Genomic DNA, 129,003 nt, shown 5'->3' with positions numbered 1-129,003 from the left:
CCCATTTAGCTCCCCGTCCTGCCAGGCTGGCACACTGCACATTGTAACATGGTCCATACAGTCATTTTGTTCTAGTTTTTATCCCCCTGATTTGTGCACAGGAGTTAGCAGCTCAGCATTTTGTTTAATCTTCACTTCTGTATCTGTTGTCTTAATTCAACATGCAGACAATATGGCAGGGAGACTTCTGCGAGAATCAGCAATAAGAAGGTGTCCTTGGGGAGGCGTCATGGAAAATTCTGCTGATGTGTTTATTTATATTTTTAGACTTGGCAGTGCTGTTTGGGGGTTTGGAGTTGTGTGGATAACTTGGGAGGCACCAATGGTGGGCACCACTGCTCTGATATCTATGGGCTGTGAGGAAACAATGCAAGAATATGGGCAGGTGCCTGCCAAACTGAGAGAAAAAGTTGTCCATATGGGCAGGTCTGGCATTCTGGGATAACTTTGTTTTCTATATGCCAGCACAGGGTGCAGAGGCAGGAGCAAAACAAAATGGGTACATCAAAGTATCTTCCCATAATGCCACCCCACCTGGGGGAATGCTCATATAAAGTCTAGTGAGTGATGGGACTACAGGGGGGATCTTCATTAAAAATAATATGTGCCCCGGAACATTCAGACATGATGGCAGGGCATAGAAGGGAGATGAGGGTGGCAATAAGCATACAAAAAAGCTTTGGGGTGACCACCAAATGAGGATGTGATTTCTGTTTGCCCTGAGTTGGTGAGCAGGATTGGGGATCTCAAATTCCAGGTAGTGGGTACCACGAGGCTCAACTTAATGCATATGTGGACAAATGGAGAATCCCGAGTAACACAGCATGGCGACCCCGTGGTATCACAAAACACTCAATTTGTCCTTCAAACATGAGGTTTTTGTGCGGACCCATCACTAGAGTAGCTTGTGATAGTCAGATGTGTACTTGGGGGGGATGCCATTGCCCCTGGGATGCATTACCTCTGCTCACCAGAATGGGGTCTGCTCACTCTTTCAGTTATTTCCAGTCCACTCACTGGGTTTTTACAGTATCTCACTTCTTCCATTTGCTTTATTCGTGTACTTTGGGTGGCCTGGGGGCTCAGCTTCCAGTCCACATTTCTTTTACATTTTGTTACCCCAATGTTGATGATTTTGCCACCCTATGGCTATTTTAATGGATTACATTTGTCTTCCAGGCTACGAAGGCTCTCTTCCTACATGCTTCGTGAACATCTCAGAGAAGCGAGCAGAGAGCGGCGAAGAGTCGAGCGACAGGTGGATGGTGAGACATGTTGGGGGCTGTTGTGTTAAGCAATGATGGCTGGAAAACGAAACGGAGAGGATGAGCAATATGTCCTTATAATTGACAAAAACTGATTGTTAAATATGTCTGGTGAAAAAAGGCACTTTATTGACAAGAAGGGACTTTCGGCATTTAGTACTTGATATGTTTCTTAAGTGTCACGCATGTGGATGTGCACAACGAGGGAAATATTTGATTTGATTCAAATATCAAAATGATAAGCTTACACACACACACACACACACATATACCAGTGCCGGTGCGAGTTGATTATGTGCCCTAATGCCAAGATTATTTGTGTGCCAACCAACTATCTGGTAGATATCCCATGTGGCTACACCCCCAATTCCCCTTGACCAGTGCCCTAAGTGAATACCTAATTCCCTTTAATGGTGGTGCCGGCCCTGCATATACCTGATATTTAACTATATTTACTGTATATATGGACATGTGGCAACCATTCTGTCAGTGCTAGCGTTCTCCTCCACGTTATCATTTTATCCAAGGCGACTTACACATTTGAGATACACTCAGGTACATTTCTTTTGTTTGACCACTTGCAGCACAGGCAGGTGAAATGACTTGCTCAGGGTCACACAGTGTCACCTCGGGGTCTGATCTCCAAAGTCTTAACCAACATGCCAACCCGCTTACGTGTATTAAATATCAACAGAGAAAAGACAAATCTGGGATGCCCAGTGGTTTCAAAGGAAAAGCCATATCTGAAACTGGTTAAAATAACACGAGAGGGTTAAATTAGGCAAAAAAAACACAGGCATTGGCCAGAAGATGACTAGAAGTGTGCATTATGCTTTTCTCTGTTGGAGATGCCACTGGTGTTTGGTGTGTAGTTAAAGAAGGAGCCTAATGAGGACCTGTAAGGCTTTTTGTTTTTCAAACTGCACACTCCAATGTCCTTTTCCTCTTATGCAGTTGTCCATCTCAGCCTTTCCCCTTCCTTCTCTATTCTGGTCAGATCCTGGTTGCCCTTTTCTCTTAAGACAGTAACAGACACCTTTATATGAAATCTTCAGTTTCTTCACAATCTGACTCATGGATTAAACTTCTTTATGCAAGAACAGCAATCAACTGATATGATGTTTGAGTAAACTGGTTCATTTTGGCCATTTTTGAAGCCAGAATTGTAGTACGAGGGTATTGTACCGTGTTAGCCATTATGAATGTAGTGAAAAGTCAAGCAAAATGACACCTTTTATTGGCTAACTAGAAAGATTACAATATGCAAGCTATCGAGCCAACTCAGGCCACTTCGTCAGGTAAGATGTAATACAGAGACTGGAGTTCCCTGTGTTTATATACACACCAGGACAAGTAACAACATTGGTAAATCTTTAAGTGAGACATCTTAAATGTAAAAAATTAATAGACCTCTTCGGGCTAAGATTCATTTAACAAGAGAGAAGAAAAATGTATGGTGAAGATCATTGGATAAGATAACTGTCCAACAAAGTCTTTTGACGAGTTTGTCCGTAGTCAGGTTGCCTGTGTCAGTCTGAGAGATGCAAACAATCCTCCTATATGACCAAAAAACGCTTTTCTCTATTCAAACCATGTTGTAATGTGTTAAATTTTAGCATGAGTTTGACTTCCCATTCTTTTCTCTCTTGCTGTGTTCTGAAGTTGCCCACAAGCACTGTGACTTTAAAGTCCCTCTCACAGTGTCCATGGCTGTTGAAGTGGGTTGAATAGAGACAAGAGTTTTATGGCCAGCTAAACAGAGATATTACATCAATACTTAGCTGAGCCTCCTTTTGCTAATCTAACAGCCTCTAGACGCTGTCCTCCTATAGCCTTTGATGAGTGTCTGGATTCTGGATGGAGGTATTTTTGACCATTCTTCATACAAAATCTCTCCAGTTCAGTTCAATTTGATGGACAGCCTGCTTCAAATCATCCCATAGATTTTCGATGATATTCAAGTCAGGGGACTGTGACGGCCATTCCAGAACGTTGTACTTCTCCCTCTGCATGAATGCCTTTGTTGATTTCAAACTGTGTTTTGGGTCATTGTCTTGTTGGAATATCCAACCCATGCGTAACTTCAACTTTGTGACTGATGCTTGAACATTACCCTGAAGAATTTGTTGATATTGGGTTGAATTCATTCGACCCTCGACTTTAACAAGGGCCCCAGTCCCTGAACTATCCACACAGCCCCACAGCATGATGGAACCTCCACCAAATTTGACAGTAGGTAGCAGGTGTTTTTCTTGGAATGCGGTGTTCTTCTTCCGCCATGCAAAGCGCTTTTTGTTCTGACCAAATAACTCCATTTGTGTCTCATCAGTCCAAAGCACTTTGTTCCAAAATGAATCTGGCTTGTCTAAATGAGCATTGGCATACAACAAGTGACTCTGTTTGTGGCGTGAGTGCAGAAAGGGCTTCTTTCTCATCACCCTGCCATACAGATGTTCTCTCTGCAAATTGCTCTGAATTGCAGAATGATGTACAGATATACCATCTGTAGCAAGATGTTCTTGCAGGTCTTTGGAGGTGATCTGTGGGTTGTCTGTAACCATTCTCACAATCCTGTTCATATGCCGCTCCTGTATTTTTCTTGGCCTGCCAGACCTGCTGGGTTTAACAGCAACTGTCCCTGTGGCCTTCCATTTCTTGATGACATTCCTTACAGTTGAAACTGACAGTTTAAACCTCTGAGATAGCTTTTTGTAGCCTTCCACTAAACCATGAGACTCAACAATCTTTGTTTTCAGATCTTTTGAGAGTTGCTTTGAGGATCCCATGCTGTCACTCTTCAGAGGAGAGTCAAAGGGAAGCCCAACTTGCGATTGACCACCTTAAATACCTTTATATCTCATGACTGGACACACCTGTCTATGACGTTCAAGGCTTAACGAGCTCATCCAACCAATTTGGTGTTGTAAGTAATCAGCATTGAGCAGTGACAGGCATTCAAATCAGCACATTGACAAGGGGACCCACATTTGTGCACAGCCAGTTTTTCACATTTGATTTAATTTCATACAACTAAATACTGCTTCACTAAAAATCTTTGTTTGGAAAACACCGCAGTACTCAGATGTGCCTAGGAAATGAAAGACATACCACTGTTATCTTTTTTGTTGAAAGGAGAGTCAATTATTATGCAGGCTGAGAGGGGTTCCCAAACTTTTTCATATGACTGTATATATATATATATACATGTACCAGCTGTGTAAGCCCGTGCTGTAAAAAGCCGAGGTCCTAGAAACTATTGAATTCACCAGCAAAAAAAACCCTGAAATGTAGAGATGTCAGGTAATTGAAAGGAACTACTCTGGGCGTCTCCATCCTAGGAGGTTTCGTTTTCCGACGTGCTCGCCTCGCTTGTGCATCAGCAGCTAAGCGACTTTATCTTTCTTTGGAGGTTTCATTTTGCCAATGTGCTCGCCTCTCTTGTGCATTAGCGGAGGAAGGAAAAGTAAAAAGGATACCGTAAGCGAGGGTCTCTTTCTTCAGAGATTTCGTTTAGCTGATGTGCTCGCCCCGCTTCTGTATTAGCGGCTAAGTGAGTTTCTGTTTCCTTGGAGGTGGTGCCCTTACCCCGACTTCACCTTTCACACCCAGGCTGGACAGACAGACATACACGTCCACGCATAGACGTTTATATATCAGATATGTATATACAGTATATATATATATATATATATGTGTGTGTGTGTGTGTATATTGTGATGGACGGCCACAGCCACTACCTGGCCAGGACGCCAGCAAGGTGGAAGGACCAGGGGAAAGGGCATTGATGCGGCAATACCTCCCCTGGGACACTAGAGGGCAGCCCTCCTGGGCGGCTGTGGCACCACAGATTTCTGCAGGGCAATTTTGGGAACTGGAGTTTGGTGAAGCCCTGTTGGGTTCTGTGGGGGCTGCCAGGGGGAGCTGCATATCCCTGTAGAGGACCTCCAGAGCACCTGGGAGTGATTCCAGGTAATAGTGATGAACCACCTGGAACACTCCCGGGACGTGAATAAGAAGAGCAGCCTCACTCCATTGGGGGCCAGAGTCAGGAGGAAGGAGAGGACAAAGCCTGAAGAACAGTGGAGGCGGATGGACTATATATTGGTGTAGTGTTGGTGGTTTGTGCACTTTTAATTATAAATAAACATGGGTGTTGAATTGAACCTGTGTCCTGCCTGTCTGTGTTGGAGGTTAGGGTGGCGGTATGCCTCCTAGGGGCTTGCAATATACAGTATCTCAAAAAAGTGAGTACACCCCTCATATTTTGTAAATATTTTATTATATCTTTTCATGGGACAACACTGAAGATATGACACTTTGCTCCAATGTACAGTAGTCCGTGTACAGCTTGTATAACAGTGTCAATTTGCTGTCCCCTCAAAATAGCTCAACACACAGCATTAATGTCTAAACCGAAAAGCAACAAAAGTGAGTACGCCCCTAAGTGAAAAATGTCCAAATTGTGCCCAGTTCACCATTTTCTCTCCCCGGTGTCATGTGACTTGTCAGTGTTACAAGGTCTCAGGTTTGAATGGCGAGCAGGAGTGTTAAATTTGGTGTTATCGCTCTCACATTTTCTCATACTGGTCACTGGAAGTTCAACATGGCACCTCATGGCAAAGAACTCTCTGAGGATCTGAAAAAAAGAATTGTTGCTCTACATAAAGATGGCCTAGGCCAGGGGTCCTTAATCACGGTCCTAGAGGGCCACAGTGGCTGCAGGTTTTGCGCCAACCCAACTGCTTAATAAGAAGCACTAATTGCTCAAGTAACACTTCTGCTTCACGTTATTTGTCTCGCTCATTAAGATTTTGAACCCTTATTGGTTATTTTAGTTTTAAACAGCTGTATTCTTGGTTTCTAATGGCTCCTAATTAGCAATAACATGCAAATGGCAAAAGAAACAAGGCATTTCTCCATTTAGCTTGTTACCATTTTCACCTGTGTATATTTATCATGCACTATTGGGTTTAATTAAATACTTGGAAGGAAAGTGGAAGGACTGAGAATCACTCATCCATCTTAGCCTTCGAATCATTTGGATGATATCCTTAGAAAAGGGAAGAAAATCTAGGATATGAGAATGACCTGACATAGCAGCGTCAAAGCACCAACAAGCCATGAAATTAAATTATTGCCAAGAATTGCTTTCTAATTAAGCAACTGGGTTAGAACAAAAACCTGTAGCCACTGCGGCCCTCCAGGACTGTGACTGAGGACCCCTGGCCTAGGCTATAAGAAGATTGCCAGCACCCTGAAACTGAGCTGCAGCACGGTGACCAAGACCATACAGCGGTTTAACAGGACAGGTTCCACTCAGAACAGGCCTCGCCACGGTCGACCAAAGAAGTTGAGTGCACGTGCTCAGTGTCATATCCAGAGGTTGTCTTTTGAAAATAGACGTACGAGTGCTGCCAGCATTGCTGAAGAGGTCAGCCTGTCAGTGCTCAGACGATACGCCTGCCGAACACTGCATCAAATTGGTCTGCATGGCTGTCGTCCCAGAAGGAGCCTCTTCTAAAGATGATGCACAAGAAAGCCTGCAAACAATTTGCTGAAGACAAGCAGACTAAGGAGATGGATTACTGGAACCATGTCCTGTGGTCTGATGAGACCAAGATAAACTTATTTGGTTCAGATGGTTTCAAGTGTGTGTGGCGGCAACCAGGTGAGGAGTACAAAGACAAGTGTGTCTTTCCTACAGTCAAGCAGGGTGGTGGGAGTGTCATGGTTTTGGGCTGCATGAGTGCTGCCGGCACTGGGGAGCTATAGTTCATTGAGGGAACCATGAATGCCAACATGTACTGTTACATACTGAAGCAGAGCATGATCCCCTCCCTTCGGAAACTGGGCCGCAGGGCAGTATTCCAACATGATAATGACCCCAAACACACCTCCAAGACGACCACTGCCTTGCTAAAGAAACTGAAGGTAAAGGTGCTGGACTGGCCAAGAATGTCTCCAGACCTAAACCCTGTTGACCATCTGTGGGGCATCCTCAAACGCAAGGTGGAGGAGCTCAAGATCTTGAACATCCACCAGCTCCGTGATGTCGTCATGGAGGAGTGGAAGAGGATTCCAGTGGCAACCTGTGAAGCTCTAGTGAACTCCCTGCCCAAGAGAGTTAAGGCAGTGCTGGAAAATAATGGTGGCCACACAAAATATTGACACTTTGGGCACAATTTGGACATTTTTCACTTAGGGGCGTACTCACTTTTGTTGCTTTAGGGTTTAGACATTAATGGCTGTGTGTTGAGTTATTTTGAGGGGACAGCAAATTGACACTGTTATACAAGCTGTACACGGACTACTTTACATTGTATCAAAGTGTCATACCTTCAGTGTTGTCCCATGAAAAGATGTAATAAAATATTTACAAAAAGGTGAGGGGTGTACTCACTTTTTTGAGATACTGTATATTGCAAGCCACTAGGGGGCGTACCACCACCCTAACCTCCAACACAAACAGGCAGGACACAGGTTCAATTCAACACCCGTGTTTATTTATAATTAAAAGTGCACAAACCACCAACACCACACCAATATATAGTCCATCCGCCTCCACTGTTCTTCAGGCTTTGTCCTATTTACAAAAATATGAGGGGTGTACTCACTTTTGTGAGATACTGTATATATATATATATATATATATATATATATATATATATTGTCACAAACTCGACTCAGAGTCATGGAAAGGTTTGGGGAAGCCACCCGTATAATTGATTTCCTGGCTGCAAAGTCGAACAAGTAAATACAGCCCTGCTGTGCACAAAACCGAGTCCAAAACAGAACTGAGGGAATAGGGAAAAGGTGGAGGCTTTTAAAGGGAAAGACAGGAAGTGAGGTCAAAGGGGTCTGGCTCATGAAGGTCTTCAGCCATTGGTTTGAGCCCGGACGTGACATCAGAGGGGCCGGAGCTGGCAAGGTCTCCTTCCATAGGCTCGGTCTCGAAAGTGACATCAAGAGGGCCAGGTGGAATCTCCCGTGAATGGTCTATAGGAAAGGGAGAAAAAGAGTCAGTGCACTCTGCCACATCCTGGTATGACTCAGAACTGCCCTTATGCAAGCCCTTTAGCTGCCTCCCATGCGCATGTGTGTGACAATATATATATATATATATATATATATACAGTATATATAATATATATACAGTATATATATATATATATATATATATATATATATATATATATATATATATATATATATATATGGTTGAAATAGTTTTACTGTCAAATAATGCAAAGAGTACGCGACACGTGTTTCGCCCCAATTCTGGGCTCATCAGACGTACACACTCACTGCACCCCCTCTCGGGGAACCGAACCTCGGACGTCAGCGGCGAAGCCTCTAACGTTGCGCCACGGAATGCCATGAATGTAATTACCCCGATCTACATACTGTCAAATGAACGAACCACACGCCGTGGCGCAACGTTAGAGGCTTCTATTTCAAACTATTTCAACCATTCTATGATCTGCTTCTCGCAACTGAAAGAGGGCACCTTGGCGGATGTTAGTCGACTTGCTGACTAACCACAAGCGTTACCTGGTAGGTAACCACCCATACAATCAGATTGTGATTCAGACTACGAATTCCATGAATATATATATATATATACTGTATATATATATATATATATATATATACACATATATATATATATATATATATATATATATATGTTTACATATATATGTATGTATGTGTGTGTGTGCCTCGCAGTTTGGAGACCTGGGTTCGCTTCCCAGGTCCTCCCTGCGTGGAGTTTGCATGTTCTCCCCATGTCTGCGTGGGTTTCCTCCAGGCGCTCCGGTTTCCTCCCACAGTCCAAAGACATGCAGGTTGGATGCATTGACGATTCTAAATTGTCCCTTGTGTGTGCTTGGTGTGTGTGTGCCCCGTGGTGGGCTGGCACCCTGCCCGGAGTTTATTTCCTGCCTTGTGCCCTGTGTTGGCTGGGATTGGCTCCAGCAGACCCCCGTGACCCTGTGTTTGGATTCAGTGGGTTGGATAATGGATGGATGGATGGATGTGTGTGTATGTGTGATGTTCCAAATTTAAGCTTCCTCTGTTCTTTCATCAAACTCACCAATTCATTCAATCTCAAAATTAGCAAATAAGAGGCATAAGGCACAGATCTGGAGATAACTGACTCCAAGGGGGCAAATGCTGACTAGAGATCCCCATGTCTCCTGTACCCCCTAAGTTTGTTTGTTTTTATTCTGTTGTCATTGCAGAGGGTGACCGGTCTCCAGGAAGCGATTCACACCTGCAGGTGAGCCAAACCTTTCAGTGCGACTGTTCAGACTAACACCGGAAGTCACAATGGTGGAGTGGCTCAGTAAAGAATTCATGCTGTGTACCAGTTTGGTGTCAGATTAAAGCACCCCCTTCTGGCCAGCCATGCATTGTGAGGGTGCAGGTCACCCTTTAGGCATTTCTCACTCACTCTCTCTATATCTTCAGGCCAGTGCTGCAGACCTGGAAAGCCAGATGGACTCTCTGAATGAAGAGTTTCTTCAGCTCACAAGACGGCTTCTGGAACAGAAGGGTCGAGCAAGCAGAGCTGAACATGAGTGGGCAACCCTACAGAGACAGGCTAAGGTGGGTCGCAGTCCGGTAGGAGATAAGTATCAAGTATCAAGTGAGTGCTCGTCATGTCAACTCTCCTTCAAATCAGCAGGGAGACACTGGACCCTCGGAAGAGACTTCCATCTCCTTGAAGCTTCTTTCCGAGGAGCTGGCACAATGCAGCCATGACACTCTGCTGCTGACCCTGAAACGACGCTGTGTGACTGACAGACTAGACGAGGTGGAAAAAGACCTGGCCAGATGCATCCAGCAGCAATCTGAGAGCAACGGCGGGAGGGTTTAAGTTTCAATAAGTGAACCGTCAAACAGGATTAACAGGTAAATCTCTGGGCAAAGGAGTCAAAAATGAAAATGAGCAGTTCTATAAATACAGCTCTGTCACCACAGAGAAGCGTCGATCAACAAAAGGCGAGCGGTGTCACTGCAGGATTCTGCCTACTGATGGGGCAATCTTGCAGAAAAGCTGGAAGAGCAACATTTCGGTAGGACCTGCAAAATGACAGAGCATGATTTTTGACTTTATTTATTTTCAAATTGCTCTGCTGAAAAGGCTGATTGCTGGCAAAATGCCTGATCTTTATCATCGATCTTATGTCACAAGGTGCTCTAGAAATGTCAAGAGTGGCTCCAAAATGATTCAGACTTCTGTCAGCTTACTGTTCGGCGTGCAAATAAATACTCTTGGTGTAAAATATTCCCATATAAATGACGTTTTACATGACTTTGCTTTGAGATTGTTATCATCTGTCCATTTACTGAACCTGTTGATTCTAATCTAGTGACACAGGAACATCTGGTGTCACAGCAACAGTGGGCACAAAGCAAGAACCAATTTGGGATTGGGCACCAGTCCATGACAGGGTTACCCAGTAGAATCACCAGTGTTAAATTACGTTGTCTCCAAACTGTAAGAGTTCAGGGGTCTGTAAAGGAGGTCCTGGAGGGCTGGAGTGGCTGCCGGCTTTTGTCCCAACTCAACGTCTTAATGACTAGTAAGTAAAATAACCTAACCTTAAAATTCTATCTTTCTTACCTAGAAAATCCACCTGTTATGACAGGCTGGTGTCAAATGGCTGACTTGAGCAAACCAGGAGGTGGCAACTCATAGTTGTGGTTTAAAGAGAATGCCAGATCAGAGCCAAAAGTGATAAGGGGTGAAAGCAGATCTTGGTTAACGACAAATGAAACTTAATGGTAGAAACAAACTATTAATAAAGAAGTTGTTGTTTATACTGCCCTATTTATACCATCAAGACCAATGACATCGCAAATGCAACGATCACGGGATGAAACAAAAATGAATAAGTGTGAATGGTTAAAAACACCTTCACTTTGGATTCTCCATAATACAAAAAACAAACAAAGCACCTGTATTGCTATTTGACACATATTTTTAGGAAGTCACTGTGCACTGGAGAGATTCGAAAGGACTGGAAAATGGCAAATATCATCCCATAATATGAAAAGGGTAACAGGGCAGATCCAAGCAACTATAGGCCAGTAAGCTTAACGTGCATCACAGGAAAATTAATGGAAGGAATCATTAAGGATAAGATTGAGCAACACCTGGCAAGGACAGGAGTTATTAGGAACAGTCAGCGTGGGGTCAGGAGAGGGAGGTCGTGTTTTACTAACATGCTGGAATTCTATGAGGAGGCAACAAAAGATATGATCAAAGTGGAGCAGATGATGTTATTGACCTGGACTTTCAGAAAGCATTTGATAAGGTGCCACATGAGAGGTTGGGCATCAAACTAAAAGAAGTGGGAGATCAGGGTGTAGGTGGGTGCAGAATTGGCTCAGACACAGGAAGCAGAGGATAATGGTGCGAGGAACCTCATCAGAATTAGCTGATGTTAAGAGTGGTGACCAGCAGGGGGCAGTGATGGGGCTGCTGCTATTTTTAATGCATATAAATGATTTAGATAGGAATATACTGTAAGTAACAAGCTGGTTAAGTTTGCAGATGATACCAAGATAGGTGGATTAGCAGATCATTTGGAATCCGTTATCTCATCACAGAAGGACTTGGATAGCATACAGGCTTGAGTAGATATGTGGCTGATGAAATTTAATGTCAGTAAATGTAAATAATTACACATAGGAAGTAAAAATGTGAGGTTTGAATACACAATGGGTGGTCAGAAAATCGAGTGTCCACCTTATGAGAAGGATTTAAGAGTTGCAGTGGACTCTAAGCTATCGACTTCCAGACAGTGTTCAGAAGCCATTAAGAAGGCAAAGAGAATGTCAGGTTATATAGCGCCTTGATGTGTGGAGTACAAGTCACAGGAGGTGACGCTCAAGTTTTAGAACACACTGGTGAGGCATCATCTGGAGTACTGGGTGCAGTTTTGGTCTCCAGACTACAAAAAGGACATAACAGCACTAGAAAAGGTCCAGAGAAGTGCGACTGGGCTGATTGAGGGGCTACAGGGGATGAGTTATGAGGAAAGATGAAAAGAGCTGAGCCTTTACGGTTTAAGAAAAAGAAGATTAAGAGGTGATATGATTGAAGTGTTTAAAATTCTGAAGGGAATTAGTCCAGTGGATCGAGACGGTGATTTTAAAATAAGTCATCAAGATCACGGGAACACAGCTGGAAACTTGTGAAGGGTAAATTTCGCACAAACATTAAGAAGTTTTTCTTTACACAAAGAACGATAGACACTTGGAATAAGTTTACCAAGTAGTGTGGTAGACAGTGAGACTTTAGGGACTTTCAAAACTCGACTTGATGTTTCTTTAGAAGAAATAAGTGGACAGGACTGGCGAGCTTTGTTGGACTGAATGGCCTGTTCTCGTCAAGATGGTTCTAATGTTCTAAACTCGTTATGTTTTGTGTTGGTAGGATCCATATTGTCACGTGTGTGGAGTTGCAGGTGCCAATCAAAATACGGCGAGTCACCATTCTGACCAGTGACTCTTGAAACTTCAGCCTTCTTTACCTGGAAAGCCTTCGATCACAGTTGACAGCAATGTGTACCAAGAGGGGATGCATTAAGTCACACACACACACACATATACATACAGTATGTCACCCTTCAGGTTATCCTTAACTCGCCTCTAGTTCCAGGGGGGGTCACACATTTGAATCCGTTTACCTCTTCAGGTTTCCCATAAACCCATTGCGATGTTTGAGGAACTGACACAACACGACAATGACTGACTCAGCCACTTAATCCAACTTGTGGTCGTGGTGGGCTATCCCAACAGTATTGCACTCTTTTTATTGTGATCCTTTATTGTTGATTTCCTGGTTGCTAGGACAACACTTCTCACGAATGACATCTTTGGGTTTTCGGTATTTCAGAAAGTGACGTTCAACTGTTAAATCTCAATTTCTGTAGAAAATTCAGATTTTGTTGTGTTAGTGTTTTTCTCCTTTTTCACTCTCTGAGGACTGAATATTTTTCCCAAACAACTCTGAAAAGCACACAAAACAACAGTTTCATGCATAAATCAACATAAAACGTCTGTTGCTGCGTGTTGTGGCTGATATCGGTGTCTTTTCGCCGTCTCCGGCTGCTGTGTGGGGGCGGCTTGATGGCCAACAGGAATGGGCGGTGAGCGGTGGTGGCAGTCACAGTGCGACGCAGTCTGGTTTGTACCTCTTGTCATCGTAAGTGGCGGTTCTCTAAGGCAAACGTTGCCATCGACTACATGAATGTGTTCAGCACTACAATCGATTGGGGACCCATCGGCTAATGCTAGCACCTCACTTTCATTTTCGATTTACACCTCCAGATTGCATACATCAAAATCAGAGTTGGACAAGTCAGAGTGCGATTCAGCGATAATACACAAAACGTCGTCCACTGAGAATTTTACTTCGCACATTTGCTTTGGTCTCTCACCAGATGTCGATGCCATTTTAGAGGTGGTTCACTCTTCGCTACTCTTGCATGCGCAGGAAATCAAGGTCAAATCAACAAAGCTAACTTTCCTTCTAGCAAAGCGAGTCAAACTAAAATGTAGCTTTGTCACCGTTGACGGCTGATAAACGTACTCAACCCCTGAATTTCGACAAAAGTCTACATCTGCCCTGAAAGAGTTAAAATGGTTTAATTACAATAGCTTATTCCAAACAACAGTTTTTGGTTTGTGCATTGAGCTTTGGTGGTTCAGTTGGTCATTTTGTTTTGCCCATTTCTTTATTTTCTCTCCTCTCCCTGTATCTTTTCTTTTCAAATTAATTGCCCTCTGGCAGTAAAAGTGCCTTCTGACAGATTTACCACAAAATGGTGGTGCCCATAAGAAACATAAAATGCAAAGTGATTATAAAAGTACAAAACATCTATCCCAAACTTAAGGTAAAGTCAAACTCTCTGAGGGTGTAAAGGTAAACTGCAAATAAAATAAATGGTGTAACCCTAAAATAAATGAACACAAGCTCCTGAATTCTAGCATGTCGTGCCCTGATAACGTTGATCAGAGAAGGACAGATGGAGTCGCATTGCAGGTCTTCAAATTTCTTAGAGATATCCATAAAAACGAATCCACTTGGTGAAATTGTGAATCACACCTGAAGACATCCAATAGACACCAAAGGATGTGCATCTGAGGCAAAAGCCGGGAAGGACTTCTCAACCCAGAGAATCATGGGATTCTGAAAGTCATTGAGTTGACTACTTGATTAAATTATTTGTATTAGGCTACATCCACACTGCTGCGTTTTCATTTAAAAAACGGTGTTTCTCAACATCTCCATCCACACTAGTCTTTTCCCATCACTTACGAAAGTTTCTGCGTCCACACTAAAACAACTGAATATGCCTGTGACGTAGATGTTCATCTACAATGGCCATATGCGCAAATGTCTTTGAAAGGCTAGTAGAATGGCTGGCCACAGGATTTATCCCAAAACTGTACTGACTGGCATATGCTGGTTTGCCCTTGTGCACATATGCCACATTGAAACTGTACAAAATGTAAATTAGATACATACAGGTAAACAACACAACTCCTCCTGTTGTATTGCATTAAAGGGGGTGAATACCAATGTGATTGATTATTTTGTGTCTCATATTTGTAATGAATTGTAAGCAGTTCCCAGCAATTTGCCTTTACTTTGACATTACAACAACAACAACATTTATTTATATAGCACATTTTCATACAAAAAAGTAGCTCAAAGTGCTTTACATAATGAAGAAAAGAAAAATAAAAGATAGATAGATAGATAGATATGAAAGGCACTATATAATAGATAGATAGATAGACGTGAAATGCATTATATAATACATAGATAGATAGATAGATAGATAGATAGATAGATAGATAGATAGATAGATAGATAGATAGATAGATAGATAGATAGATAGATAGATAGATAGATAGATAGATAGGGAAATTCACATACTCCAGCAGCAGCATACTGATACATAAAACAATATTAAATTAAAGATTGATAATAATGCAGGTAAAAACAGACAATAACTTTGTATAATGTTAATGTTCACCCCCCTCCCCCCGGGTGCAATTGAAGAGTTGCATAGTTTGGGGGAGGTACAATCTCTTCAATCTGTCAGTGGAGCAGGACAGTGACAGCAGTCTGTCGCTGAAGCTGCTCTTCTGTCTGGAGATGACACTGTTTAGTGCCACAGATGTTAAACTGTCCAGCTCCATGCCAACAATAGAGCCTGCCTTCCTCACCAGTTTGTTCAAGCGTGAGGCGTCTTTCTTCTTTATGCTGCCTCCCCAGCACACCACCGCGTAGAAGAGGGCGCTCGCCACAACCGTCTGATAGAACATCTGCAGCATCTTATTGCAGATGTTGAAGGACGCCAGCCTTCTAAGGAAGTATAACCGGCTCTGTCCTTTCTTACACAGAGCATCAGTATTGGCAGTCCAGTCTAATTTATCATCCAGTTGCACTCCCAGGTATTTATAGGTCTGCACCCTCTGCACACAGTCACCTCTGATGATCACGGGGTCCATTAGGGGTCTGGGCCTCCTAAAATCCACCACCAGCTCCTTGGTTTTGCTGGTGTTCAGGTGTAGGTGGTTTGAGTCGCACCATTTAACAAAGTCATTGATTAGGTCCCTATATTCCTCCTCCTGCCCACTCTTGATGCAGCCAATGATAGCACATGGCAGGACTCCGAGTTGTATTGGAAGTTCGATGTATATAGGCTGAACAGGACCGGAGAAAGTACAGTCCCCTGCCACGCTCCTGTGTTGCTGACCACAATGTCAGACCTGCAGTTCCCAAGACGCACATACTGAGGTCTGTCTTTAAGATAGTCCACGATCCATGCCACCAGGTATGAATCTACTCCCCTCTCTGTCAGCTTGTCCCTAAAGAGCAGAGGTTGGATTGTGTTGACGGCGCTAGAGAAGTCCAGAAACATAATTCTTACTGCACCACTGCCTCTGTAAAAGACAAAATAAGAAATTAAAATAAGACAACATTAGTTAACATAGAAAAAGAGTAAGGTCCGATGGCCAGGGGGGGACAGAAAAAACAAACAAAATAAAAACTCCAGACGGCTGAAGAAAAAAATAAAATCTGCAGGGGTTCCAGGCCACGAGACCACCCAGTCCCCTCTGGGCATTCTACCTAACATAAATGAAATAGTCCTCTTTGTATTTAGGGTTCTCACGGAAGGACTTGATGATGATGGTCATGCAGACTTCTGGATTTTAGTCTATCAATGTTGGAGCATCACAGTGCTTTGAGTAGATGGTGGTGGCGCAAGAGTCTTTATCCATTGATTAGGGTCAAAAAAGCCAAATTCAATATACTGTGATTCAATGCTGTAGAACAACAAAATGTGAAAATGTCCAAGGGACTAAAGATTTTTTATGAACGCCATACTGTCTTGGAGGCATCACAGGCCTCTCCTTTTTATTTATACTCATGGGTTGTCCATTTGGTCAGGTATAATAATACATCTTTTATACATAATACGGCCTTTTCTCCTTTTCGATAGAGGAACCTGTTTGTGTTGCTTTTTGGCGTTGCTACTTGAGCTTACCATTCTTACAGTCAAATTGTTTTGCTGTGAAACTGTAGCAGTGGTCACTAAAGCATTGGCTTAGTTTTGTTGGGGCTTTGGGGTACTGACGTGCATGTTGAGTTATTCTTCTTCCACGTGAAGTTATCCGTCCTTAGCATTACAGCTATAAACCTCGTTCATGTGGCACTGAGAGGGCGCAACAAAGTCGTGACCACACTACTTGTTCTGTCAACTAACTATTGAGCAAGTACACGCAAGAAAAGGGCACAAACATAAACTTTGACTGTTACAGAAATTAGGTATCCGCAGATCGGGTAAGGATTTCCATCATAGCCGTCCTTTTATCCCAATGCGTCGGTTATGCTGGAAGAGAACCTAGCAATGAAAAACAGACTGGTGGCACAAAATCATAGTAAATCATGACACTATATAATATCTGTGGAAGGACAGCCCCCAGGCACAGACAGACAGACACCAAATGTCCAAAAACACACACGTTTATTTCTTCTGCACCCACAATGTTTTGCACAAACCCCAAGAGTCTCTCTTCTCTTTCTCTTCTTTTTCTCTTCTCTCACCTCTACTCCCCTCCTCACAAGCTCCATCTCCTTCCTCCCGACTCCGGCTCGTCTACTGGAGGGAGGCGGCCCCTTTTATAACACCCCAGATGTACTCCAGGTGCTCTGTGACGATCTTCTGGTGGCACTTCCTGGTGTGGCGGAAGTGCCATATGAGTACCCGGAAACACTCCGGGTGTTCTTGGAATCTCTTCCGACAGCACTTCTAGGTTGTGGCAGAAGTGCTGCAGTCCAGGGCTCCATAATTCTCCAGGCGTCCCCTTGTGGTGGTCATGGGCCCCAGTAGGGTTGAGCTTCCATGCTCTGATCCCATGGCCCCCATACATACCAAGGCAGCTGCCCTCTCATCGCCCAGGGGAAGTATGGTCCCTCTCCCGGTCCTTTCAGGCATCCCGGCTGGGGGTTATCCAACACATCATACAACAGGCCAATAGGACCAATTTTCTTATTTATGGACCCTTATTTTGCTATTTCTATTATCATTTTACTTTGTGACCTTACTTCCAAATGTTTTGCCTATTTTCTTTTTAACCCTAGCACCAAAAAGGACACACAGACATGCACAGACACCTGTCCTTTACTTAAGGTGGATTAGATTTGTGTAACATTGTCTTCTGGGTTTTTGTGCTTTGTTGCTGCTAACAAATTTCCCTCTGAGTTGATAAAGTCTAGCAAACCTAACCTAACAAAGTCCCTTGCGGTTCATTGAATGCACTTGGTGGTGTTGGTGAGTTTCTCTTCTGTTTATGACTGTGCTTAAGTGGATTTATTCGAATTTTTTTTTTTTTTTTGACCTCTGTGCTCCATTTTTGACTTTGCCTATTGGCTTTGTGTTTCGGGACTTGTTTACTTTGGATGCCTCTTGTTCCACAAGGAAGTTTCTCCTGGGCCTTTTTGTGCTCTCTGGAGCTTCCTTGTTTTAAAGCATTTGATTTTTACAAAGTTTTTTTGTTTGCCCCTTCAGCCGACAGCTGATGGCTCCTTTTACTTGTGGGCCTTTCCGAAATGTTTTATGGGAATTTAGTGCTCAGGAATTCCTAGTTCACACAGAAATAATGATTCAGCTTTAAAGCCTAAACTCCACTCTCTTTTCTCCTAATGCTGCTCTCGTTCTCTGCCTCTTTCGTTCTTTTTCTTTTATATCTTTTTTCCTGTGCCAGCCCATACTTTCCTGTGCCAGCTCCGTGGGTGTAGTGTCTCAATCACGCACCGCAGGAAGCCAATGAAGCAATTGAGAACGATTGCACCCACACATGCAGGTGCAACTCTCACCAATGACGTCGTCAACTCCCCGCGGCTGCACAGTCATGCCAATGGAGACTGACACGGCCAAATGGATTATTTTAAAAACTGGCCATTCATTAAGAGCCAACACTATGTGTTTGGACCAGGTCGGGTCTCTGTGATGTGGACACCAAGGTATCTGAAACTGACCACCATCTCCACCTGAGTCTTGTTAAAACTACAAAGCAGGTAGTTGTCTCATATGTTTTCTCCCCAAGTCCACAATCGGCTCCCTTGTGTTTCTGACATTCAGGTTGTCCTCACATCAGTGTGACAGACTCTGCACTTCATTCAGGTATCCCTGATCATTGTTGTTAGAGATCAGGCCCACCACAGCCGTGTCATCGCCAAACCTGACGATAATGTTAGCATCAAGTGCAGCTGTGCGGTCATTTGTGTAGAGGGAGTACAGAAGAGGACTTGGCACACAACCCTGTGGAGCAACCTGTGTTGAGGGTGAGGGATGATGAAGTGTGGCCACCTGGGGTCTGCCTGCCAAGAACTTAAAAATCCAGTGGCACGGTGAGGTATTCAGATATGGGACCCTGAGCTGGATGATGAGCTTTGAGGAGCTTATTGTGTTAAATGCTGAACTTTAGTCTACAATCAGCATTTTGTTCTTTCTGTTCAGCGCTGTATGCATAGTCAAGTGAATCTACTGTACAATTAAAGGTCAATTCCTTGGTCCTGGGGCAGTGAAGTACATATGTAATTCTTGACTAACCCCTCAAAACAAGTCATTACTACAGGCGTCAGCACGATGGGACAGTAGTCATTCAGGCAGTTGAGTTCTTAGTTAGGGAAAATGGTGGACTTTTCAAAGCATGTTGGCATGACTGACTCGGTTAAGGAGGGATTCAATATCACTGTGAAATCTGCTACAAGCTAATCTTAACTACACTTTCCAGAATGCCTTTTGCACCCGCTGCCTTCCTGGCATTCACTTTCCTGAAAGCTCTCTATGACAAAGTGAGTACTGGTTCCTCACTGTGCTATATCGCCGGCCGGTGTGAACAGCATTCAAATCGAACAGTGTACAGAAATGCATAAATTTGTCCAGAACGTTGTTGAGGTGTCAGTGTTTACTGTAGTTATTAGAGAAGGAGAACACAAATCGAGTAAGAGAAACAAGGACATCACAGCAAAAAATCTTTGTCAAAATTCGAAAAGAGAGAGAGAGAGTCAAAACGAGAATTTATAATTAAGCTGAACAAAATGCAAGTCGAAAATTGTGTGTCAACGTTTGCAAACCGAGTTTAGTCTAAGATTTGACATAAAATAACACAAGGTTCTTAAGGTTGTAAGACATGTCCAGTTCCAACCATTATACAATACACTCTTCGTGTGGACCTTGCCTAACAACTTCTTAGTAACAGAAAGAACAAAAAACTCTAAATGGCGGCACCGAAAACAAAAACAGAATGAAATTGTGGGAGAAAGTAAACATGAAAACACCATTCACAGAGACAGCCTCTGGTGCGTTCTTAGAGTGTATGGCACACTGCAAGACACGTACAGCTCATCAGAAGTGTCTTTGGGAACTTCACCTGCAGCGTGGATGGCAGTGACATTTGTTTCAAAGTGAACACCAGGCTTAGGTAAGGTTGTGTGATGTCTGATTTGCTGCTGAGCCTAGTCATTCACTGATCAATCTGATGCCGGCCCAGTTGACGGCAGACCAAGAAGCTTCAGGTAGATGGTCTGTTCCACCCATGAAGACCTTGATTTTGCTGACAACAACAACAACATCTATTTCTATAGCACATTTTCATACAAATGATGTAGCTCAAAGTTCTTTACATGATGAAGAAAGAGAAAAAAGACAAAACAAATAAGAAAATAGGATTAGGGAACACTAATTAACATAGATTAAACGTAAGGTCCGATGGCCAGGGAGGACAGAAAAAACAAAAAATAAAAAATAAAATCTGCAGGGGTTCCAGGCCACGAGACCACCCAGCACCCTCTAGGCATTCTACCTAACATAATTGACCTCAATCAGTCCTCGTGGTATTCAGGGTTCACATGGAAAAACTTGATGATGACGGTCATGTGGACTTCTGGCCCTTAATCCATTAATGTAGGGACATCACGGTGCTTTGATTAGGTGGTGATGGCGCAGATCACCAACACAGAAAACCGGAAAAAGAACAGAAGAGAAAATTAGTATGGATTGTGGAACCACCAGGAATGATAATGATAATTAATTGAATATGCAGAGTATCAGGGTTAAACTAAAATGAAGCTATGAGAAAGCCATGTTTAAATTATGAGTTTTTAGCAGTTTTTTAAAGTGCTCCACTGTATTAGCGAATTCCTATTGGCAGGCTATTCCATAAGAGCAGAAGGCCGCCTCACCCCTTCTTTTAAGTTTAGCTCTTGGAATTCTAAGCAGACACTCATTTGAAGAGCTAAGGTTACAATGAGGAGTGTAAGGTGAAAGACATTCTGAGATATAAGATGGAGCAGATTATCTAAGGTTTTATAAACCATAAGCAGTATTTTAAAGTCAATTCTAAATGGCACAGGTAACCAGTGTAGTGACATCAGAACTAGAGAGATGTGCTCAGATTTTCTTTTCCGAGTTAAGATTCTAGCAGCTGCATTCTGCACTCATTGCAATTGATTGATGTCTTTTTTTTGGGTGGTCCTGAGAGGAGTGCGTTACAGTAATCTAGCCGACTGAAAACAAAAGCGTGAACTAATTTCTCAGCATCTTGCAATGTTATAAGAGGCCTAACTTTTGATAGATTTCTTAAGTGAAAAAATGCTGTCCTAGTATACTGATTAAAATGTGATTTAAAATTCAGGTCAGAGTCAATAATTACCCCTAAATTCTTTACCTCCATGTTGACTTTTAATCCTAAGGCATCAAGTTTATTTCTACTAACCTCATTATATCCATTTTTGCCAATCACTAAAATTTCTGTTTTCTCCTTATTTAGTTTGAGAAAATGACTACTCATCCCTTCAGAAACACAAGTAAGACATTGTATCAGTGAATCAAGAGAGTCGGGGTCATCAGGTGCTATTGATAAATACAGTTGTGTGTTATCAGCATAGCTGTGGTAGCTCACGTTATGCCCCGAGATAATCTGAGCTAATGGAAGCATGTAAATCGAAAAGAGCAGCGGACCCAGGATTGATCCTTGTGGACACCATATAGAATATCAGGGGTCTTTAAATTATAATTACCACAACTAACAAAGAATGTTCTGCCTGCCAGGTAGGACTCAAACCAATTTAAGACACTGCCAGAGAGGCCTACCCATTGACTGAGGTGATTTCTAAGAATATTGTGATCAATGGTATTGAATGCGGCACTCAGATCTAAGAGGATGAGAACAGATGACGACTTTGCCTTGCTGTCACATATGCACCGTCACGTGCAAAGGACAAACAAACCGACATCAACACATTTGCACAGAAGGTGGGACTGCTGATCAACCCGGACCAAGACGGAGGTCTTGACAGTTAATGTGGGCAGCACAACACCTGTTAAAGTTGATGGAGAAAACCCACCCATGGCTGATAACTTTTCCTTATCTGGGCAGCACTGTAAGCATTTGATGGAGGAGCAGGCAACGAAAATCGGAGCACACTGTGCAAAGCAAGGAACACCTTCAGGACCTTCGACAATGTGTGCAAGTCCCCACAGTACAGTATGTGAGCCAAGCTTATGCCGCACCAGACCTTCAGGACCCTCAACAATGTGTGGAAATCTCCAAATGTACTTCTAGAAGTATCTTTGACTTTTGATTTTTAAATCAAAATGCAAATTTCCAGCAAGATGGAAGTCTCAGCCACCGGCCTTACATAACCTTAGCTCAATCAGTCTTAATCCGCTTCTGCCCTCTGGTGTATAGTAAGCTTTAACTTCTTGATGCAGATGAGGAAACATCAATTGATCCATCCATTCATTGTAGATGCCATAATGGATGGACAGGCATTTTGAATGAGATGAAGAATAATATCGTACCCGACTGGGAGGCCATGATGGAGGGACAGCATGGATGGAGGTTCATCCTGGCTGGGATAATGTCTAATTTTAATCCCATTTGGGGACAGAGACTAATATTAGTAGAACAATCAGGATGAGAAGAGGCCACTCAGCCCAACAAAGCTCGCCAGTCCTATCCACTTCGTTCTTCCTCAATGACAGCAAGTCAAGTTTTGAAAGTCCCTAAAGTCTTACTGTCTACCACACTACTTGGTCACTTATTCCAAGTGTCTATCATTCTTTGTGTAAGCAAAAACTTCCTAATGTTTGAGTGAAATTTACCCTTCACAAGTTTCCAACTGTGTCCCCGTGTTCTTGATGAGCTCATTTTAAAATAACAGTCTCGATCCACTGGACTGATTCCCTTCATAATTTTAAACACTTCACTCACGTCTCCTCTTAATCTTCTTTTTCTTAAACTGTAAAGGCTCAGCTCTTTTCATCTTTCCTCATAACTCATCCCCTAAAGCCCTGGAATCAGCCCAGGATGTTTTCTGGTGCTGTTATGTCCTTTTTGTAGCCTGGAGACCAAAACTGCACCAAGTACTCCAGATGAGGCCTCACCAGTGTGTTATAAACCTTGAGCAGAACCTCCTATGACTTGTACTCCACACATCAAGGTGCTATATAATGTCTGGACTAATGGGGGGAGTTTGTCTACCAAAGACCATTCATCCTCCAGTACAATAGGTGGTAGTGCTTCTCTGGCATGGTCCCAGATTGGACACCAGCTGGGTTGTGTGAGAGTTGTAGTTCTGAGGTCCGTGGGTGCCACCAGAGGGTGCCGGCAGAAGACCTCCCTGCTTTAGAGAGCTTCCCCAATACCCAGAAGTGGTTCCACCATGCAATGCTATGGCACCAGACATACTCCTGGGTCCAACATAAAAGAAGATGCATCACCTCAATGAGGGGCTCAGAATCAGGAGGAGATGGACAACACCCACCTGGAAGAGCAGAAGGAGATGGAAGAGGAGCGAACACGGATTGCATTTTTGTTTAGTGGAGAAGGTAGTGTCTTACTGATAAAAGAACTTTTATTTAAACTTGGAACTGTGTCTGGTCCAATTGTGTCTGGGATTTGCGGCTCAGTGGTGGGCACACCATCTTCTAAACCCACTTTATACAGAGCAGGATTGTGGGGGGGGAGCCGGTGCCTATCCCAGACAACATGGAATCAATTCCTGGACAGGGTGGTGGTCTGTCACAGACTGAGTGAACAAACAGTTTGCCAGTTACATGGAAGATGTTCTGCTCACAATACAAAATGTCCTACTCACCTGCTTCACTTTGATGTTGCTTTATGCGACATTTTACAAAACAGCTGAGCCAATTTTCACGCTTCTGTCCCATCTGTCACCTGCAGGCAGAAGGCACAGAAATGAACACCTTTAACTCTTTGAGGGCTGAGTATTTGTTCTAAAAAACTCAGTTTTCTGAGAAGCGCACAAAGCAATTGTTTCACACATAAATCAACATACAACATCTGTTGCTACATGGCTGCTGTTGGCGCATGTTCGGCATCTCTGGCAGCAATGTCTGCGTGGAGGCACCTCAATGGACAGCAGGAATGCACGGTGGGCCTGCAGCCTGGCTTTTTTCGGACAGCAGATGGGTGGTTGGTGATGGTCGCAGTGTAATGCAATATGTGGTGGTCCTCCCAGGCAAACGTTGCTGTATGAGCATCAGCTACATGAAAGTGTTCAGCACCACAATCAGATGATGCTGGTACCTTACTTTCATTCATCTCCAGATCACTTGTATCAAACTCGGAGTCTGACAAGTCAGAGTCGTATTCAACGAAATTACGTAAAACATCCATGGAGTATTTTGCTTTGCACATTCGCTTTGGTCTCTCGCCAGATGTCGATACTATTGTAGAAGGTGGTTTGCTCTTCGCTACTTACGCACGTGTAGAGAATCGAGGTCAAATCAACAAAGCTATGTAACATTCCTTCTAGCAAAGAGAGTCAAACTAAAACGCAAGGGCGAGTTTTGTCGCAGCTTACAGCTGATTACCGCCCTCTACCCCTGAATTTTGACAAAAGTTGACATCAGCCCTGAAAGAGTTAAGTGACTCCGATGAGACTATCTTTTGAGAGCGGGGGGCAGCTACTAGAAAAGACAGTCAGAATGATAAGGATGAAGAGGGGGAAGGTGTTGTCAATTCAAATATCCTTCAGATTAATTCAAATGAACCTCCATGGAAGTGATGTGGACCTGAACAAGAGATTCTTCTCCATGTAAAGTATGCAAAGCGGCCCTCTGAATCTATGAATTAAACCTGTTTAGAAGAGTGTTCTGATGACCGTGTCTCTTGGGAGAGGACCCTGCTCACAGTCCTCTTGCTTAGCTCGTCTACACGCTGTTGTCAGGTAGCCCGGCTGTTTAAATGTTTCATTTACTCCTCACTTTAACATGGCACTGATTGGACTCGCCGGTGCGGCACAGCAGTTAAGGCTTTGGACTCTAGACCTTGAGGTTATGGATTCAAATCCCACTACTGACACCTGTATGACCCTGAACAAGTCACTTCACCTGCAGGTGCCCCAATTGGGAAAACCAATTGTGTCCCAAATATTGTAAGTCACCTTGGGTAACAACATCAACCAAATAATAATAACAGCTGTGGAGACTGTCACATGAATTATGTACTGGGTCTGGGAAATCGTCACTGGTTTTACACACAAAATGGCATGTGTGCGTGGAAAAACCTGAATGCACAACAAGTTGCGGGGCTCAGTCCATGCCTTTTTCAACATCGCTCATATTTCACAATTCTAGGTAATGCGCACCCTCCTCCCTTGACACTCCAGAACCTGAGATGCTCCAACACGTCATAAGGCTTCTGCATTTTGACTTCAGCCATTAGGCTGCCAAGGTGACAGAACAAGTTATTTTCCTCAAGGGTCTGAGCCGTGAATTCCAGGCAATCCAGTCTCCATTTTTACCAATTCTAAAAAAAAAAAAAAAAAAAATCCTGAATGTTCTGGTTCAGTTTCTTTATCCAGTAACCTGCAACTTCACACATACACACCCACACACACACTCCTGCATGCAATGCCGCCACCACCACCAGCTCCACTTCTTCTTATTTGCTTAAAAGACACTTTATGGAGCACCGATGCAGAACATTGGCTGCAGGACTAAAATGCATTCTGGGAAGAACGAGTTTATTCTTGCTTGTCTTACAATGTTTGAAAGTTGAAGTCAGCATGAGGTATCAGGAAATGTCCTTAAGGTTGATATAACACAGAAACAGTTTACTTACCCATACTATTGAGGAAATAAAGAACCTGTGATAGCAACAAAATTGTAAATATTGGATAGAAAGGTCATCATATACAACCATTTTTGGCATGATTAAAGGGCATCTAGCAGTGACAGAATGAAACTCTATTTAAGGCGAAATGCCCAGAGTCCATGGATCAACAGGCAGTTCTGGCACTGTTTCCTAACACTTTTAGGTGTCTGTACTGGGATGATAATGGTGTCACCCCTGTGCTTGTCCATGTCTTTCATTTCCTAGTCCTGGTGCATGACAGGCAGCAAATCTGGCTTGAAAGCTGTGCCAGATAGACGCCACCCTCCTCAAATTGTAATGCTGTTTTACAGAATAGAGGCGGTTTGTTGCCATGCACATACCTCAAAAAATGTTTTAGTCGATCTGTAAGGATCTAATGCTCTAAATAATGGAATGGAGACAAACTTGTCAAAGAGAACCCTATAAAAAAAATTACAGCTACAATGAACTTTGGCTCACTTTCTCTAGGAAAAAAAACAAAAAACATTAAATCATTATTAGATCACTCAGCCTGACCTGCGTTCTTGATGAAAGACGAGCATCTCAACTGATGCTTGGAGGGCGTGTCCGTGCAATGTGGGCGGGTGACCTGCGCTGTGGGGGCGTGGCTCCACATGAATTTGAAGAGCGAGTCGAAGCGACTTGGCTCCACTGTTCCAGGTCTTGGAGAGAGTCAAACATGTCAAAGTGCGGGGAGGTACAAAGCTAACACAGGCTTTGCCGTTGGGAGCAAGGGCCACAACCTCTGCGAGCGTTTGCACTTGGAAAAAAAAATCTTCCTCGATTTGTCGGTTTATCCGCACCAAAGCGAGAGTTAAGAGTCCGAGATCCCTGCGCCTGACAGCTTCTCTCCAGCGATCATCTCAGCCCTGAATAAGAGCATCGACATGGATGACAAAATCCCAGTAAGTATAGGGGACACGAAGTGCCAACTGGAGCATTACGTGACTGTTTAAAATTTCTTAATGAGGTGCTTCGACCAGCGAGACGGAGGTGCAGCCCGCACCTTGCAATTGTGCCAATAAATTGTCACAACTCACCAGGTTAATACATCAAGTACAATTTGGGACATCGTAGTAAATATAACATGTTAAAGGCAGCGTGTGGCGTAGTGGTTTAAGGCACTGACTTCAGGTCCTGATGTTGTCGATACAAATCCCGCTCTTGACAGTTTGTGACCCTGAGCAAGTCACTTCACCTGCGCTCCGATTAGAACGCCACAAAAATGTAACCAGTTACCTTAAAGGCGTGTAGCCCAATAATAAGAGATAAAAATGACCACCAGTCCATTCATCCATTTTCTAAGCCAGCTGGCTCACTCACAAGTTATTAGGAAGAAACTGGGGTCTCTCTGGCCGAAAAAACAAAGGTGCGCAATGAGCTCTGAACGACCATCAGCATTAATAGCAGGCTTTTATCAAACAATCCACACATTTTTGCGACTACTATGCTCAATACTTTGTATATAATCACTCATGCAGTATTTACATATTGTACGGCTCGCGGAGAGCTTAAACCTGCTGATGTGAATGTCGGTTCGTTCAAACGATCGCCTACATCAGCCTCTTTTAAGTCTTCGCGTCCGGGCGCTTTTAGCCTTACGTCCGTTACTTTCCCGTTAAAAAGATCCAACACCACTAGAAGAGAAACATCACATTTGTTTCACAATAATGAAGCAACCAAACTCCCTTGATGCGGGTAGTTAATGTTTCATGCGCTACAACTTCGAATCAGCCTGGTGATTTGCCAATATAAATTGCGTCAGATTGCACCAGTGCTCATTATTTAAGATTCCAACCCCGAATAAATCACTTCATTAAAGAAGATCGCATTATCTCTCCAAGCTATGCAGGAGCAGAACAACAGAGGGAAAAAAAGTCCCTAAAGCCCCTTAAGTCTGCGGGGGTCCCTCACTTGTTTCGAACATTAGCGTCGTTGACCGGTGGATGGACATGGAGGTCTTAACCGCTGATCGGTGCTCCCAGACTTTTAAAAACAAAGGCTCATAAATTGTTCTTTACTTGGCGGTGTGATTATGCATAGAACCATAGCTTGATAAGAATCTGTGAAAAGTTCTTTGTGTCTGAAGTTGCTGCTTCAGCTTTCCAATGGTTCCAATGCACGGTGTGGGCAAAACAGAAATCTCTAATTGTATACAGCGAGGGTAATTTAAAAGTGCCATCACACTTAATTCGTTTGGTGTGATGTTCCCGAAAGTCCGCGTCGTTTAGGTAGACGAGAACACGCCAATTGCACTCGGGTGCGGACCAAAAGAACTGCACCGGAACCCTTCGGAATGGCTGGTCTCAGTGCGGTAGCAAGTGAACCCTGGAGCGCTTCGACACGGGACCGATCTAAGTGCAAGAACTGCTGTGCATTGTGGGTGAAATTGTCTATTTCTGTGCTCTACTATGGAAATGTAACCAAACGTTTCTCAAATGTATGTCGTCTTGGATAAAGGTGTCAGCTAAATAACACACACACACATCTATATATATATATATATATATATATATATATATATATATATATACATACCAATTATCAAGTGTGGCAGAGAGGAGGGCTCGCGACCTTCAAAGTCTCTACTGCAATTTTAAGCTTGTTGGACCTCTTCTCATCACAATTTATTCTAATGTTCTAATTTTCAGTCCACGTAAAGGACAACTAAATCAGTAGCTGCGAAGTGGCACGTCACAAATCAATGTGTAAAAGTCGATAAGCAGTGGAGATTTGGTAATAATATAGAGCGCTCCTCCGAAGACTACTAGTCTAACTCAACATGGTTAGCAATTTGCTTACCAGATTTGCAGTAAAAAAAAAATTAAATACGTCGCTGTTGGGCATTTTGTGCCATCGAAGGGAGAGCGGGTGTTGTATAGCGCCGAACACTTGTGAATTTCCCCTTGGGATTAATAAAGTATCTATCTATCTATCTATCTACACTGTGGGTTTGAATGCGGCACGGTGGCGCAGTTGTTAACAGAGCTGCTTCCCGGGTCTAAGGATAGACTTTCAACTCCGAGCCCGAACCCTTAAAAAGTGTCGGTTTGCTGTCACACGCCAAAGGACACTCGCATTAGACATCATTTGATGACCCACGAGCAGCCGCTCTGTGGAACGCTTGAACCCGCACTGTGCGAAAGAATAAGGCGATTAAAGGATAAAAAAAGGCCGTTGCACCTGTTCATTATTGGGTTGGGTAGTGGAAGGATTCGAAGAGTGCAGCTTTGAATTCAGATGGACGGTAAGTGTGCAGAGTGGTACGAACAAAATCTTAGTGTGCTTTTGTAGCCAGCAGCATCGAGAACCTGTAATTCAAGGCCGCTCTAAGCCGTGGCTGCCAAATGTGTCTTCTGGGCTGTTTAGTGAAAACGAAGTTGGATGATGATATCAGAGTCTGCGCTGAAATCTGTAGCCTGCAGCCGCTGTCTTTTTTCGTAGACTTCATGGTGTCTGCTTAACGACTCGAGACAGTGGCAACGTTTACAAAGTGACGGAGACAAACAACCGGGGGAACAGCGAAGCGGTCCAATAATTAACGTTAAGACCGTCGACGTCAGAACATATGAGGTGTTAGCTAGTCCACACAGAGCGCCGGGCAGGACGACCACCCTTAAACACCCCAAAGCGTACACAATAGGACTTAAAAACTAAATATACGTACGTGCGGATGTACAGAGGACCGCTACTCTCCTTACCAGAATTCGGCGTCAGTTCTTCTTGGCGTGAGGACGACCTCGTTGGCTTAGCGGACTGAGTCCTCGGTGTATAGGAAGGCACACAGAGATGGTCACCCCAGTTTGTGGAATACTTGCCAATTGTATTTTTATTTCTTTTATAACACAACGGTGAAGACGCAGCACTGAGATACCCAAGAACACTTCTCTTTATTCTTCTACACTTTTTTCACCCATTGCTCCTCCCTTTTCCCTTAAATAATCAATTTACTTCATTAAAAACCTCCTGACATGATCTCAGCAAAGAGGACAAACCGTCAAGAGACGGGCCGTTAAAAATATCAGGATTAAAACTGTCATCGAGATCTTTAAATGGACCCAAAGACTGAAGCGCTCAAAGGAAACTGCGCTTCAGACTCCTTCTACTAATGCGGGAGACGCGCTTGTCACAAATCACTTCCAGTTCAGACCACCCCTTGTACTTCAGCTTACTTGCATAAAACCCCCAATCCTTCTTTCAACCCGACATTAGTCTTCAACTCCTATATATCAGTGGCACTGTCTTTAATAATAATAATAATCATCATTACATAGCATAACTTACCACTCTGAAACCCAATTTCCCCACTTCAGGGTCATGGGAGCTGAAGCCTACACTGGCAACACTGGGTGCAAGAAGGAATCCCATCAGTCTGTTTGTCACCTTCTATCCCCCTCCTTTCTCTCTGTCACAAGCCATCACCCCCTCTCTTCTCTCTGCCTCTTCCTCTCTATCTCATTCTTTCCCTCAATTCTCTTTCTCTCTGGCGGCCTCTCCCACCCTCTGCCTCTTTCTCACTCTCCAGTTCGATTGATCCTCGGTTTCCTTCTCACTCCGAGTGCTTCTCTATATTTAGCCGGAGTGCCTGCCTGGCGTGCGCAGTTTGCACCGCTAAACTCGTGACGGGCAGTTGCGCCCGTTTCACTGAATATGCAAGGGGACGGATTGTCCTAAAGAAGGACACTCTTCAGTGTGGTCATCGAGATCAATAAACGGGGCGAAGTTCCAAAGTCTAATGATCGTGCCTGTGTGTCGTTCATTAACGCGGCTGCCAAGCTCTTTTTAACTCCCAGTGGGAAAGACACTGGAGATGCTGGGAGCCTTAGAATCAACGGATGGAAAAGATGAGATTGCCCAACACCGAACCAGAAGGGGTGGACGGCCAGTTGGCCGAGGTCTCCAGGACTGTCATTGTGTCTGACTATGTCTGTTCTAATTGACTGCAGGCCCCAAAAAGTTTATTTTCTGCAAGGATGCTGCTGATTGGAGTTCAACAATTAAATTAGTAGCCAGTAATTAATAACTTCTGTTTATGCTAATCAGTTTAGAAGTACTTTGGTTTAAACGCGCGTGTCTACTCATCAGCAATCGGTAACGCTCGTAATTACGTATACGGGCACTCATTGAAGGGTGCTATACAAAAGGAAACTCCGCTGAAGAGAATCACAGTGAGAACAGACTCTATGAATTCTTTTTCTTTCTTTCTTTCTTTCTTTCTTTCTTTCTTTCTTTCTTTCTTTCTTTCTTTCTTTCTTTCTTTGCTTACATGATCACATCATATATTCTACTTTGTGATAACAGACTCCATGAATTAATTCTTTCTTTCTTTCTTTCTTTCTTTCTTTCTTTCTTTCTTTCTTTCTTTCTTTCTTTCTTTCTTTCTTTCTTTCTTTGCTTACATGATCACATCATATATTCTACTTTGTGATAACAGACTCCATGAATCCGTTCTTTCTTTCTTTCTTTCTTTCTTTCTTTCTTTCTTTCTTTCTTTGCTTACATGATTACATCATATATTCTACTTTGTGATAACAGACTCCATAAATCCTTTTTCTTTCTTTCTTTCTTTCTTTCTTTCTTTCTTTCTTTCTTTGCTTACATGATTACATCATATATTCTACTTTGTGATAACAGACTCCATGTATCCTTCCTTCCTTTCTTTCTTTCTTTCTTTCTTTCTTTCTTTCTTTCTTTCTTTCTTTGCTTACATGATTACATCATATATTCTACTTTGTGATAACAGACTCTATGAATTCTTTCTTTCTTTCTTTCTTTCTTTCTTTGCTTACATGATCACATCATATATTCTACTTTTTTGATAACAGACTCCGTGAATTCTTTCTTTCTTTCTTTCTTTCTTTCTTTCTTTCTTTCTTTCTTTCTTTCTTTGCTTACATGATCACATCATATATTCTACTTTTTTGATAACAGACTCCGTGAATTCTTTCTTTCTTTCTTTCTTTCTTTCTTTCTTTCTTTCTTTCTTTCTTTCTTTCTTTCTTTCTTTCTTTGCTTACATGATCACATCATATATTCTACTTTTTTGATAACAGGCTCTGTGAATTCTTTCTTTCTTTCTTTCTTTCTTTCTTTCTTTGCTTACATGATCACATCATATATTCTACTTTGTGATAACAGACTCCATGAAACCTTTCTTTCTTTCTTTCTTTCTTTGCTTACATGATCACATCATATATTCTACTTTTTTGATAACAGGCTCCGTGAATTCTTTCTTTCTTTCTTTCTTTCTTTCTTTCTTTCTTTCTTTCTTTCTTTCTTTCTTTCTTTGCTTACATGATCACATCATATATTCTACTTTTTTGATAACAGGCTCCGTGAATTCTTTCTTTCTTTCTTTCTTTCTTTCTTTCTTTCTTTCTTTCTTTCTTTCTTTCTTTCTTTCTTTCTTTCTTTCTTTCTTTCTTTGCTTACATGATCACATCATATATTCTACTTTTTTGATAACAGGCTCCGTGAATTCTTTCTTTCTTTCTTTCTTTCTTTCTTTCTTTCTTTCTTTCTTTCTTTCTTTCTTTCTTTCTTTGCTTACATGATCACATCATATATTCTACTTTGTGATAACAGACTCCATGAAACCTTTCTTTCTTTCTTTCTTTCTTTGCTTACATGATCACATCATATATTTTACTTTTTCAAAGTCTTTTTTTTTTGTGTGTTGTGCTTGTTTTCCACATTAGAAACATGCAATCTACGCTGTAGAAACCCATGGCACCGATGACTTGAGTAAACCGCCTCCTGATGGCAAGGAGAAGAAGTACAAGGGCCTCTGGAAGAGGAAGAAGGCAGGCCGGAATATGGAAGATCTCAAGAAGGAGATTGACATTGTAAAGCACTTTACTTTCAAATTGTTATTTATTTATTTGTTTATTTATTTGCTCACCTTTCTTTGGGGGGTGGGGGGGGGGAGGCTAGCTAAGACTTAAAAAATTCACATTTACCATCACTGACGGCCTCCTAACCTGCCTGTCCCCATTTAGGTGGTCTCTGATGTTGTCACTTCTCTTTGCTTTGGTTTTAGCCAACATGGCCTACAAGACCTAAGCAGTTGTCTGTTTTACCGAAGACATTATTGATATTACAAAGGAACTGAGTGGAGCACGCAGGCTGTGCAAGGTGCTATAAGAGACTCTTTGGCAGGTGTTTCATTCCAGGCTGCTCTTGCTCTGTTTTACTTTTACAGTATATGTGGATACATTTTTTGTTTTTATTATTTTCCTTGGAGCCGCGTGTTGAGGTGTGACAACATCAGAAGCCATTAAAGTAAGGAATTCAAGTCCCCTGCTGAAGGGCTGTGACGCAGGTAGACCTCGCTGAATGTCCGCTCTGACAAGAGCAGTTTAGGCTGATTAGGAAGTTTTTGGTTTTTAAATGCATAAGGCTCTACACCCTTAGCTAATCGTGACTGTCATTAATTTTTTTTTGATCTTGTAGGATGATCACAAACTGACTCTGGAAGAACTTACTGATAAATACGAAACAGATCTTGTAACCGTAAGTGTGACTTCTAATTGAATTCTACTTCATGTCCTGCTATCTTACTGGTATCAGTCCTATGCAGCTCCTCACAGGGGACCCATAGATTCATCTGCCTAACCTTTAAAGATAGGAATCTGACTGAACTTTACTGAATTTATATGATTGGCTTCAACACATTCTGATCCTGCACGGTGTGACTGTCTAAGGACTAAAAAACTAAAAAACAAGTAGAGAGAAAACCGCAGGATAAAGCAAAATGAATTCACAACCAACTGTAATAACTTAATGATAACACAGCAGCACTGGCCATTCTGTCAAAGGTCAACCCTAGCAGTAGAGTGTTGTACCGTGTTAGCCATAGATTGATACAGGAGAAAATAGGGTGAAATGACACCTGTTATTGGCTAACTAAATAGATTACAAATGCAAGCATTGGATGCAGCTAAGGCCCCTTCATCAGGCAAGGTGTAACGAAAGGGGCCTTAGCTGCATCAAAAAGCTTGCATTTGTAATCTATTTAGTTAGCCAATGACAGGTGTCATGTCACCCTATTTTCTCCTGTAAAGGTCACCCCTGAAAGTTGAAGACCCTGCTGAATGTGACATGTGTGAACACTGCTCAGCAAAAGGTTTGAACCATTTGGCACAGGGGTCCTGCTTGTCAGAAACCTCTTCATTCTGAAAAGAGCTGCTTGTGCTGTCACCCGGGACCTAATGGTCCTGCTCATTGCCTTGGTGACTTTGTCATTCTTGATTGCCCACTGGCTGACTGTGGAACATACGACCTCTGTTTGACACTCGCCATGCTGACCTTATGTTACATAGAATGCCTAGAGGGGGCTGGGTGGTCTCGTGGCCTGGAACCCCTGCAGATTTTATTTCTTCTCCAGCCGTCTGGAGTTTTTTTGTTTTCTGTCTTCCCTGGCCATTGGACCTTACTTTTATTCCATGTTAATTAGTGTTCCCTTATTATAATTCTGATTTATTTTGTCTTTTTTCTCTTTCTTCATCATGTAAAGCAATTTGAGCTGCATTACTTGTATGAAAATCTGCTATAGAAATAAATGTTGTTGTTGTTGTTGACTTTCTAACAACGGACCTGCTGCTCACTGATGGCTTCAGTGAGTTAGTCGTGTGTCACCGTAGGTTGTTGGTGGCTGATCTCACTTTGTCTTGAGTGGTTTTGATCACATTGTCACTTATGAGCTTTTATTTGTTATGGGGTCTTTGGAATAGGTGTGACCTGCTTTTAGATAGATAGACAGATAGATGTGAAAGGCACTATGTAATAGATAGATAGACATAAAAGGCACTATATAATAGATAGATAGATAGATAGATAGATAGATAGACATGAAAGGCACTATATGACAGATAGATAGACGTGAAAGGCACTATATAATAGATAGATAGATAGATAGATGTAAAAGGTACTATATAATAGATAGTTAGACAGACATGAAAGGCACTATATAATAAATAGATAGACGTGAAAGGCACTATATAATAGATAGATAGATAGATAGATAGACATGAAAGGCACTATATAATAGATAGATAGATAGATAGGTAGATAGATAGGTAGATAGACATGAAAGGCACTATATGATAGATAGATAGACATGAAAGGCACTATATGATAGATAGATAGTTAGACAGACATGAAAGGCACTATATAATAGATAGACGTGAAAGGCACTATATAATAGATAGATAGATAGATATATAGATATGAAAGGCACTATATAATAGATAGATAGATAGATATGAAAGGCACTATATAATAGATAGATAGATAGAAAGACATGAAAGGCACTATATAATAGATAGATAGGCGTGAAAGGCACTATATAATAGATAGATAGATAGATAGATAGATAGACATGAAAGGCACTATGTAATAGATCCACTATACTGTGTAATAGTTAGAAACTATATAAAGTTGTTGGCTTGTAAAGAGAATGAGCGATATGAAATACAAATGAAAGGCACTATATAAAATAGATAGAGGACTTTGCTTGTCCCAAGCGGTCCTTTTGGTAGGTCTGGCTTGCCACTTGTGAACGGTTCTGGGCACTTTGTCACAAGGGTTCTTCTGCTTGTTCTTCTTCACATATGTCCCCTTACCTTTACGTTGTGCCCCTGTTGTCCTGTGTGACGAGCTCCTTTCCAATGTCCCAGGTCACTGTTGCCCTTGTTAATGACTGTGTGTACTTTGACATGTGTGACTTGCTTCTGGTCAAAGGTCTCAGACCCGCCACTTGCTAGAGACCCTTGTAACTGCTGGCTATGACCCCTTCTTTCTCTGTTACACGCTTTTCCTCATTGCTTTTGTCCCTGGAGCACGATATTAAACAAGTTTGTCACCTGTGGCCTTTGATGTTTGTCACCTGTGGTCTTCTCCCACTCCCATTACTACTGCTCCGCTGGTCGGGCTCTTTGCCAGGAGGGCACATGGCTGGGTGTTTTCCCTTGGCGGCTCCTCAGCTACCTCTCAGTAATTGATGCGCTTTGTCTGCTTTTAAACCGGTCCTGTGCAGCTCAGTCCTGCTCAGACTGGTGTGAGCCGACACTGCAGGCCCTGTCAGAAAGTAGCTTCCTGATGCCTGGGCAAATACCAGTTGAGGACTGTAATGCTCTGGGCTTCCTTCAGTCTGGCAGTTCCCTTTAGTGTGGCTGCTGGCCGCCTGCATTTCCAGAGCTCAGTGGACGGTCGTCTGCTCCCCAGGGCTCCAATTTCAGCTTTACACAAATTTCATATGGAAATGACCTCTAACGAACATAGGTGTCCTCACCAATGAACTTTTGATAGAACTAAATCCATTTTTAACAAGCAGTTTTCAAAGGACTCGGATCGTCCATAGAGGAGTTTGATACCTCCACAAAGTGACCCCAGCCAGCAGAGACCACTGCTCTTTAAATCAAATGAATTGTAGCCCACTGTTTTGTAAGTCACCTTAATGGTAACAACATGAGGGGCTCTGCAGAGCGAGTGCTTCAGAACATGGGGAAATGGCAGGGAGACGTAGTGGTGAAGGTTTCAGGCCTCAAACCCTGGGGCGGTGGGCTCAAACCCCACCACTGACACTGGGTGGCCCTGAGCAAGTCACTTCACCTGCCTGGGCTACACCTGGAAAAACAAAAGAAATGCAACCAATAAGCAAGTTGGCCAAATACCTGAATGTAAGGCCTTGGAGGTTTCCCTTTGTATCAATCCTGTCTCAGCACAGGACAGCCTGCATTCTCGGGTGCCTCCACCGTGTGGCGCTCTAGCTGCACAGGGGGCTGAGCCTATAAAGTGGGTCCAGCGTCACAAGGAGCTTTAAAGCCTGTCCTTATTCTTTTGTATACTTTTTTCAGTAGCACTGTCATTTCTACCATTTTTGGGAACCTAAACCTATTTTGGGTCCCTCCTACCTACTTTTTGCCCACCAGAAATATTCAATTATATATATAATTTTTGGGGGGCATAATTATTTGGTACACTTCAGAAATTCCTGAGGGGAAATTGTCTAATATATCCATCCATCCATCCATTTTCCAACCCGCTGAATCTGAACACAGGGTCACGGGGGTCTGCTGGAGCCAATCCCAGCCAACACAGGGCACAAGGCAGGAACCAATCCCGGGCAGGGTGCCAACCCACCGCAGTGTCTAATATATAAGATATGATATTATACAGTATATATTAGGGTTAGGCTTAGGGTTTTTATGTGTGTGTGTGTGTATATATATATATATATATATATATATATATATATATATATATGGTTGCAATAGTTTACTGTCAAATAAATGCAAAGAGTACACGACACGTGTTTCGCCCTCATTCTGGGCTCATCAGGTGTACACACTCCACTGCACTTCCTCTCGGGAATCGAACCTCGGAAGTCAGCGTCAGAGGCGATGCCCCTAACGTTGCGCCACGGCGTGTGGTTCGTTTATTTGACAGCATGTAGATCGGGGTAATTACATTCACGGCATTCGAAGTCTGTGTCACAATCTGTTAGTGTGGGTGGTTACCTACATACTAGACACCACCAGACTGAGACCACATCTTTATCAAAAAGCACACGTTTATTAAAGGTTACACAACACAGTCCCGCACAGCACACTGTGGTCCCAGCATCTAACACCCCTACTCCGGGCTTCTTTCTCACTGTCCGTGGGCCGCCTTTCCTCCTCCTGCTCCCACTCCCGACTCTAGCTACCCGATTGTAAGGAGATGGCCCCTTTTTTTCTCACCCGGACGTGCTCCAGGTGCCTGATGACATTCGTCTGGCAGCACCTCTTGGTGTGGCGGAAGCGCTGCCCTTGCACCCGGAACCACTCCGGGTGTCCCTGGAAGATTCTTCATCAATCCTCCTGGGTGTGGCGGAAGTGAATATCTCCTAGGCTCTCTGAGGCTCGGGGCGCCCCCTGGCGGTGGCCATGGGCCCCAACAGGCTTGAGCCTCCTTGCTCCTCTCCCGTGTTCCTCTCCCAATCCAGGGCGGTTGCCCCCTTGTGGCCCGGAGGATGAATACGCCACCTCCCGGTCCTTCCAGGTGTCCCGGCTGGGTCTGTCCCCCGGCCGCTTGTGACAATATATATATATATATATATATAAACTGCTCCAAAAATTTAAAGGACCCCTTATTAATGAGAGTATAGCATCAAGTCAATGACACTTCTGGGCTATTGTTCTGGTCAGTTAAGTAACAGAGAGGGTTGTTAATCAGTTTCAGCAGCTTTGGTGTTCATGAAATTAAGAAGAGGGGCAACAATGAGAGGACCCCCAAAACAGGAATGGTTTAACAGGTGGAGGCCACTGACATTTTACATCCTCATCTGTTTTTCATTAGGCTACGGTCAGTGTCACTACTGGTAGTAGAGGTGGCACAGGTAGTCCAACTTCTCCAGGATGGCAGGCACATCACTACGTGCCATTGCCAGTAGGTTTGCCGTGTCTCCCAGCACAGTCTCAAGGGCACAGAGAAGATTCCAAGAGACAGGCAGTTACTCTCAGAGAGCTGGACAGAGCTCCTCATGGAAGGTCCTTAACCCATCAACAGAATCCACCAGTATCTGTTCCTTTGGTCAAAGAGGAACAGGATGAGCACTGCCAGAGCCTACAAAATGACCTCCAGGAGGCCACTGGTGTGAATGTCTCTGACCATACAATCAGAAACAGACTTCATGGAGGTGGCCTGAGGGCCTGATGTCCTCTAGTGGGCCCTGTGCTCATTGCCCGCCCGGCACCATGGAGCTCGATTGGCATTTGCCATAGAGTACCAGAATTGGCAGGTCCACCACTGGTGCCCTGTACTTTTCACAGATGAGAGCAGGTTCACCCTGAGCACATGTGACAGACGTGAAAGGGACTGGAGAAGCCATGGAGAACGTTATGCTGCCTGTAACATCGTTCAGCATGACCGGTTTGGTGGTGGGTCAGTGATGGTCTGGGGAGGCATATCCACGGAAGGACACACAGACCTCTACAGGCTAGACAACGGCACCCTGACTGCCATTAGGTATAAGGATGAAATCCTTGGACCCATTGTCAGACCCTATGCTGGTGCAGTGGTCCTGGTGTACAACAATGCCGGCCTCATGTGGTGAGAGCATGCAGGCAGTTCCTGGAGGATGAAGGGATTGATACCATTGACTGCCCACCCCCCCCAAATTACTCGCTTAACCTCAATCCAATAGAACACCTCTGGGTGGGACATTCTGTTTCGGTCCATCCAACACCACAGACTGTCCAGGAGCTCAGTGATGCCCTGGTCCAGATCTGGGAGGAGATCCCACAGGACACTATCTGTCATCTCATTAGGAGCATGACCCCCAAATCCCCCCCCCCCCACCCCCACGACGTTGTCAGGCATGCATACAAGCACGTGGGGGACCATACAAACTACTGAGTACTAGGAGGCACTGCAATGAAATTTCGGCCAAATAACTCACCTGCCTGCCGCATCATTTTTTCCCCTTTGATTTTCTTTGAATGCCGCCCTCTGCAGGTTGTTCATTTTCATTTCCATCAAACGATGTGCCATCCTTTCGTTACTAACACATTACCATATCAGTCCATATCAGTAAACGTAGATATCCAGCAGGATTTGTTTTCCCATGTTTCCCATTGAGATCTGATGTGTTTTCAATGTGTTCTTTTCATTCTTTTGAGCAGTTTATATTTAATGTATGTATGTGTCCATTGTAATTTAGTTGGGTGTCCCCACACTTGCTGTGATGCCCCAAGTGCTCACTTTGTTCTCTCCCAGCTGCGGGGAGTCTTTTGCATAAGCAGTGGGACTAAAAGCCAGACTCAGCATGCCCGTTTATGGGGGTCCGTAGCAGGAAACTTGGACCCAACTGTATATTGTTGTGAATGAGAGTCCCAAAGCACAAAGTCCTAAAAAAGAACTTCCACTAGAGGGGGATATACTTCCAAACCCTGGCTAGATAAACTGGCAAACACAAAATCTTTCTAAAAAAAAAAAAAGGTTGACATCCATCTATCCATTTTCCAACCCGCTGAATCTGAACACAGGGTCACGGGGGTCTGCTGGAGCCAATCCCAGACAACACAGGGCACAAGGCAGAAACCAATCCCAGGTATCTCCAGATCTGTGCCTTATGTCTCTTATTTGCTAATTTTGAGATTGAATGTATTGGTGAGTTTGATGAAAGAACAGAGGAAGCTTAAATTTGGAACATCACACATACACACACAGCCATCCATCCATCCATCCATCCATTATCCAACCCGCTGAATCCAAACACAGGGTCACGGGGGTCTGCTGGAGCCAATCCCAGCCAACACAGGGCACAAGGCAGGAAATAAACTCTGGGCAGGGTGCCAGCCCACCACAGGACACACACACCACACACTAGGGCCAATTTAGAATCGCCAATCCACCTAACCTGCTTGTCCTTGGACTGTGGGAGGAAACCCACGCAGACACGGGGAGAACATGCAAACTCCACGCAGGGAGGACCCGGGAAGCAAACCCAGGTCCCCAGATCTCCCAACTGCGAGGCAGAAGCGCTACCCACTGCGCCACCGTGCCGCCCAAGGTTGACATTTGTAGAAATGATACTGTGTAATCAGGGCCGGATTTATATGAAAAGAGGCCCTAGGCTATCCACTTATGAGGCCCTTTCACCTTTCATTTTTAAGTTTGTAAATTACATGAGAGATAATAAAATTTTGCTAACAATTTGAATGTAGGCCCCTCTTGATCTTGAGGCCCTAGGCTGAAGCCTAGTTAGCCTATAGGAAAATCCGGCCCTGTGTGTAATATTGTGAAGCTCTGAAGAGCACAATGGCAAAACTGAATTGAATATAACAAGTCCCAAAACATAAATTCAAAGAGTGGTCAAGAGCAGAGCAAAATGTCAAAATACCCAACAAATTCCATACACTGAGGAAAAAAAAAATAAAAACAACACAAAAAGTTCTAAAGAGCAAGAACACCCCAAGCTCCCAGAGCGCATTGATGAGGAACTGGCAGGAACTGTGGGGGACCCCAAGGCAAAAAAGTCATTTCCAGCAAGGGCAATCCAAGATGAACAAGTCCCAATGCACAATCCCACGACAAAGCCGAAAAACAGAGCAAAATGGACAAAATGCTTAGAATCAAAGTAGCACACCAGAGCACAAGCAAAAGTAACGCTCACCAGTCTCCGTAGCTCATTCACAGTGAACCGATAGGACCTGTGGGAAGGCAGAGGGCAGGTCCTGGTGGTGATGGGCAGGTGGCTCCGCCTCTTGGGGGACGACCCACAAGACACATGGAGCAAGAACCCTATCTGAAATGTGACAAACACAAGCAGCCTGTGCCAGTGCCATGCAGAAGTGACGGGAGCTGAAAGTGCGAAGCTTCAATTAAATTTAAGGGGGAAACTTGGCGTGGCAGCAGGTTTTACAGCAGGACCCTGACATTAAGTCTGGTCATCCATTCCTGTTATTACAGAGTGCGTTCGCATGTGCTTTAATAATACGATTATTCACAGAAAACCGGTTTCAAAAATGTCTTACACACCCTAATTCCAGAAAGAGAGACTGGGCTATTGGTCTCTTGAGATGAGATGTGTGGCCATGTAAACCCTAAAACAGGTTACATTCCAGGAGTTTGTAGTCTGCACATAATGGCGGCACTCTGTCAGCTTTGCATGGGCTTACAGCAGCCACGGGTTGGAAACACTGGAAGCGTCCACCAGATACATTTCCAGAAGCAAATTCGGTTAAAATGATCTGTCTCAATATTTCAGAAATCTCTACATTTACATTGATGAGCTGAATGTACAGTAGACCCCCGCGCAGTCGTGGTTCAGAGTCTGCGGCCTCAGTCGTTCGCGGATTTTTCCTTAGAACCTAACTAATAATTGTTAGCGGCAACCATAAATATCCTCCTCAATTTTTTTATGGCTTTTTTTGTGGCAATACTGTTGTATAGAGAGAACACAAAGCAACCCAGAGGAAAAGGCGGCTTGTGATGGTGAAAGTAGCCAATCCAAGAGCGTTATTTATTTCTCCTTGATGCTGATTGGCTGCTGCTCTATGACGTATCTCCAGCAGATGCAGCCCAGCATTCCTGTATCCTAACAGTTTACCACGTGTCGCTGTCTCGAGTGTTTCTTTGTTTTGTTCTTCTTAAAGCCCTAAGATGTCACCCACATGCCCCGCACCTACTAAGGCTTCTGGCAATGAACCTCAGCGGCAGAAAAAGTTTAAGACACTCTAGGAGAAGGTTTGACTACTGGATTTGCTCCTGGAACTAAAAAGTTATGCCGCAGTAGCCACCCGAGGAGCTGAAAATCCTCAGCTTTGCTGTGCCGTCATTATCTTCATTACATACCTTCATCGTACTGCCCAGCTAATTCATCATCATCATCATCATCATCTTCAATCAATATAGGGGTAACATCGGTATTTTACACTGCGGGAGACATAGCAGTACGGTATACGGGTTTACCTTTACATTCTTTTTTTTTTAGGGTAATGTATTAAGCTGAGTTTGAAATGAAATTAAAGTGTTTTGGGGACATATTTAGAGTTTAAGCTATAAAAAGAGAGATTTTTTTGACCACCTCCAAAATTTGCGGTTTTTCACAATTCACGGGTGCTCTAGGAACGTAACCCCGTAGTGTTGAGGGTAACACATTAAGACTTTTAAAGTAACGAGTAACCTAATGAAGCGCTTATGTTATTTAAATGACAACGCCTGCATTATTATTGTCCCAGCAGCACTGGACGCAAGTCGTGAAGCCCACGGACGGCTACACCGCTGCTTCCCCGGGGCTCAGTGGCATAGCCAGGCAGAGGAGGGCACCGCTAACAGAATCCGCTAGCAGAAAACCGAAAATCAGGCGTCAGTTTAGTTGCCAGCCTGCTCTTTGCTGAAACAGCGTGAGCAGGTGACACGGCGGCCCGGGTTCAGTCAGCCGGGGGGCCGTAGGTCGAGGATGTAGAAAGGGGGTGGATGGGATTTACTTCACAGCACGTGAAGCACCAGATTTATTTATAAAACACAAGAAAATGGCGACGTTTGGCTGTTTCTAGCCCGTTTCATTTATGGGCTGTGGATTTAATAAGAAATGCTGGCCAGTCAAATGTACAGCTCTTTATACAAATGATTACAAAAGGTTACATTTTATAGCACACGGCTAATGTGTGTACAGTAATCCCTCCTCCATCGCGGGGGTTGCGTTCCAGAGCCACCCGCGAAATAAGAAAATCCGCGAAGTAGAAACCATATGTTTATATGGTTATTTTTATATTGTCATGCTTGGGTCACAGATTTGCACAGAAACACAGGAGGTTGTAAAGAGACAGGAACGTTATTCAAACACTGCAAACAAACATTTGTCTCTTTTTCAAAAGTTTAAACTGTGCTCCATGACAAGACAGAGATGACAGTTCCGTCTCACAATTAAAAGAATGCAAACATATCTTCCTCTTCAAAGGAGTGCGCGTCAGGAGCAGAGACTGTCATAAAGACAGAGGAAAGCAAACAAATCAATAGGGCTGTTTGGCTTTTAAGTATGCGAAGCACCGCCGGTACAAAGCTGTTGAAGGCAGCAGCTCACACCCCCTCCGTCAGGAGCAGACAAAGAGAGAGAGAGAGACAGAGAAAAACAAACAAGCAAAAATCAATACGTGCCCTTCGAGCTTTTAAGTATGCGAAGCACCGTGCAGCATGTTGCTTCAGGAAGCAGCTGCACAGAAGGTAGCAACATGAAGATAATCTTTCAGCATTTTTAGACGAGCGTCCGTATCGTCTAGGTGTGCGAACAGCCCCCCTGCTCAATCCCCTTAGTCAGGATCAGAGAAAGTCAGCGCAAGAGAGAGAGAAAAGTAAGTTGGGTTTCTTCTCAGCCATCTGCCAATAGCGTCCCTTGTATGAAATCAGCTGGGCAAACCAACTGAGGAAGCATGTACCAGAAATTAAAAGACCCATTGTCCGCAGAAATCAGTGAACCAGCAAAAAATCTGCGATATATATTTAAATATGCTTACATATAAAATCCGTGATAGAGTGAAGCCGCGAAAGGCGAAGCGCGATATAGCGAGGGATCACTGTAATTACTTCTTTTAATAAATAACTAGCATATGTAATTACTTTTTTTTTGTAACTAAGTCCCTTTTAAAAGTAACATTCAGACTCTGCTCAGGAGACACGGGCCCCATGCTTGTTTTCGGGGTCATGGCAGCGGTTGGTGATCTTTAATGTTGTTTAGTTTGCACGTTTTATGACATCGGAGCGTTTGGCTGAAGGAGGACTCTATAGGTGGGCTCACATTTGTAAATGGGGGGGTCTGTAAGATAGCAGAGTTCTGATTTACCCAGCTTCCTCACCTTATCCCGGTTTTGTGTGTGCGTGTGAATGCACTCGGTGGGCGCAGGGCAGGAGACACCCCTGGATGGTAAAGCCAGCCAATCAAAGGGCACACTTACACCCACAGACCCGCATTTATTTATTTGTTTTGTTTATTGTCTGACATGCTTATCCTTAAGGAACAGAAGCGGAAAACCCACTGACAGGTGGGCACTCTGGGCAAACTTCACCCAGACTGTAACCTTCAGTTGTGAGGTGTTAAGGCTCAGTGAATGCCAGTCGTTAGCCTGGGTGACAAACATCAAGACGGAATAATGCGTAACAAGTAAAAGACGCTCTCTGCAATGATCATGAAGGCACTCTAATGAACGTGGCCCCTTACCTTTCACTCTTCTGATTGCATAAACTCTCTCTTCATTGCCACTCTGACCCATCATTCTGGTTTCTCATCCAAGGAAGGTGCTACCAACCATTCCAGCTAGGATACCAGCTCATTCATCTCCTCACTCATAGGCCATTGTGTCGAATGAAAGTTAATAATCATTACATAATATTCTCAAACCAGTTCATGAGGTGGGGGTGTCAGTTGCATGGCAGAAACCAACCAGTTCACCGTAGGGCACATTCACACACACACAGGGACAGTTAGAGGAAAAGGTACAAAGACACCAAGAGAACATGCAGGTTTCACTCTGATAACGACTACATGTGGGAATTGAACATTGGGTTCAATTGGAATTGGAGCATTGTGGGCAGTACTAACCACCCTTAGTTACGGGCAACATTACCCACCTTTAATTAGGGGCAACACTAACTACCCTTAGTTAGGGGCAACACTAACCACCTTTAACTAGGGACAACACTAACCACCCTTAGTTAGGGGCACACTACCCACCCTTAGTTAGGGGCAACACTACCCACCTTTAGTTAGTGACAACACTACCCATCTTTAATTAGGGGAAACACTAACCACCCTTAGCAACACTACCCACCTTTAGTTAGGGGCAACACTACCCACCCTTAGTTAAGGGCAGCACTACCCACCCTTAGTTAGGGGCAACACTACCCACCTTTAGTTAGTGACAACACTACCCATCTTTAATTAGGGGAAACACTAACCACCCTTAGCAACACTACCCACCTTTAGTTAGGGGCAACACTACCCACCCTTAGTTAAGGGCAGCACTACCCACCCTTAGTTAGGGGCAACACTACCCACCTTTAGTTAGTGACAACACTACCCATCTTTAATTAGGGGCAACACTAACCACCCTTAGCAACACTACCCACCTTTAGTTAGGGGCAACACTATCCACCCTTAGTTAGGGGCAGTACTACCCACCTTTAGTTAGGGACAACACTACCCACCTTTAATTAGGGGCAACACTAACTACCCTTAGTTAGGGGAAGATCTATCCACCTTTAATTAGGGGCAACACTAACCACCTTTAGTTAGGGGCACACTACCCACCCTTAGTTAGGGGCACACTACCCACCTTTAATTAGGGGCAACACTAACCACCCTTAGTTAAGGACAACACTACCCACCTTTAGTTAGGGGCAACACTACCCACACTTAGTTAGGGGAAGCACTACCCACCTTTAGCTAGGGACAACACTACCCACACTTAGTTAGGGGAAACACTAACCACCCTTAGCAACACTACCCACCTTGAATTAGGGGCAACACTAACCACCCTTAGCAACACTACCCACCCTTAGTTAGGGGCAACACTACCCACCTTTAGTTAGTGACAACACTACCCATCTTTAATTAGGGGAAACACTAACCACCCTTAGCAACACTACCCACCTTTAATTAGGGGCAACACTACCCACCCTTAGTTAAGGGCAGCACTACCCACCCTTAGTTAGGGGCAACACTACCCACCTTTAGTTAGTGACAACACTACCCATCTTTAATTAGGGGCAACACTAACCACCCTTAGCAACACTACCCACCTTTAGTTAGGGGCAACACTACCCACCCTTAGTTAGGGGCAGCACTACCCACCTTTAGTTAGGGACAACACTACCCACCTTTAATTAGGGGCAACACTAACTACCCTTAGTTAGGGGAAGATCTATCCACCTTTAATTAGGGGCAACACTAACCACCTTTAGTTAGGGGCACACTACCCACCCATAGTTAGGGGCACACTACCCACCTTTAATTAGGGGCAACACTAACCACCCTTAGTTAAGGACAACACTACCCACCTTTAGTTAGGGGCAACACTACCCACACTTAGTTAGGGGAAGCACTACCCACCTTTAGCTAGGGACAACACTACCCACCTTTAATTAGGGGAAACACTAACCACCCTTAGCAACACTACCCACCTTGAATTAGGGGCAACACTAACCACCCTTAGCAACACTACCCACCTTTAGTTAGGGGCAACACTACCTACCTTTAATTAGGGGCAACACTAACCACCCTTAGTTAGGGGAAGATCTATCCACCTTTAATTAGGGGCAACACTAACCACCCTTAGTTAGGGGCACACTACCCACCTTTAATTAGGGGCAACACTAACCACCCTTAGCAACACTACCCACCTTTAATTAGGGGCAACACTAACCACCCTTAGTTAGGGACAACACTACCCACCTTTAGTTAGGGGCAACACTACCCACCCTTAGTTAGGGGCAACACTACCCACCCTTAGTTAAGGGCAGCACTACCCACCCTTAGTTAGGGGCAACACTACCCACCTTTAGTTAGTGACAACACTACCCATCTTTAATTAGGGGCAACACTAACCACCCTTAGCAACACTACCCACCTTGAATTAGGGGCAACACTAACCACCCTTAGCAACACTACCCACCTTTAGTTAGGGGCAACACTACCTACCTTTAATTAGGGGCAACACTAACCACCCTTAGTTAGGGGAAGATCTATCCACCTTTAATTAGGGGCAACACTAACCACCCTTAGTTAGGGGCACACTACCCACCTTTAATTAGGGGCAACACTAACCACCCTTAGCAACACTACCCACCTTTAATTAGGGGCAACACTAACCACCCTTAGTTAGGGACAACACTACCCACCCTTAGTTAAGGGCAGCACTACCCACCCTTAGTTAGGGGCAACACTACCCACCTTTAGTTAGTGACAACACTACCCATCTTTAATTAGGGGCAACACTAACCACCCTTAGCAACACTACCCACCTTTAGTTAGGGGCAACACTATCCACCCTTAGTTAGGGGCAGTACTACCCACCTATAGTTAGGGACAACACTACCCACCTTTAATTAGGGGCAACACTAACTACCCTTAGTTAGGGGAAGATCTATCCACCTTTAATTAGGGGCAACACTAACCACCTTTAGTTAGGGGCACACTACCCACCCTTAGTTAGGGGCACACTACCCACCTTTAGTTAGGGGCAACACTACCCACACTTAGTTAGGGGAAGCACTACCCACCTTTAGCTAGGGACAACACTACCCACCTTTAATTAGGGGAAACACTAACCACCCTTAGCAACACTACCCACCTTGAATTAGGGGCAACACTAACCACCCTTAGCAACACTACCCACCCTTAGTTAGGGGCAACACTACCCACCTTTAGTTAGTGACAACACTACCCATCTTTAATTAGGGGAAACACTAACCACCCTTAGCAACACTACCCACCTTTAATTAGGGGCAACACTACCCACCCTTAGTTAAGGGCAGCACTACCCACCCTTAGTTAGGGGCAACACTACCCACCTTTAGTTAGTGACAACACTACCCGTCTTTAATTAGGGGCAACACTAACCACCCTTAGCAACACTACCCACCTTTAGTTAGGGACAACACTACCCACCCTTAGTTAGGGGCAGCACTACCCACCTTTAGTTAGGGACAACACTACCCACCTTTAATTAGGGGCAACACTAACTACCCTTAGTTAGGGGAAGATCTATCCACCTTTAATTAGGGGCAACACTAACCACCTTTAGTTAGGGGCACACTACCCACCCATAGTTAGGGGCACACTACCCACCTTTAATTAGGGGCAACACTAACCACCCTTAGTTAAGGACAACACTACCCACCTTTAGTTAGGGGCAACACTACCCACACTTAGTTAGGGGAAGCACTACCCACCTTTAGCTAGGGACAACACTACCCACCTTTAATTAGGGGAAACACTAACCACCCTTAGCAACACTACCCACCTTGAATTAGGGGCAACACTAACCACCCTTAGCAACACTACCCACCTTTAGTTAGGGGCAACACTACCTACCTTTAATTAGGGGCAACACTAACCACCCTTAGTTAGGGGAAGATCTATCCACCTTTAATTAGGGGCAACACTAACCACCCTTAGTTAGGGGCACACTACCCACCTTTAATTAGGGGCAACACTAACCACCCTTAGTTAGGGACAACACTACCCACCTTTAGTTAGGGGCAACACTACCCACCCTTAGTTAGGGGCAACACTATCCACCTTTAGCTAGGGACAACACTACCCACCTTTAATTAGGGGAAACACTAACCACCCTTAGTTAGTGGCACACTACCCACCGTTAATTAGGGGAAACACTACCCACCCTTAGTTTTTAACACTGATATCATGCAGATGGCAGCCAGGCTGAAGCTGCAGATTGACTGACCTGACATCTTCCTTGAAATGGAAAATGAACGGAGCCCCCTGCATGTGCATCAGACAAGCAAACCAATGCGTGTGCTTAGTATGTGCAGCAGCTCACAGGCATGTCCCCAGACAATGGGTTCCACACGCTGAGAATTTCAAGAACGCCTCCTTTCCATTCCAGTAAGACACATGGACTCGCTAAGCAGGTCGGGCAAGGCAGGCTTTTGAGAGAAATGGCTTTGTGGACGCATTGTGTTACCTGAGTGTGCTAGCTGCTAAAAATAAATCCAAACTGGTTGGGTATGAAAAGCATCAGAGCTTTCAAAATACATGGGAGGGTGGCCTAGAGGCGAAAGTGAGAGCCCCTCCGGACACCAGGAGATCACAAGTATGTGCTGACTGTCAAAGGTGAGGAGCACAGTATGTACTGATCGTCACACGTATGGGTGCAGAGGTTTGACAAAGCGCTCAGACCCTTCACTAAGTTCACATGTTGACGTGTATGGCGCTGCACATACTGAGGACATGTACTGTACATATGATATGTAAATACCAAGCCAGGCGGACTGGCAGATGTTATAGAATCAACTAAACTGTTACTCCGGGACAGCATCTCGTGGCAGATGACTTTAAATGTAAATGTCAAGTGTTTATATGTCAGAAGTAGAAATGTGAGATCTGAATGCACAGTGGGAGGTCTGAAAGTTGAAAGTCCTCCCTGTGACAAGGTCCGAGGTGTCTTATGGGACTGGCCACCCAGACTGTGAACAGGAGCGAACAACAAGCCTGATAGAACGTTAGGTTTCCAACTGCCCAGATGTGTGAAGTACAAGTCCAAGGGGGGAGTACAGCTGCCCTGACCCCAACACTGACAGACAGGGCACAGGTTTAGTCCACACAGCACAGTGCACAGAGCACAACACAGTCCACTCTCTCTCCCACCAGTCCTTCCACTCCTCCTTCATGAGCTTCGTACTCTTCCTCCCGACTCAGGCCATTGAGTGGTGGCAACTGACTCCTTTTACAAGGCAGCCTGTCGGAGTCCAGGTGCCCAACGACCTTCTTCCGGCAGCACTTGTGGGTGTGGCAGAGGTATTGCCAAATAGTGCCCTGCAAGTGTCCATGCATCCCCTGGCAGTAGCCACGGGCCCCAGCAGGGTTGATCTTCCATGCTCATGACCTGTGGCAAGAAGGCAAGGGGGCTGCCTTCTTTTCTGGTGCGGGGGGGTGGGGGGGTTTGGAACAGTCTTGAAAATACTCTCTCCCTCAGTCCTTCCAGGGTCCACCACAGGGGTTATTCTTCAGCTTTATGACACACGCTTGAGGCTTAACCTGGAGTACTGGGTTTCGTTTTGGTCTTCATATTACAAAAAGACATAGCAGCACTAGAGGAAGTCCAGAGAAGCCCAGACACAAGGAATAGATGAACGAGTAGTCTGGTGAAGAGAGTAGGACTTTAGGAACCTTCATACGTTGACCTAATGTTATTTTGGACCATCTCTGAAAATTGGACTGAAAAGCTTGCTGGGCTGAATGGACCTCTTCTTCTTCTGCTTTTGGCTGCTCCTGTTAGGGGTCGCCACAGAGGATCATCATTTTCCTATTTTTGTCAAAAACTCTTCTAATGTTCTGATATTGTAAAATACTGTATAAGATAGAGCAAGAGAGAGAGTGAGGGTCCAAGGTTGGACACCCCATTTAATGGCAACTAAGGAGAGGTTATGGAAGCTAACTATCCTCAAGACAATACCTGTGCGGCCTTCAGTATTCGTCTTTGACAGGAAGGTCTTCATAGGTCTTTTGAAACCACTGGGAGGGTCTTTGGGTCTTTTGCAGTGCAATGGCTGGCAGATGCAGGTGGACTGGCGAAGGTTGGTCAGGGTCAAGGATTTTCTTCCAGGTCAGCCAAGAGATCACAGACATGTGATGCATTATCCCACCATTACGAGTGTGTAACTTTATTACAGTTTATTCAGAGGACCTTGGTTAGCAGTATTGGGTACAGTGTGCTGGATTTGGCTCCAGTGATAGGTTGCTCTCCATGTTGAACCTTCATGTTCTCCCAGAACTGGGCATGTTCTGTTAATAGAGGACTTCTGATTGCTCTTGTATGAGTGAGCATCTCCATGACTGGGGTCTGTGATGGATTGGTTCCACCCCACTCTTGGTCCTTCCAGAATAGGTTCTGGCCACTTGTAACCCTGAGCTGGATTGATTGACTTTTGAGAATTTCATGCTTTTTTATCTTCATGCTTCATAATGCCCAGTGTTATAACTTTGAATGCATTTCCCCTCAGGGTCTCACTAGTGCAAAAGCGGCAGAGGTTCTGGCCCGAGATGGTCCCAACGTACTCACCCCTCCCAAAGGCACCCCTGAAATTGTGAAGTTCCTCCGGCAGATGATCAGTGGCTTCTCACTCCTTCTTTGGGCTGGAGCTATCCTCTGCTGGATCGCGTATGGAGTTCAGGTTTCTCAAACGCCTGGTGTCCCCAGAGATAACGTAAGTGTCTTTCTGCTCTTCGTAAGGGTGGGAGTCATGATGGGTGGTCTCTCACTATTGTGTGTCTTGACTCGGGCTGAAGCCTCTTTGTCTTGTGGTGGGTGGTGGAGATGACCGCCTGACTTGAACTAAGGGAAAGAGCTTTTTTATATACAATTGTGGAGGGGATGACCGATGTCCTGCTGGCCGTGGCTAAAAACCTTGGTGAATGTAAACTGAGAAGGCCTTATATTGCGTCATATCATATCACACTTCCTTCTTCTTCTTCCAGCTCTACCTTGGAGTGGTGTTGGCCGGTGTTGTCATCCTGACTGGTTGCTTTGCCTACTTCCAGGAAGCTAAAAGCACTAACATCATGGCCAGCTTCCGAAACATGGTCCCTCAGGTACTGAACTTCTCATTCATTTCTGCTCCACTGGGACACTCCTTGAGGAGTTTATCTTGAGCTAAGGCTGAGGGAAAGATTAAGCAAGGAAAGCTGTAGTGATTTGGGAATTTCTGAATTATCACGTTAGCCACTACTAATTTGATTTTCTGCCATAAAGACAGAGGGACAAAAAATGGATAGATGTTCTGGTAGTCGAAACAAAGTCTAATGAGATGGCTAAAAACCAGGAGATCAGAATTTGTTCCACAAAAACCCAAAATACTGACCGATTCAGAGTTAAAATTGGTCTGCTAATAATTCATCACCCTAATCACTGAAGAAGAACACTGACTTGAACAGGAATTCGCAATCTCGGATGACCTGGAAGTGCACGGCATTGACCTTTATATTGTTGCAGTGGTGACATCACATGTCACGTACTTGTGGTCGTTCTTGCATAGTAATTGGGTGTCAATGGTGCACAGAAAATCTACAAAAAAAAAAAAAAGTAGGCGCCATGAGGAAACAAAATGGTGCCACGTATCAATATGGCTTGACAAAATAAGAATATCGTCAAACTAAATCAGACAAAAAAAAAAAAAAAAAAAAAAAACTGCAGATGAAATATACAATATATATAATTTAATAATGTTATATATATACAGAATTATGGTGGATGGCCAGGGTCCATGCCCGTCTGGGACGCCCCTTCGCTATATGTTCAAGGGGAGCAGCCTTGGACTTTGCAACACCTCCCACCGGATGCTAGATGGCAGCTGCCCTGGGTTGGAGCGGTGCCTCAGTTTCCCGCAGGGCTCCATGGGAAATGGAGTTGGGTGCCGCAGGCGCCGTCAGGGGTTGCTGCACCTGGAATTCCTGAGCCCGTATGGGCAGTAAATTCGCCACACCTGGAAGTGCAGCCTGAACTCAGCAGTCAACCACCTGGAGCACTTCCGGCTGGACTGTAAAAGGGGACAGCAACCACCACTCAATGGCCAGGAGGAGGACGAAGCTTACGGAGGAGTGGTGGTGCCAAAGAAGAGTGTGTTGTGGTATTTTGTGTGTATAGTCTTGGGACTATGTTGTGCCTGTGGGGGTCATGGGGGTAGACGTGCCCCACAGGTGAAGTAGAATAAAGGTTTTCTTGCTTTTATACATGCCTCCAGTGTGAATCTGTGTCGGGTCAGGCGCCTATATAGCGCCTTTGTTACAATATATATATTTGGGTGGAGTGGTGGCTCTGAGGCTAAGGATCTGTGCTGGTATCCAGAATGTTGCCTGTTCAAATCCCCATCACTGCCAAAAGAGATCCTACTCTGCTGGGCCCTTGAGCAAGGCCCTTAACCTTCAATTGCTCCAAGGGTGCTGTACAATGGCTGACCCTGTGCTCTGACCCCAAGGGGTATGTGAAAACTAACAAATTCCTAATACAAGAAATTGTATAAGGCGAAATAAAGAACAAAAATATATATATATTGTGGCAAAAGGCACAATATAGGCGTCGACATAATACAGACTGGCATGGAGGCATGTGAAAAATAAACAAAAAGATTTATTTTTCTTCACCTGTGGGGCACGTCTTCCCCGTGTCCCACAGGCACAACATAGTCCCAAAGCACACAAAAGCAAAAACAACACAACACACTCTTCTTCCTCCACTCCTTTCTGGGCAGCTTTGTCGTCCTCCTCCACCCGACTCTGGCGCCGTGAGTAGTGGCCGTAGGCTCCCTTTAAAGCCCATTCCGGAAGTGCTCCAGGTGGTAATTGGCCTAATTAGGCTGCACTTCCGGGTGTGGCTGCATTCCAGCCCACACAGGCTCATTAAGCCTTGCAGCTCCTCCGGGTGGTGACCACGGAGCCCAACAGCTTTGAGCCCTGAAGTCCCGTGCCTGTGGCCCCAATGTAACCCAGGATGGCTGCAACCATGCGTTCCAGGGGACGTAGTGTGCATCCCATGGCTGCTCCCCTGTTCCCAGTGTCAGAGGGGCGCCCTGGCTGGGCATGGGTCCCAGCCGTCCGCCACAATATATATATATATATATATATATATATATATATATATATATATATATATATATATATATTGTCAGAAGAACGACCAAAAGACATCGAGAAGGTTTGGGGCAGCCACCCATTTAATCGTTTATGGCTGCAAAAGCTATTAAATAACAGAGACATGTTCATTCAATCGAGTCCAAAACAGAACTCCCTTCCAGGTAGCAAGATGGCAGCTTTAAAGGCCAGTAGCGGAAGTGATGTCATCCCGACCGGAACCAGAAGTGACGTCAGTGGCTGCCCCAGAGCTGGGTGGGATTTCCCTAAAATGGTCTGTAAAAGATCGAGAGGGAAAATTAGTGCACTCCGCCCCCCCCTGGTCTGGCATGGAACTACCTGTATTTAAGCCCTTTAGCTGTCTCCTAAACACACGTGTGTGACAGGGCCCCCCCCTTAGCCCAGACCCGTCGGGTCGGGCGTCCTGCACCGAGAGGTCGTGAACACGGGAGAGAGCGTCGGCATTGGCGTGTAGAGAACCCTTCCGATGAATGAGCGAAAACTTGTAATGTTGCAAATCGAGGAACCACCTCGTGACTCGCGGGTTAGACTCTTTGTGTAGGGCCATCCACTGTAAAGGGGCATGGTCCGTGACTAGAGTAAACTCCCGACCCAAGAGGTAGTATCTCAACTGTGTGATCGCCCACTTAATCGCCAGAGCCTCCCTCTCCACTGCCGCGTATCTGGTCTCCCGATCCAACAGTTTCCGGCTCAGAAACATGATGGGGTGTTCAGCACCATCGACACTTTGGCTCAGCACTGCCCCTAGGCCTGTGTCCGAAGCGTCCGTCTGGAGAATAAAAGGCCGTGAAAAATCAGGCGCCTTTAAAAACGGGTGCCGACGTCAGGGCCCTTTTTACGTCACTGAAGGCTGCCTCAGTCATATCAGTCCATACCACAGTGTTAGGAGCCCTCTTCTTTGTCAAATTAGTCAAGGGCACGGCTCTCTCTGAAAAACGTGGTACAAACCGGCGGTAATACCCCGCTAATCCGAGAAATGCCTGGACTTGCCGCTTGGTTCGCGGACGGGGCCATGTCAAAATGGCTTGTATTTTAGAGCACTGTGGCTTCACCGTACCACGACCCACCAGGTAGCCCAAATACTTGGCTTCCTCCAATCCAAAGAAACATTTCTTTGGGTTGATACGAAGACCGGCTTCTCCCAATGTCCGTAACACGGCTCCAACATGCTGTAGGTGTTCCTTCCAGGTGCTGGAATAGATGACGACGTCATCCAGGTAGGCAGCACTATACGTGTTATGGGGGCGGAGCACTTTGTCCACCAGACGCTGGAAAGTTGCAGGAGCCCCATGTAACCCGAATGGAAGGACACGATACTGCCAGTGCCCACTAGGGGTGCTAAACGCGGTTTTACCCTTTGCGGAGTCCGTTAAAGGAACCTGCCAGTACCCTTTGGTCATGTCAAGTGTGGTCAAGTATTCTGCCTGTCCAAGCCTCTCAAGGAGGTCGTCCACTCGAGGCATGGGATAAGCATCAAATAGTGAGACCTGATTAAGTCGACGGAAGTCATTGCAAAACCTCCAACTTCCGTCGGGCTTAGGAACCAAGACAATTGGGCTGGACCAGGGACTATGACTCTCCTCTATGACTCCCAGATCCAGCATGCGCTTGATTTCCAGTTCCACTTCTGCTTTCTTTGCCTCGGGAAGACGGTACGGGCGTTCTCGGACTATGACCCCGGGTTCAGTCATTATGTCATGGGCAACCAGAGAAGTCCTTCCGGGGATTTCGTCAACCACCTCCGGGACGGACGAGATAACTATCTCTAGCTCCCGCCTCTGTCGGTTATTTAAATTAGACCCGAAGTTAAGGGTATTACTTTGAGCAAAAAGGGAGCGGTGCTGGCCGGAGGTGGGATCAGGGTCCCGTTCCTTCCACGGTTTCAGCAGGTTCACGTGATATATCCGCTCTCTCGGTCGACGATTGGGTTGTTTCACCAAATAGTCGACGAGTCCCTTTCGCTCTTTAACTTCGTATGGCCCTTGCCAGTGGGCAAGTAGCTTAGAGTGGGAGGTGGGAACCAATACCATGACTCGATCCCCCGGCTGGAACTCCCGGAGTGTCGTGCCGCGGTCGTAGTAGTGGGCCTGTGCTGATTGCGCCTCTTGCATGTGACTTTTTAATATGGGTCGAATCTTTGCAAATCTGTCGCGTAACTGTGCGATATATTCCAAGATATTAGTCGTGGGAAGGGCCTCTCCTTCCCAACCTTCCTTTAGAATGTCCAATATGCCCCGGGGTTGTCGCCCATATAACAATTCAAAGGGTGAGAACCCCGTTGAGGCTTGCGGGACTTCCCGGTAGGCAAAGAGTACGAGGGGGAGGAGCTGATCCCAATTCCTCCCATCCCCGCTGACCACCTTGCGAAGCATCTGTTTGAGAGTCTGATTAAATCTCTCTACTAAACCATCGGTTTGAGGATGATACACCGCGGTTCTCAAGTGCTTTATTTTGAGTAACTTGGCCGTTTCCTTGAACGTCTCCGAGGTAAACGGCGTCCCTTGGTCCGTAAGGACTTCTTTAGGGATTCCAACTCGCGCAAAGACCTCCATTAATGCCCGTGCGATTGCTTTAGAATTAGCTGAGCACAATGGGACAGCTTCTGGATATCGGGTTGCATAATCCACGAGGACTAATATATATTTATGTCCTCGGGCCGAGGGTTCCAGGGGTCCCACTATGTCGACCCCTATCCTTTCAAAGGGGACATCAATTAAGGGGAGGGGAACGAGAGGAGCACGGTCCCTCCTAGGAATTTGCCGCAGCTGACATTCCGGGCACGAAACACAGAAGCGGCGAACCTCCTCGTTAATTCCCGGCCAATAAAAGCGGAGCTTAATACACTCTAAAGTTTTTTCGGTGCCCAGGTGGCCTCCTAGGAGATGGGCGTGCGCTAACTCACAAACTTGCCGCCGGAAAGTTCGTGGAATTAGCAGCAACTTCCGCACTCCCCCCTCGTGTTCACTGACCCGATATAATAAGTCATTTTCTAACACAAAGTGGGGTCCTTGTGGCATGGGCTGATTGGTGCGTTGGCCGTTGGCGAGGACTACTACATTCTTCGCAAACTTAAGGGAATCATCATTCCACTGCTCCCTTCTAAATGATGCCGGTGTTTGTCTGAATTGAAAGCTCAGATCTGAGAGAGGGTCCGGGCCGACCTCAAGGGGCGGAGAGTCATCCCGCTCTGGTGAGGTGCGGACTGATGACGTATTCGCCCGCGACGGGCCGGGAAGCTCTCCGTCCTCCTCGGGGTTTCCCATATCTCTCTCCACCGGCTGCGTACACGGTGTGGAGACAACCTGAGACGGTGTATTCCCATCGGTTACTAGGCCTAATTTTGAATAAGGCGAGATCAGTACTGCACCGCTTTTAATGTCAGACCAGTCCCGCCCGAGAATCACCGCACACGGGGGTTTTGGATGTACAGCCACAACGAGTTTTCGTAGTATCCCTCCGTGGCAGATGAAACACCGGGCGGAGTCATAGGCGCAGACATCTCTGTGTACACAGGTAATTCTGGTCTTTGTTTTTAACCACTGTCGCGGTAGTACATATCGGCAATCAACAACAGAAATGTTGCTGCCGGAATCAAATAAGGCTTCTACCTTGTGGCCATTTACTATGACCTCACCTTTATGAGCCAAAGCCAGGGGGTTTGAAAGCGCACACAACCCATCCCTCTCTCTCCACTTATATTCCGCCTCGCCTCCGAGCGAGGACCGCGCCCGCGGGATCGGGGACTCCGATGCAAACTCCGGTGTATGTTGAGAGGGCAGTGTAAGAGGGACGTAATCTCTACGGCTTCTACTTAAGGACCGTTCCGCCCTCTCAAATTGCGAGGCTGCCCTCGATGTTTCTATGAGCTCAATGAGCTCGTTTATGTTTGCAAATTCTCCCCAGACCGGCTGGGCGAAATGCTCTGGCAGGCTATTTATGAACAAAAAGCAGGCTACTTTTTTCACTACCTGAAAGGTGGTACATTCAGCGGGCCTTAACCAGCCGGCCACCTCTTCCCATAGAAGGTCTAGCTGTTCTTGGGTAGACCGTTCAGGGTTAAACCTCCAGTTTTTAATTTTCTTCACCTGCTGGTCTGGGGAATGTCCACCTTCCTCTGGGACCTTAGCCCCGGTGGAACGGACAGCTCTCTCCTCTGAGAGAGCATAATAAGTCCCCATCGTATCCCCCATAGAGACCAGCCCACGTCTGTGTGTCCCAACGACACTCTCCCTATTCAATTGAGGTGACCCAGAAATAGACAAAGGGAGCGGAGTCTGCACCGGTTCTTTCTGAAACCCGAGACGCACTCCCCACCCGAAAGCTCGGCCCAGGTACTCTCCCACCTGGACATGATTCAGGTCCGGTCCCGTTCTCTTCAGGGATTCCTCCCTCCTGCCGACTACGCCACTGTCAGAAGAACGACCAAAAGACATCGAGAAGGTTTGGGGCAGCCACCCATTTAATCGTTTATGGCTGCAAAAGCTATTAAATAACAGAGACATGTTCATTCAATCGAGTCCAAAACAGAACTCCCTTCCAGGTAGCAAGATGGCAGCTTTAAAGGCCAGTAGCGGAAGTGATGTCATCCCGACCGGAACCAGAAGTGACGTCAGTGGCTGCCCCAGAGCTGGGTGGGATTTCCCTAGAATGGTCTGTAAAAGATCGAGAGGGAAAATTAGTGCACTCCGCCCCCCCCTGGTCTGGCATGGAACTACCTGTATTTAAGCCCTTTAGCTGTCTCCTAAACACACGTGTGTGACAATAAATATATATATATATATATATATATATATATATATATATATATATATAAAATAAAGTATTGGAAAATACAAACTTAAATTTAACAATGCAAAAGATCGGAACACTTTAGATTTACGTAATTCTCAAATCATCTCTTTTTTCCCAGTAATGGCTGTGTTGGTAGCAAGCCAAGCAGGTCAGCCCAGACTTCCCTGTCCCCAGCTACAGATTCCAGCTTTTCCTTGGGAATTTCCAGGCATATATATAATCCCTCCAGCATGTCCTGGGTCTGTCGCAGTGCTTTCTCCCACTGGGACGTTTGTGGAGCTGCCTAGCGGGCATTCTTACGATTTACCCAAACCACCTTAACTAGTTCCTCCCAATTCAAAGGTGCAGTGACTCTACTCTGAGGCCCTCCCGAATCCCTGAGTTTCTTACCTCATCAGGGAGTGTCATCCCACCCTATGAAGAAACCTCATTTCTGCCGCTTGCACTCACAATCTCCTTTTTACGGTCATTACCCACAGCTCATGACCATAGATGAAGACAGGGCTGTAGATCGACCAGTAAACCAAGACTCCTGCTGTACCACCATAGACAGGTCAGCATCCAGAGAACAGCTGCTGCCCCTCCAATCTGCTTGTCAATCTCAAGTTCCCTTCTTCCATCACTTGTGACTAAGATCTTGAGATACCTGAACTCCTCCACTAAGGGCAGTTGTTTTCCCCATGACCTGACAAGAACAATCCACTATTTTTCTGAGGCAGGACCATGACCTCAGACTTGGAGGTGCTGATCCTCATCCCAGCAGTGAATCACTTTGGTGTGTGACAATAGTCACAGTCAGATGATCAGTCAGAAGGCATCATCTGCATAATGATTTGCTCAAAACTGAATTCTCATTTAAAACATAGACTTTCACTTTGAAAAATAAGTGGTGTTTCACCACAAGCAAAATTTGTTCCATTATCCCATGTGTTTTCATTTCAACTGAAGTCTTTCCCCTCCATGTGCAAAACAGGGTCAAATTTATTCTGGTGCTTTGCGTCAAAAGATGATGCAGATAAAGAGGATGGACCTCCATGAACCCCAGAAATACTTCTCCCCTACTAAAACCTATTTGCCTGGGTATGTATGGCCTCCAGTGAGCCCCTCCTAAATGATCCCAGTTTGGATTTGATTTTCCAAAGTTAGGAAAAGTGATAGAGCTGCCAGGAAAAAGGAAAAGAGGAAGGCCTAAGAGGAGGTTTATGGATGCTATGAAGAGGATGAAAAATGGAAAGGCCGTTGGTCCAGATGACATACCTGTGGAAACATGGAGGTGTTTAGGAGAGACAGCAGTCGAGTTTTTAACCAGATTGTTTAATGGAATCTTGGAAAGTGAGAGGATGCCTGAGGAATGGAGAAGAAGTGTACTGCTGCAGATATTTAAGGATAAGGGGGATGTGCAGAGCTGTAGTAACTACAGGGGAATAAAACTGATGAGCCACAGCATGAAGTTATTGGAAAGAGTAATGGAAGCTCAGTTAAGAAGGGAGGTGATGATTAGTGAGACGCAGTATGGCTTCATGCCAAAAAAGAGCACCACAGATGCAATGTTTGCTCTGAGGATGTTGTTGGAGAAGTATAGAGAAGGCCAGAAGGAGTTGCATTGCGACTTTGTGGACCTGGAGAAAGCATATGACAGGGTGCCTCGAGTGGAGCTCTGGTATTGTATGAAGAAGTCGGGCGTGGCAGATTAGTACATAACAGTGGTACAGGATATGTACGAGGGAAGTGTGACAGTGGTGAGGTCTGCAGTAGGAGTGACGAATGCATTCAAGGTGGAGGTGGGATTACATCAGGGATCGGCTCTGAGCCCTTTCTTATTTGCAATGGTGATGGACAGGTTGACAGACGAGATTAGACAGGAGTCCCCATGGACTATGATGTTTGCTGATGACATTGTGATCTGTAGCGAGAGTAGGGAGCAGGTTGAGGAGACCCTGGAGAGGTGGAGATATGCTCTAGAGAGGAGAGGAATGAAGGTCAGTAGGACAAAGACAAAATACATGTGTGTAAATGAGAGGGAGGTCAGTGGAATGGTGAGGATGAGGGAGTAGAGCTGATGAAGGTGGATGAGTTTAAATACTTGGGATCAACAGTACAGAGTAATGGGGATTGTGGAAGAGAGGTGAAAAAGAGAGTGCAGGCAGGGTGGAATGGGTGGAGAAGAGTGTCAGGAGTGATTTGTAACAAACGGGTATCAGCAAGAGTGAAAGGGAAGGTCTACAGGACGGTAGTGAGACCAGCTGTGTTATATGGGCTGAAGATGGTGGCACTGACCAAAAAACATAAGACAGAGCTGGAGGTGACGGAGTTAAAGATGCTAAGATTTGCATTGGGTGTGACGAGGATGGACAGGATTAGAAATGAGTACATCATTAGAGGGTCAGCTCAGGTGGGATGGTTGGGAGTCAAAGTCAGAGAGGCAAGATTGCGTGGGTTTGGACATGTGCAGGGGAGAGATGCTGGATATATTGGGAGAAGGATGATGAGGATGGAGCTGCCAGGAAAGAGGAAAAGAGGAAGGCCTAAGAGAAGGTTTATGGATGTGGTGAGAGAGGACATGCAAGTGATGGGTGTGACAGAGCAAGATGGAAGATATGGAAAAAGATGATCTGCTGTGGCAACCCCTAACAGGGGCAGCCAATGGAGGAGGAGAAGAAGAAGAAAAAGAAGAAGAAGAAGATAACTGGAATTGGCAAATTTCTATAGTGTAATGTTGTCCAGGTTGGTTCTTCATGAGGGTGTAGTGACACAGCCTATTCCAACTCTGCTTTAAACAGACAGGGTTTTAAGTAATCAGCACAAGCTGGGACACCTGCACAAATTGTTTGCTTTAACTTGCTGGGTTTCAGTTACTTGAACTTCTGAAGAACATCTGTAATTTGTAACCTATTCGTTGTTCCCTGAAGAAGGCCCATTTGTAATATTCTGAAATTTCCTTTTTTCAGTTTTTGCTAACCTAAATTTTACATTTCAACATTTACTGCTTATCTGTACACCAGTTTAGGTCATTCATTCATGGCTGATGTTAAGAGTGGTGTTCCACAGGGGTCAGTGCTGGGGCCGCTGCTATTTTTAATATATATAAATGATTTAGATAGGAATATAAGTAACAAGCTGGTTAAGTCTGCAGATGATAGGTGGATTAGCAGATAATTTGGAATCCGTTATATCATCACAGAAGGACTTGGATAGCATACAGGCTTGGGCAGATTTGTGGCGGATGAAATTTAATGTCAGTAAATGTAAAGAATTACACATAAGAAGTAAAAATGTGAGGTTTGAATACACAATGGGTGGGTGGAAAATTGAGAGTCCACCTTATGAGAAGGAATTAGGAGTCATAGTGGACTCTAAGCTATTGACTTCCAGACAGTGTTACGAAGCCATTAAGAAGGGAAGCAGAATGTCAGGTTATATAGCGCCTTGATGTGTGGAGTACGAGTCACAGGAGGTTCTGCTGAACTTTATAATGCACTGGTGAGACCTCATCTGGAGTACTGGGTGCAGGTTTGGTCTCCAGGCTACAAAAAGGACATAGCAGCACTAGAAAATGTCCAGAGAAGAGCGACTGGGCTGATTGAGGGGTTACAGAGGATGAGTTTTGGGGAAAGATGAAAAGAGCTGAGCCTTTACAGTTTAAGAAAAAGAAGATAAAGAAGTGACACGATTGAAGTGTTTAAAATTATGAAGGGAATTAGTCTAGTGGATCGAAACTGTTATTTTAAATTGAGTTCATCAAGAACACGGGGACACAGTTGGAAACCTGTGAAGGGTAAATTTCGCACAAACATTAAGAAGTTTTTCTTTAAACAAAGAACGATAGACACTTGGAATAAGCGACCAAGTAGTGTGGTAGACAGTGAGACTTTAGGGACTTTCAAAACTCGATTTGATGTTTTTTTGGAAGAAATAAGTGGATAGGACTGGCGAGCTTTGTTGGGCTCAATAGCCTGTTCTTATCGAGATTGTTCTAATGTTCTAATTGAATTTTAACTGATTAAATTTGAAGAGAAACAGGGAAAGCTGAGGGGTTGTAAAACTTTTAACCAGTGATTTCTAAAATATTAAGACAGGTTATTTCGATAGGAATTAGGGTTAGTGATTGCCAGATTGTATATTTTTTAAACCATTGCTTTATTTTCATCCTTCTAGTCCAAATATTAAATTCCTTCATGAGGTTTGGCATTGGTGGCACGGTGTAGTGGCAGCGCAGCTGCCTCGCAGTAAGGAGACCCGGGTTCGCTTCCCAGGTCCTCCTTTCATGGAGTTTGCATGTTCTCCCCATGTCTGCGTGGGTTTCCTCCGGGTGCTCCGGTTTCCTCCCATGGTCCAAAGACATGAAGGTTAGGTGTATTGGCAATTCTCAATTGTCTCTAGTGTGTGTGCTTGGTGTGTGGGTGTGTGTGTGTGTCCTGCGGTGGTTTGGCACCCACCCCGGGATTGGTTCCTGCCTTTTGCCCTGCGTTGGTTGGGATTGGTTCCAGCAGACCCCCGTGACCCTGTGTTGGGATATAGTGGGTGGGAAAATGGATGGATGAGGTTCGGCATTAAGGTGGTTTTGGTGTTACTCCATAACTTCCTAGATTGGCTGTTATCCATTCTTTTCTTGTTGCTGCTGCTTGCCATGTCCAAATGCTTCCGATGATGTAACTGGCGGCGGACATAAGCAGCTTCACAGACATGCACATGCGACAAAATCCTTAACTGCAACCTGCTTAAGGGTTTACATGACCACATAACCGGCCTTCTCCTGGAGATATCCACATGTGTTAGCCCAGTTTCTCAGAAACCAATACCCCGGTTTCTACAACTGGAGTAAGGGTATGCATTTCATTTTTGAAATGTGAATAACCAGGTTATTAAATCACACGTAAACGCATTGTCTCTGCCTCTCTGTCAGCTCATCATCTAACTTTTTATTCTTATCACTGAGGCTCAAGCTTTCTTCCTAGAGGGGGAAGGTGTACTCAAAATCCTTTCCTCCTTCCAGAGGCTCTTAAACTGATCCTGTGCCTTTCAGGCTTTCTGAGTGAAGGCCTCATAAGACCTAACGTTCCCCTGTTTCTGATATTCGGAGCTGACACAACTAAATCCGTGCTTGTGACATCACAGGTAGAATGTCAAAGCAAATTCGATATTCAGGGATGGTGCTTGGTTCATTTCTCATTTGTGTATTTTAATTTCTGAGAGCATTTTTTTCAATCCCATTATAGTCGCCCCAAAAGCCCTTAATGCACAAACCCCTTTTGTGTGCTCTTCTTACAGCAAGCCTTGGTCTGGAGAGATGGAGAGAAGAAACAGATTCTGGCCAGTGAGCTCGTTGTGGGAGACCTGGTGGAAATCAAAGGTGGCGACCGGATACCGGCAGACGTGCGGGTCGTTGCCGCCCAGGGTTGCAAGGTAAAAAATGATCAACCTCTGTGGTGGCTCTTGCTTCAATGGCAGAGACAGTCAAGTGACACAATGTCTTCTCTTTAAAGGTTGACAACTCTAGCCTGACAGGAGAATCGGAACCCCAGAGCCGATCCCCGGAACTCACTCATGACAACCCCCTGGAAACAAAGAACATTGGCTTCTATTCCACGACCTGCCTTGAAGGTTAGTTCTCTCTCTTTTTCGTGACATCCTCTACTTTCCTTTTAATGATCACGAGTGCCTACTCCTGGTGAAGTAGATGATTAATATGCTTAGACCTGTTGTCGTAGCCACCTCCTGTATTGCTCCCGAGACACTGATAGGTAATTCCTTGTTCACCCATATCATCCTTGACAGGAACAGCCACAGGCCTTGTGATCAGTACCGGTGACCAGACGATCATCGGCAGGATTGCATTTCTGGCCTCTGGAGTGGGCGACGAGAAGACACCTATCGCCATTGAAATTGAACATTTCGTGCACATAGTCGGAGGTTTTGCTTGCTCCGTCGGGGTCATCTTCTTCGTTATCTCTCTTGGCATGGGCTACAACATTATGGATGCCATTGTCTTTCTCATTGGTATCATTGTAGCTAACGTGCCAGAGGGTCTAATCGCCACAGTCACAGTAAGTAATTTCTACAAGTCGGGTTGTTGTTAGTAATCAATAGGGGTCAATGGATGGACTGTACCACTCGCATCAGAGCTTCTGCCTTTTGTTCTCTGGGAGACACTTGGGACCTTGTGCTAGGGACTTCCATGGCTTATATCTACAGAGCTAGATGATGATCCAGATGGGGACACTTTAACATGAGCAAAATAGTTCTTAGGAATGTTACCCCTCACTTAGGAAACAACCGCACTTTATCCGAGTTCAGACGGCTGCACTCAACATCAGGGTTAGAAGTAAGCAGCCAGAAATGAAAACTGATGGAAAGTCAAAGTACTTCTTCAGGTTTTTACTTTTACTGAAGTATGTGGTATGTCAGTTAAAGAATACCTCTTAAATATGAGTAAAAGTAATAAAGTATTCTGCTTTCATTATTTCAGTACTAATGAGAAGGTGCAAGGCTTTGCCTTGTGTATTGTCATGGGTTCTGTGGGATTTGCCAAGTCCGTTACTAAGGTGGTCTACTCTGGCACCTTAAGACTTCTGCAGAAACATATACACATTTGAGGTGAAAGCTTAATTGTCAGTCGCCCTGCAATGTCCCATTCATGCATTGATATCCTCCCTTTGGTCCGCAGCCACTCTGTCGGATTTGCGCAAATAAATTGGTTCCGCAAGCAAACTATGATACTTACTGCGATGGCCGAGGCTGCAAAATCAACAGGAATGTTCAAGCAAATTATAGAAAAAACCCAATCTAAATCTATCGAGTAGTTCTCTCGTGAAAAGCGAACAGACAGACATTGGATTTTATATATATACTAGCTGTCCCCCGCGCCTCCGCCCGTGTAGTAGTTAAACAGGACAAACTTTACAGATCAATAAACAAACAGGTATCGCTAGCTAAGAGGAGGCAAGGTACACTGCAAAACACAGAGGTAGAGCGACTCGAACGCAGGCTGGCACATTAATGAGGAGGGTCCTGCCTGGCTCCCCACTCCTGACGTCACGCCACAGCCTCTGTCTCGGATTAGTGCGAATAAATGACTCCTGCAGGTAAACTATGATGCTTAGCACAATGAGAAAAGTTGCAAAATCAACCAGAATGTTCAAGGAAATTCTAGAAAAAAAACCCGATCTAAATCCGTGAAGTAGTTCTCTCCTGAAAAGCCGACAGACATACAGACAGACAGACATTGGATTGTATACATATAGAGATAGCTAGATGTACATTATTCTTTGTGTTTCTTTATTTGTTAGTGGAGATGGCCTAGGTTATGTCCCTTGTGTTTTGTGGGTGGTTCCCCAAGGGGCGGTCCAGCCTGCCAATCACCATCACGAACGGCCCTCTTCCCTATCTATGGGAGGGCCTTCCATAGTTTCTGGAGGTTCATTACAAATGCACTAGAGCGTGGAGTGTTTCGTGTGTATTTCAATGCTTTGATATTACATTTCATGCCTTCTGGATATTTTGAACCTCTGCTCTGTTTTTTGAAAACGATTTTTGGATTCTGTATTGGGACTTTGTTTTCTGTATATGTTCTTACCTTTCTGGAAATTTGTTTGTGGTCTTTGGTGCTTTGTGTTTGCCCAGCCTTTTGTGAAAAATTAACCTATTACTTTTATAAAGATTTTCTTTGGGTTTCTAGTCAGGGTTTTGATGGTATTTTCCCCCTCTAATGGGCAATAGTATTTTAGATCTTGTGCTTTAGGGACTCCTGAGTCACCAGCACTGACAAACATGTGAGTGTCATTGCGACACAATTAAAAGCGTAACTCTTTTAGTTATTTGCCACTTACCTAACCAAGCGATATGCTCTGCTTTTACCGGCAGTTGTCTTCCTTTTGAGGAGCGACCTCTTAGCCTTGATAACCTTATGAGCAAGTAATGTGGCTACTCCTCATACAGGTGTCTTCATTTTCAACTTATTATTTCAATCAAGAGACAAAAGCAAAGTATAGAAAATGTAAAAGCAAAGAGGTATTTATTAACAAAAAATAATACTGTAATACCAAATATAACAAGATGTGATAGAAAATAAAACTGATAGTAAGAGTCTGGATAAAGTCTTTAAAAATAACTTATAGAAAATGTCAATGATTGGATGTTGTCCTGGGGCGGCTTTTGACTTAGTGATCGATCGGTGTTATCCATAAGATGCTTTTGCTGACGTTCAGATGAAATGGTCGCATGCATCTCAGTCCCCACTTCTGATGTCGCCTTTGCCCTTTACTGTCCTTTTTGTCGTCGCTGTTTCTTCTTTCTTTTTGTCCATCAGACAAGCCATATTTATATTAAAATTTCACATGCAGCTTCGTGACTTGTGACATAGGGCTTGGTGACCTCTGTTTCCCAGTGATAAGCTGGCTGTCCATATGATGGATGACTTTGCTCAGAATTTCTGATCAGTGATAAAATATTCAACATGGTCCGAGGCATCACAGCCACTTCCTAGTCTTCTGCTTCATTTGCACGGATGTTTTAAGGTGACAGATTACTGGTACAATTCAGGAAGAGAAGATGCTTTGATGTTGATTGCACCTGTAAGTTTAGTTCATCTTGTTTGTCTGAGCAAAATATAACAAAAATATAAGCATCTGTTATTAAAAAAAATGAAGATCTGGCACTCCAGAACATCTTGAGAACACAATACACTTATTTATTTTTAAACAACACTTCGCACAGTATTGTTTTACTGCAGACTTTCACCACAGATTAATGAATCATGAAAATGCAATCCTGACTTTGATCAGTACATAACTGCAGTCCATGACACGGTGATGACCTGAAGTGTGGCACTGGTGTGTGTGGAGAGGACGTCCACTGCGCCTCCCCTACGGGAATCCCCGGCAGCAGTAGGTGAGGCACACTTAATAGAAAAATAAGAATAAAAAAATTAAGTGAACAGCTCACAAGCTTATTACTTGATTAGATAATATAAAAAAAATTAATAATAAATAGTATAATATAAAAACAAAGAGTATAAATCAACACAGATTGGGCTTACTGTGCTACACTGAAGTAAAGACTTTTAGGAGGACAATTATCACATTAAATAGCAATACACTCAAAAGAGGGAGAACACGACAGCTTGTGGCAGAGGACAGATGTATTTCATATGACGAACTCTAGGAACTCATCTCACACTGGCCATTTAGATCAGCCATTCTCAAGCAGGTTTTCTTTCTCCCATTTGCCCCGTAACATAAACTGACAACAATTCTTTGAATAGGTGTGTCAGTCAAATTGATCAAAGCAGAATCTCACAAATACAAGCAGCATAGCAGAGCATCTTCTATCGGTTGATTCATCTGACTGGAGCGTAAATGTTTCACTCTGTGAGACTTGTTTAGTCAACTATGGGAAAGGTGCTATATAAATAAAAATTATTATTATTATCCATCCATCCCTCCATTTTCCAACCCGCTGAATCCGAACACAGGGTCACGGGGGTCTGCTTGAGCCAATCCCAGCCAACACAGGGCACAAGGCAGGAACCAATCCCGGGCAGGGTGCCAACCCACCGCAGATTATTATTATTATTATTATTAATTAACTTTGAATGTGACAACAAGGTACAGGATGGCCTATGCAGGTCATCAATCAGTCACACAAGAGAGATTTTTGATTCAAACTGGCAAGCAAACCTGTCACCTGAACTCTCACAAGTTGTGTGATTCTGTTTCATGCACCATTTGTGCTTTATCAGAAATTTTCCTATCTTTAGATTTCACTTCAAACCGACCTATGGATGAGTATTTTGGAAATAAATTAGTAAATACCCAAATAAATCAAAGTACTATGAAATGTGACAACAAAATCTACTCTATATATATAAACTCCTAAGCCTAAAAGTGCAACGATTTTATGTGACATTTTAATGTCACGTTTTTTGTTACGCTTTAAATCGGGCTTAATTTAAAAGCCTACATATATATGTTTGGTATCATTCTTTTCAGAATTTATCAAACTTTAATGTGATGTTATTAGATTTTCACATTCTTATTCTGTTTTTAAATTATAAACTTAAAAATATCAAGAACTCACGTCCCTCAAGACAAGACTTTGTGCCAAGAGATTTAACCATGCCCGGGGCCGGAAATAAAAGACAAAGAGTAGAACAGCTGCTGTACAGGCTTTAAAATGTTCGAAGCGCCACACGGGATACAGATCACGCGGCACGGCAGCATCAGCAAGCCAGCAGCTGATCGAGCAAAGAGGAGGTAAAAAAAAAAGCTGTATTTGTTTCCCATTGTATTTAAGAGGGGGTTTCAGAGGAGCAAGCATGTCTCCTTGGGGTGCATTCAGCCCCCCTCTTCACAACACCAGCAGCAGAGATACGAATTAGCTGGTACGTACTGCATGCCAGGGGGGTTGGCGAGCGAAATGAACAGGGGGGAACCCCCTAGTATAGTAATAAAATGACACGCATTCATTAATTAATGATAAAATAATTAAATGGGTCGTGAAACCTATGCTTTGTTGCCTTTTTCATTGCACATTTATTTCAGTGGTGGTCATGCAACATGACCTAATCACTGAAATGAAAACTGTCACTTTTGCTTGTTAAAGATGATGGGGCGCTCAACAGCTATTTCAAGGTTTCCCAAGCTCTGCAGTAACCGTGTGCCATTTCATTAACCATGCTTGTCGACACACACCATGTATCCCTGTTTGGAGGTTGCATGTTTAGGTTTAGGTTTAGGTTTATTTGTCATGTATAGGTTAACACAGGGTCAACATACAATGAAATGTGTATGACGAGAAAAACAAGTCACTCAGCCTAGATCCAACAAAGCTAAAAAAATAATTACAAGTTAAAAATAGACAAGCCATATAAAATAAAATGTGTACGTTTTAAAAGAAGTTATAGAGTAATATGAGTTGAATGAGCAGCAAGTACAAATGACAGTTATTGCACAGATAATGTTTTATAAGTACAGATGCATATTCAATAAAGTGCAGATGCATGTTCCAGTCAGTATTCTGAGTGTGTGCAGGTACAGTTTGTGTGTGAGTAGTGCAATGTTGATGTAATGCAATGTAGGTGTAATGTAAGTGTATGTAAGTGTTCAGGTGTTGCTGTTGAGGAGTCGAATGGCCTGGTGGTAAAAACTGTTCTTAAGTCTTGTAGTCCGAGCAGCCAGACTCCTGTATCGTCTGTCAGATGGTAACAAGGAGAACAGTTGGTGTGCTGGATGGCTGTGGTCCTTTATGATGCTGCTTGTCTTACGCAAGCACCGATGGAGGTAAATGTCTTCAATGGCAGGGAGACTCTTGCCCGTGATGTGTTCTGCTGCCTTCACCACTCTCTGTAGTGATTTCCGGCTGCTGGCAGAGCAACTCCCATACCAGACAGTAATGCAGCCCGTCAGTAGACTCTCGACCACACTCCTGTAAAAGTTTGAGGTGATGTTGGCATTCATGCCAAACTTCCTCAGCCTCCTCAGGAAGTAGAGCCGCTGGCAAGCTTTCTTGACCACACTGTCTATGTGAAGGGTCCACGTGAGATCCTCGGTGATGTTTACCCCGAGGAACTTGAAGCTGCTAACCCTTTCAACTTCTACGCCGCTGATGTAGATGGCCGGGTGTTCTCTGCCTTGTCGTTTTCGATAGTCCACGATCATCTCCTTGGTTTTGCTGACGTTAAGAGAAGATCTAAAAATCAGACAACTGCATGGAACCCTAGTGAGTTCATCTACAGGCTGTTGGAAGACATTGTTCTTGCCCGTGCCTAGGACATCATGCTTTCCCACACTCTCTCTCTCTCAAAGTTAGACAAGCACCAATTGTAGGAAACCCCAACTGTATCATGCTTTGGCCTAGTATCAAGTATTATATTGTTCTGAGTGTTAACCCGATATTACACAGAAACTCATATAATCTTCCTTTAGTGTTATTGATTCTTTCTACCTTTTAGATCACCACTGCAATCTCTAACAAACCTCTTCCCCTGCTGGATACAACTGGACACACACGGTCATAAGTGGCTCCCAAGGCAAGCAACATGCAACTCAAAGTTGTGCCTGTGCTTGTCGGTGGTGGACATGAGTAACAAAGAAATGTTGTCCAGAATGACCACGCCAAGCAGCTGCTTTAATTCAACAAGTCCTGAATTCGTTACTCCCCAGGGAGTCTGCGTCTGACGTGTGGTGTCTACCTCTAAAAACAGCACTTGACAACCAATGATTGATGGGCGACTCTACTGATGATTCACCAATCAAAAAACAGTACTCTCTAGAGCCCGCCCTCTCAATGTTAATTAGTCAAAGTTTACATTTTGAGCCATATTTGGTGTTTGTTGCCTGTGGCATCACTGTCATAAATAAATGAATCAATAAGCAACAAAAGGCGTATTTCATGTCATTTTCTAACCCGCTTAATCCAGACCAAGGTCATTCTGGACTCCTTACCTCCTGGCTATTTATTTTATAGGGTGTCTTTTTGTTCTTGTCTAGGTCATTTTTATAGTGCCTTTCATTTCTGTTCCTTTCTAGCCTCAAGTGAAAGCTTCAACCAGCCCACCAGCATCTTAATTCCTAACTCTTACCCAGTCTCTAACTCCGTCGTGCTGCTCTTGGTCCTTTACTCAATATATTCATTCAACTTCTGATCATTGATGATTAATATTAACGGGTTTGTCGTGACATTAATGTTCATGTTGAGTGTGTCGTCAATGGACATGGGATGAAGTTTGATCATCCTCGCGCTGAGTGTCACCGCTGGCTCAGAATTTTAGATGGTGTTCCTGGTGATGGCCCTGGAATAGAAATCAACTAAACCGAAAGACAAGCTGAAATTGTTCCAGTATCATGTGCCCAATAGCAACATCTAAGAGCAGACATGAAGTGTAGCCTATATTGCTAGAAGCCCTAGCAGGAATAATTTTTGCAAGTAAGTTGAAAAGCAGCAGATCTACCATACGGCTACCAAGGCTGAGTTGAAAGTCAAAAATCAAAGTCGAGATGTCAAGCATAGAAACGACTGACAAAAAAGTGTTTGAATCCACAGACTTGAAGGAGGAAATGCTGAAATGGCGACCTTGTAACTCATCGTGTTGTTACCGGTGGCCCACCAGCTCCGAGGACACACACACACACACACACACACACACATCCCTCTCAACCTGGAGATGTCCTGATGACTGGATGGCCAGTAACCAAAACAGCCAAAAACACCAAAAATAAAACTGTGATCACAAAACTGGTGTCAGATTCAGAATGAGGGGGTTAAAAAAACTTAAAGACAAACAAAAATGAAATAAAGAGAAGAGTCAGAACATGGCCAACTACAGTTCCTCATCGTCTGATGTGTACATATTAGTATGTGTGACACCAATATACCTATGGGCACCTGCATGTTTGTAATTCTGTTCTTGATATTGAATATTAGTAAAGAATGCTTTGATATTGAAATGAAGATTCTTAATTGTCCTGACAAACCTGAGAGAGTGAAAGGTGACCTAGTGCTTGTCTTCTTTCAGGTCAGTCTATCCTTGACAGCAAAGCGAATGGCAAAAAAGAACTGCCTGGTGAAAAATCTGGAAGCTGTGGAGACCCTGGGCTCGACCTCCATCATCTGCTCTGACAAAACAGGAACCCTCACCCAGAACCGAATGACAGTGGCTCACTTGTGGTTTGACAATGAGATCGTGTCAGCAGACACCAGTGAAGATCAAAAGAGTAGGCTTTCTCTGCCCAGGGAACTTTTTAATGGTTTATTGTTGTTTAGACTGGCAGCTTGAAATTTTCTAAAGGGATCAATCCAGTGAAGATACTCATCAAAAGAGATAAACCAGAATGATACAAGTGGTGTCTTCTCCTTCTGTTGTATTTCTAGGTCAAAGCTTCGATCAAAGCTCAGTCACATGGAAACACCTTTCACGGGTCGTGGCCCTCTGTAATCGGGCCGAATTCCTTGCCAAGCAAGAGAATGTCCCCATTATGAAGGTCAGTTCAAGTACTTGAGGTAATCCACATGTTAGATCCACTGAACTCACATTCAAAGCAAAGAGTTAAGGTCGGCTCTGACCTGATGGCATAGTTGACTCGGAGTATTTGTATTTGTTTGGACTACTGTGAGATCAGATGGTTGTGCTAATTGAAGGTGGTAAGTGGAAGACGAGCACAATTTCTGCCATTTGATTTTCCCATACTACTCAGCTTTGTAGACAAGAATAGGCATATGAACCTGTTCTTAGGTGGGATGTAAAGGAAAGAGGGTCAGGCTATTTGACTTTAACAGGGCATCCACACTTTTCAAACTGTCACCAAGTGGGGGCCGCATTCTTTAAATGATGGCTCTGTTCTTCTGTCTCGGTCTTACAGAGAACAGTAATGGGAGATGCTTCTGAGACGGCCCTCCTCAAATTTTCTGAGGTCATCTATGGAAATGTGATGGCATACAGAGAGAAAAACAAGAAAGTCTGTGAAATCCCCTTCAACTCAACCAACAAGTTTCAGGTAGGACCCAACATGCTGGGACGCAACATCTCACTGAACCTTTATGATCTCCCTTATGTCCAAGGACTAGTCTTGTTGTGTGGGAAGTCTATTATATATCTATCTTATCTTATCTTATCTGTCTGTCTGTCTGTCTGTCTGTCTGTGTATTTTATAGTGCCTCTCATTTCTATCTATCTATCTATCTATCTATCTATCTATCTATCTATCTATCTATCTATCTATTATATAGTGCCTTTCATATCTATCTATCTATCTATCTATCTATCTATCTATCTATCTATCTATCTATCTATCTATCTATCTATCTATCTATCTATCTATCTGTCTGTCTGTCTGTCTGTTATATAGTGCCTTTCATATCTATCTATCTATCTATCTATCTATCTATCTATCTATCTATCTATCTATCTATCTATCTATCTATCTATCTATCTATCTATTATATAGTGCCTTTCATATCTATCTATCTATCTATCTATCTATCTATCTATCTATCTATCTATCTATCTATCTATCTATCTATCTATCTATCTATTATATAGTGCCTCTCATTTCTATCTATCTATCTATCTATCTATCTATCTATCTATCTATCTATCTATCTATCTATCTATCTATCTATCTATTATATAGTGCCTTTCATATCTATCTATCTATCTATCTATCTATCTATCTATCTATCTATCTATCTGTCTGTCTGTCTGTCTGTCTGTCTGTCTGTCTGTCTGTCTGTCTGTCTGTCTATTATATAGTGCCTTTCGTATCTATCTATCTATCTATCTATCTATCTATCTATCTATCTATCTATCTATCTATCTATCTATCTGTCTATTATATAGTGCCTTTCATATCTATCTATCTATCTATCTATCTATCTATCTATCTATCTATCTATCTATCTATCTGTCTGTCTGTCTGTCTGTCTGTCTGTGTGTCTGTCTGTCTGTCTATTATATAGTGCCTTTCATATCTATCTATCTATCTATCTATCTATCTATCTATCTATCTATCTATCTATCTATCTATCTATCTATCTATCTATTATATAGTGCCTTTCATATCTATCTATCTATCTATCTATCTATCTATCTATCTATCTATCTGTCTGTCTGTCTGTCTGTCTGTCTGTCTGTCTGTCTGTCTGTCTGTCTGTCTGTCTGTCTGTCTATTATATAGTGCCTTTCATATCTATCTATCTATCTATCTATCTATCTATCTATCTATCTATCTATCTATCTATCTATCTATCTATCTATCTATCTATTATATAGTGCCTTTCATATCTATCTATCTATCTATCTATCTATCTATCTATCTATCTATCTATCTATCTATCTATTATATAGTGCCTTTCATATCTATCTATCTATCTATCTATCTATCTATCTATCTATCTATCTATCTGTCTGTCTGTCTGTCTGTCTGTCTGTCTGTCTGTCTGTCTGTCTGTCATATAGTGCCTTATCTATATATGGAGTAGAAGAAGCACCAAAATTTCTCAGGACAAGGGCAGAGGCTGACTGGCATTGCTATTGCGAATACTCAGTCTAATAGATGAAATGTTAAAGGCGATGCCTAAAACAGGTGTGCTCCTAAGATAGGTCCGTCAGTCCCAAGGTAATGTTAAATTTGAATATTTGAATAAAAGAACACCAAGTCAGTTGCTGTCATCAAACTGCAGTTTTCCCTGGTGGCCATCAGAAGTAGTCCCAGGGCTGGGTTGGAACTGAACTTCATAGAGGACTTTAGAACCTTCTGCTATAAAATGGCAGGAGTAGTGGCTGGAGCTGAAGGCAAACAGGGCAGTGACAGATGCAGAGGGCAGAGAGAGACAGCGGTGAGTATGCAGGCCAGTATGAGTACGTTTGGGTCCAGTGAGATGCTGGGTGGTAGTTTGTTTCTATTTTATTTTATGTTTTTCTCCTTATGTAAACCCTGTCTTACGTTTTTTAAAATAAAAGCGCTCATAACAGCAGAATACATTTGACAAGTAACAGGAGACCATTCAGTCTATGTGCCGCTCATTTGTTTGGCTAACAGCTAAGCTGTCCCGATATCTCATCCAGATATTTCTTAAAGGTTGTCAAGGCCTTTGTTTTATCTCCATGTCTCAGCAGTTTGTTTCAGCCTCTCACAATTCTTTGCGTAAATAAGTTCTTCCTGACTTCAGTCCTAAATGCACTTAACCCATAATTTCCACTGCTATTTTCGAGTTTGTGATTTCAGTGTTAAGTTCAAAAAATTCTGCTGGAGCTGCTTTATCAATGTATTTGAGAATTACGTAGCCCTGGATGAGGTCCCCACGGAGTCTCCTCTGCACAGAGTAAACCGGTTTAATCCTGACCTGAGTCTGTCACAGTAGGACATGTTCTTAAGTCCCATGATGCTCTTGGTTGTCCTCCTCTGATTGAAGAGCTGCTTTGTCTTTCTTGCTGTGTGGTGACCAAAACTGCACAGATGGAGTCTCTCAAGTGCCTTAGATACCTTTAGTGTAACGTTCCTTAGTTCTATTTAATGGTCTTTATGATATAACCTAACATTTTATTTGCCTTTCAATTTGCTTCTGCACATTGCTTAGACGATATGCCAAAATCCTTTTCTGAGGCTGCTTCCTGTAGTCTTTTAGTTTGGTGTATTTTGGTGGTTCAGTATCATTTTGATAAGAGTGTAAAGATGCAGAGAGTCTCCCAGATGTCAGTTTGGCTTCATGCTCTTGTTTTGCTCTAAAACAGCAGTTCTCAAACTGAAGCAACAAAAAAGGGGGCACGAAGATGTGAAAACAAGAAAACAAGAATCGAAAATATGAAAACTAGATCTATTGAAACCATAACAAATTAACTTAAAACTACATTCTGATACTAGAAAAATAAATATAGAGTTAGATAAATATCAATAAAAGTAAAGTAGGTATAATAAAATATGCATCTATGGTATATCATTAATTAAAAAAGATGAAATTGGTATTAGGGGGGCGCGATTAAAACTGTTTTGAAAACTCGGGTCGCAAATACTTCAAGGTTGAGAAACGCTGATCTAAAATATGAACTGTGTTTGCACACATAGTAATGCTTTATTATAATGCAATGAATGGAACTCACCAAGTTTGCTGTTGGATTGCTCTGCACTCGCACTCCAAACTTCACCTCCACAAAGTCAGACCCAATGCACATAAGCACTGATTATGGGTGATGCCTCTCATTACTCCACCTCGGGACTCACTAGCTACGGTGAGAACAACACATGGGATATAACCTCAGATGTAATGTAAACCTAAGGCCACCTTGGTCACTGAGAATATTCTGAACACAGGGTCACGGGGGTCTGCTGGAGCCAATCCCAGCCAACACAGGGCACAAGGCAGGAACCAATCCTGGGCAGGGTGCCAACCCACCGCAGCACGTAGTATATGTGTACCAAATTTCTGGTCAAATGGTTTGCGAGCTACAGGGGATTTAAAATCCTGGACAGACAAACGGACAGCCATGGTAGCGTATTATAGAAGAAGATAAGCTGGATGGCTCTGCCAAAAAGCTTTGATCCTCATACTTTATCTGTGCCATCTCTTGTTGTCTACTGTTATTTAACTACTAAGTTGTACATTTTCTGATCATTTTTAAACTACAAGTACCATAAATTAGAAGAAAGAATGAACGCATAGATGTAGTCAGAGAAACGCAAACAAGAGAAGGCACAAATGTATTTGGGTCATAAATTATTAGACACCAGAAAGAAATGGCTGCCGTGACCCTGTAGTTGGATAATGGATGGATGGATGGATGGAAAGAAATGGTCCTGTGTAGTTCATCACAGTTCATTTGAGCAAAATTCAAACAACTCTCTGTAAATGAAACACAGAAAAATGATTAGGGTTTTTTTTTTTGGGGGGGGGGGGCTACCCTCAGGTAAACCCCGTATATTGAAGAGCAAAAATAATCAGCATAACCTATTGTCATGAGTTATGGGTAGTGACCGAAAGAACGAGATCGCGAATACAAGAGGCTGAAATGAGTTTCCTCCGCAGGGCTTTCCCTTAAGGATAGGGTGAGAAGCTCAGTCATCTGGGAGGGGCTCGGAGTAGGAGTCAGATGAGGTGGCTCGGGCATCTGATCAGGAAGCCTCCAGGACTCCTCCCTCGTGAGGTATTCTGGGCACGTCCAGCCAGGAGGAAGCCCCGGGGAAGACCCAGGACACGCTGGAGGGACTATGTCTCCCGGCTGGTCTGGGAACGCCTCGGGATTCTCCTGGAAGAGCTAGAAGAAGTGGTTGGGGAGAGGGAAGTCTGGGCATCTCTGCTCAAGCTGCTGCCCCCGCGACCCGATCTCAGATAAGCGGAATATGATGGATGGATGGATGGATGGATGGATGGATGGAGTTTTAACGTGTTTTACAAGTAACGTCTTCATGGACTCAGGTCTATCATTAAACTGGAGGAAGATGGCGGTGCTGCTGGTTATGAAGGCAGTGAGGCGGAAGGGGCCGGTTCAGGACCCCCAAGGCTGGAAGTGATGTCATATGCCACCCAATGTGCAGAGGTTAGGAGAGGAGATATGTTATATGGCAGTGCCATCCCCTGGCTTGGGTGGAATTGCAAGTCGACAAGCCCACACGTTTTCTCCCAGGCATGCATGTGTGGCAAACATTTGAAACATGTTATTTATTTATTTATTTATTTAAATATACAGTAATGTCTTCAAATTCAAAAGGACAATTTTATCTTTCAGCTTTATATCCCAAGATCTGCACAGGTCTGTGTAAATCTCTGTACATGGAGCCCCGTGTTTAATCCATTTTCTTTCTTTCCTCCATAGCTTTCCATACATGAAACGGACGACCCTCACGAAAAACGCTTTCTTCTGGTGATGAAAGGGGCTCCGGAGCGAATCCTGGACCGCTGTTCTACCGTCATGTTAAATGGCAAAGAGGTGCCGCTGGACGACAGCTTTAAGGAGACCTTCCAGACAGCCTACATGGAGCTTGGAGGAATGGGAGAACGTGTTCTTGGTAATTCTGCCTGGTGTCAAGGGGGTACAGCTCATCCAGCAGTATTCATTTTAAATTGGCTGAAAAGCTGATGCCTGCTGTTCTGGCTGACTGGCCACACTTTTGTGAGTGAAGTAAGTTTCACCCACGTGACATGCTGATGAAGAAGACACCTTGTCATCCTTAGCTTCCTCAGGATGCTTTGAAGGCACTGATTTCTCATAACGGTGCTGCATGGCATCACGTGAATCGGTTCAATAAGATCCCCACGCTCTAAATTCATGTAACGTAAAACAGAGTCACTTCTCTATGACCCAGCAGACCTCTTCACACACACACACACCACCACCATGTCAGGCATTGTTTCAACAGTTTTCCTGTTCCAATTTCTTCCTCCAGGTTTCTGCCACCTGTTGCTTCCTGAGGATGAGTTTCCCGACTCGTACCCCTTTGATGTTGAGAGCATGAACTTCCCAACCACCAACCTCTGCTTTGCTGGCCTCTTGTCCATGATCGATCCACCTCGGTCCACGGTGCCTGATGCCGTCAGCAAATGCCGCAGTGCTGGGATCAAGGTAGGTGGCACATACCAGGCTGTTTGTCATCTTTGTCCTATCAAGAGTGTACTGCAAAAAGGAAAGGGCCAAGGAAGGCAAGGCGGTGCAGTGGTTAGTGATGCTGTCCCAGCGTGTCTTCATAGTTTTTTTTTTTTGCCAAGTCAGTAGCATGCAAATGATGGCAGTGCCATCTCTAAATGTATTGCAAATATCTTAAAATGTAAAGGAAGATAGTTTGAGATATCTGGAAATGATCTAGAGATACCTTAAAATGTAAATTGCATGTTAAGATATGTGAAATTCATTTTGAGATATCTCTAAATGTTAATTCGAATTGGGGCGGCACAATGGCGCACTGCTGCCTCGCAGTAAGGAGACCTGAGTTCGTATCCATTCTCCCCGTGTCTGCGTGGGCTTCCTCCGGTGCTCCAGTTTCCTCCCACGGTCCAAAGACATACAGGTTAGGTGCATTGGCGATCCTAAATTGTCCCTAGTGTGTGCTTGGTATGTGGGGGTATGTGTGTGTGTGTGTGTCCTGCGGTGGGCTGCCGCCCTGCCCACAGATTTGTTCCTGCCTTGCGCCCTATGTTTGCTGGGATTGGCTCCAGCAGACCCCTGTGACCCTGTGTTAGGATATAGCGGGTTGGAAGATGACTGACTGACTAATTCGACTTGCCATAGGCCATTGAGTTTGAAGCATTAAAAAAGTGAGAGCTTCACCACCGCCCGCTGCTTGGGATAACTGATAAATGATAAATTAATCCAGCAACTCCACAAATTTAGAATCGAAAAGGGCAAACCATAAAAATATGAACGGAATGGGCACACGATACACACAACACTACATGAAGTGTACACTACACCTCCATTAGGAGTGTTAGTGATAGCCATTGGCAAGTCAGAAAAAAAAATCAAATCCAATTTCGACATACACACCTGTTCTTTCTGCACCAGGACTCTCTGCATTCAGCTTTTTCAAATCGAATGCAGTCCTCCACCGTGGGGGGTGACAATGACGACGTAGCACAAGGTCTTGTGAATGATTCTCTCCTGGCATAAATTACTGTGCCTGCCTTTAAGTGAGCAAATAGCCCAGTAGTTTGTGCTCGTCCTCGCTGGCGTGTGCTCAGACCAGTAGTTTGTGCTCGTCCTCGCTGGCGTGTGCTCAGACCAGTAGTTTGTGCTCGTCCTCGCTGGCGTGTGCTCAAACCAATAGTTTGTGATCGTCCTCACTGGCGTGTGCTCAAACCAGTAGTTTGTGCTCGTCCTCGCTGGCGTGTGCTCAAACCAGTAGTTTGTGCTCGTCCTCGCTGACGTGTGCTCAGACCAGTAGTTTGTGCTCGTCCTCGCTGGCGTGTGCTCAGACCAGTAGTTTGTGCTCGTCCTCGCTGGCGTGTGCTCAAACCAGTAGTTTGTGCTCGTCCTCGCTGGCGTGTGCTCAAACCAGTTCCAACAGGGCCCCCCTCATTTGAATAAAGGCGACGACCTTTCTGTGTCTTTTTGAAGACATTTGATTCTAAACTTGAGGTTTTGCTGTTTTCATTTATTCAGTCCAAGTGCGTGCTGTACATGTCTGTAGTTTCATTTGGATTTCACGTGACCTCTGCCACCTCATCCACATTTGTAATCGTCCAGGAAGTCATCTGAGCTGAACAGCAGACAACTGCTCCACACTTGTAGCTCTACAACATTAGGACTCTCTGCAATGAAGCTGGAAATGTGACCATTTGAAGAATAAACTGTTTCTGTTCCTCGTCCTTTGTCAGTATGTCACACTGTACTTTTTGATGAGATTTATTCCTCTTTCAATACCATCATATGTTGCAAACAGTTCACGACATTCTTTGAGCCATTCTTCTAGTGATTTATTGAGAAACAGTTGAGACCTTTCTTTGTTTTTCTCTGTAAGGACTTCATAGAAGGATGTTCTTTATTGTTACCAGGTCCTCCAACGTCACATGTTCACATTCATTTGACAGCTGGAGATGTTGACAAATGTCTGGTAATGGCGGCCACTGCAGGCTTTGCACCATCTTTTCCTTTGTTTCTGCTGAGACGTTGACATCAAAAAGGGCTAAAATAGAAATCTCACTTTACTGCTAGAATGTTCTTGAATCTCCTCCCTAATGCTAGAATGTTCTGAAAACATCCACTTACTACTAGCATGTTCCTGAAATTTCTATTCCATGCTTGAATGTTCTGGAAACTTCCATTCACTACTAGAATGTTCTTGAAATTTCTACTCAGTACTGGAATGTTCTGGAAACTTCCACTCACTACTACAATGCTCTTGAAATTGTTACTCAATGGTAGAATTTTTTGGAAACTTCCACTTAGTATTAGAATGTTCTTGAAATTTTTACTCAATGTTTTGGAAGCTTCCTTTTATTATTAGAATGTTGTGGAAAGCACCATTCACTACTACAATGTTCTTGGAATTTCTGCTTAATGCTAGAATGTTTTGAAACTTCCACTTACTACTAGAATGTTCTTGAAATTTTTACTCAGTGTTTTGGAAATTTCCTTTTACTATTAGAATGTTCTGGAAAGCACCATTCGCTACTAGAATGTTTTTGGAATTTCTACTCAATGCTAAAATGTTCTCAATACTAGAATGTCTTGGAAAATTCCACCTACTACTATTATGTTCTTGAAATTTGTACTCAGTGTTTTGGAAACTTCCTTTCAGATAGATAGATAGATAGATAGATAGATAGATAGATAGATAGATAGATAGATAGATAGATAGATACTTTATTAATCCCAAGGGGAAATTCACACTTTTACTATTAGAATGTTCTGGAAAGCACCATTCACTACTAGAATCCATCCATCCATCCATTATCCAACCAACTATTTCCTAACCACAGGGTCACGGGGGTCTGCTGGAGCCAATCCCAGTCAACACAGGGCACAAGGCAGGAAACAAACCCTGAGCAGGGTGCCAGCCCACCGCAGTCACTACTAGAATGTTCTTGGAATTTCTACTCAATGCTAAAATGTTCTGGAAACTTCCACTTACTAGAATGTTCCTGAATTGTCTACTCAATACTAGAATGTTTTGGAAACTTCCACCTACTACTATTATGTTCTTGAAATTTTTACTCAATGTTTTGGAGACTTCCTTTTACTATTAGAATGTTCTGGAAAGCTCTATTCACTACTAGAATGTTCTTGGAACTTCTGCTTAATATTAGAATGTCTTGGAAACTTCCATTTACTACTAGAATGTTTTTTGGAGCTTAGTACTAGAATGTTCTCTATTTAGTTTTTTTCATTGTTTCAAATCACATGAAGAACCACACACAAGAGTATGTACATAGTAACAATACAAATCAAATGTTCAGAATGGAGTGGCCTTTAAATGATTCACAATAAGACCAAACAAACTGTTCCTAATGGACTAAACAAGCCATGTGGAGAAATGATTTTAGACACATCAACTCTCTGCACATTGGTTTGTAGACCACCCTAGTGCCCCCACTCTAGCCATAGAGCCAGAGCAGCCACCCAGTTGCCCTAACCCAAGAGACAGGGCCGTTGCCATTGATGCTCACATCATATGACAGGAGATGTAACAAGTCTTATACAATGGATGTTCACCAGGGCCTTCAGTTATTGGAGACTTGAAATGGCTGCAGGCACCAGGCATCCATACTTTGTTCTGCTTAAAAGAAGGAAGCCCAATCGCTTGGTAGATGGTGTCTCATATTCACAGATAAGCCTGGTAGTTGCTGCATTGCACCTTCTAGATGGCTTAATGGCTCCACAAGCCTTTTCATAGGTTGGGAGGGTCCTTATTATCATGTGTACTGAGTACAGAGAAATTCTTACATGTGCTAATCAACATACAATACACGTCATTGTCCAGCACCATAATCAGCGAATATAGAAACCTTACCTGAGCACCTCTCTCATCCTTACCTGAAAAATCTCTGAGCTCAGTTTACAACACCTAAATTAAGTAACTTTCTCCCTCAGTCAGATATGCAACATTGATGTGATCAAAATCAGATGGAGGGGGTCTCTCTTCCTGGCCTACTGTAGAATCATATCATGTGGCATTCACCATCAGACCAATCTGGATTTGACTCCATTCACCCACATATCCACCACTGTGGCTTCCAACGGAAATCAGTTGTACTGCTTCCTACTCCCTTTCCGCCAATCTATTTATTTCCAATAAGATTAAAGCAAAGGCCACCACATTTCATCCCATCATTTCTTACACTCTCCATGTGTGACGTCACGTTGAGAAGCTTTTGGGCATATCTCTGCGATGGCGTAGCCTCACTCCGCTCTTCCATAAAGCTGCTTTGAATATTGCCGGCCATCCCATGTCTTTTATGCCATGTTGCTGTTCACGCACTCTTTGATGTGTCTGTTGATGGTGGAATCAAGACATTCCAATCACCTGGGTTTAGATATGCAGTTCCTTTCAGTTCCTTCTTCTTTTTGCTTCAGCTGCGTTGCGGAGTCCCATTAACCTCATCCCTTTTCCACCCATCTTCTTTTCTCTTTGGCCTCGTCCTACTCATCAAAATACAAGACGTTATCCCTTCTACTTATTAAAGTGTCTTTCAAAGCTCTTCCTGCTGTTTTTAATTGGCTTGGTGATCTCGCCAAGCTGCGGTGGGTTGGCACCCTGCCCGGGATTGGTTCCTGCCCTGTGTTGGCTGGGATTGGCTCCAGCAGACCCCCGTGACCCTGTGTTTGGATTCAGCGGGTTGGAAAATGGATGGATGGATGGATGGATGGATGGATGGATGGATGGATGGATGGATGGATCTCACCAAGAGTTGGTAATTGTGAACATTAAACAATTCTTCAAAAGATCCTGACCACCAGTACACATAATTGAAAACTATGCATCGATTATACCCTACCCTACAAACCCATCATCTGGTAGGCACAGCCCCTGATTCTGTATGACACTCTTGCTCCATCAGTGCTCTTGGAACGCAGTGTTGTGCAAGTTCACACCTCACAAGAACGAGCTCAAAGTTCAGTTCACACAGATTAAAATGAATCCATTCACGTTCATAGTCCACCATTTCAGTTTTGAACTCGTTCATATTCAGTTCATTTTGTATTTTTTAAGGAGTGAGAATAAATGACCCATGAGTTTACTTTTTTCAACGTTGCATGCCTTATATTTGGTTGTTACCGTGTTCTTGACTAAAATACAATAATTATAAAGACTTTTTTTATTTAAATACACTTTATTGAGTTATACTGTGGACGAAGACTCAGACAAGACAGCAGGTGTGGTTATATAGCAGCTTTATTCTTCAGCGTCACAATGAGCAGAGTTCCAGAAAGCAGACAATCAATTTTACTTGACAGCGTCAGGGCTCTTCTGAACCCCGTCTGTCGGGTGGGGCAAAGTTTTATACCCCTAGAACGCGTGATTTAATATCATTATGGAATGCAACAGTCGACACTTTTATTTTACACAATCCTTGAGCCAAGTATTATCTCAGACCCCAGAGTTCCTTCTTCTATCTTCACCACAAGTTCAACGCCCCTTATGCGACGTTACTTCTTGGCCCTTTTGTTATGGCGTTCAGACGTAAATAAAGGAAAACGGGATAAGGCAGACTCATGTGTGGAATGCTTAGACCTTGAGTCCCTTGGACAAATATTTTTCTGTTTGCTCATCAAAGCATGCTTTTACATAATGTATGGTTTCGTAAAGCTTACTTCTGCTTAACTTCTCAGACATGGATTAGTACAAGGGAACGAAGAGAACATTCATCTTCCACAATACCCAGCAACAAACACGTATAACCATATATGATAATAAAAAAGAAATGAAATAGATGCAAGTATACATATAAATTGCCACTCTATTTCCAGCCGTGTGACACAAATGGTGACTGTGGAACCAGCGTGTAGGTGAACTAACTTATTACACTGCCGGTCAAAATTCATGTCACATATTGCATATCCAAAAAAAATGTAAAAGTGACGTCACAAAGTACAACATTTTCCTAAAAGCGAAAGCAGAGCTTCACCGTGTGCTCGTGTCAGCAGGGGTGCAGCTTAAGCACAAGCAGGCAGACAGTGGCGATTTGATTTTACGTTATTTTTTCCGAATAGAAATAAATGTCAAAAAATTCTCATGTAATAAATATTCATAAAAATCCACTATTTGTGATCATCCGAATACCATATTTGGATTCGGCTCCAACCCCTACATTACCGGGTAAGGCAAAACGTTTAATGTGGACCTAAACCAGATCGAGAATGTCACCTAAAACTGAACTCTCTCACGTTCAAGTTCTTCACTTGCAAATACGTTACGTTGAGTTCACCATTCTTAGAAAACTGAGCCTGTTCAAGGAACGCACTCTTTTGAACCATTTCATGCACGACATTGTTGGGACGTTCCTGCACTTGTCCTGATCCTGTCCTATTCTGCTGACTCCTTCTCTTTAATTCTTTCCTGCCACATGCCTCTCTCGTCGAGTGCTGCTACTGCTAGATTTTCTCTAATTGTCCTTCTCTTAGGTGGCACGGTGGCGCAGTGGTAGCGCTTCCCGGGTCCTCCCTGCGTGGAGTTTGCATGTTCTCCCCATGTCTGTGTGGGTTTCCTCCCACAGTCCAAAGACATACAGGTTAGGTGCATTGGCGATTCAAAATTATCCCTAGTGTGTGCTTGGTGTTGGTGTGTGTGTGCCCTGCCGTGCCCAGGGTTTGTTTCCTGACTTGCGCCCTGTGTTGGCTTGGATTGGCTCCGGCAGACCCACTTTAGTTAGGATATAGCAGGTTGGATAATGGATGGATGTCCTTCTCTTCTCTCCAGTGGAGGATTACAATGTTGGCTTCATTGGCAGCAAACTTGCTGTTAGCCTCACTCTGGGGACATCATGAACTGCGCTCTCCCCTCACTTGGCAATCTTCTCTCTGTGTCCCATAAAGAACGTTCAGCTGCCTGGGTATACCATTCAGACTTGGACTGATGCAGTCCATTTAGTTAAAGACTGGCCAGCGGTTAGTCCACAATTCCGGTTTCTTTCCATTTTACTCTTCTTCTCTTTTGTCAGCCCAGGTGGTCTGCACCTCCCCTTCCTGTGTGAGTCTTCGTTTGAGATACAAGCTCTCTGCTTGTTTGTTTTCAGGGCAGTTAGTGGAGTTGGGGGGGGTTGGTCAGTGGTGGTGTGTTTTGTGTTATTGTGGTTTCTTCTTATTCTATTGTTATATTCTATTCTTTTCTTTCTTGTGCTTCTGTCTGTCTTTGCACATTTTATACATTCTTTTATGACAGGTGATTATGGTGACTGGAGACCATCCCATTACTGCCCAGGCAATTGCTAAGAGTGTCGGCATCATTTCAGAAGGCAGCGAGACAGTGGATGAAATTGCCAGGCGCCTGAACATTCCCATTTCTCAAGTGAACAAGAAGTGAGTCCACTCTGTCAAAGGTCCACTGGGTGTGGGAAGGGTGCCAGAGGAAGTGTGGGCTCATAATCACAAAGCCTGCGAGATATGAAGCCGGTTTTCATCTTATCTTACATACGGACAGGATTTAGTCCACTTTGCTGATCCTGCAGATCGCCTACAGTATGTTGATGTTATAACCACCACCATGCTTTTCTCCCGCAGAGATGTCAGAGCAGCTGTTGTGAACGGAATGCAGCTAAAAGACATGACGGATAGCGATCTCGATGAGATCCTGATGAACCATGGGGAGATTGTGTTCGCTCGCACTTCACCTCAGCAGAAGCTTGTCATTGTCGAAGGCTGCCAGCGAATGGTATGGCTCCTCTTGCCACTATTTGATGGCCATTTTTAGTATCTTGTCACCTGTTCAGTTCGCTGCTAAAATAATAAATGGATGTTTGTCATTAGTTTGGGCATGTCTTAAAGATGCTCCCTGGGCAGCACCCCATGGAACTGCTTCAGGCATCCTCCAATTGGTGGAGACCCAGAACAGGCTGGAGGGATTATATTTCTGGACTGGTTTGAGAATGGCTGGGAGTTTCCATGAAGAGATGGAATCTGTAGATGAGGACAAGGAAGTCTGAGCTGACCTGCTTGACCTGATTCCACTGTGATCCTCACCAGGAGAAGTGGTTTCAGAAGATGAAATGAGATGAGATGCAATAAGATGTTTGTTTTTCTTATACTACTAGCAATAGTAGTTATAATTTTAATCATAGTAGTAATAAAAGTAGTAAACTTCCAGCTGCATTTGAGATATAACATGCTATAATAGAAATAATAATTTATGAGGCTTTGAGGCAGGAGTGCTAACTTCTGCACCACCATGTGGCCCGGTACTACTTTTTATTTACTTATAGACTTAACAGAATGGTATGTTAGCAGTTATTTCTTGTGAATATGGAACATGGACTACTGAGCTTACCTATTATATACACAGAAAACTGAAGCAGCTTCTGTTAGACCATCACTTTTATTTAGAGTATGTTAGACTACATTCTTATTATATCTAGACTGCCTCAAAATCCTCTTGAATTTCTGTATGGAGTCACTTTCCTTTGTAGTATGTTAAACTAAATTCAGTTTTTCTCTACCCCAACTCAAAGTCCTCTTGGTTATTCTGTCTGGGGTCACTTGTCTTTGATCTTCTACCTACCCCAACTGGAAATCCTTTCAATTTTTCTGATAGAGTCATTTGCCTTTTGTAGAATGTGAAACTACATTCATCTTCTGTCTAGCCCAGCTCAAAATCCTCTTGTTTTTTTCTGCATGGACTCACTTGCCTTTGTAGTATGTTAAACTGCATTCATTTTCTGTCTAATGTGACTCAAGATCCTCTTGTTTGTTTTCTGTATGTAGTCACTTGCCTTTGTGTTCCATAGCTGCCTGGCTCAAAATCCTCTTGATATTTCCGAACTGAATTACTTAACTTCTGGCACGCAGTCCAGGGTTTGGTCCTGCTTGGTGCCCGGTGCTGCCAAGATGGGATCCATCTTCCATAATACTGATCTGGGCAAACAGGGCATAGGTAATGGATGGGATTATGGCCAGATAATCCAATGTTCCAAACCTGCCCCTCCTGATCATTCTGCATTGATTTTCTTTCTCGTGGGGACCTTACAGTCCATTTCTGTTTTCATTGGCTGGCATTTTGAGGTCAACATTTTGCTTTTTTTCAGGGTGCCATTGTTGCAGTCACCGGGGATGGTGTTAATGACTCCCCTGCACTAAAGAAAGCAAATATTGGCATCGCCATGGGTATTGCTGGTTCTGATGCAGCCAAAAATGCAGCTGACATGATCCTTATGGATGATAACTTTGCCTCAATTGTCACTGGTGTGGAAGAAGGTAAACTGTTTAAGATAAAGTCCATTCTGGTCAGAGGTTCAAGGCCATTTGAATAGAGTTTATATTGAAATGCTGTAATTAACAGAGCTTACTGATCAGATTGACTTGTTTTTCTATGCACTTTGTAGTGTTCTGATCCCAAACCCTCTGTCTTCACCAACTTCTCCAAAATTAACTTCCCAGTGACCATTGCTGTATACACATACTGATTTTTAGTTTACTTTATTCATTGTGGCCTTAAAAACTTCACAATGAACTGTTCACTGTATGTGAGCAAGTATTAAATCTGCAAATAGCAAAGGCAGAGCCCTCTTGGTAGCTGGCTTGATTTTGAATCACCTTATGTGAGAAGGTGCAGGTCGAGATCAATGACCTTGTACCACTTTTTCAGATTGATGCACAGTTGAATGAGAATATGTTTGTTAGTGAAGTCAACGGCATGTGCCTGTGGAAGGACAAGACCTCAGAGAAGCTCATTCTGTTGAGCAGTGTGCTGTTTCTGAGCTGCACGGTAGTGTGTAACTCAGGTCAACCTCAAGAGATTCTTCACAACAACTAAAAAGTAACATCCAAGGCAGTATATAACAGCATAAGGGTTGTACAAACAACATTACATCCAACAGCTTGGTGTCAGCACGAGCATGTGTTTCCGGTAGCCTTGGTCCTGATTAGTGACTGACAATTTTTCTAGATGGACATGTAAGGTGGGCTCATCAGACACGTGCTGCACAGCTTACCGTCACCTCATCTGGCTTCCCCTTTCACTTCTCTCCACAGGTCGCTTGATTTTTGACAACTTGAAGAAGGCAATCTCATACACCCTGACAAAGAATATAGCTGAGCTCTGTCCCTTTCTCATCTACATCATTGTCAGCTGCCCCCTACCAATAGGAACCATCACCATCCTCTTCATTGATTTGGGTACCGACATTGTGAGTAGCCTGAAACAGCTCAGATACTTTGAAATTCTGTGAGTCTTACACTTATGTGGTGGGCAAAAGTGGGATGGCAGGAAAATGAGTTGAAATCAAATAAAGAGACAGGAGGAAAGCAATTTGAGGACTATGGTGGAACTTAAGCATGACATTCTCAAATCCACTTTATTCAGTGCAGGGTCACAGAAGGCGCTGGTGTCTATCTGGCATTCTCATGGGCAAGAAATTGGCTAGGGTCCCGCATGCCTTCACATGAGTCCCTGAATCATTAAGCTAGGGGGCTTATCCACCTATGCTAAAGGAGAACTTCATCAGCCGGTCAGGTTTTCCATCTGCACTGGTGCCCCTTGCATATCCCCAAGCTCTCACTAACCCTAAGCCTAACCTCCTCTCAGCTTCTGCTGTACTCAGTCCTCCTGCTTCACATGCCCTTTATCTTCTCAGCTACCAGTCCTCTCTAAGATGGCAGCATTAAGGTGTGAACTTGAGATCTTTGGATTATGCTGCTGGCCTTCTTAACAAAGGGAATTCTGTTTTAGTCCAATAACACCAGAGGCTGTTGAGTAACTCAGTAGCCCAGTTTTGAGTCCTGCTGATGGAGGATTAGTGGCCGATGTAAGGGCTGTTTTTTTGGTTCCTGCAAGATATGCATGAGGAGGAGGAGGTGCAAGTCCACTCTAAAGGGGTACACATGGACACAACCATATGGGACCAGTTTAGAGTCACCAATAAACCTAGCCTGCTCATCTCCATTATGTGGGAGGAAAGTCCACACAGACGTAGGGAAAATAGAACTCCATGAAGACAACAACAGGGTACAGGATCCATAACCAAGGCCACTGGATCCATAAGGAAGAAGCACTCACCACTTCACCGCTGTCCAGTCCTGGCTGTAAATCAGCCAGATATGGCCCATCAGTCAGAAGGAGACTAAAGCTGTGGACAATATATAGCACAAGAACCTCAGCTGATCTCTGGTTCAATGAGCTGGTGCTTTAGCCTAGAAGAGAACTCATTTAGAAAGACATCTTATTGGCTGCTGCCAACACTAAAATGGCACTGCAGATTGTGATTGGTCATTTCCCCTGTCAGATACAACATATGAAATAGAAATGAAATTATTGCCTATGCCCTTAAATAACCAAAGTAAGACTTACTGTTCCCAGTTCAAGTGACCCCCCCCCCCCCCCCCCCAATCCCCCAAATAGAGGCCAATTGAAAATGCAGTCTGAAGTGTTTCTGACCAGAGCCTAATTAAACTCGTTCTGATTCAATTCATGACAGCCTGACTGATCTTCTACTTTAAATATTCCACAGTATCGTCAACTCCACGGCACTTGCACCTTTATTACCGTTTTCTTTAACATTTTTGAAAATAGTGACTAATTTCCCATCTTCCTTCCACGTCTGCGACTGACTCGGATCCTCTGCCCTGCAGATTCCATCTGTCTCGCTGGCCTACGAGAGAGGAGAGACTGACATCATGAACAGGAAGCCCCGTCACCCAAAGAGAGACCGCCTGGTGAACTGGCAGCTCGCCCTCTACTCCTACTCTCAGATCGGTGAGTCCACAGTTACATGTCCTCCCTGCCAGACGGCCTCAGTCTAACTGGAGAATATTTGGACAAGGGGTAGCAATGAGTTAAAGACAATCCCACCAGCCTCCTGTCAGTTGATTATCGATGTTTCTCAATTTTTCTTTATAGGTATCATTCAGTCTATAGGAGCTTTCTTCTGTTATTTCACTGTACTGGCACAGCAAGGGTTTTTGCCCACACGCCTCATCAATATACGAGTTTCTTGGGAGGATGAAAATGACCAGGATCTGGAAGACAGCTATGGCCAAGAATGGGTAAAGATGAATTAAAAGAAATAGTGCTCACTTCATTTAGGATCATCCGTCTTTAATCACATCCTAGACAGTGACTCCCAGAGCTCTAGTGAATCTCACTTATATGCCAGTCAGACCTGAAGGCACTGGTGTGTTTCCATATGCTACACCAGATTTGGTTTCTCTCAGATGCTTTCATATGCCAGCTAAGCGGCCATCTTGTGAATTGTGAATTTCCCGTTGGGATGTGAATTTCCCCTTGGGATTAATAAAGTATCTATCTATCTATCTATCTATCTATCTATCTATCTATCTATCTATCTATCTATCTATCTATCTATCTATCTATCTATCTATCTATCTATCTATCTATCTATCTATCTATCTATCTATCTATCTATACAATAGCATCATGAAGTATTGCTAAATCTTCCTCATGTTACAGCCTATCTGCTGACTATAAGAATGGCTCTCTATGCCAGTCCTTTATTATGCCCATATGCCAGACACTCTTGTGTGTCTTCAGTCCTTTGCCATGCCCAGTGTATCCAGCCTCTTCATTTCCCAAACCCGTAGCTCCCAAATTATCTCTGAATCTCCATCTGCCAGCCTAGAATTGACAATTCTCCAACCTTTTCCTTTTCCAGTATGTCCATCTTCATATATTACCCCTACATCGACTTCTTGTGTGTAACCAATGCCAGCCCATTGCAAATGTCTCCTTTAAATGCCAACCCCGCAGATGAACATCATACGTGCCTCAGGTTCTGTCATATCCTAACCAGTGCTCTCAGTGTATCCTTCCTATTACAGTTGAACCCATCGCTCCTGGTGTGCCACCAGTAACTTCTCAGACAAAAGATGGCTCCTTGTTTCTCCCCGTGTCTCCTTCAATGCCCAACCACTGCAATCAAAAAGCTCAAAATCTGTGACACCTTATCAAGTGAAGCTATACTGAATATAGGAAGTCATGCAAGAAATTCATTTGGAACTGCTGCACTGCTAAGATTTCTTGCTCATTGACAGCAGCAAATTGTGGGCTTGAGAATGTTTATGTATTTCCAGTGCCCACTGCAACCCTGCATCAGATTAGGGTGGCTTGACTGTTTCTGTGTTTTTTCTAAACAGACATTTCAGCAGCGCCGGTACCAGGAGTCAGAATGCTACACCGCCTTTTTCGTTAGTATTGTCATTACTCAACTGGCTGATCTGATTATTCGGAAAACAAGAATGAACTCCATTTTCCAACAGGGAATGTGGCGGTAGGTATTATACTGTAGAGCTCTTAGGCTTCAATTATGTCAGTCATCCCTTCATTTCAAACCTATTTAACTGAGCTTGGAAATGTTAAGGGGTGGGGGGGCTGCCAAAAGGAACCATCACCATCTATTTAATTGACTTGGGTACCAACATTGTGAGTAGCAAGCAACAGCTCAGATATCTGGTGGGTGAAAGCAGGACGGCAAGAAACTGAGTTGAAAGTTCAGTGTAGGAATCGTAGCAGAGCTGGCCCTAGGGCGAAGTGAACGAAGCGATCGCTTTGGGCCCACAGCTGGAGGGGGCCCACTGCGCCCTCGGTATCAGTTTGCTTCTGGCCCGAAATTGTCTAGGGCCGGCTCTGTATGGTTATGGTTGTCAGTGTCAAACGGAAATCGTCAAAAAGTGATGGCTGTAGATGCTGGGAAAACGCATTTCTGCAGCTCAGAATGCAGGAAATTGCTTGGCGGCCGGAGCTCTGCCCCGGACCCCCTAGCTGCAGGGATTGAGCCCCTTATGGGGCCCTAGGTATCAGTTTGCTTCGGGCCCGAAATTGTCTAGGGCCGGCTCTGATCGTAGGTGGGCACCAGTTGTACAATTGGTGCTATGTAATACATAGATAGATAGATAGATAGATAGATAGATAGATAGATAGATAGATAGATAGATAGATAGATAGATAGATAGATAGATAGATAGATAGATAGATAGATAGATAGATATACACACACACTTTATGATCTGAACACTGAAATAACTAAAGAGAAAGATAAGTTCTGTCTTGGCAGTCCCAGTCCCAGTGAGATTTATGGCTGTTAGTATCAAGAAGCCCCCTTATTGTGTTTCTTCACACTCTTCAACTGAATGATTCGTTGGCTGAAAGTCCTCAGTGTTTGTGTGTCACACAGAAGAAGTGCAGCGTTGTTTTTAATGGCATTCAGTTTTGTTTTATTTTACTCTTTCACTATGACCTCCAGGGGGTCAAGAGTGCATCCTAAAACTGAGCCTACCCTTTTAATTAGTTTGCTGAATCGGTGGTCCTTACTTGAAGTGATGTTACCAGCCCAGCACACCACAGACTGGCCATCACAATGTTATGGAAAATGTAAAGGATGTCACTTCCCACATAAAAGGAATGCCACGTCCTAAGAGAAACAAGTCTGCTCTGCCCCTCCTTATATTGCTCTTCTGTGTTCCAAGACCAGCCTAACCTGTCACTGATGTGGACCTCCAAGTACTTGTAGGAGTGGACCACCTCCACTTCTACTTCTTTAACAGTGCCCAGACATAGAGGGTCTTTGGTGCAGTGAAAGTCAATAAGCAGTGTCTTAGCTTTGCTGATGTTGAGTTGCTGACAATTCTCTAAATTCTGCCCCCAGCTCCTCTCCTCTGTCTTATCCCCCTTATCAATACTCCCCATAAGTGCAGAGTCATCTGGTCAAGTGACGTGTAGTAAAGTCTGTAAATGCGTTTACTGGTGAACTTGTCAAAGCTGTCTGTGACCGCACTAAATGATGTGTGCTATACAAAAGTAAATTTTTGAGTTGAATTTAGGAGAGGTGTGTATCACTGTATAAAGGTGAACAATAAGGCTTGAAAAACACACATCACAGAACTCCACTCCACTCCTAACCAAGTGAGAGCCTCAGTGATGTGATGTGGCCCTGGACATACTTTAATGATGAATTATTATAAATTAACTACAGAATCGGGTTTCTTCTTTCATCCATTGACTTGCATTCCTTTATTTCTACAGCAACAAGGTCCTCCTTTTTGGTTTGGCCTCCCAAATCATCATTGCTGCTTTCCTGTCCTACTGTCCTGGAATGTATGATGCACTGCGGTTTTGTCCCCTCAGGTAAACCAGAGTTTGGTGGGTGGGCTGGCTGGTGGGGAGAGTGGGTAGAAATAGGCAGGAGGTCGCTTCCCAGGTCCTCCCTGCGTGAAGTTTGCATGTTCTCCCCGTGTCTGCACGGTGCTCCGGTTTCCTCCCACAGTCCTAAGACATGCAGGTTGGGTGCATTGGCGATCCTAAATTGTCCCTAATGTGTGCTGGGTGTGTGTGTGTGCCCTGTGGTGGGTTGGCGCCCTGCCCGGGATTTGTTCCTGCCTTGTGCCCTGTGTTGGCTGGGATTGGCTCTAGCAGACCCCCGTGGCCCTGTGTTAGGAAATAGCTGACTGACAATAATTTTATACGTTCAAGATGACACATCAACGAATAAGCGAAGAAGAAAGATCATGGACGAACATTCAAGAAAGTCGTTTTACTTAATAGAGAGAAAGAAACGATATTCACTCACGGGCAGTTATACGTTGCGTTGTGATGATGTAAGTCCAAACACGGAATCAAAATTTAATGCGATCTTGAAGAAAATTTAATTCCAAATATTGTTTTTACTAAAGTTTTAACGTAAAAGTGAAAATAATGCATATGTAACAATTCCCATGAAAATAACAATCTCTTTAAATTGTATATCTGGTAAACTAAACCCGGGGGTGGGCGAGCAAAGCGAGCAGGGGGCAGATCCCCCTAGTCTAAATAAAAATTTATTAAAGGCAATGCCTCTGAGCAGTCAAAATACTCTCCGAAAGCATAAAATGATCTTCAAAAAACCCAGATGAGGCCATTTGCATAATTTCTGGGTGGACCGGGCCCTTTAGCCATTCTGGGGGAAAACATCTGGATATTCATTCAAGTTGTGTTAGTCACCTGGATGGATGTGTCCGTTTTTAGATTGCTTGGCCTATAAGGGCCCCTCGGCCTCTGACTATTTGGCATTTTCTACATCATTGGTATATTCTGGCCCACACACAGATGACCATGACCGGTCTGCTTTGTAGTTGGTCATGTTGTCTTGTCATGACACAGCAAAGCATAAAGGAAATTGGGTGTGAAAGTTCTAGAGTTGGCATCTTGTTTAAAATGTGGCTCCCAGCCACCCAGTGAAGAGAAAGCAATGCCTGGAGCTGAAGAAGGCCAACCACTTCTTCTGTGGGGGTCTCCCAAGCAGCTTGGCTAGCACATGGTGATTTATTCTAAAAGGACCAGAGGGTTGTGATGGGTTTCAAATTGATCAGCACATGCAAGTCAGAATGTCACTGGACTCTGTACACTTGACAGTCATAACTCTGGAAACATGTACTGGCACCTTGTTTCCATCCCACAATTTTTAATTTTATGCCCACATGTTGTCCAAGAGAATGTTGGAGATGATGTCATTTAGGGGCTCATGTGACAGTTTTGTTTATTTTTTTTGTATGTCTTTCACAGAGTCCAGTACTGGTTTGTGGCTTCACCTTATGCCATACTGATCTGGGTCTATGATGAAATGCGGAAGCTGGGCATTCGCAGATACCCTGGACGTAAGCCACCTTGTTCTTGTCCTGTGTTTTGTGCTTTATGAAGAGATGCATGTGTTCAGTTGCTCCTCTACTATCCCAAAGTCATCCTGCTGTTTCTGCCTTCAGGATGCTCTCTGCCAGCATGTGGGGCAGCTGATGGCACAACTTACACCTTCAAAGGTACCATCAGCTGCCCCACATGCTTGTGCCCTGCTTATCTTGGGGGATAAGCAGGGCACAAGAAACCACAAGCCCCATTCTAAGCCACAATTAGGGGGTCAGATGTTTAGATTTTATATTGTCATTCATTCACTTGGACACAACAGGATGTCACATTTATAATTGAACAGGAAGTGCCTTGGAGTGCGTCACAGTTCAGAGCCATTAAGATTGGACGTGAAAAAGGGTGGTGACACCATATTTACAAGTAATCTCACAAAAGCAGAAGCTAATAGTCTTAATAAACATTCGCAAAGATAGTGTGGCTACCTTACACCTGCAGGGGGCTGCCTTTGAAGGAAATGAACACTAGTGTTACAAATGAATGACTGCCATCTGCTACACCACTGTGTCTTAGGCATCTTCTTTAACTAAAAAGATGAAAGAAATCATCAACCTGAGCTTAGTATTCATGTCTTCTTGTTTTGTGCAGATTGGTGGGAGAAAAACATGTACTTTTAGAAAATCTGGGCCTGTGCTGGTGGATCCCTGCTTTCATAACCTCTACAGACTGCAGAAGAAAAAGCATTTTAGCCACCCAAAGAGAGAACCTCACCTGCACACCTGCATTCATGGAAGAAATCTGCAGTCCTAATGCCAGTGTACACTTGAAATTACAACTAACCTTTGTAAACCTCTGAAATTGATTGCTGTGTTGGAGCTAACGTGTATATAAATTAGATAAATAAGTGAATAAAGATTGTGGAATATTCTTGGTTTGGATTCTTAGTTGGATAAATCTAAACAATGTGAGGATTGACCACAAGTTCTCAGTGGGGAGTTTCCTGGCCATGGACCCCAAATTTCGATGTTTTGTTCCCCGAGTGACTTACATGTCACATTTGCCTTATGGCCCGGTGCTCCATCATGCTGGAAAAGGCATTGTGGGTCACCAAACTGTTCTTGGATGGTTGGAAAAAGGTGCTGTCGGAGGATGTTCCGGTCCCATTCTTTATTCTATCTATCTATCTATCTATCTATCTATCTATCTATCTATCTATCTATCTATCTATCTATCTATCTATCTATCTATCTATCTATCTATCTATCTATCTATCTATCTATGCTAGCTGAAGTGGATGTCTCCATGTAAGTTTGTCCTTTTATTTTTCACTTTACTCTCTGTTCTTTAGTTGTGTTTTCACTGTACATTTGCTGTTTCCTGCCGATAAAACGCGGCTTTGGTGTCTTTCGCCATGGCCATGTTTAAGACCGCACTGCCTGGCTTGTCACCTGAACAGTTATAGAATCTTTCACGCCGAATCGAGATTTAGAGTTTGGTACACTAGCTGGTGTCTGCTGAACGCTGTGTAGGAAATCGATCGGCTACAAAAATGTGCATTCTGCCTTCAGAATCAAAATATCAGTGGAGGATTTTGTGAAGGGGGTGAAGACCGTTAATAAAGTTTTGGAAGAAGGATTAGCGATTAATGGCGCTCGTATGTTGACTTGTCAGCAGTGCAGGATTTACGTATAAGCTACACAAGCTATAGCTTAGGGCCCCCGCCTTCTTGGGGGCCCCCAAAACAAATTGTCCGAGTGAACAATTGTCATATATACTTAAGTATACTACAGCATTATTTGTCCCAATCAGGCCCGGCCTTAAGCATAGGCGAAGTAGGCGACCGCCTAGGGCCCCGGATCGACTCCTTGGTCTAATTTTCACGCATTTCACAGAGCTTCCAGGGGGCCCCTGGACCCCCCTTTCGCCTAGGGCCCCATAATACCTAAGACCGGGCCTGCTTGTCAGCATGATATTTTGTATGGACAACTGAAACACTACGGATAAGTGGGATGTCACAATGATAATAACTTTAGTCTGCAGCATACAAGAACTGAAGTGCTTTGTTTCCTTTTAGAGGCGAATGTCCGTGATTTTAAATAACATGAATGGTGACATAAATGTCACACTTCGCTTTAGAGCTGATGGCTCCGACAACGTGGTATTTGTCCTCTCTGAAACTAATTGCTCAGACCTGCACATAAGACGTCACCATATAACTTCGGGTCACTAAATTCCTACAGAGGAGAAATCGGCTGAGGTAAACTCGGGGAATGACGACACTGAGTATGAAAGTGAACTGAAATGTGAAAGTATGGATGTTTGTGAGATTGTTATCAACGGGTCTGTGGCAGAAACGGGTGTTGCGACTGATGAGCCCTCAAACACTTCGTTAGAAGAGCCTCCGGAGCAGAGCCTGAAGCGTCGGTTGAGGCTAGAGGTTTGTCCGACTTGTGTCCGTTATTTGTATGCCATGTGCGCCTGTGGAAAGCCCTGTGAAGAAAGTAAATGTAACGGTGAGGAAACGAGACGGAGAAGGTGAGCTCAAGAGGAAGCCGCGCTGAAAATGAGACCCGGACACCGGCAACAAACGAAGACCTTTAATAGAGATGGCCACGGAAGAGGCAAATGATTGAGAAGAGCCAGGCTGACTGTGGAGTGAGTGCGCAGGTCTGTGTGTGACAGGATAGTCTTTTAAACTCCCCCTCCAACTCCAAAAAAAAAAAAAAAAAGTAAGAAAGTTAAACAACCAAGTCCCTGCAAAAAAAGAAAAGAGAAGCGCGATGTCCGATGAGTCTTGTAAAGGTTACGGCAGCCTTTTTAGAAGACCGAGTGATCTTGCCGGTGAACTGCGTTTACATGAGCTTCCATAACCCAATTATTCACAGAAGCCTGATCCATGTAAACCGTTGCTGTAATTAGAGACTTATTGGTCTCTGAGAAACCTGATTAACAGGTCGATTTCTCCGCGAATAATCCAGTTGTGTGTCCATGTAAACCCATAACTGGGTTACTGTTAAGGATTTTGTACTCTGCGCATGTCAGTTGCGCCCTGTCAGGCCATGGCAAGGACCGTATCGTTGCGTCAGTCCGCTCATTTAATGCCGCTCCACTCGCTTTTAGCAGCCACGGGTAGAAACGTCGACAAAATTCATTTCCAGAGGTGAATGTTTGGGCGATCGCATTAGACCTTCTCCTGGCTAATCTGTCTCTTCAATTGTGGAAATCATTGAATTCTTGCTCTGCGGTGGGCTGACGCCCTGCCCGGGGTTTGTTTCCTGCCTTGCGCCCTGTGTTGGCTGGGATTGGCTCCAGCAGACCCCCGTGACCCTGTAGTTAGGATATAGCGGGTTGGATAATGGATGGTTGGATGGATGAATTCTTGTTGATGGATTGAACGTACAGTGCAAAACTCAACAACACAATCTCGAGAGCATTAGAGCACGCTAAAAGTATTGTGAGTTATGTACAGTACTTTTTAATGTAACGAGTATCCTAACGCAATGCTTATTTTGTTTAAGTAAAAAAAAAAAAAGATTGAGAGTCGTCACCCCTCGACTTTCTCGTATACTCAGACGTGGGGATGGATATTCGAGAAGTAAACCGAAAGACAATTATTATATGTTTATTTTATGTACATTAAAGAACCATCAAAACAAATCAAAATTAATAATATATTGAACAATTATTATAAAAGTAAAGCTGAATAAATCGGACTCTGCCAATTGTATAAAAGGTAAAATATCACTCCCGGTTAGTGGAAATAGGCCAAAAGTTGATAGAAATCCACGTTTTGTACTTGTATGCAAAATTTGGTTGACCGAATTGAAAGCGAACTCAAGTTACATTGTTTACACCCACACACACCCACCCACACACACACACACACACACACACACACACACACACAGACATCATTCTAAAAATGGTATTTTCGAACTCAGGGAGGTCTAAAACTTCGAGAGTCATCAAAATCTTGAAATGGAATTTTTGGACGATTGCAATACTTTCCTTATACTGTACTTCGTATATGAGGAAGTAAAAAAAAAATACCTGTGTTCTCAGGGCCGGATTTACACATTTATATGCCCTAGGCCAAAGCACATAATTCTGTCCCCCCATCCCCCCCCCCCACAAAAAAAAGTTGATTTATAATTTTCAATTTAATATGTAATAGTTTATATTTGAAACATATAAGCATTTAATAAATCTTTATAATCTTTGAACCACATTATATTTTTAATTCAAAACCACACTACTACACTACTTATGAAATTGCATAACATTAATACCTACAAAAAAACTTTCCATCAAATTTCTTCAAGTCGTCTTAAATACCTACTAGAATTTCTTCCTTCACGCTTTTGTCCATGAAAAGGCTTCAATGGTTTCGTTGAAGTCGACAGATCTTGTTAAATCAGCTTCAATGCAAAGAAGTGCAAGGGCATTCACTTTATTTTGCTGCATCGTAGATCTTAAATGATCCTTGATTCTTTTCAGAGAAGAAAAAGACCTTTCAGCCGAGGAAATGGCGTGCAGACAAACATTCTTAATAAAATGTCAATGTTTGGATAAACTGTATTCCTTTTTCTCATAGCCACTTGCAAAGTGCTAAGGGGTTTTTAGTCCCAACACCCCTGTCAACTTTTTCTGCTTACAGCTTTCAGGATTACAGCCTTGATTAAACTAAACAGTATATAAAAGTAGTAATGATATATTTTATGTACCTACTATCAGTAGATATGTAGAAGTCAATCAATATGAGCATAAGGAATCACTTGGGGCGGCACGGTGGCGCAGTGGGTAGCACTGCTGCCTTGCAGTAAGGAGACCTGGGTTTGCTTCACGGGTCCTCCCTGTGTGGAGTTTGCATGTTCTCCCCGTGTCTGCAGGGTTTCCTCCCACAGTCCAAAGACATGCAGGTTAGGAGCTTTGGTGATTCTAAATTGTCCCTATTGTGAGCTTGGTGTGTGGGTGTGTGTGCCCTGCGGTGGGCTGGCTCCTCTGCCGGATGCTGGATTTGTTCCTGCCTTGTGCCCTGTGTTGGCTGGGATTGGCTCCAGCAGTCCCCCATGAGCCTGTGTTAGGATAGATAATATAATATAATATAATCTTTATATATAATACGCTACCACGTCTGTTCGTTTGTCTGTCCAGGATTTTAAATCACCAGTAGCTTGCAAACTGTTTGACCTATTGACCTGAAATTTGGAACTCATATACTACGGGACATCTACTATCCGCTTTTGGGGTGATGATTGACCTCCAAGGTTATTCCTCTTTTTATTTTATTTTATTGTAGAATCAACTCTTGGCAGTGGCCAGCATATATTTATATTTATATTTACATCATTTAGCAGACGCTCTTATCTTACAACAGTGTTTGTTAGTTTTTTTCGCATACCCCCTGGGGTCAGAGCGCAGGGTCAGCCATTGTACAGCGCCCCCTGGAGCAATTACAGGATAAGGGCCTTGCTCAAGGGCCCAGCAGAGTAGGATCTCTTTTGGCAGTGACGGGGATTCGAACCGGCAACCTTCGGGATACCAGCGCAGATCCTTAGCCTCAGAGCCACCACTCCACCCATGACAGCATGACAGCACATTCGTACGGGCACTATTCTCATCCCTACCACCTTTGCTGTCACTTCCTCTACCTCTTCACATCTTAAATCATTCTTGAGGCAGATTGAACACTTCAGTGCCAGCTAAAGTGAAAAATTAAGTAAAACGCACTAAGTAATTACAACACAAACACTGACTTCATCAGTTTTAATGTGAAAAGATGCCAACGGAAGAAGAGAAGAAGCGAAACACTAAAGTGGAAAAAACAAGAGCTGCTCAGGAAACAGCAAGTGCATCAAACTCTGAGCAAACGAATAGTAAACGTACAGAGAAATGAGAGGATCTATCTATCTATCTATCTATCTATCTATCTATCTATCTATCTATCTATCTATCTATCTATCTATCTATCTATCTATCTATCTATCTATCTATCTATCTATCATATAGTGCCTTTCATATCTATCTATCTATCTATCTATCTATCTATCTATCTATCTATCTATCTATCTATCTATCTATCTATCTATCTATCTATCATATAGTGCCTTTCATATCTATCTATCTATCTATCTATCTATCTATCTATCTATCTATCTATCTATCTATCTATCTATCTATCTATCTATCATATAGTGCCTTTCATATCTATCTATCTATCTATCTATCTATCTATCTATCTATCTATCTATCTATCATCTATCTATCTATCTATCTATCTATCTATCTATCTATCTATCTATCTATCTATCTATCATATAGTGCCTTTCATATCTATCTATCTATCTATCTATCTATCTATCTATCTATCTATCTATCTATCTATCTATCTATCTATATCTGTTATATAGTGCCTTTCATATCTATCTATCTATCTATCTATCTATCTATCTATCTATCTATCTATCTATCTATCTATCTATCTATCTATCTATCTATTATATAGTGCCTTTCATATCTATCTATCTATCTATCTATCTATCTATCTATCTATCTATCTATCTATCTATCTATCATATAGTGCCTTTCATATCTATCTATCTATCTATCTATCTATCTATCTATCTATCTATCTATCTATCTATCTATCTATCTATCTATCTATCTATCTATTATATAGTGCCTTTCATATCTATCTATCTATCTATCTATCTATCTATCTATCTATCTATCTATCTATCTATCTATCTATCTATTATATAGTGCCTTTCATTTCTATCTATCTATCTATCTATCTATCTATCTATCTATCTATCTATCTATCTATCTATCTATCTATCTATCTATCTATCTATCTATCTATCTATATCTGTTATATAGTGCCTTTCATATCTATCTATCTATCTATCTATCTATCTATCTATCTATCTATCTATCTATCTATCTATCTATCTATCTATCTATCTATCTATCTATCTATATCTGTTATATAGTGCCTTTCATATCTATCTATCTATCTATCTATCTATCTATCTATCTATCTATCTATCTATCTATCTATCTATCTATCTATCTATTATATAGTGCCTTTCATATCTATCTATCTATCTATCTATCTATCTATCTATCTATCTATCTATCTATCTATCTATCTATCTATCTATCTATCTATCTATTATATAGTGCCTTTCATATCTATCTATCTATCTATCTATCTATCTATCTATCTATCTATCTATCTATCTATCTATCTATCTATCTATCTATTATATAGTGCCTTTCATTTCTATCTATCTATCTATCTATCTATCTATCTATCTATCTATCTATCTATCTATCTATCTATCTATCTATCTATCTATCTATATCTGTTATATAGTGCCTTTCATATCTATCTATCTATCTATCTATCTATCTATCTATCTATCTATCTATCTATCTATCTATCTATCTATCTATCTATCTATCTATCTATATCTGTTATATAGTGCCTTTCATATCTATCTATCTATCTATCTATCTATCTATCTATCTATCTATCTATCTATCTATCTATCTATTATATAGTGCCTTTCATATCTATCTATCTATCTATCTATCTATCTATCTATCTATCTATCTATCTATCTATCTATCTATCTATCTATCTATCTATCTATTATATAGTGCCTTTCATATCTATCTATCTATCTATCTATCTATCTATCTATCTATCTATCTATCTATCTATCTATCTATCTATCTATCTATCTATCTATCTATTATATAGTGCCTTTCATATCTATCTATCTATCTATCTATCTATCTATCTATCTATCTATCTATCTGTCTATCTATCTATCTATCTATCATATAGTGCCTTTCATATCTATCTATCTATCTATCTATCTATCTATCTATCTATCTATCTATCTATCTATCTATCTATCTATCTATCTATCTATCATATAGTGCCTTTCATATCTATCTATCTATCTATCTATCTATCTATCTATCTATCTATCTATCTATCTATCTATCTATCTATCTATCTATCTATCTATCTATCATATAGTGCCTTTCATATCTATCTATCTATCTATCTATCTATCTATCTATCTATCTATCTATCTATCTATCTATCTATCTATCTATCTATCTATTATATAGTGCCTTTAATATCTATCTATCTATCTATCTATCTATCTATCTATCTATCTATCTATCTATCTATCTATCTATCTATCTATCTATCTATCTATCTATCTATCTATTATATAGTGCCTTTCATTTCTATCTATCTATCTATCTATCTATCTATCTATCTATCTATCTATCTATCTATCTATCTATCTATCTATCTATCTATCTATCTATCTATCTATCTATCTATCTCATGTTTAAACACCAAGGCGATGACATGACTAAGCTCCAAAGCACACGTCCGTCTTCTCTTTCGATCGGCCTTGTCCCGCTGGCTCACCAGTTCCCGTTCTACCACAGAAGCTGTAACCTGCTAAACTTGATAAAGTGTAACTTTAAGGAGCAAACAGCACAAAACAAACAACTCTTAGTTTGTGATTATGAAATAAACCGAACAGCTGACATTGTGCACTGTTAATGCAGTTCCTCTTGGCCTCATGCGGGTGTCCAGTGTGGTGGTCTCTTTATTCCTACGCTGTTGGCCCTGGCTGGCTGTCTCTTTCACCCACTCCTGCCAGTGCATTGAACTAACAGCCTTGACTCTCTGGATCGGGGAAGTCCACCATCTCTACCAGGGGCTCATTCAGGTGTCCCATTTCAAGGCACTACATGTAATTAGTCTTTATGTCATCGAGAGCCTTTTGAATTGAATATCCCACTATAGAAATGAATGCAGTATTGAGGTGACAATGCAATCAAAGCCAGGACAGACATGAAGAAAGCCACAGGGACAGGAACACAGCGAGTGTTACATGACACGCCATTCTGAAATGGGCCTTTTTCAAGACATTAGAACAGAGTCACAAAACAAAACGCTTATGTAAAGTTGTGATTTATGTGATCTCACATGTTACCTCCCTTGTCCCCGAGGCTCACGCTGGCTGACATTACTCTTGGCCTCGGTACAGCCGATTGTTGCGGCTTCTAGGCAGTGCAGAGCTGCTGCCATTTTCTGAATTGTTACAAAATCGTGACTCGAGCCCCAGGGGAAGACATTTCTTTGAAAACACCCACTGCAACAATTCATTCACTGTTTAGGAGAAGATGAGGGTCTTTACTTAGTGTGGTCTCCTCCCAGTAATGAGTGTCTCCCTGAGATCTGAGGAGGACAAAGCTATAGCTCTTAAAGGCTATCTGAGACTTTGGGAGAAGTTAACCATTAGCTAATCTGACAAGCCACATGGAAGGAATGGATTCCCCTGTTTTGTTGCATTTCTTATGTTATTCTGGTTCTCTGTCACCATGGTGACATCTGAAGCATTTTTACTGGCACTGGTAACTCCACAGGCCGCTCTGGTTCACTCCAGCTCAGACCTGAACAGACATGCCCTGTGCTTCACCTATTCAGCTCCACTCTGGGACAGCCAGTTCTGAGGCTTGACATTGGCCAGTGTGGCCATCCGGTGATCAGTTGAACTTTACTGTGACCCACGGAGCCCCGATCCTTATTTGTGTAACAGCCGGACATGGCGAGACAGCGGTAGAGCTGCAGGAGAGATACTTGAGCCAATGGGGAGAGAAAGAAGATCTCCTCAGGGTAGGGGTGTGTGTTTGTGTAGGGGGGGGGGGTGGAAAGAAAGAAAGAAAGAAAGAAAGAAAGAAAGAAAGAAAGAAAGAAAGAAAGAAAGAAAGAAAGAAAGAAAGGTGTGGCTCTTTTGCCTGTAGGGGGCACCTGCACACCAAACACTGCCTTTCATAACGGCCATCAGCACTATGTAAGGAGTACTAGTAAGAAGGAATTTTCTTTCTTTCTTTCTTTCTTTTATAGTCAATCATATCAGTTCCCATTGCACTAACCCTGTTCAGCTTAAGTTAAAATATTTTCTTTCTTTCTGTGTTGCATGGCATCATCACTGTTCATTCATATGTCTCACTGCTTGTCCTTTATGTGAAGAGAGAAAGAGACACTCACCGTTTTCCATTGTTTTCTCTTTTGTTCTAGACTTCGGCCTCTTTAAAACTCGGTTTTTACTGATCATAACTTGCCTTATTATTTATGGTGTTAATGGAAATAAGAATAATCAATATGAATATCAGATTGGAAACTTCCTCATTGGACAGGCCAAGCTGGCCATTTATAAATCGAGAAAAGAGCAAGTGAAGTCAAATTAACAATATGATATGATGGCAATATTTCATAGGCTTGTAACGCCAGGGGGTGTTTGGAATTCAAATTCTACAGAATGACTGCAGAGGTTCTTTTGAGGAAATACGGTGTGTATATGAGGCTATTTGTAAACTTGAAGATAATGAGTTGATTTGTCTTATTTGACATATGAATTAAGTATTGTTGTCCATTTGTGCTGAGTTGGTATTTTCTTTGTTTGCTTTACTTCATATATTGTAAATGATTTGTTGAGTATCAATGAATAAATTTAAATTCAAATTCTTTCTTTCTTTCTTTCTTTCTTTCTTTCTTTCTTTCTTTCTTTCTTTCTTTCTTTCTTTCTTTCTTTCTTCTATTTACTCATACCTTCTTTATTTCTTTGTATTTATACTCCCTTTACTCATTCCTCCTTTTTTCTTTTAATATGCCCTTTACTCATCCCTTCTTTCTTTCTTTCTTTCTTTCTTTCTTTCTTTCTTTCTTTCTTTCTTTCTTTCTTTCTTTTAATACTTTACTAATCTCTTCTTTCGTTCTTTCTTTCTTTCTTTCTATTTATACTCCCTTTACTCTTTCTTTCTTTCTTTCTTTCTTTCTTTCTTTCTTTCTTTCTTTCTTTCTTTCTTTCTTTCTATTTATACTCCATTTACTCATCCCTTCTTTTCTTTCTTTCTTTCTTTCTTTCTTTCTTTCTTTCTTTCTTTCTTTCTTTCTTTCTATTTATAATCCCTTTACTTGTCTCTTCTTTCTTTCTTTCTTTCTTTCTTTCTTTTTTCTTTCTTTCTTTCTTTCTTTCTTTCTTTCTTTCTTTCTTTCTATTTATACTCCATTTACTCATCCCTTCTTTCTTTCTTTCTTTCTTTCTTTCTTTCTTTCTTTCTTTCTATTTATACTCCATTCTTTCTTTCTTTCTTTCTTTCTTTCTTTCTTTCTTTCTTTCTTTCTATTTATAATTCCTTTACTCATCCCTTCTTTCTTTCTTTCTTTCTTTCTTTCTTTCTTTCTTTCTGTTTATACTCCATTTACTCATCCCTTCTTTCTTTCTTTCTTTCTTTCTTTCTTTCTATTTATAATCCCTTTACTCATCCCTTCTTCTTTCTTTCTTTCTTTCTTTCTTTCTTTCTTTCTTTCTTTCTTTCTTTCTTTCTTTCTTTCTATACTCCATTTACTCATCCCTTCTTTCTTTCTTTCTTTCTTTCTTTCTTTCTATTTATACTCCATTTACTCATCCCTTCTTTCTTTCTTTCTTTCTTTCTATTTATACTCCATTCTTTCTTTCTTTCTTTCTTTCTTTCTTTCTTTCTTTCTTTCTTTCTTTCTATTTATAATTCCTTTACTCATCCCTTCTTTCTTTCTTTCTTTCTTTCTTTCTTTCTTTCTTTCTGTTTATACTCCATTTACTCATCCCTTCTTTCTTTCTTTCTTTCTTTCTTTCTTTCTTTCTATTTATAATCCCTTTACTCATCCCTTCTTCTTTCTTTCTTTCTTTCTTTCTTTCTTTCTTTCTTTCTTTCTTTCTTTCTTTCTTTCTTTCTATACTCCATTTACTCATCCCTTCTTTCTTTCTTTCTTTCTTTCTTTCTTTCTTTCTTTCTATTTATACTCCATTTACTCATCCCTTCTTTCTTTCTTTCTTTCTTTCTTTCTTTCTTTCTTTCTTTCTTTCTTACCATTTCCGTCTCCACAGATTCACAGCCCGAGAAGAGCCCAAGAAAAAAATATGACAAGGAGGGAAAGTGTAAATGGAAACATTTCAAAAATATCAAAATGTTTCCTTCAATGAAAAGTAGGGCAAAGTTGAGAGCACAGCACGTATGTTTCATTCCCCTTTTGGTTTCAGTAATGGCGCCAGGCCAAGGACATATGTTGCCATAACAGCTGAGGACTGCCGACGCGTCACCGCGCTCCATACCTGTCTGTCAAGCTCGCCTCACTCTCTGCAGAGCCAAGTCAAATGTGTGACAGTGACAGTGTGCCACCGTGAAGGGAGGCTCCCGCATACTTTGGAATACATGCTGCCTCACTTATGAGATGTCAGCTTTAAGTGACCCGATTCCACCCTGCCTGCACTCTCTTCTTCACTTCTCTTCCACACTCCCTGTTACTCTGTACTGTTGATCTCAAGTATTTAAACTCCTCCACCTTTGCCAACTCTACTCCCTGCAACCTCACCATTCCACTGACCTCCCTCTCATTCACACACATGTATTCTGTCTTGTTCCTACTGACCTTCATTCCTCTCCTCTCCAGAGCATATCTCCATCTCTCCAGGGTCTCCTCAACCTGCTCCCTACTCTCGCTACAGATGACAATGTCATCAGCAAACATCACAGTCCATGGGCACTGCATTCCAGCGACAACTAGAAGAGCCATCATGTTGGGCAGTCACCCTGGGCCATCTTAACTTATGTGCACAATGGGCACTGGCTGGAGGTCCACAATGTTTCTGATGCCGATGTATCTTTCTGTTTTGTTTTATAAACAGGGATCTCAGTGTACTACTTTGCCGTGGGGGGCCTATGCTGCTGTTAAGACAGCCCTGAGAGGACGCCAGTATGAGGAAGACTCGTTTTGCGTGTATGACACTTTTTCTTTTCTATTTTTCCAATCATTCAATTACATTGGGATTGTCACAAGGTGCCCCAACACTTTGACATTGTCTTTGTGTTGTCTTACAATATTAATATATATATATATATATATATATATATATATATATATATATATATATATATATATATATATATATATATATAAATATAATACTAGGGGGCTCCATCCCCTGCTCACTTCGCTCACCCACCTCCGGGTTTGGTTATCCAGATATATAATTTAAAGAGATTGTTATTTTCATGGGAATTGTTACCTCATTCGATTCTACGTGATCCTAAATATAAACCTGACTGAATTGTGGTTTCTTTGAAATTAAACTTGTCGTAGCTTTAATTGTTGCGGGACCACAGATTCTCAAAGCGTATGGTCCATTATCAAATAAATCTACGTTTTGAGCTTTGAATGATGCGAACGTGAACAGATTATTGTAGACTCGGATATTTTGCCTGTAGTGTTTGTGGATTTCACTTTCACCAAACGACAAATCTTTTGATTCTCGCGGATAGGCCTCTTCTTTGGGAGGCAACACTACTTTTCCCTGATGGCAACATGAATTAGACGATCTACAAGTCTCCGACTTAAAGTTTAAAGCCCAACAATATCTACATACTTCTGTCATGTCACCTATGTCCATATATTCAATCTCTTTTCGCTGTTCCGTAATTTCACCGAGTAATAATTTCCATTTGTTAGCACTAATGCGATCTTTACTATCCTTATTTTGAGACTTTTGAATTTTTGTACTTCCATTTTCTCTACCCTGCTCTGCATGTGTGCCACGCCAGCGTTTTCGAATTCTTGACGATGTTCTACTTTGTCATCTACTCTTTGTCTTTTATTTCCGGCCCCAGGTGTGGTTAAATCTCTTGGCACAAAGTCTCGTCTTGCAGGACGTGAAAGTGTCTCTCTGAGAAAGTCACGTCTCGTCTCCGTTCAACCTTCCAAGATTTTTGTTTATAATAGAGAGATATAGTAAAACATTGGATCAAAATTACATAAGACCACCAAGCTGGGGGGTTGTTATGAACCAATAAGGGAAGCTTCTAAATTATTTTCTTTTCACGTGTGGTTCCTTGCTGGTGGAACGCGCTTCGCACCTCCATTTGACATTCCGACTCCCTTAGTGTAGACCAGAAGTGTTTTGAAGACTCTCGTTCCGTGAATTTCTGTCTGATTGTTGGCTTCAGTGGGTTCTTGTAACTACGGAAGTGTAACTTGCTTGTGTTTAGTTCTGAATTCTTCACTTGTAGCGGTCAGTTTTGTAACCTTGTCCCATCACTCTTGTTCCCAACAGTCCAGCTGACTGAAGTTTACTCGATTATGTCGGCCTCTTTCAAAAGCATCTGCTAAGCAAATACATGTGAATGGAATAAATGAAGTTCTGGCACACTGGGCATCATCCCAGAAATGCCACTGATTAATACGAGGAAACATTGGCGTTCATCTGAATGTATCTGAGGTGTCTGCAGGTTAGCTATGGTGGCAGGGGTAGGGACAAGATGTCTGATTTCTTGTCAGGACTATTGAGCCTTGATTTTGGACTCCATCCCTGCTTTTTCAACTCTAGTACTGCTGATAGAGTATGGAGTGTAGATGCAGTCAGGGTCCCTCACTGACTCCTTCCACTGGTCCCACTTCATCTTTTGCTCTCTCATTCCATGTAACAACTCCTTTCTCGTGCTCAATCCCTCGAACCTCGGCACTTAACCTCCTTCTCACCCCAGGTTCCCAATTCTGCTGCCTCTTTTTTTTATTACTCGCCACTTGGTCCCTTAGCCTTGTCTCGTTACGGTATATGGACAAAGTATTGGGACCATTACACCAACAGGGGGTTTGATATGTAGTTAGCCCCCCATTTGTAGCTCCACTCTTCTCGGAAGGCTTTCCACAACACTGTGAGAATTTGTGCCCCTTCACTCTGTAGAGCATTTGTGAGGTCAGGCACTGAAGTTGGATGAGAAGGCCTGGCTCACAATTTCCATTCCAGTTCAACCCAAAGGTGTTTGATGCAGTGGAGGTCAGAGCTCTCTGTGGGGGCCTCTCAAGTTCTTCCACACCAAACTCCTCCAACCGTGTCTTTATGGGGCACAGTCATGCTGTGTCAAACTGTATCCACAAAGTTGGCAGTGCAGCGTTGTCCAGAACGTCTTGGTATGCTGAAGCATTAAGATTGCCCTTCACTGGAAGTAAGGGGGCTGAAACCAAACCCTGACAAACAGCAACAAACCTATCAGTCCTCCTATACCAAACTGTCAGGTGGGTAATGTCCTCCTGGCATGCCATCAGCCCAATAGAGAAGCGTCATTTGTCACATTTCCACTGCTCCAGGGTCCACTAGCGGTGTGCTTTCCACCACTCCATCCGACGCTTGGCATTGCACTTGGTCATCTGAGGCTTGCATTCCATGAAGCTCCCACTGCCCAGTTTTTGTACTCACATTAATGCCAGTGGAAGTTTGGAACTCTTCAGCTCTGGAATCGGCACAGCGTTGGCGACTTTTACGCACCTTAGCACTTGCTGACACCCCGTTCTGTGACTTGACGTGGTCTTCTGCTAAGTTGTTTTTAAATGAGTCCACTTTCAATAAGACCACCTTCAGCTGACCGTGGAATATCCAGTAGGGATGATATTTAACAGACCTTCTGGTCACAATGGTGGTGTCCCACCACAGTAGCAGGCTTCAAGACACGGAGCTCACAGATGTCTGTAAATGGACACTGCACGGCAAGGTGCTGCAGCAGAGGGTCTGATCGAAACACCGGAATTCAGTAATTAATACCAATACTTTTGTCCAGATAATGTATGTTAGATTGTTTTGTTTCTTCCTTATCTCACGCTTCAGTGTTTCACTATTTGATTATTTTGTGGAACTGGATTGCCAGGCATAGTGCTTGAGAGTTTTGCCCAAGAAGTTCAATTTTTGTCTCATCACACCAGATGATCTTTCTCCTCAGGTCTCCATGCTCTTCAAATGCTGTTTGACAAGTTGGCCGTCGTATTTCTTGTACTCCAGAGTGGTAGAACGCCAGATTGATGGAGTGCTTGTCTTGATAATTGTCTTTCTGATAGGTTTTCCCATTTCAGCAGAGGACTTCTGAATCTCTGCTAGAGTATCTGTCCTGACCAAGGCCCTTGCCTGGTTATTCAGTTTGACTGGACAGTCAACTCTAAAAAGAGTCCTGGTGATTCCAAACATCTTCCGTTTGACAATTTTGGAGGCCACTGTGCTCCTGTGAACATTCTCTTGCCGTGATCTGTGCTTCACCACAATTTGGTCATGGAGGTCTACAGAGAGTTCCTTGGACTTGATGCTTTTTCTCCTGACAGGCAGTGTGAATTATGGGACCTTATATATACACAGGGGTGAACCTTTCCAAATCAGTTTGCCACAGGCAGACACCAATCAAGTTCTAGAAACACCTCAAGGATGTTCTGCTTTCAAACATGAGATTAATTTTCTTTTGTTGGCCATCACTGCAGACTTCATGTGTTAAGTAACATATGAAAAAAAAAGTATCCTTCTTAGGTGGAGTATTTCTTAAACATTTGAAGACAACAAGCATGGAAGGTTCTGAAGGTGGTGGAATGGATGTGCAGAGAACCCTATTTGCTTAAGAACTGATCTGAAATGAAGATAGAAAGAGAAAGAAGGAGGAACAGAAAACCTGGAATGCTCCAAGTCCTGGTCAATCATCACTGTCAGCCTGTGTCTTGATGCCCCAAGCAGCCCACGGAAGACCAGAGGTGAGGGTGCCACCAGGGTGGAATTTGGGGTGTGGCTGTTCCAAACTGGAGAAGCACCAAGATGTTTCTCAGCTTTCTGTCCACTCTAGAGACAAGAACAGAGAAGAATCTTGGGGACACCATGCTGGACTGAATCAGGAGCCATGCCTGTGACCTTGCTCCATGCAGGTCAAAGGGTAAATGGCCATTGATGTTGGTCCGACCAGCATGCTCTGCAGGCACTCAGGCACTCAGTACCAGCAGCCTATAAATGACTTTCTTATCTCAAATAGCTGTCTGGAGGACTGCCATTGTCTTCCTTAGACGTAATCTTTGCCCCATTTTCTCTTTTTGTGGATTACAGTATATTTATATATATATTTGTCCCATCCACATTTAAATGCAAAGAAAGACATGGCATAGGAAGCTAAGCCAGGTCAGGGTTTCCTATCCTGCCTGGAATTGGCCTCACCCCAAGCAGTCTGACCTCCTGACTCCACAGGGAGGCTTCGGCCTACTCAATAGACTCGCCTCTTCATTCTGGATATCTGTGTTTAGATTGCCTGCAACATCAAGGAATTGCCTCACCAAAAAGCCTCTGTGTCCTGTCACTATTCAGGAAGTGGATGTAGAGGTGGTCCACTCCTACAAGTAATTGGTGGTCCACATTAATGACAGGTTGGGCTTGTCTCAGTACACAGAGGAAATACAGAAGGGCAGAACAGACTCTTCTTCCTTAGGATGCTGCATTCCTTTAATGTGGGGAATGACAACCTTCACATCTTCTATAACTCTGTGACGGCCAGTCTGTGGTGTGCTGGGCTGGTAGCATCATTTCTAGAGAGGACCACCCAATCAACAAGTTAATTAAAAGGGCAGGTTCACTTATAGGATGCTCTCAGGACCCCCTGGAGGACATTATGAAAAACAAAACTGAGTGCCACTATGAACAATGCTACACATCCTCTCTCTGTCACACCAACACTGATTATCTATCTATCTATCTATCTATCTATCTATCTATCTATCTATCTATCTATCTATCTATCTATCTATCTATCTATCTATCTATCTATCTATCTATCTATCATATAGTGCCTTTCATCTATCTATCTATCTATCTATCTATCTATCTATCTATCTATCTATCTATCTATCTATCTATCTATCTATCTATCTATCTATCTATCTATCTATCAGATAGTGCCTTTCATCTATCTATCTATCTATCTATCTATCTATCTATCTATCTATCTAATCTATCTATCTATCTATCTATCTATCTATCTATCTATCTATCTATCTATCAGATAGTGCCTTTCATCTATCTATCTATCTATCTATCTATCTATCTATCTATCTATCTATCTATCTATCTATCTATCTATCTATCTATCTATCTATCTATCAGATAGTGCCTTTCATCTATCTATCTATCTATCTATCTATCTATCTATCTATCTATCTATCTATCTATCTATCTATCTATCTATCTATCTATCTATCTATCTATCTATCTATCAATAGTTTGCCCCTAAAGGACTCTCACACTATCAGAAACCCAATTCTGTGGTCTGATGAGACCAAGGCTTACTGTTTGGTGTCAATTCTAAAAAAAAAATGTCTTCCTTTGATGTCATTCTGGTCTGTGTGTGTATTATTTCTTTATTTAATTATCATTTATTTATTCATGCATACCAATATATTAATGTTGGATTGAAATCAGGAGCAATGCCTGTGGGTTTTGCTCCATGTAGGTTCAAGGGTGAATGCCCACTGATGTAACTCTAGGACAGAATGCTTAACAGAAGGTTTCTTACAACTCCAAAGAAAGGCTGACATTTTAATTGTCTGTCGTGGTGCTGTAGAGTGATGATGCATTGTGCGTTGGTCTGACTTGCAAGAAAGGATTTCTCTGAACTGACCGTACGACCGCGGATAATAACCAACTGGCATCCTGACCAACACAGGGATGGCTGTTGCGTACGTTGAGACTCAAACAATAAGCATCTACAAGTGTGAAAGAGCTGTCAGAGTGACCGGACAGACCCCGTTGGTGTCACTGCCTGCCCTGACTTGCCTTTTAAAGAAATTGAATGCCTTTCAAGCTGCTCTTCTTCAACATGCCACCTTCAAAGGAAAATGGGGCAAAGGTTATGTGTAAAGAAGACAATGGCAGGCCTCCAGACAGCTATTTGAGATAAGAAAGTCATTTATAGGCTGCTGGTACTGAGTGGTTGAGTGCCAGCACAGCATGCTGGTCGGACCTAAAACTGTCACTCAAAGAACAAAGCAGGCTGGCTTGTCACTCACCTCTCCACGCGAACTCAAGTGCATTAAGAAGCGACGCCCAAGAAACTGGCTGCTGCCTGCTGGAGGCAGATTGAGCGGCCGCTCTTCAGAGATCCATCGTTCAGGCCCGTGCCCAGCAATGAGGTGAAAGACTTTCATTTGGTGTGGCATCTTTATGACATGATCGACTTGAAACTTCTACACTCATGAGGCAGTTGACAAAAGAGAGAGCACTCTCGACAAGAATTTGGATACCCCACCACCCTATAGACTTCCACAACTGTCTGGCACTTTCTGGAATGGTGTCCCAAATATCGTCTTACTGAAGAAATCCCTCTAATCCTGTCCTGAAGGATTAAACATACCCTGGTCTGATGAATCTCGATGTCTGGTGAGGCACAAAGATAGTAGGCTCAGAATTTGAGACCAACAGCAGGAATCCATGCAGTCAACCAGCCATCTGGTGGTGGTGTAATGGTGTGGCAAATGTTTGCTCAGCATCCCCCAACCCCCTTGGTTATTGTCACTGAGCAGGCACATCCATCCCTTCATGTCCGCAATTTATCCTTCTTCTCATGGCTACTTCCTGCATGGTAATGCAACCTGTCACCAAGCAAAAGTCATCTCGAAATGGTTTCATGAAAAAAGAAAATGAGTTTGGTGGTCTTCAGTAGCCTTCTCAATCCGACAGAACACCCTTATGACGTGGAAGAACGGGAGATTCCTGGCATGAAGGTGCACCTGACACGTCTACAGAAATTGTATATTGCAATCCTGTCAGCATGGACCAGAACCTCAAAAGATTGTTTTCATCATGTTGTGGAATCCGTGCTACAAATAACTGAGAGCAAATGGATAGTGGAAGAAAGATGATGAATTAAAATGATCTTAGCACAAGATGACAACAAAACAAAACGCAAAGAAAGTGAAGGGGTCTGAATACATTCAGAAGACAAAGCATAAATCGTCTTATATAATGGCTGTCAGTTTGTCTGTCCAGGATTTTAAATCCCCTGTAGCTCACAAACCATTTGACCTATTGACCTGAAATTTGGTACACATATACTATATGACGTCTACAATCCGTGATGGTTGACCTCCAAGGTTATTCCTCTTTTTATTTTTATTTTATTTTATTGTAGAATCAACTCTGGGCAGTGGCCAGCCATGCGTTCTCACTCCCTACCTCCTTTGCAGTTACTTCCCCTACCTCTTCATATCTTAAATCATTCTTGAGGCAGATTGAAGACTTAACTGCCAGCTTAAGTGAAAAACTAAAGAAAACATACTAAGTAATTGCAACACAAACACTGATTTCATCAGTTTTAACGTGGAAAGACGCCAACAAAAGAAAAGAAGAAGCAAACCGCAAGGGTGGAGAAAAGAAGAGCTGCTCAGGTATCAGCAAGCGCATCAACCTCTGAGCAAATGAATGGTAAATGTACAGAGAAATCGGAGGAAAACTAGGAATGAAGTCAAGTGTATTCACTGCATGTTATCATTATAGCAGTGCGCCATTACTGGTGTAAATATATTGTGGGATATGGTTGGCCGTTCATCCCGCCCAATACCCCCAGGCCGCCAGATGGAGCCCTCCCTGCAGCATGGAGGTGCCCCGAATGCCAGCAGGGAATTATGGACATTGGAGTTTTCCTTCACAGCCCTGCTGGATACCATGGGGGCCGCCAGAGGACACTGCATGGAGGCTTCAGGACTTGTATGTTCCCTGTAACCTGGAAGTACGTCTTAGTCACAGCGACAGAGGGAATGACATACTTGGATGTTAAATTGGACTGGACTGCCAATACTGATTCACTGTGCAAGAGAGGACAGAGCCGGCTATACTTCCTTAGAAGACTGGTGTCCTTCAGCATCTGCAATAAGATGCTGCAGATGTTCTATCAGACAGTTGTGGCGAGCGCCCTCTTCTACGCCGTGGTGTGCTAGGGAGGCAGCATAAAGAAGAAGGACGCCTCACGCCTGGACAAACTGGTGAGGAAGGCAGGCTCTATTGTAGGCATGGAGCTGGACAGTTTGACATCTGTGGCAGAGCGACGGGCACTGAGCAGACTCCTGTCAATCATGGAGAATCCACTGCATCCACTGAACAGGATCATCTACAGACAGAGGAGCAGCTTCAGTGACAGACTGCTGTCACCGTCCTGCTCCACTGACAGACTGAGGAGATCGTTCCTCCCCCACACTATGCGACTCTTCAATTCTACCCGGGGGGGTAAACGTTAACATTATACAAAGTTATTGTCTGTTATACCTGCATTTTTATTATTCTTTAATTTAATATTTTTTTGTATCAGTATGCTGCTGCTAGAGTATGTGAATTTCCTCTTGGGATTAATAAAGTATCTATCTATCTATCTATCTATCTATCTATCTATCTATCTATCTATCTATCTATCTATCTATCTATCTATCTATCTATCTATCTATCTATCTATCTATCTATCTATCTATCTATCTATCTATCTATCTATCTATCTATCTATCTATCTACTTCCGGGATGAAGAAGAGGAGTTTTCACCTGGGATCAGAAGCACTTCTGGGTCAAGGACTATAAAGGATTGTGGGAGATCCCAGATGGATGAGCTGAGTCGGGAGGAAGGGTGGCAACGCGTCTGGGAGTGGAGGATTGTTTATTGATTGAGAGTATTGCAGTGATTTATGAGTATTGTGGAGTGGAGGGTGCTTGGTGCACATTATTATCCTAATAAAATAATAATTTGGACTTTTATCTGGTGTCTGGTGTCTGATCAGAGGGTTCAATGGAGCGATAGCTATATATATATATATATATATATATATATATATATATATATATTGTGGGATATGGCCGGCCTGTCACCCTGGCCAACACCCCAGGCCGCCAGATGGAGCTGTCCCTGCTGCATGGAAGTGCCCCGAATACCAGCAGGGAATCATGGACGATGGAGTTTTCCTTTACAGCCCTGCTGGATATCACAGGGGCCAACAGATGACGCTGCAGGGAGGCCCAGAGAGTTGTTTGTGCCCTATAACCCGGAAGTTCGTCGTAGGCAAGTTCCGGGTTGAAGAAAAGGACTTTTTATCTGACCCGGAAGTGATAAGAAATCACATGGACTGTAGGATGGGAAACACTTCCGGGTCAGGGAATATAAAAGGATGATGGGAAATCCCAGACGTCGAGCTGAGCTGGGTGGAAGGGTGGCAACGCGTCTGGGAGTGTGGAGGATTGATTATTGTGTATTGATTATTGATTTATTATTGAGTATTGTGGAGAGGAGGGTGCTTTGTGCACTTTATTATTATTAATAAACCAATATTTGGACTTTTATCTGGTGTCTGACATCTAGTCTGAGGGTTCAAGGGGTCATGGAGACCCTAAACTGTCACAATATATAAATATACATATATATATATATAAATACATAACATATGAAGGTGAAGGTCTGTGATACGGTTTGCATATTCATAGCTTGAAATCCACAAATGGAAAAAATGAGTCTCGTCTCTTAAAACAGTTTTTTATTCCTAAGCTTTCAACAACCTCCCAGGTGTCATCATCAGAGAAAATGATTAGACAATATATATCTTTATATATAATCTTCATTTGGATCTTGATCTTTGTTTGCCTGCGAAGTCATGTTCCCCTGACACTGTCTTGGTTGTTAGTTTTGTTTACAAACTCTGTCGATACCACTCTTTGTGTTTAGATCTGGTGTCGTCACCTGCTTCATTGTCGAGACTGTGGTTTTTTGTGTTTCTATCGACTGTCGTTGGCAGCACTTCGTCCAAATCGAATGTTCACCCACTTCTTGGAGTCGGCAGTCAGAGTATATCAGTCGGACACACTTCTGTGATTTTCCATCAGTCGGCGTTTGGTGTTCAAGAAAGAAGCATTGGTTCTTCCTTACTCTTTGGATTGCCACAAAGCAACCTGCGAGATTGGAGAAAGGTTGAGAAGAGATCGTGAGAGGAAACGACGGCGTCATGAAAACGAGATGGACTGTGAACGGAGAGAAGCAGAAATGCTCCTCCACCACCACATAATTACTATTCAGACAGTGATTCCGAGTAGGCCGTTCTGATCGAATCAATGTCCAAGGGTTTTGTTTTGTAATTTTGTTTCCCTTATTAAAAAATCATAATGCTGTGCGACGAAGGGCCCAGTTCACGACTAGCAGCCGTGTTTAAACAGGGAGCCCTTCACAGACAACTTTAACACGCGCAACGTAGTTGGGCGCACATGGCTAGTATATATAACTGCCTGGCCACGCACCACCATCCTTACCTACCTGCCTAACCGAAGCAAAGAGGGACATGCAAGACACAGATGGAGGAGATAAAGAATGTTCCTTTAAAACAAAGAATAAGAAATCTGAAAAGAGGCTGATAATGAAAGGAAAAAGAATTGAAGTCACTCCAACAAGTGGCATCAATGTATTAGCACATTAGTGATTCCTGAGGGGGTCAGCATGTAGAAGTGGTCAGTCCGCCAACTTGGCCGACTTTTTGTTGTGACTACTTAGGACGGCGCATAAACCACAACAGCTTATTTGAACACTCAGATTAATTCAAGTATTAATGTTTGGGTAAGCAGCAACTGCGTGGGTGAAATCTCAGTTGACATTTCAATTTTACCATTCGATGATAAACAAGTTGACATGTCTATTAGAAAAGTTCTCTTTGATCGTAGTTCCTCTTGTTTCATGTGGCCGATGATCTAAAGCATTCCATGACGCCAGTTTGAGGAGAGGAGCTAACATCTGCTGGCAAGCAGAGAACCAAAGTTCAGTTAGGACTCCGGCCTCACCCTGTCCATGTGCTGGAGCCTCAGCCATTGTTAGTTGTTGTCAAGTTTCAGCCTACTGCAGAGAGACAGGAGGACAATAGAGGAGTCGAGGGTCAGAGCAGGATCTGCACAGCTGGCACTTTTACATCAGTCTCCATCCTGCACGACTTTACTTACACATGCGTGGAGAAGGTTAGGTGTTGCGCTGAAGGATGGCTCGAGTCCAAATCACTGTGGTGGACCAGTCAGGACAGGTCACACTTTGAGCCCTGTTCATCCCTGCCCCCTGAAATTCCATCCTTGACTTTTAGTACTTCCAAGATCTGTCAGAGCTCATTCACGCAGCACCAAAACATTCATTATGCAGGTGTCTGTTCAGAACTCACCATCTGCCAGGTGCAGCTCCACCTTGGTTTGGGGTGACATTTCACAAACCCTTTAGAGGCCTGCACTATTTATTTATTCATTTCTTTTTTTGTTACCACAAAATCAGGCCTTTTTGAAACCTGTCCTACTGCCAGCGGGGAGACACACCCTTAGTGCAACTGATATGAAATTCTTTTCCTTTCCAACTGTGACACAGAAATATTTATGGCTTTATCTGATTGCATAGATAATCCATCAGCCTCAGGTCTTTTAATGAACCACTTAACCTTCGGTGCAGCAGCCGACCTTCACTCAGTCGCTCGCTGGGTTTAGCCGTGATAGACTTTTAAACTCACCGTAATTGGGTCTCATTGTAGCACTGTGGAGATTCCAGGAGAAGACCAGGAGGTCGAAGGAGCTACCCTTTGGTTGCATTGGGTTGGCAGGCAGAGAACAGTTCATCTCAATGGCAGGCTTGTTTATAATGTGATGGACGGCCAGGATGCCCAAAGAGTGGAAGGATGGTGGGAAGGCAGCAACTTTGGGACACTGCCTCCCCCAGGACGCTAGATGGAGATTTCTCTGCAGCATAGCGGTGCCCCGGATTCCAGCAGGGCACCCTGGGATATAGAGTTTGGCTTCAGAGCCCTGCTGGGTACCATGAGTGCTGCCAGGAGACGCTGCAGGAGGATCTTGGGAGTACAAGGAACTTTACAAAGGAATGGAAGCCCAGAAGTACTTCCAGGCAAACGAAAAAGTGCGGACAAATCACATGATCGGAAGGATGGAAGTACTTCCGGGTCGGACACTATTTAAAGGACTGCTGTGAACCCAGCCAGTGAGCCAGAGTTGGGAGGAGGTGGAAAACGCTTGCTGGAAGGTGTGGAGGAGAGAATTGTGATTATGATAATTAATTTACTTGTGTTTATTGTGGCTGTGGTGCTTAGAGGAGAAAATAATTAAAGATCTTCCTTGGTGCTTTTAACCTGTGTCCTGTGCATCTGTCTGTTGGGTTTAAAGGGGCAACAGTGCCACCTAGCATCTTACAATAGTAACAGTTCTATTTTTTGGAAGGTTTCTTAAAGATCTGTGGTGTTAATACCTGACCTATTTAATAACCTAACTGAGTTCATAAGCAGCAGCACAGGAGCATTGAATAATGCATTTCACACTACATGATTGTCACTCTAAGCTACGTTAGCTAATACGTGAAGGAGCAGGGTGTCAGCAGCTTCACTGGTCTACAGCAATCTTCATGAACCTCTCCTCCCTTTCAATCCCTGCCCATTCGTGCTCACTTCACTCTTTCTTATGGAAATAAGAGATCTGGAGAAGGTGAATTAGGCCACCATGTGTCCCTCTTATGCTTGACACCAGACACTAGAGTAAGGAACCAACTTCTCTCAGGTTCATCAGAAGCACAGCTAGGACTTGCAAGATCCGTCACACTTCCCAGCATCTGAGATGTCCTGGGATCTTCTTATCATGCAAGAATATTTCACTTTGTTCACATAGATCCAAATCAGATATGTAGACAGGTGATTCCAGAAGGAAAGGAGGTCCAGGGAACCACCCCAAATCCTGTATCGGCTTGGCTTGTGATCCTAACATGCTTTTTTGACACAAAACGAAAACAGAAAAAGATTGGCTGATGTCAAAATGACAACAGATAGCCCTACCACGTGGTCTACATTAGTTACAAATATAAAACAGAGTATCATTGATCTCATAAGTATTCACCCCCTTGAGGTCAGTGTATAGTAGAGGGCAGCCATGACAGCCTTGAGCCCGTGTCCCCAGTCTGTCTCTCCCTCTTTTATAAGCTCTGCCACTTTCCTCCATTCTTCTTTGGAAAGTGGCTCAAGTTCTGTGAGAGGACATGTTGATCCTGAGTGAACAGCCTTTGTCAAGTCCCAGCCACACAAATGCTCCATGGGATTGAGATCTGGACTCTCTCTCTGACTCGGCCACCTTGCTCTTTTTTTGAAGCCATTCCTTTGAAGCGTTGGCTTGTTATCCTGCTGGAAAACTAGCTACAGGTTCTTGCAGACTGCATCAGATTTTCCTTCTCCATTAGTTTCTGCAAGCTTTCCAGAGCCTGACGCTGCCGCCATCATGCTCAATGCTGGAAATGTTGCGCTCCTGGTAAGTCTAGTATGGTGTTTAGTGTGGTGGTGGCTACAAAGCTTGCTTTTGGGGCCTTCTTACTTTAGACTTACATTTGAGTCTCCCATATGTCCTCCAGCCCAGATGTCTTTGCCACTCTTGCATGAGCTGTAACTGGTGAAATGCCCAGGCACAGTTGCTGTCTGCAAAGTCTATCTAATGTCACCCACTGTAGCTTGCAACTCCTTCAATGTGTAGCGGATGCCACATGTGCTATTGTCCCGTTGTCAGTTAACATCTCCTTAGAGTGCAATTGGGGAAATAAGACTTTAAGGAAAAGACACAACATGGACAGGATGGTTGGGGGTGAAGACTCTTTAACCAGAAAAGAAGGGGGAGAAAGAGAGAAAGAGAGAGCGAGATTGAGTGATAGAGCAAGGAGAAGCAACGAGTTAACACCAAGAATTCACCTGCTGGTTTAAGGTTTTTTTTTTTTTTTTTTTATCTTGGCGATACAAGAGAGACGCGTCTCTGAAGACAAACTTTTTTGGTTTGACCGGGGCAATCGACATTTTGGGACCGGTAGGTCAGAACCTTTTTTTGTTATCAGCTCAGCTGTCGGCGTACCCCAAAGGCTTCCAACATTATACTTTGCTCGGGAACTGTAAACACAGTGATCCAATTTGGAATCCGGGTTATCTCAGGCGAGAATATCTCACCCCCTAATCTGTGGAAGGTTGTTTTTTGATTTTTTATGTACTCGTTTGTTGGAGGGGAAATCACTTAAACTGTTTGTTCCTTTCATTGCTGTAATGCTCATTGTGTTATGCTGATATGAGTAATGTGGTGAGGGGTCAAAAATAAGGACGAGCGTTGGTCACGTCAACCCGAAACATTTGAATCTGCTTATCTCTAGCGGCATTCTGATTGTGCAGCATCCCAGGGTTTAGTTGTTCTCCCGAGGCGGAGCTACAAGTGTCTCCTGATGGCCTCCCTTGCTAATCTTCTTACATGATCACTCAGTTTGGAATAATAATTATAATAATGATAATAATTCTTTACATTTATATAGAGGATTTCTCCCTACTCAAAGTGCTCTCAGTGCAGGGAGGAACAGTTTTTGTGGCTAATTTGCTCAAGCAGATCTCCAGCTGTGGCAAACGCTTCCCAGCTCTTCATGGTTGATTTAGCTGGATATTGAGCGACTAGGGGGTTTTCTTGTCTCCATCCCCCTGACTTGTTGCTTGAAGTGTTGTGTAGGTTAGCCCACCATACCGACTTGCCACAAGTTGGACCTTCCACATTCAGGAGCAATTAGAGGCCCGTCAATTAAAAAACCTTCAGACAGGTGACCTCCATGGAACAAATTCTGGGTCTTCTAAGGGCAATGGGCAGCACCGGGGAGGACTTAGGGGTGCTGTATTAAAGGAGGTGAAAACCAATGCGATTAATTAATCTGTGTTTTATACTTGTAATTAATGTAGACCACTTTGCAGAGATCTAGCTTCATTTCGGCAATAAAAATTGCCTTAAAAAAGCCAAATTAAAATCCATTGTGATTTTAATGTTGCATATCAAGAAAATGTGAAAACCTCCGGGGGGAGTGAAAGCGTTTTATAGACACTGTTAAAAAAAAACACGTCCTATCGTTGTCACGTCTGTCTTTCTGTCTGTCCATCCACATGAAACAACTCAACTCCCAGTGGGCCCATTTTGTTGACGGTTGATGAACTTGTTCTTCAAGGAATTGTTTTTTTCATTAAAATACAAGGGAGCTCTGCCCCCTGCACGCTTCGCTCGCCCACCCCCAGGTTCTGTAAACCGGATATACAATTTAAAGAGAATTGTCCATCCATCCATTATGCAACCTGCTATATCCTAACTACAGGGTCACAATACAACATTATTTTCCCTGTCTTGTCCTTTCTCATCTACTCCTACCCTGGCATGCATTGTCCACCTCCTCTCCCGACTCCGACTTCATGAGTGAGGTAAAGTCAGTCAACTATATCCTAACTACAGGGTCACGGGGGGTCTGCTGGAGCCAATCCCAGCCAACACAGAGCGCAAGGCAAGGAACAAATCCCAGGCAGGATGCCAGCCCACCGCAGGACACACACACACACACAACCACACACCAAGCACACTCTAGGGACAATTTAGGATTGCCAATGCACCTAACCTGCATGTCTTTGGACCGTGGGAGGAAACTGGAGCACCCGGATGAAACCCACACAGACACGGGGAGAACATGCAAACTCCACGCAGGGAGGACAAAGAGAATTGTTACCTACTCTTTCGATTCTATGTTGTATTGCTTCTCTGTGATCATAAATATACACCTGACCGGATTGTGGTTTCTTTGAAATTGAACTTGTTGTAGCTTTAATTGTGTGCGGGACCACAGATTCTCATAGCATATGACACCCAAATCGTGTTAATCTACGTTTTGAGCATTGAATGATTGTAATCAGAATATAAGTTTAATGTCACTGTGCTCTGTGGAAATATTTTAAAGCTGTTTTTTTCTTTTCTTTCTACATGCACAGCTGAGCCACATTTAGTACAAAGGGACTCAGCATTTAGAACTGCTGGGCCAAACATAGGACAAGATAGACAAAGACAAATGGGCAACGTGCACTATTTCTGTGTGGCCTCTCTTTGCCTTGTTTGGAATGGCAGGACTTACCTAAGTGGGGGGGCCTGCACATGAAGAAAGAGTATAAAGCCTTGGAACATTGCCTGGCACACCTTTGAAGATGACGGATGTTTGGGAGATAACATCATCTGATCCGGAAAATCCTTCCAACGCTGAGGTGAAAATGGCAGACTCTACACAAGGTATTGACATGGCTTCTCATATATTATGCCGCGTAAATTGTCATTAAACAAAGCAAAGTGATTTTCTCTTATGTGATGTCTTACCGCTGTATAACTATGGGAGGGGATCGCATTTTAATATTATATCTACAGTCATATGAAAAAGTTTGGGAACCCCTCTCAGCCTGCATATAACAATTGACTCTACTTTCAACAAAAAAGATAAAAGTGGTATGTATTTCATTTCCTAGGAACATCTGAGTACTGCGGTGTTTTCCGAACAAAGATTTTTAGTGAAGCAGTATTTAGTTGTATGAAATTAAATCAAATGTGAAAACCTGGCTGTGCACAAATGTGGGTCCCCTTGTAATTTTGCTGATTTGAATGCCTGTCACTGCTCAATGCTGATTACTTACAACACCAAATTGGTTGGATGAGCTCGTTAAGTCTTGAACTTCATAGACAGGTGTGTCCAATCATGAGATATAAAGGTATTTAAGGTGGTCAATCGCAAGTTGTGCTTCCCTTTGACTCTCCTCTGAAGAGTGACAGCATGGGATTCTCAAAGCAACTCTCAAAAGATCTGAAAACAAAGATTGTTGAGTCTCCTGGTGTAGGGGAAGGCTACAAAAAGTTATCTCAGAGGTTTAAACTGTCAGTTTCAACTGTAAGGAATGTCATCAGGAAATGGAAGGCCACAGGCACAGTTGCTGTTAAACCCAGCAGGTCTGGCAGGCCAAGAAAAATACAGGAGCGGCATATGTGCAGGATTGTGAGAATGGTTACAGACAACCGACAGATCACCTCCAAAGACCTGCAAGAACATCTTGCTGCAGATGGTGTATCTGTACATGTTCTACAATTCAGCACAATTTGCACAAAGAACATCTGTATGGCAGGGTGATGAGAAAGAAGCCCTTTCTGCACTCACGCCACAAACAGAGTCGCTTGTTGTATGCAAATGCTCATTTAGAGAACCCAGATTCATTTTGGAACAAAGTGCTTTGGACTGATGAGATAAAAATTGAGTTATTTGGTCAGAACAAAAAGCACTTTGCATGGCGGAAGAAGAACACCGCATTCCAAGAAAAACACCTGCTACCTACTGTCAAATTTGGTGGAGGTTCCATGATGCTGTGGGGCTGTGTGGCTAGTTCAGGGACTGAGGCCCTTGTTAAAGTCGAGGGTCAGATGAATTCAACCCAATATCAACAAATTCTTCAGGATAATGTTCAAGCATTGGTCACAAAGGTGAAGTTACGCATGAGTTGGATATTCCAACAAGACAATGACCCAAAACACAGTTCGAAATCTACAAAGGCATTCATGCAGAGGGAGAAGTACAATGTTCTGGAATGGCCATCACAGTCCCCTGACTTGAATATCATCGAAAATCTATGGGATGATCTGAAGCAGGCTGTCCATCCTTGAACTGAACTGGAGAGATTTTGTATGAAGAATGGTCAAAAATACTTCCATCCAGAATCCAGACACTCATCAAAGGCTATAGGAGGACAGCGTCTAGAGGCTGTTAGATTTACAAAAGGAGGCTCAACTAAGAAAGAAAGAAAGAAAGAAAGAAAGAAAGAAAGAAAGCATTAAATGAAGTACAACATAAATAAATGAAATGTAAAGTAAGGTTGGGTAAAGGGAAAGAAAGAAAGAAAGACAGAAAGAAAGAAAGAAAGAAAGAAAGAAAGGATGAGTAAAGGGAGTATAGAAAGAAAGAAAGAATGAGTAAAGGGAGTATAGAAAGAAAGAAAGAAAGAAAGAAAGAAAGAAAGAAAGAAAGAAAGAAAGAAAGAAAGTTGTTGTTTCCATTGAATTATTGGCCCGTTCTCCCAATGACTCGATTGTTTTATTTAATCCAGTCCCACTGAAAGCCCCACTGGTCACTCTGACAGATACTTGAAGACATGAAGGTGCTGTGACCATTCAGTTCAGATGTTTGTTTCTGCCCTGCTTGTTAATGAGCCTTCTTCTCGGTTTCAGACGTCTCCTCTCAGTCTTTTCTTTGTTTTGTCCTGGCAGAGGCTGCCATGGAAGTCTTACTTCTCTGTGGAGGGACGTGCTGAACTGAAATGACAAGTAAAATATGAAAGAAACAAAAAAAAGAAGAAGATGATGACTGTCATAATCTTGCGGTTATATAGTGCCTTTCAAATACATGGTGACAAGCAATAGAAATAACGAGTACCACGTCTCCTCTCCTCTCCCCATTTCTCCGTTCTCTGTCCTCTCCTGGCCTTGATGCTCTTGCTGCCGTCGCTTCTGCTGTGGTTTTCTCCTCCACCTTTCTGGTTTCTCAAAGCGCTCTTTACAGAAGGCTAAGAGCTTTCTCTTCCCGTCAGCAGCCCCCTGGAGACGCCCCCACAGCCCGAGTCGTAGAGAGACATTTGTAAACTGTTTAACTGGCCCGTATTTAGACAAGCTCATTAAGCTTTGCCATTAACTTGAGTTCTCAGAAGAGCCTCAACAGCCTTCTGCTAAAAGAAGGAAGACAAACTGACCTTCCAGGAATGAGGCTGAGGCCGAGGGCAACGCTGGAGACCTCCTGTTCGCTTTCTTTTCTTTGGCTTTGTGTGCGCTCGTCTTGTCCCCATCCTTACTTCCCAGTTTGGCTAAAATGAAAACCCACAAGCACTTTAATTTCCACCTCAGCAGCCACTTGAAGGTCCAGTCCATGGCTCCACAGCTTTGCCACTTTATACAGTCGCTCAACCTGGCATGTGCCAACATGTGCTCACTCTCTGGTACCTCAATTGGTGCAGCTGCTCAGGCCCAGTGAACTCTGGGTGGCAATTGGAGCCCCACATTGTAGTCTACTGTCCTGTGTCAACACACCACACTTACGTGAACGTCTCCCACAGGCTAAAGACAGCAGGAGAAGTCAGTGAATAAAAACACAGGCCATGAATAGAGAGCCTTACAAGACGAGAGACCTCAAAAGTTCTTATTCAGTGTTCTGTGTGAACAGCACCCTTATGACCAGCGGACACAAACTGTCTATGCCAGCTCAACCCAGAGGTGCTGAAACAACCTAACACACAAGTTCAGGGTTATGGGGACAAAGTGGAGACCTGCCACCTGAGCACAGGGAGATCAGGCAGGCACCACACGGAACACAGCATATCTGAGATATTGACCAAGGGGAGCTGGGAGATCACCGAAAAGAGACCACTCACCAAGGAACTTGGCGCTGATGACACTCTCATCATTGAGCAGCGAGGTGTAGACGGGCTGAGGAGAGCCAGGGGGCCCTGAAGGGAAAAACAACTCAGTGTCATGAAAATGGAGGAGCAGACCCTAGATAGATAGATAGATAGATAGATAGATAGATAGATAGATAGATAGATAGATAGATAGATAGATAGATAGATAGATAGATAGATAGATAGATAGATGTGAAAGGCACTATACAATAGATAGATAGATAGATAGATAGATATGAAAGGCACTATAAAATAGATAGATAGATAGATAGATAGATAGATAGATAGATAGATAGATAGATAGATAGATAGATAGATAGATAGATAGATAGATGTGAAAGGCACTATACAATAGATAGATAGATAGATAGATAGATATGAAAGGCACTATAAAATAGATAGATAGATAGATAGATAGATAGATAGATAGATAGATAGATAGATAGATAGATAGATAGATAGATAGATAGATAGATAGATAGATAGATAGATAGATAGATATGAAAGGCACTATAAAGTAGATAGATAGATAGATAGATAGATAGATAGATAGATAGATAGATAGATAGATAGATAGATAGATAGATATGAAAGGCACTATAAAATAGATAGATAGATAGATAGATAGATAGATAGATAGATAGATAGATAGATAGATAGATAGATAGATAGATATGAAAGGCACTATAAAATAGATAGATAGATAGATAGATAGATAGATAGATAGATAGATAGATAGATAGATAGATAGATAGATAGATAGATAGATAAGCACTATAAAATAGATAGATAGATAGATAGATAGATAGATAGATAGATAGATAGATAGATAGATAGATAGATAGATAGATGTGAAAGGCACTATACAATAGATAGATAGATAGATAGATAGATAGATAGATAGATAGATAGATAGATAGATAGATAGATAGATAGATAGATAGATAGATAGATAGATATGAAAGGCACTATAAAGTAGATAGATAGATAGATAGATAGATAGATAGATAGATAGATAGATAGATAGATAGATGTGAAAGGCACTATAAAGTAGATAGATAGATAGATAGATAGATAGATAGATAGATAGATAGATAGATAGATAGATAGATAGATATGAAAGGCACTATAAAATAGATAGATAGATAGATAGATATGAAAGGCACTATAAAGTAGATAGATAGATAGATAGATAGATAGATAGATAGATAGATAGATAGATAGATAGATAGATAGATAGATAGATGTGAAAGGCACTATAAAATAGATAGATAGATAGATAGATAGATAGATAGATAGATAGATAGATAGATAGATATGAAAGGCACTATAAAGTAGATAGATAGATAGATAGATAGATAGATAGATAGATAGATAGATAGATAGATAGATAGATAGATAGATAGATAGATAGATAGATAGATATGAAAGGCACTATAAAATAGATAGATAGATAGATA

At 43.1% G+C, this 129,003-nt stretch overlaps 2 protein-coding genes and 1 long non-coding RNA gene across 4 annotated transcripts in view; 1 reads left to right on the top strand and 2 right to left on the bottom strand.

The window, feature by feature from the left end:
• The first annotated feature begins 26,649 nt into the window (after positions 1-26,649).
• Positions 26,650-96,266, top strand: LOC114642064 (potassium-transporting ATPase alpha chain 2-like). The gene is made up of 23 exons (XM_051931898.1): positions 26,650-26,893; positions 32,687-32,833; positions 33,441-33,500; positions 51,213-51,416; positions 51,688-51,801; positions 63,916-64,050; positions 64,131-64,248; positions 64,423-64,691; positions 72,158-72,356; positions 72,514-72,623; positions 73,002-73,136; positions 77,948-78,140; positions 78,519-78,694; positions 85,947-86,083; positions 86,285-86,435; positions 87,802-87,970; positions 88,748-88,902; positions 90,344-90,467; positions 90,612-90,757; positions 91,865-91,998; positions 93,750-93,851; positions 95,265-95,356; positions 95,988-96,266. Exons 1-23 carry the CDS (start codon positions 26,876-26,878, stop codon positions 96,014-96,016), a joined length of 3,117 nt encoding a protein of 1,038 aa, XP_051787858.1. The 5' UTR covers positions 26,650-26,875; the 3' UTR covers positions 96,017-96,266.
• LOC127529159 (uncharacterized) lies at positions 45,118-45,767 on the bottom strand. The gene is made up of 3 exons (XR_007935843.1): positions 45,727-45,767; positions 45,649-45,674; positions 45,118-45,150 (listed from the first exon to the last, which is right to left on the bottom strand). It is a non-coding gene; the product is annotated as an uncharacterized LOC127529159 (long non-coding RNA).
• Positions 96,267-126,211: 29,945 nt separating the features above from the next.
• LOC114657268 (uncharacterized protein CXorf65 homolog) overlaps positions 126,212-129,003 on the bottom strand; it is a 40,919-nt gene continuing 38,127 nt past the window's right edge. For both annotated transcript variants that reach the window (XM_051931919.1, XM_051931920.1), the window contains exons 4-6: positions 127,517-127,591; positions 126,842-126,952; positions 126,212-126,407 (exon numbers count right to left, since the gene is read on the bottom strand). In XM_051931919.1, coding sequence (XP_051787879.1) covers positions 126,334-126,407; positions 126,842-126,952; positions 127,517-127,591 — 260 coding nt within the window. In that variant the 3' untranslated portion in view covers positions 126,212-126,333. The remainder of the gene's footprint in view (positions 126,408-126,841; positions 126,953-127,516; positions 127,592-129,003) is intronic.

The sequence above is a fragment of the Erpetoichthys calabaricus genome, chromosome 9 (assembly GCF_900747795.2).
Source record: "Erpetoichthys calabaricus chromosome 9, fErpCal1.3, whole genome shotgun sequence".
NCBI classification, from domain to species: Eukaryota; Metazoa; Chordata; class Cladistia; order Polypteriformes; family Polypteridae; genus Erpetoichthys; species Erpetoichthys calabaricus.
This window is presented reverse-complemented; position numbering and strand designations above follow the sequence as displayed.

Bases quoted from the DNA above. Each gene is read 5' to 3' on its own strand.
- LOC114642064 (XM_051931898.1), top strand. The intron at 33,501-51,212 runs GTAAGTGTGACT...ATTTCCCCTCAG, and splicing joins ACGAAACAGATCTTGTAACC to GGTCTCACTAGTGCAAAAGC. The intron at 86,436-87,801 runs GTATGGCTCCTC...GCTTTTTTTCAG, and splicing joins TCGAAGGCTGCCAGCGAATG to GGTGCCATTGTTGCAGTCAC.